This window comes from Hippoglossus hippoglossus, chromosome 23, assembly GCF_009819705.1.
Source record: "Hippoglossus hippoglossus isolate fHipHip1 chromosome 23, fHipHip1.pri, whole genome shotgun sequence".
Lineage (NCBI taxonomy): Eukaryota > Metazoa > Chordata > Actinopteri > Pleuronectiformes > Pleuronectidae > Hippoglossus > Hippoglossus hippoglossus.
Window position 1 is genome coordinate 234,568 of NC_047173.1, and position 114,348 is coordinate 348,915.

General features: G+C 42.2%; 2 protein-coding genes and 3 long non-coding RNA genes across 11 annotated transcripts; 2 read left to right on the top strand and 3 right to left on the bottom strand.

Moving 5' to 3' along the window:
* The first annotated feature begins 1,193 nt into the window (after window positions 1–1,193).
* On the top strand, window positions 1,194–91,654 carry tmtc1 (transmembrane O-mannosyltransferase targeting cadherins 1). 6 transcript variants are annotated; one of them, XM_034578699.1, is made up of 19 exons: window positions 1,194–1,653; window positions 6,305–6,482; window positions 18,746–18,819; window positions 19,429–19,605; window positions 20,868–20,949; window positions 23,987–24,090; window positions 30,268–30,457; window positions 38,829–38,950; window positions 44,691–44,858; window positions 48,192–48,305; window positions 55,520–55,663; window positions 57,793–57,901; window positions 58,176–58,278; window positions 58,932–59,067; window positions 66,723–66,867; window positions 67,272–67,409; window positions 77,225–77,347; window positions 89,598–89,675; window positions 90,912–91,654. In XM_034578699.1, exons 1-19 carry the CDS (start codon window positions 1,310–1,312, stop codon window positions 91,035–91,037), a joined length of 2,655 nt encoding a protein of 884 aa, XP_034434590.1. In that variant the 5' UTR covers window positions 1,194–1,309; the 3' UTR covers window positions 91,038–91,654. The 6 variants fall into 6 exon arrangements, with proteins under 6 accessions (XP_034434590.1, XP_034434592.1, XP_034434593.1 ...); XM_034578701.1 differs by lacking the exon at window positions 67,272–67,409; XM_034578702.1 differs by lacking the exon at window positions 44,691–44,858.
* Window positions 55,372–77,218, bottom strand: LOC117757501. Its single transcript, XR_004613134.1, has 3 exons — window positions 76,688–77,218; window positions 73,351–73,355; window positions 55,372–55,384 (listed from the first exon to the last, which is right to left on the bottom strand). It is a non-coding gene; the product is annotated as an uncharacterized LOC117757501 (long non-coding RNA).
* LOC117757497 lies at window positions 60,175–69,723 on the bottom strand. The gene is made up of 3 exons (XR_004613130.1): window positions 69,547–69,723; window positions 68,269–68,273; window positions 60,175–60,185 (listed from the first exon to the last, which is right to left on the bottom strand). It is a non-coding gene; the product is annotated as an uncharacterized LOC117757497 (long non-coding RNA).
* Window positions 87,951–95,480, bottom strand: LOC117757500. The gene is made up of 3 exons (XR_004613133.1): window positions 95,408–95,480; window positions 88,633–88,635; window positions 87,951–88,002 (listed from the first exon to the last, which is right to left on the bottom strand). It is a non-coding gene; the product is annotated as an uncharacterized LOC117757500 (long non-coding RNA).
* Window positions 95,481–102,450: 6,970 nt separating this feature from the next.
* On the top strand, window positions 102,451–110,656 carry nfyba (nuclear transcription factor Y, beta a). 2 transcript variants are annotated; one of them, XM_034578712.1, is made up of 7 exons: window positions 102,451–102,600; window positions 104,682–104,775; window positions 104,852–104,982; window positions 108,225–108,422; window positions 109,850–109,928; window positions 110,071–110,150; window positions 110,248–110,655. In XM_034578712.1, the coding sequence occupies exons 2-7, from the start codon at window positions 104,682–104,684 to the stop codon at window positions 110,278–110,280; spliced, it is 615 nt and encodes a 204-aa protein (XP_034434603.1). In that variant the 5' UTR covers window positions 102,451–102,600; the 3' UTR covers window positions 110,281–110,655. The 2 variants fall into 2 exon arrangements, with proteins under 2 accessions (XP_034434603.1, XP_034434604.1); XM_034578713.1 differs by lacking the exon at window positions 102,451–102,600 and adding an exon at window positions 102,611–102,891 and having other exon boundaries at window positions 110,248–110,656.
* The last annotated feature ends 3,692 nt before the right edge of the window (window positions 110,657–114,348 follow it).

Genomic DNA, 114,348 nt, shown 5'->3' on the forward strand with positions numbered 1-114,348 from the left:
CAGCATATGTAATAGATGTAGCGATCCCAAGCAACAGCAAATCAAGCAGAAGGAACATGAGTCTCAAAAAATAACAAGGGCTAAGAGAGAGGCTGGAGAAGATATGGAAATGTGAAGGCAACAGTGGTGCCAGTGGTAATTGCAGTACTGTAACCCCCAAACTGGGAGAGTGGCTCGAGTGGATTCCAGGACCTACATGTGAGGTCTCTGTCTACAAGAGAACAGTCCTAGGAACAGGTAAGATACTGCCGAGATCCTCAGGCTCCCAGGCCCATATGGCAGATGACCTAAACTTGGAGGTGGAAACCCAAGGCCGCCCACATGAGGTGAAAGTGGATTATTATAATTATTTTTATTTTACTCAGTAATATATTAATTTCAGTTTTTATTATTTATTTGACCAGTTTCGGTCATTGTACTATGTGCCAGGGTGCATTAAATATCTGCTGCTGATGTTTTGGTCCGCATGAAGAGGCAGCGTCCTGCTGCGCATGCTCCGTTGGCGAGTTGACTTTGCCGCATTCAGGTGCTTTCATAAACTCGTAAATCCAAACCTCACAGCTCAACAATGCCATTTGTCCAGCATTCATAATTGGAAATCCAAATTCTAAGATCCTCTTCCATCCACCCTTCCCACATAAAATACTTTTTTTTTTTTATGAAATGAAAATGAAATTAGATTTTCCAATCCCAGTATTTTCCTCATTTTAGAGAACCTCTTGTGGCTGCTCTTTTAACTGAAAAGTAATTCTGATGCTATTGTGTAATATAATATATTTTTTTACGTCAGTATGTTTGTGCTATAATGAACAATAATAAACACTTAGTACAACTTCCTACGCAAATCTGTGCGGAGGAAGAACATTTGAAAGCTTTATAAATACAGACCATTTGAAAGCTGAACAACTAAGAACATTGATTTAAGATTTGTTTTGTGAAATGACATTTCAAGGTAATGAATTAACTTTCACGCACAATAGTTTTTTATTTTGAGACCAAGAAAATTGCTATGTTAATAATAAGCAATTAAACCAATCGTCCATATATACCAAATTATATTTAAATTGAAGTAAATACACATTATATAATTATAATATGAAATAAAATACAGAAATTATGATTTTGCATTGAAAGGAAAAAATTACAAGTAGAACGTTAGACTAGACCGGAGTTAGTCCGACGTTCCACCGCGTACATGAAGACAGCACAATGCATCAACACAACAGTCGATGATCCACGCAGTCCCCTCTGTCCACAGCACATACAGTTGCTACCTGCTGGGCGAAGTTGACGTAAACACCGGTGCTACATGCTTCAGCCTCAGTCCAGCCGAGCTGCAGGAGAGGCCATGCGCGACTTGACAGCACCGGAACCGCAGAAGAAAGGCCGCCGGCAGCCGCGGGTGATCGTGCAACCGGAGGCTATGAGCGCTGCGGGTCGCTATGTTGTGTTGACAGCCCTGTGTGTCCTGTGCTACTGCAACTCTCTCCGCGGGGAGTTAGTGCACGACGATGTTTGGGCTATCATCAACAACCCGGACGTCAGACCGGGCTCAAGCCTAATAAACATCTTCAGCAACGACTTCTGGGGCAAAATGATGGCGGACAATACGAGCCACAAGTCCTACAGACCGCTCTGCATCCTCTCCTTCAAGTAAGTTGACGCTCTTTTCATCTCACCCTGAACCTCCAAAAATGGTAGTGTAACCGTACTGTTAATTATATTGAACTGAGGTGAGTAGAACCCTTACTAACCACGGTATGAATGCTATGTAAACATGCAGTTGACGCTGACGTCATACAGCTTTTGCAGCCTCACACCCAATTTAAAACTGATTCAAGCTAAACATTCCTTAACATCACACCTGATTGGATTAACACAGTGTCACCACATTAGACAGAAATGCCCAGTCAGATTTAAGGCCAAACAGTTGACAAAGCAATTCTTTACTCAAAACGAGAAAGTTCACGTGTTAATGGGATAGTTCACCCAAAAATGAAAAGTCACTCATTTTCTACTAACCACTATGCCGATGGAGGGGTGAGTAAAGTGTTTGAGTCCACAAAACACTTTAACAGTTTTAGGGATAAACAGTGTTGCAATACAATAGAAGTAAATTTTGACCAATTCTTCAAACGTAAAAACAACAGAAAAAACCCCATAAAATGCCCCCACACTACTCCTGATGTGTCATCCAAGTGTCTGTAAACCATTTAAATTCGACTCGAAACAGTGTGATTTACACCATGTTTTTAGTCGAAAGGTCCGCGACCGAAAGTAGTGATGCTGACGCGAACCCCGCACGTGCCTTTGGAAGAGAGCTTGTTGGTGGGGTTTCCGGTGTGTGCGTGCGAACATGTACGCGGTTCCAGAGGAGGATATCAGAGGACATTTAGGCTAAAAACGTGGTGTAAATGACGCAGCATATGTTGAATTTGAATGTTGGGGTTTACAGACACTTGGACAGTGTTGGACTTGGACAAATTTCTAAGGGGGGGCAATTGTTGCGATGAAGGCTAAGGTTACCTGTTTAATGGGTAAATAAACTCAAGTCAGCTAGACATTGTCTCATTGCATTACCAACATTTGCATAATTTTTTTTTTTTCTGGTCACCTCACAAAGCAATACCCAGTGTTGTACCGGTTCACACTTAAAAATAACTACTTCAAAGTTCAGTTCATGCACATGAAAATGAACTAGTTCAATTGTTAATTTTTTAATTTTCAACTAAGTTCACAATTCCAAAAATGATCTAGTTCACGTTAATTTTTTCCATTTTTTATTGGGATGATTTAGATGACAAACTTATGATAATGTGTTTGTTTATTAATCGATGGTTGTCGGATCATGAATCTGAGTCGTTCTGGTCACTTTAACACTTAGTCCTGCTGTTCACGTCACGTCTCGTTTGGTACTGAGCACAACATGTTGACGAGTCATTTTTCGTGGTGTTTAAATGCAGTCTCATGAACTCTGGACAAGAGAGAAACTCTGTATTTTCACTGTTTCCACTGCTCTTCAACAAAGTCACTTACCGGCTGCTTACAGTGAACGCTCCTCTTATCTCACTGTGTGTCGCTCTGAGCGAGTGAGTGGGGGCGGGGCCCCAGGGCCTGTGTGTGTGTGTGTATTTGGGCGGCGCTATTTGAAGACACCACAGCATTTTATGTTTTTTTTCTGTTGGTTTTTTCTGTTTGAAGAATTGACAATGGCATTTTTTTAATTCTTGTTTTTAGGTAGCACAATTAGATCACATTAACTTATACTAAGGATAAACGACAATCCTCTTAGAATTCTTATTTATATTACAATTACAAACAAAGAAAACATGCTCATTGACATAGCCTTTGTTTATTCTAATCGGCCAAATTCGTTTGTTTTGTTCTGTCAATCAATCAATCAAATTTTATTTGTATAGCCCATATTCACAAATCACAATTTGTCTCATAGGGCTTTAACAGGGTGGGACATCCTCTGCCCTTAACCCTCAACAAGAGTAAGGAAAAACTACTAAAACCCTTTTAACAGGGTAAAAAGAAGGTAGAAACCTCAGAGAGAGCCACATGTGAGGGATCCCTCTCCCAGGACGGACACAAGTGCAATAGATGTCAAGTGTAAAGGAGAACATCACCAAGATAAGGGTTTTAGCAGCATTGATAAGAAAAACATTTTGAAGCATAACTGGAGGTCAGTGAATTGATAGATTATTGTCAGTAACGGTCGAGGATCCGAGGAGAAATACTATATATCAAGCAGTCTTGTTGTAATCATAGTCTATGGTCAGCAGCCAGCAAGATCATGATCCACCATCAAGATCGGATGCCACTATAGTCCACAGTCATTGTCCACTGCCGCCATTAGGATCCATCATCAGCTGCCACCTCGATCGTGGTCCACCACCATTGTCAGATGCCAACACGATACAGAATCCGCCATTATTGTCACGATCAGCCAGCACGATACAGAATCCGCCATACTGGATCCACCATTACGATCTCTGATACGCGATCCACAGATCATAATCCACGATGTGGCCGCAGCCGTGGCCCTGGATCTGTGGACGATAAGGCAAAGGGACTCCGGGGAAGGTTTTTAGCCTACTCTTAAACGTACAGATGGTGTCTGCCTCCCGAACTGAAAGTGGGAGATGATTCCATAGGAGAGGAGCTTGATAGCTGAAAGCTCTGGCTCCTTCTCTACTTTTAGAGACTTTAGGGACGACAAGTAAGCCTGAATTCTGGGAGCGCAGTGCTCTAGTGGGTTAATATGGTACTATCAGCTCTTTGAGGTATAATGGTGCCAAACTATTAAGGGCCTTGAAGGTGAGGAGGATAATTTTAAACTCTATTCTAGATTAAACTGGAAGCCAGTGTAGCGAAGCTAATACTGGAGAAATGTGGTCTCTTTTCCTGGTTCTTGTCAGGACACGTGCTGCAGCATTTTGGACAAGCTGCAGAGTCTTTAACGACTTACTGTTGGAGCCTGATAATAAGGAATTACAATAATCAAGTCTGGATGTAACAAAGGCGTGGACTAGTTTTTTTGCATCTTTTTGAGACAGGACAGAAGGCGGTCCTAGAAATTTGTTTTAAGTGCAAATTAAAGGACAAATCAGGATCGAAGATCCCTCCCAAGTTCCTGACTGTTTCATTGGAAGCAAGGGCAATGTCGTCTAGCGCAGCTATATCATTAGATAATGTATCTCTAAGGTGTTTAGGGCCAAGTATTAGAACCTCTGTTTTATCTGAGTTCAATAAGAGAAAATTGCCGTTCATCCAGGTTTTTATGTCCTTAAGACATGCTTGGAGTTTAGTTAATTGATTACACTGTTCTGGATTTATTGACAAGTATAACTCAGTGTCATCCGCATAGCAGTGGAAATTTACAGTGTGTCCTGATAATGTTTCCTAGTGGAAGCATATATAATGAGAATAAAATTGGGCCGAGCACAGAGCCCTGTGGAACACCGTGGTTAACTTTGGTTCGCACAGATGACTCATCATTAATTTGCAATCTGTGTTGCTGTAAGCCTTAGACTCTCATTCTTTCCAGTAGATTTGGGTCCATTTGGGATGTCCAAGGTCCATTGCCACAACCAGCCGTTGGCCACTAATCGTGCAAGTACATGCACCCTGATCTACATGCCAATGTTTCATAGTGCCACCTGATCTACATGCCAATGTGTCATAGTGCCACCTACTGGAAACAGGAAATATGCCTCATGTTACAACATCATCATCATTTCATTAACATGACATTTTCATGGTTTTGTCTACATGTGACACTCAGCTACAAAATGCATGTGAAGGGCATGTTCTCTAGTGTCACATAGTGGACACAGGAACCTAACGTCTCACTGAGAGATGAGATGCTTGAAGATCTTGAGCAGCATGTCATCTTGTGTCAGGAATCTGACATTCTGTCGTTATGCAATGCTGTTACTCTCAATGGAGATTCGGACCCAGACTTGAGGATGCAGTTTAACAGTTTATTGAAATGGTTAATAATGGTGGGATTCACAGGATGCATGTAGAATAGCAGTGGAGTGGCAGTGAGGGATCCAGTGGCTTCAGCAGGCAAGAGAGGGGAATATTGAAGACGGCTGACAGTGGACAGGTTTGCAAGTGGTGTTGATCAGGAGCTGGCAGGCTGGGATGGTTCTGAACAGAGGGAAACAAGAAGTTAGGTACGAGCACAGGCAAGGTAACATAGAGCTAATGTCAGCCGTAGCTACCACTGTAGTGGACAGAACGATCTGGCGAAGACTGGAAGGAAAGCAGGGGTTGCAGGAGGTGATTAGGTGATGAGCGTTTGAAATTCATGTTCAGGAATAAGACTCACTTCATCCAGGAAATGGTAATATGGTCTGTATTTATATAGCGCTTTTCCAGTCTTTATGACCACTAATAATGCTTCTCAGTACAGTTTTGCCATTCACCCATTCACACACACATTCATAAAGTGCACCCATGTCCAACACTTTCTCTGTTTTTCTCTAGCATACATCATTCATACACTACCAAATGCCAGGGATAATTTGGGGTTTAGTATCTTGCCCAAGGACACTTCAACATGCATCCATCTCTGGTTAGTGGACAACCCGCTCTACCCCCTGAGCCACAGCTGCTGGATTGCTGGATGATTGTTTAGATAAGGTTGATATGTTTTTGTCTCCATATGTGTATAAGGATATATTGAACAATGGGTGATACTGACTGTACTCTTTTACAATGACCAAATCACTTTTAAACAGTCTGTTGTTTCAACCCACAGTGCTGAATATTTCTTTCTCTTGTCTGTCAGGTTGAACATCCTGTTGGGCGGAATGACACCTCTGTATTTCCATATGGTCAATGTGTGTTTCCACTGCGCTGTAACCTGCCTGCTCATGCACACATGTAAAAGCTGTGTGTTTGAAGACTCGCGTTTGGCTTTCATCACAGCACTCCTCTTTGCTGTGCACCCTGTCCACACTGAAGCCGTGAGTATGCGACACACAGCCTGTTAAGAACTGGGTCAGCTTTAAAATAAGAAACGTGGTAGAGGGGGTAGAGAGGGGGTTAAAACGTGGCAAAATGACATGTAATGTAATGTAATGTAATGAGGCAACCCGCAGAGGCCTGGGTTTGATTCCGACCCACGACCATTCATGCATGTCCTCCCACACTCTATCCCCTCTATATATGACTCTGTCCTATTCATTAAAGCTGATAAAAAGCCCCAAAAATACATATTATATACTCATTATATATGCTTCCACTAGGAAACATTATCAGGACACACTCTGTAAATTTCCACTGCTATGCGGATGACACCCAGTTATACTTGTCAATAACACCTGAACAATGTAATCAATTAACTAAACTCCAAGCATGTCTCAAGGACATAAAAACCTGGATGACCCGCAATTTTCTCTTATTAAACTCAGATAAAACAGAGGCTCTAATACTTGGCCCTAAACACCTTAGAGATACATTATCTAATGATATAGCTGCGCTAGACGACATTGCCGATTTGTCCTTTAATTCTCACTTAAAACTAATTTCTAGGACCGCCTTCTTTCACTTGCCTAAAATCTCAAAAATCAGACATGTCCTTTCTCAAAAAGATACAGAAAAAATAGTCCACGCCTTTGTTACATCCAGACTTGATTATTGTAATTCCTTATTATCAGGCTCCAGCAGTAAGTCGTTAAAGACTCTGCAGCTTGTCCAAAATGCTGCAGCACGTGTCCTGACAAGAACCAAGAAAAGAGACCACATTTCTCCTGTATTAGCTTCACTACACTGGCTTCCGTGACAATGTGCCCCAGATAGGCCACCTTTTCCTGGAAAAGGCAGCACTTTGATGGTTCCATTCGAATAATCCTTTGCGGGTGCAGAAATCTGCAGCTTTACGGGCTCTTGGTGTCAACTCTACCTGCCAGTAGCCTGATGTTAAGTCCAGTGTACTGAAGTACTTGGTGGTGGAAAGAGTGTCCAACCTGTCCTGGATACGTGGCAAGGGATAAGTATCCTTAATAGTCCTTTCATTGAGGGGTCTATAATCCACACATAGTTGTGTGCTTTGGTCCTTCTTCTTTACCATTACAATTGGTGCAGCCCAGCTGCTGTTGCTGGGTCGTGCTACTCCAGTCTCTAGGCTCTGTTGCACTTGTTGATCTGCTGCAATCTGTTTGTCTCTGGCCATCCTGCGTGGTGCCTGTTTTTCAGGTGGCCCTGAGGTGGTCAGTATATCATGCTGCACTAGGCTAGTGCGGCCAAGGTCTGTAGCTCCAGTAGAGAAGACATCTCCATACGACTGTAATATGCCAGCTAGCCTGACTCGGTCTTCCTCAGAGAGGCGGGCACAGCTCTCAGCATACAGGTCCTGTAGGTGGCTGGGTACGTAAGTAGATGGGGGGTCATTGGGCTCAGGTGCCGCTCAGGCCTTAGTCGGTTGGGGATCCAGCTCCCCTAACACCTCTGCTGGCTGGAGAACCCCGGCAACTGCCCCTCTCTTCAGGGTGATAGGTGCGGGGCCAGGATTATAGACTCTGATGGGGATGTTAGTGGGTTGCTGGGTCTGAACAACGACGCGGGCCACCAGGACACGGTCAACATCATATCTCCAGCTGCTGTATGGCGGTGTCGGGCGGTGCCCGGCACTATATACCCACGCCCAGACTCCAACATTGTGGTGCGGGCTACTCTGACAATGTGCACCTCAGGCTGTGGGCTGGGCTTAAAGCGAGGTATCTTCTCACCGAAGAGGCTGATTTCTCTGTGACCATAATCCAAGTGGGCTGTGCCTGCAGCAGGAAAGGGTGCCCCAGGATAACTTCCATGTTATTAGCTGTGTCTGCCATAATAAAGTTCACCTTTGTAACTCTGCCGCCGGCTTGCACTGGCAGGTTGACTTCCCTCTGGACTGTCAGACCCTCAGGACCGATGCCCTGCAGAACTTGTATGGTGGATGGCTGGATTTGAGGTCTGGATTCATTAGGGATGGCATTGAAATGACGAAGGGGCAGTACATTCCTCCGAGCGCCAGAGTCTAGCCAGAGCACATAGTTTCAAGTCCATATATCCGTATTGGAATACTCATGTCGTCTTCTGAGCCTTTGGTGCATGTGACCACTGTACCTGAGTCAGGAACCGGAGCTGTGCTGGCTCTAGGTGCAGATCGTTTGGGTTTACGGGGAGAAGGGCAGTTCCTCTGTATATGCCCCACCCCAGAACAGTTGTGGCAAATTACTTAGTGCTGTAGCCATGCCCGGCGTATCCACCGTTTGCCTGGTTAACGATGTCCGCGTTAACCCGGGCAGCCTCTTTAATGTCCACCAGGAACGGATTCATGCTGGTGTACCTCTGAGCGCTGCCATCTCCTCCGTTAATCCGCTCCAAACTTTCCTTGAAGTGATCCCGGACGAGCCCCCAGTGTTACCTTTTCTGGGCAGTATCTCGGCTCCGAACCGTAGTTGGGAGCTCACTGGTTATTTGGCTCGCTGTCTGGCCGGTAACCAGCCGTCCGGACCACTGAAGAAGGAGGAGGAGTCGATTCTTTACTTTTTAACGCGGCCACTTTATTTTCTCTCTGTACAGCAGGAGCAACACTCTCATCACGCTCTCAGTGGTCATTCACTTTATGTTATCCACATATTTTAGCACCTTTTCCCACAACACCCAGGTGCACTACGTCACACACTGGCCACTTTCCTTAAAGGGGCAGGCCATGTCTGGAACAAGTGCAAGGACCCCATTGTTTTTGATCAGATTATTATTATTATTATTATTATTATTATTAGGGCCTGAGCGGCAAAAGCTGCGAGGACCCTATTGGGATTGCTGTGATTATTAGGGCCTGATCACTGACAGTGCAAGGACCCGATTGTTTTTAATTCGATTATTAGGGCCCAAGCAGTGACAGTTGCAAGCAAGGACCCTATTGGGATTGCCTTGATTATTATGTTGGGGAATTTCGATAATAAAAGAGGAAGTGCTTATAATGTCCATGTATATTGTCCAATCTGCCTAACATTTCACATGTACAACAAACATTTCATAGAGCCCCTCGCTGTAAAAGGAAATGTCATGTTTTACATTTTGGTGTGCTGTGTCTTTCCCGTTTACCTGATGCATTTGAAATGTAGTTAGGAGAGCCTATAGGAGTTGGTGATGCCATACAATTAAACTTTTCATCAGGGGGCGTGTCCATGGCATAGCGGAGAAATTCCATGTCTCGCCATGCAACTTCAAGTAGCTGTAACTTCCATTTCTTTGCTCCAATCGCTGTCAAACTTACTATGTGTGATAAAAGTCATGCCCTGAATGCATCTTTATGCAAATATACTACAATAGTCATAGCACCCCCTAGCTGTGACAGGAAGCATCATGTTTTATACTTTGACATCAGCGACCTCGTCACGTCACTTCGCTTCCCCCCCGTCGCCAGGCGAGGGCCCACTCGTACTTGCTTGCAAATCTAGTTATTTTGTAAAATGTTTTAGTTATACATTTTTTTTGGATTTTTGGGAGGGCTTTTTATTGGCTTTAATGGATAGGACGAAGAGTAAGCTGTGAAGGGGGGACAGAGAGAGAGTGACGGAGGACATGCATAACGCCGCCCCTGTTTTGTATTATATAATAATGTAACCTAATGTATAAAGGGCAAGGTTATATATTATATTTCCACCATGACCCAATAAACATTTACTGTTTCTAAAACCAAATGGAGACAAGACAATTACATTTCATTATATTTCATTTACCTTTTATCCAAAGCGACAATAAGTGCATTCAACTATACAATGTAAGGCAGAAAGTGATTAACACAACTGCGGGATCATTGAAGGATCAATATACAACATTAGAAGTTGTCTGGGTTGGAGCACAGGTAGGGCAGGCCAACACATACTCCTTGATCTCCTTTTCCGTGCTAGGCCACTAGAAACGTTGCCTGACCCTGAATAAGGTGTGCTTGATTCCTGGATGACAGGCAAGAGAAGAGGTATGACACCAGTGGATTACCTCGGAACGAAGCTGAGGAGTCACAAACAGGCGATTGTCGGGGCAGGCATCAGGAACCTGTAGGTTCTCTTGGGCACCAATCACTCTCTCCTCTACCTCCCAGGAGATTGCCCCCACCACACAATTAGAAGGGAGGACTGGAACGGGAGCCTTGGGAGAAGAGTCGGGATAAAAAATATGAGACAGGGCATCTGGCTTGACATTTTTAGAACCTGGGCGATATGTAACAATAAAATTGAACCGGTTAAACAAGAGGTGCCATCTTGCTTGTCTGGGTTTCAGTCTTTTGGCAGAACGAAGGTACTCAAGATTTTTGTGGTAGGTCCAAACCAGAAAAGGAAGCTCAGCACCCTCCAAACCAGTGTCTCCCACTCCTCCAGGGCAATCTTTAATGGCGAGTAGCTCTCGGCCCCCCACATCGTAGTTCCCTTCGGCGTTGGACAGTTTTCTAGACAGAAACGCACACGGATGAACTTTATTATCAGACACTGCCCTGTGTGATAGGACTGCTCCAACACCTACATCCGAGGCATCCACCTCTACAATGAACTGAGATGTGGAGCCGGGCAATATGAGAATGGGGGCTTGAGTGAAGCGTTTTTCAGCTCCTTGAAGGCCTGATCCAGCTGAAGGAGACCCTGGTAGAGGTGAGAGCATGGAGAGGAGTAGCCGCTAAAATGTGCTAAAATTTCTTATGAAACGTCTGTAGAAATTAGCAAAGCCGAAAAAACCGTTGTACGTGTTTGCGATTGCTTGGCACTGGCCAATCAGCAACCGCCTGGATCTTACTGGGATCCATTTTTACTTCACCCTCAGCTATAACAAAACCTAAGAATGATGTGGTGGAGACATGAAATTCACATTTTTCAGCCTTAACATAAAGTTGGTACTCAAGGAGTCTCTGTAGCACTTGGCGGACATTGGTGAACGTGAGTCTTTTCATCAGGGGAAAATATGAGAATGTCATCCAGATATACAAAAACAAATCGGTTAAGCATATCTCTCAGTACGTCATTGACCAAAGCTTTGAAAACTGCAGGCGCATTAGTAAGGCCAAAAGGCATCACCAAATACTCATAGTGACTACTGGAATGTGTTGAAAGGCTGTTTTCCACTCATCGTCTTCTCTGATTCTAACCAGGTGACAAGCGTTCCTTAAATCGAGTTTGGTGAAAACCTTGGCGCCCTTCAACAGTTCAAAGACAGATGCCATTAGAGGAAGAGTGTATCTGTTCTTAAAACCGTGATCTCGTTGAGTCCTCTGTAGTCGATGCACGGGGCGAAGCGAACCATCCTTCTTGCCTACAAAGAAGAATCCAGCTCCAGCCGGAGACAAGGAGGTCTGATTATTCCTGCCGCCAGAGACTCGCTACATACTGGTCCTGGGTTACCTGCTCAGGGGAAGACAGGGAATAGAGACGGCCTTGGGGTGGACTCGTCCCTGGCAGAAGGTCAATGGAGCAGTCGTAGGGTCTGTGAGGAGGAAGAGGGGTGGCTCGGGCCTTGTTAAAGACCTCCTTAAGGGGTCTAGATAGTTCTTAGGGTACTTGGGTTAATGTTCGGATACACAGTCATTAACATGATTATCATAGACATTGTCACACAGAATGGATTCAGGCTTGGCATGAGTACAAAACAATCCTTGACACACTTAGTTCCCCCACTTCACCACCCGACCTGTCTCCCAGTCCTATGCGGGGGTTGTGGAACTTGAGCCAGGGTTATCCAAAAACTAACAGGTATTGCTGGGGATATAAAAGTCGAAAAACGAACCTGCTCGGTGGGGGTCATCAGGGAACGCTACCTTACTGGCTGAGATTGGTGCGTGACTTGCCATAGTAAGCGTCCAGCCAGGGGCGCTGGCAGACAGTGAGTGAGGAAGCAGTCTGGACACAGTTACCGTACCTTGGAATGTGAGGGATTAAAGTTAATGTGGGTTTGGCTCACCAAAAGCCCTCGTCAATGGTGAGCCCGATCTTTTAGCGGACACAAGGCGAGAAGATGTCCAGGCTGTCCGCAGTAGAAGCATCTGCCTTCCTGGAGGCGACGTCGGCATTCCTCCACTGACATGTGCGTCCTAGTTGCATAGGTTCTACGGTCTCCTCCGTGATAGGTGTATGGTTAGAGGAGCGGTTGACTGTTGTCACAGGGGTAGGCGTAGGATCTGGCGTAGGTCGATGTAGAGCAGGAGAAAACAGTGCAGTTCTAGATCTCTCTCTCTCACGGTCCAACATTCTCTTATCGATGCGAATGGCGACAGCAATCAATGAATCTAAGTCCTTCGGGGCAGATCAAGAAGAGCTAGCTAGGTCTTTTAAATGAGGAGCCAGACCATGAAGAAAAGCGTAGAAAAGTGCTAACTGGTTCCAGCCGCTAACTGCTGCTAACGTACGGAACTCAATGGCGAAGTCTGTGGCATTCTGTTGACCCTGACGGAGGTTAACAATGCTCGTGCCGCCTCTTCCCGGAGATACACGTTGGAAAATACTAGTGAGAGTTTTAGAAAAAAGTCAATAGGTTCTAACCACACCGGTGATCTGCGGCTCCATTCTGCCGTGGCCCACGTCTCCGCCCGGTCCGCTGAGATGGGAGATGATGAAGGCGATCCGGTCGGTGGGAAAAAAACTGCAGCCTGCAGTCCAAAATGGAGTTCACACTGGGTTAAAAAGGAACGGCAGTCACCTGAGTCACCAGAGAATCTCTCCGGACGGGAGAGTCTTATCATGGGGCCGCTGGAAGCCATGGCGGATGAGGAAACGGGAGCATACGAAGCCTCGGCAGCTGTGGAGTGGGAGGCAGCCACGGCAGACGTCGGTCTTCACACTGCTTCACCGCGAACATGAGTTTCATGGAGTCTGTGAACATGCTTGGTGAGGAAAGGTAAATTGCTCACCAAACAATGTTAGCATCTGGGTATGCTGGTTACTGGTATCAGCGAGGTTTTCCTCCAGGCTCCATAATTCCTCGGCTTGTCTCGTGATCCAGTCTCCATGCGCTTTAATAGTGTTGTGCCATGGATCAGAGTCGGCTGGGTCCATGTCCAGGCCAGTTCGTACTGTAAGGTTTCGTACTAGACCTGGGACCCAATAGTACAACTCAGAGTTCAGTTTTCAAAAATAACTGGTCTTTATCAGGCAGGGTATAATCAAACTGAAAACACTCTTCAAACAAGAATAAATAGTTCAGAGTCATAACCATGACAATTCATCACTATGAGTAGTTGATTATATAAAAGAATTGTGTAGCTTATTTATGATAGTCAGGAACCTGAGGGAAAAGTAACAACACTTGCACACACTGACTCCGCTGCTCTCTGTCTCTCTCTCTCTCTCTCTCTCTCTCTCTCGTCTCTCTCTCTCTCTCCTCTCTCTCTCAGACTCAAAACTGATGTCTCTGACTCGCTACAGTTTAAACATTGATTTACTTGAAATGACGCACACAATATCAACACTGATCATCACATAATGATCGATACTTTCCTAAAGAGTTCAAATCTTTCTTCAGAGCAGCTCGCGCATTCATCAGCCGCTTGCTCTTTTCCTCTCTCTCTCGCTGTCAAACACACACAACACACAGACAGTGTGATGGGACAACGGGTAAACTAAGAATTTGTAAACTTAGTCAATGTATAGAGAGCAGGAGGAGATGGCAGGGCTGCACTCTGAGGGGTTCGATGGGTTAGGGTTAGCTGTCTGACACGGTAACGTGTGAAGATTGGTGCAGATTGGATGTTGTACACTGAAGTTACAACAACTTCCTGTTTCGTGGCAATCCAACTCTAACCCAGTCCCATCAGCATTATTTGCTAACGTTATGCTAATCCTCTTTTTTCGAGCCATTCAAAGCACCCTTGGTACATTTTTGGCTTTTTCAGTTGTTTTTATGAATAATATTGGCATCGTTTATGAATGTGGCTAACATTTTCCAAAAGGTGCCTCTTTTTGTGATAATTTCAATATTTCAACCTCATTTCCTATCGAGAGTTATTTTTCATAGCGTAATGAAAATATTACCTTTTTGCACCTTCATGCCAAAAAATATTTTGGGGATCCCACTAATATTAGAGCATAAAATAATTTATTCCAAGTTTTATGCTTTCATTCTGAGGTGCTGGCTTCAGATATATATTTTTAATATTAACATCATATTGACCCATTTTCCCCATCTTTGGCATATAGGTAAAATACATGCTTTTTTTCTGGTGTCTGGGAGTGGCACTGTTTCTGTATAATGAAACCCATAAACCTAATGTTTGCAACTGAAATTATGTGTTTGTTTTTTATATGACACATTGTTTGTATTATTTAAGTTGGCTAAAAAATAAGTAATTCGAAATGAAAGATAATATTAATAAATACATTTCAAAATAAGTAAAAATTAATTTGTGTTCAGGACTGATGTTGGTTAATAAAATTAAGTCATTAACTAGTTGTTGTTTTTTATGCGACAAAACACAAACATCCACCTGAACAGGTAGATGTTAACAGCTGCTAGGCTCTGGGCCTGCAGCACCACTACCAGTGCCTGTCTGGTTAGCTGCGGGGGTCATCAAACCGGGGACCACCATTCATAAATGTTTCGCCCTTATCACGGAACATCTTTTCTTAGCGGGACAGTGAACAGGGACGTCTCCCTGTCAGCTAACCTTTGTTAGGAGCTGTTGGGTCCTAAAATCTCCAAATATAATCTCATTATCACGTAGTTATGGAAAGTATTACTTTTTTGTGTGTTTAATATAACATTTTTTACGATTGCGCTTTTAAAACAGTTATTTAAAGGGTTAAAATATTGAAAATTAATTAATATTTGGTATTTATGATCAGGACTGAAGTTGGTTAAAAGAATTAAGTCATTGAAGTGAAAAATTATATTATATATATATTGTTTTATATAGTTTTAAGGAGTGGTATTTTTTTGTCCAGTAAGGTTGCTGAGAGGGAAGTGTTTTTTAGTTTATGATCTGGACTGAAGTTGGTTTGAAAAATTAAGTAATTGAAAGTTAAAAAGTACATATTTACATATATATATATATAGATATATATATATATACATTTTTTAAACGCAGTCCTTAGGGTTATTAAAACCTTTGGAAACATCACCGCTTACATCTCAAATAAGATAATGTAATTATTCCTCTGCCTTATACTATCGGAGGATGACCATGGCCTATGATTCAGTTTCCAGTGGCCCACCAAATGCTGAAGCACCACAGACTACAGCTAACTGAAAGAAGATAACAAAATACTGAAAGGGCAAAGACCTGTATTAACATCGCTAACTGGAGAGAGCACCGGGAGTTGTCTCTGGAGTGTGCTGCGGGCTGCGGTGACCACACAATGGTATTTAATGTCCTCTGAGTGGTTAGCACCATTCACCTAACGCCGGTGATACAGAGCTAACATTACATTAGTGTTTGACTGTCTACTTCTTCAAGGGCAAAGAGACACACACTGTCAGGGTTGGTTTGGTCGTTGGATGTGTAGTAGCTTTCCTTGTTCAATGGAGAGAAGTGAGCTCTCGCTTGTCCTATCAGGATTTTAAATCTGGGTTTGAATGGTGCAGTAGCGTTTCACATTGCTGCTTTCCACAATCACAGCATTTGGTGAACTGCATGAACATCTGCTCAAAACCACTCAAGCCAGTGTTTTCAGCAGTTTCAGCCAGGAAGCTGAAAAATGTGGAAGTTATCTTTGATCATGATTTGTCCCTTTATTCTCATTTAAATCAAATTTCTAGGACTGCCTTATTTCACTTGCGTAACATTTAAAAAATCAGGCACTTCCTGTCTTAAAATGATGCAGGAAAATTTGTCCACGCCTTTTTTGTGTCAAAGACCTGATTATGGTATTCCTTATTACCAGACTCCACCAGTAAGTCTTTAAAGGCACTTTGAGCTGCATTGTATGAAGGTGCTGTATAAATCAAATGTATTATTATTATATATTATAAAGACTCTGCAGCTTGTCCAAAATGCTGCAGGCAGGTATTTTGACAAGAACCAAGAAAAGAGACCACATTTCTCCTGTATTAGCTTCACTACACTGGCTTCCTGTTAAATTTAGAATAGGAATTAAAAATGATCCTCCTCACCTCCAAAGCCCTTTATAATATGGCACAATCATACCTTAAAGAGCTCATAGTACCATATCACCCCCCTAGAGCCCTGCCTCTGAATTTAGGCTTACTTGTCAGCCCCAAAGTCTCTAAAGGTAGAGTAGGAGCCAGAGCCCAGAGTAGGCTTAAAACCTTATTTTTTATAAGTCTTATAGTTAGAGCTGGTCCAGGCTGTATCTTAGTTATGCTGCTGTAGCCTTGATTGTCGGGGGACACATGACGCATGGAGTTTGACTTCCCTCTTCTCCCTCTTCATCACATTAATGTTTCATCAATTGTGGATCGTACATTGTGATCGTGACCATAGATCATGACGGTGAATCAGAGATCGTGATGGTGGATCGTGATCGTGGTGGCAGCTGATCATGGATTGTGATGTGGATGCTGATAGTGATGGTGAATCATGATGGTGGATTGTGATAGTGGTTTCAGCTGATTGTGGTGGTGGAATGTGATCATGGTGGCAGACTATGATTACAACAAGACTGCTTGACATACAATATGCCTACTCACATATTCTACCATTACTGGCAATAACTCCTCCATTTAATTGTCATTGCTGCTCCCTTAATCTCTAACTGATAATTTATTCTGTATAAACACTGTAAACATTGCAGCACCTTTCCATTATGTTAAAAATAGTTTCTTCTAATCAGTGTTGTAAATATTTGTACACGCGACATATATTGCACTTCTGTTCATCCTGGGAGAGAAATCCCTCACAGGTGTCTCTCTCTGAGGTTTATACATTTTGTTGTTGTAGTTTTTCCTTCTCTCATTGAGGATTAGGGGAAGAGGATGTCGCACCTTGTTAAGGCCCTATGAGACAAATTGTGAATATGGGCTATACAGATAAAATTGGATTGATTGAAAATTTGTATTGTCTTATGTTAAAACTGCCATGGGAAAGCCACATCCCTGAATCAATATGCCAAGTTGGTCAGTGCTCTCTTTAGCATAACTGGTAATGATGTATAAATGATCGAGTAATTATAGGTGTATTATTCTTTGGATTTTTACCCATGCTCTCATTTTTTCCTCTGACATTTTAATTTAGGATATAGAGTCTGGTGTATTCGAGAGTAATTATTTTATTTAGAGATTTATAATTTAAGGAATTAGAAGTTCTTTTAAAAGCTTTGTTTTCCCGTGCTTTAGAAATTACAATGATTTGAAAATTACCTGCAAATATTAGTTTTCTTTTAGATATAGAATTCAAACACAAAATTAAAACTCTATTTCTAGTTTGGGTCGCAGTTCACTGAACTCAGAACTCCTTTTTCTTCCTCTTTGTTTGTTATAATAATAGTACTATTCTATTTATCCTATAAAATGTTGCACTCCACTTCTCAGTTGTAAATAATAATAATAATAATAATAGTACTCCAGAACAAATACTCTTTATTTATCTCATTTTGTTTAATTTATTTAGGTCTATTCCAACAGTGATCAGCCCAAGACTATGCTCCTGTAGTCAAGTGACTACCTTTTTCCTATGATTACTTTCCGGTGATCAGCCTTTGATTACTTTCCTTGTAATCAAGCGTCTACCTGCTCTAGTGACTCTCATCGGTCATCCGCCATTTTAAAAATAAACACAATGCAAGAATGCAATGAATTATTCTACAGCAGTATTCAAAACAACACACCCTATTTGTGGCGAGAATATTCCTTAATTACACTCACCAGAAAGATGTCAGCCACCCGGTAAAATGGATCACAGCGGTTAGCAGCTCTGGCCCTCAGGCTTCAGGCCTACCCTGTTTGATGGGGAGGTTGAGGTTAGAGTCCCAGACTCTAGCTTTCTGTCTTTGCTTACAGCGTTGAGTTCCAGATATCCTCTCACACAAGTGACCCTGCCAACAATGCCAAGTTTGGGGATGGCAATTTCAGTTGAAGGAAGACGGGTTGGGAAATGTCTCACTTCTTACTTCTTACACTAAGAAGTGTGGGCTAGGTTCTGTCAGTAATTAAGCAGAATACTTATAATTTATTACAGCAGCAGCTTAAGTTGTGCATCTCACTAAAGTGTAGCAAAAATAATGGGCTCCACAAGGACATCCAGCTGTATATCCTCACTGTCCCACATGTGAGTAATCTCTGAAATGTTTGTGTGTTACAGGTGTCTGGTGTTGTGGGCAGGGCTGATGTTTTGGCCTGTCTGCTGTTCTTGCTGACTTTTCTTTCCTATGTTAGGTAAGATGACTCTGTAATACACACAGGTATAGGATATTAGATATTAGTCTGCCGGAGAAACTGATGAAGATATGTTTACCATGCAGACAAGATAATATAGTTTTTCATTAGCAGGTATTTGGCTGCTACAAAAGATGATCATATAAGGTTGTGTGATGGTTGGCAACATTCATCAACCTCCTACAGTGTGTGGTTATCATAGACTGTATATAAAGAGGTGGTTATGCCTGTTCAGAATTTCCTCCTTGGTTATTTTAAAGTACATGATTTAAATCAGAGTTTGTCAAATTAAGAATGATTTTGATAGTTTGCATATTTCAGGAGTTTGCACATTCTCCCTATCCCTGTTGCTCTTGATACCGCTGCTTCCTGCCACAGTCCAAAGACATGCAGGTTAATTAGAGACACAAATTACCTTAGTTGTGAATGTGAGCATGAATGGGGGTTTGACTTTATTTTTGGGATGATCTCAGATTTAAAGATATAAATAAATCATTACTTATCTCTGTGATTCGGCGGAATCTTCTGTCATCCTATACATAGGATGACAGAAGATATATATATATATTCCATATGATGCATTTTGTCGTTCTTTTTTCTTTCTCTCAGAAGTGTGGGTGTGTGTGTCTCAGAGGACTCTCTGCCCTCCACCATGTCAGCGTGTTCTCTGATTGTCAGTTTGTTGCTGGGCACCTGCGCCATGCTGATCAAGGAGACAGGCATCACAGTGTTTGGAGTGTGCGTGCTCTATGACGCCCTGGTCCTCTGCTGCAAGCCTCTTATTAAGTAAGCACTCAGAGTCTTGATTTGTTTTAAATGTTTGTGTTTTTACTTATATTTAATTGTGTGGTAATTGTCCTCTGAGCATGCACATACTTTTTCAGCAATCAATGCTATATTTACTATATGCGTGGCATCATGATGGGACATGATGCATTGCAGATTCTTTAATACTTACCGTGTCTACCAAACATGCTTTGTTGCTGTGTATCACATACAGACCAGGGGTCTCATTTATAACCATTGCGTACGCACAAAACAGGGCCTGAAAAGTACCTACGCAACTTGTCACGCAAACGTTGGGATTTATAAAACCAACTTGATGGGAAAATTTGCGCATTTCCACGCAAATTCTGACCCATGCGTACAAATATTTTGGAGACGGGAAAGTGGCGATGCAGTCGTGAGGTGGTGAACTGAAGCCAGATTATTGATCCACTTCATCATTTACATTAAAACCAACAGCTTAGTTGTGCTCGCGCGACATATCTGTTCCACATGAAACCTTTTAATTGCAAAATATATAAAACAACTTACAGCAAATTATGTTCAGATTCCATTCAACAGCGGAGTTACAGAGCCAAGTCATTATTGGTTTTTAATAATATCCTCTTACAACTGTGTGTGTATCATCAAATTGCTGCAGTTAACGTGACTGTGCCATCAGGCGCACAGAGCGCACATAGAGCTCACTGGAGATCACTGTCAAAAAATAAAGAAAAACTATTCACTTTCCAAATAATATCCCAGAGTGGAGGTTAGGATCCACTGATGTGAGGTAATCGGTCCGATCGCTCTAAATAAATATATATTGCCATGACAGTCGTGCGTAATGCCGCGTGATGGATGCACGCGAATGGAAGGATGAGGAGGAAACGAGGTACCGCCTCATGCTAACAGTAGGGACAAGGACACCAGTAGAACACAAAATAGAGAATGGGTCGTATAGTTGTATACCTTGAAATAGGCAGCTCAAGGTTGCCTTGTCCATAAAGGCTAATGTTGCTCAGACATCGTGGGACTCCTAGGCCATTATCTTATTATCGAGCTTATCATTCTCTCCATATTCTCAACTCCTGTTGGGGGAACATTAAGTACTATCATGGCCACATCAGTTGGGGTAGCAGACCAAACTGTAGTCACCAGAGTTTAGTTTTCCTTAAGAGTTGGGCTTTAGAAGTAGGCCTTTTTTTTATGGGCTCCAGGACTAAGATATAGGCGATATATTTTCCTTTGTGAAGCACCTTCTATTTGTCTTTTTCCCTCAGTCACCTGTATAGCTCCAGACCAGGCAACCTCCTCTACATCTGCAGCCCCTTCGTCAAACGAGCCTGCCTAATCTCAGGATATGTGAGTACTTTTTTTCTTTTACATTAAAAAGTACCATTCAGGTAGTTTTACATGTTTTGGTCAGTGAGCTACCAAACATCACATTACTGTTGGCCAAGTATTAGATAGATTTCTACTTTGATAAACATATGGTTTTCCATCCTTCTAGACCAGGGGTCGGCAACCTTTACTATCAAAAGAGCCATTGTGCCCTCTCTTCCACCAAATACAATTTGTCTGGAGGCGCAAAACATATTTGATAACACAGCTTATAAAGTTTGATATATAGTTATTCTCAGTGTTGTGCTAGTTCACACTTAAAATGAACTAGTTCAGAGTTAAGTTCATGCAGATTAAAATGAACTAGTTCACCGTTCATTTGTTCCATTTTTTGTTGGTCATGTGTTTGGTTATGAATCGATGGTGTCGGATCATGTCTGCGTGTCGCTCCGCTCATTTTAACACAGTCATTTTCATGATGTTTAAATGCGGTGTCATAAACTCAAGAGCGAATCAAGCAAACACTAAGTTACTTCATGTACTGATCAGGGTCCTGATAACTAGTGATGAGTGTTTATTAGTTATAGTGAGAGCAGGTCAGAGTGGAGGAGGACAAAGAAACTCCAGCTCGGTTGCGAGCCAGCACCTCCAGGTCCGAGGCCATGGCTCTGTTGGCAACCAGAGGATTGCTATCTCTAGGTTTAGGGGAAAGTTGCTACCCCAAATGAAGGAGTCTAAGTATCTCAGGGTCTTGTTCACGTATGAGGGAAGAGGGAGCATGAGATGGACAGGTTTACCATGCACGCCCAACCAAGAGGAACCCTAAGTTCCCAGAAATCGCTAGAGGGGGTTACATATCGCATCTGGCCTTGGAACACCTCGGAATTCCCCAGGAAGAGATGGGAAGAGTGTCTGGGGTGAAGGACGTCTGCAATACCCTACTTGGCAGGCTACCCCTGCATCCCAAGCCTGTGTAAGCGAAGTTAGTGGATGGATAGATCAATACTTGTCAGTTGCATTATTATTATCAGTTTTTGTTTCCTAATTTATCTTTTTTATTACTTCTTTCAATATTGTCCTCCTTTTTTATGTGTTTATTGACCCTGCAAACGCCGGCAAACTCGCCTAATTCCTGGCAGTTAGTGCCCGTTTACAGGATGAGAATTCCGCATTCTCAGTGACACAAATTGGCAGAAACGTACTCCTGGTAGCGCAAGTGGGGGGGCTGGGGAGTCGCGGAGCGAAGGTGTGATCTAATTAGCATATGAATTGCAGCAAAACCGCTTGTGAGAATTTATCTCACTTCACCATTGGATGAAACCACAGACCTTTGAAACGAAAAGTCCGGACTTGCAGCGAGAGTCTCGGCCTAATGTGCCGTGACTGCCTCGTTGTGGGGGGAGGGGGGGTTTGGGCTCAGGCTGTGAAAACACAATGATGAAATGGATCAGATAAGGTAAACCTAGAAAATGTATTTTATACAGCACAGCTTGTCTCTTCTTTAATCTTACCCTTGCTCCAGTTCGTGGCATTGGCCGTTTGCCTCAGAGGTGTGAAGACGACGGACAGTTTCCTATAAAATACAACAGGACAAAAAAGTCACTATTATGAAAAACTTACGAGAACAAACTCTTAAATTTAAAGCAGTTCGTACATATTTAAACATGCACTAGTTTTGCTCAAGCACTCGATGCTCTCTTCTTCTTTTAGGAACTTTCTCGCTAATCCCACAGTGTGTGACACGCTATTCAGATCTAAAGTTACTTAGTTAGCTTAGCAGTTAGCAATGGCTTCTCTCTTTAGCTTAGTTCTTACCGTAATTTTGGGATTGGCGCCTGTCTTTTCCGCTTTGACTCGTCCACACTGGGCCCACGGCTTACTTTCCAACACACTCATCCTCTCCTCCAGGTAAAACAGTGTCGTGTTGACTTCAGCAAGTTTTTTACACCGAAAACAGAGTCATTCATCGAACCACGCAAAAACAACAGCCCGAGTTTCTTGTCTGCGGGAGACAGACGCTTCATTCATGAGGCTGTGATTGACATTAACGACTGAGGTGGCATCTTCAGGAAAGGACGTATTCACGATCCGAGTGTGATGTTTTCAGAGTAAAACTTCACAACTGACCTTTTCACTTTTGAAGCAGCGGTTATAACAGTTTTTAAATTACTTTACATTTATATAGGATGAGTATGTGACTGAGGACCAGTTTATTCTTTCTGGTATTAAGGTTATGTACTTACATGATTCTTGCTGTTCTGTGTTTGTACCCTCATAGTTGAATGCACTTATTGTAAGTCGCTTTGGGTAAAAGTGTTGAGTGTTTTAATGGAATACTAGGAAAGTTTAATAACAACAATAGGACAATTGTCCTAATTATGAGGCAATTTCAGCAGAGTCAACAGCTTAGTATGCCATGGACATGTGAATATGGTGCTGAGTTTTTCCCAGTAGTTGGGAGGACAAATGTTTGGGACTTTGTCACGCGATGACACAGCTGATATGCTTTATGTGAAGCACAGTGTTTTGGTGTCAGCAGAAAGACATCTCTTAGATGTATCATCAGATGTACCCTGAAAATTGTATCACTGATTACACTCATTATATTATACTTACTTATATAAGGCAAATCTACTCAAGCTACAATTTATGATTCTATAATTATACTAAGCCTGATGTATTTTTTGGAGAGATTTTCTTAAAAGGGAGTTAGTACCTTTTAGAAAAAGGTGTAACCTCTGCACCACTGAGTGAAACTATACTAATTTGCATTTGTTAAGATCAAAGTTTTGTTATTTACATGTGAAAGCCCCCCATAGACCTAGGAGCAGGGGGGGTCAACTGCCAAGCTTCTCAGGCTTGTAAAACTTGCCCAAACTGGAACCCTCAATTCCCGGCAGTTTTCTGTGCTGCCTGTAGATTCCTGTGGCAGGAATTCCTGTCGTTAACCTGAACTTCCATCGAAATTTACAGAGGCACTAACTGACACAAATTCTTCTTTTTATGCAGTGATAATACTCCATGCTGAGACATTTCCCCTCAATTCTCCCTCTTTCAGGTGGTGCTCATCATGTCAGTCAGGCTGTGGCTGATGGGAGGATCCATGCCTCTCTTCTCTGAACAGGACAACCCCGCCTCCTTCTCCCCTCACCTGCTTACCAGGTCAATGTCTCTCGCATGCATGTACATACACAAAAAGCAGGCGTTGAATGAGTTTTAAATTGGTGTTTTAAATCTGAAACATATTAGGTGTGGATGTGTCAAGCCTCTGGGATTGCTGTACGCCTTCTACTGTTCAATTAAATAAAAATGTATTTGTTTACCGCCAAATTACAACATACATTAAAACAGGGCACTCTATATAGTAAGGTGGAGACCTTACAATGTTATAGAGAAACCAAAGAGTTCGCACAATGAGCAAGCACTTAGCAGCTGTGGAGAGAAAAACTCCCTTTTACCAGGGAGAAACCACAAGCAGACCCAGATTAACTGTGGGTGGCCATCTGCCTTGAAAGGTTGTAGTGCGTAGAGAAACATAGCGTAGGGAGGAGGAGTGGGTGGAAAAGAGGGGGATAGAAGAGAAAGCTAGAGGGGAAAAAGAAAAACATGTTTTCCTTATCCGGCTTCACTTACCATCGCACGTCCTGCATAACCTGTACTACAAAGCTGGTTATCAACTAGCTCATTTAAACCTGGGTTTTTATGCCTTTGCATTAGCCAGTGGCCGGAAACATTATGTTATCAGATTGTCTGTCCGTCCCATTGTATTGAACACGGTATCTCAAGAACGCCTCAAGGCAAATCTTCAAATTTGGCAATCTCCTAATCAGCAACACCTCTGCTTTCGTGTCAGGTCTCTCACCCACTCCTTAAGCAGGTTAACATGTAGTACCCTACTCAAGCGGGGCTAACCTGCGGTAGAGCCTTTGTTGGTGGTAGGTCCGATTTTCTTTCGGATCTCAGAGGGTCCTTGCCATTTTGCAAGCAGCGTTACTATCATCACTGGGAAGGAGTATGACCACCCTTTGGCACCTGGGAGCAGTTTGAGATGGGATGTTGACTTGCAGAGGCTCCAGTGGTTCAGGCATCAGCCGTCAGGCTCAGGGGTTGGGAAAGTGCAAGCCTGCACTTGTAAGAGCTGGAACTGGTGTTGGAGTGCCCTAAAGCATTGCCTGATATTTTTTACCTCTCTCTTGCCTCCCGCCCTGCCACACATGGTAACCGAAGAAGGATACTAGGGTCGGATATAATGGCTCCTTACCTTGGCCCTCAGTGCTGTCCACCGCTCCAGAAGCTCCTTTCTCCTCCTCACCATTCACTTGTGCCTCTGATGCAGTAGACAGTTTTGAACATCTCTTCGTCCTCCTTTTCCACTTTTTCCCCAGAGCACGAACATTTTCAGTGAGTAATTTATGGAAGTCTGATATTATTTTATTTAGATGAATTAGATCAGGAGTGATTAAAGGTTAAGGGTAAATTCTGAGAGAAGCATTGTTTGATAATTAAATTGACATCAAAAATGTAAATTCCTCCAACATTTCAAAATCACTCCAGCGAGATGAGGCATCGTCCTACAACCATATATTGAGCCAGAGGTAGGGATCTGTCAGTTCTTGCACCCCATTGATCCTTTGTTCTTTATTAGCAGATGTAAACCAAGTCATAAGCTCCATAAATGTTCCAGGTACCAGGCATCCATTTTCTTGAGAATAAAAAGTAATGTCTCTTGTGGAACAAGCATAGGAACTATTTCACAAAAAAAACTCTGGAAGTCCAGCCAGTAAACATTCCAATCTTATTGTTGAAGCCATTGTAGGATACATTTTTTGCAAGGTTCACAGTGTTCATATGTGGCTGTTTCTGTTACACTGCCAGTACAATATCAATATAACTCATATACAAACATAAACACAAGGATATACATGAAACACGAGGTCATAATTAAACTGAAAACACTCTGCATAAAGAGGGCGGAAAAATAAACATTCAAAAGACAAATCAGAATCAGAAGTATTTATTGCCAAGTAGGTTACACCTACCTGGAATTTGCCTTGGTATAGGTGCATACAAGGAACATAAAACATAAAAACACAATAAGTACTACACACATGAAAAAAAACAAATATAAAATAAAAAGATATATAAAAAAATAAAGTAAAATGCAAAACAGGAGTGCAATGAGAATGTGCAATGTAATGTGTGTTAATGTAACACAGACTTGAGGCGTGGGGGCGGGATAAGAGTCCAAGTCAGGTGGGGGTCCCGGGCCTTGTTGATAAGGCCAACTGCAGCCGGGAAGAAGCTGGTCTTGTGGCGTGAGGTTTTGGGTCCTGATGGACCGCAGCCTCCTGCCGGAGGGAAGTACCTTGAAGAGTTTGTGACCCGGTGGGAAGGATCGGCCACAATCTTACCTGCACGCCTCAGGGTCCTAGAGGCAACAGGTCCTGTAGAGATGGCAGATTGCAGCCAATCACCTTCTCAGCAGAACGGATGATACGTTGCAGTCTGCCTTTGTCATTGGCAGTGGCAGCAGCGTACCAGATGGTGATGGAGGAGGTGAGGATGGACTCGATGATGCAGGTGTAGAAGTGCACCATCATTGTCTTTGGCAGGTTGAACTTCTTCAGCTGCCGCAGGAAGTACATCCTCTGTGAGCTCTTTGGTGAGGGAGCTGATGTTCAGCTCCCACTTGAGGTCCTGGGAGATGATGGTGCCCAGGAAGCGGAAGGACTCCGCAGTGTCGACTGGGGAGTCTCTCAGGGTGATGGGGGTGGGTGGGGCTGGGTTCCTTCTAAAGTCTACAACCATCTCCACTGTTTTCAGAGCATTGAGCTCCAGGTTGTTCTGACCACACCAGGTCACCAGGATGGTCAATCTCCCACCTGTAGGCGGACTCGTCCCCACCAGAGATGAGCCCAATGAGGATGGTGTCGTCCGCGAACTTAAGGAGTTTGACGGACTGGTGACTGGAGGTGCAGCTGTTGGTATACAGGGAGAAGAGTAGAGGGGAAAGAACACAGCCTTGAGGGGAACCAGTGCTTATGGTCCTGGAATCAGAGACCTGCTTCCCCAGCCTGTCAGACAGGAAGTCTGTGATCCACCTGCAGGTGGAGTCAGGCACACTCAGCTGGGAGAGCTTGTCCTGTAGCAGAGCCGGAATGATGGTGTTGAAGGCAGAGCTGAAGTCCACAAACAGGATCCTGGCGTAGGTTCCTGAGGAGTCCAGGTGCTGGAGGATGAAGTGAAGGGCCATGTTTACTGCATCGTCTACAGACCTGTTGGCTCTGTAGGCAAACTGCAGGGGGTCCAGGAGAGGGTCAGTGATGGCTTTGAGGTGGAACAGCACAAGGCGCTCAAATGCCTTCATCACCACAGAGGTCAGGGCGACGGGTCTGTAATCATTGAGTCCAGTGATCTTTGTTTTTTTGGGGACAGGGATGATGGTGGAGGTCTTGAAGCAGGCTGGTACGTGGCATGTCTCCAGTGAGGTGTTAAAAATGGCTGTGAACACCGGAGACAGCTGATCAGCACAGTGTTTCAGGATTGATGGAGAGACAGAGTCTGGCCCGGCTGCTTTGCGGGGGTTCTGTCTCCTGAAGAGTCTGTTGACGTCCCTCTCCAGGATGGAGAGAGTCGTCACTGTGGTAGGGGAGGAGGGAGGGGGCTCTGAGGTGGGCAGTTGTGGAAAGGCGCAGGCCTTTGCTATGGTGGGGGAGGTGCAGTTGTGTCACGGGGGATGGTGTCAGGACTGTCCCATTGTCTTTCAAAGCGACAGTAAAACTCATTCAAGGCGTTGGCCAGGCGTGGGTCGTTAGTGGAGTGGGGGCTCTAGGCTTACAATTTGTAATCTGCCTAAGCCCTTTCCAGACAGAGGCAGAGTCATTGGCTGAGAACTGGTGTTGGAGTTTCTCAGAGTACAGACGTTTGGCTTCTCTCACCTCCTTGCTAAACCTGTATTTCGACTCTATAAACCTGTCTCTGTCCCCACTCCTGAACGCTTCTTTCTTCTCCAACCTTAACTTTTTGAGTTTGGCTGTGAACCAGGGTTTGTCATTGTTGTAACACACCCTGGAGCGTGATGGGACACAGCTGTCCTCACAGAAGCTGATATAAGAAGTCACAGCCTCTGTGTACTCGTCCAGACTCTTTGTAGCAGTCCTGAAAACCTCCCAATCTGTACAGTCCAAGCACGCCTGAAGATCCTCCACAGCTTCACTGGTCCACTGCTTTGAAGTCCTCAAACAGGTTTGCAGAGTTTTAGTTTCTGCCTGTATGCAGGAATCAAATGGACCATGACGTGGTCCGAGAGTCCCAGTGCAGCCCGGGGGATGGCGTGATAGGCACTGCTTACTGTGGTGTAACAGTGATCCAGAATGTTCTCCTCTCTGGTCGGGCATTTAATAAATTGTTTATATTTGGGGAGTTCGCGGGTGAGATTTCCTTTGTTAAAGTCGCCGAGGACAATAACTAAGGAGTCCGGGTTAGTCCGTTCCACACACAGTATCTGGTCGGCGAGCATGCGTTGTGCCTCTTGCACATTAGCCTGCGGTGGAATGTAAACACCGACCAGAATGAATGAAACAAACTCATGGGGGGAGTAGAAGGGTTTGCATTTGATACAAAAATATTCCAGATCAGGAGAACAGTGCTGTTGAATGACTGTCACATCATTGCACCAGCCGCAGTTAGTATAGAAGCAGATTCCTCCACCTTTCGTCTTGCCGGAGAGTTCCGTGTGGCGGTCCGCTCTGAAAAGTTGGAAGCCAGCCAACTGCAGCGCAGAGTCCGGTATCGAACCACACAGCCACGTCTCCGTGAAGCACAGAATGGAAGATGAGGGAGAAGTCTCTGTTCTTACCAACTAGTAGCTAGAGTTCGTCCAGCTTGTTGCACAGTGAACGCACGTTGGAGAGGAATATACCTGGTAGCGGTGTGCGAAGTCCCCGCCGGCGGAGACGCACAAGCGAACCGGCACGTTTACCTCTCCTCCGTCGCTTCACTGTATGTACGAAGGTGAGGGCGCCTTTGACCAGAATATCCAAAATTTTGACAGATGAGGCAATAAAAGTCGGAAATAAATTCTCAGGAGTTATGACCCTGATGTTCATGAGCATTTCTCTGGTGAAAGAGCTCCCGGTTCTTAGGCAAAACACTGAATTAACTAACAAAACAAGACAAAACATTGTGCACCAACACACCGAGGCAGCCGTCCGCGGCGCCATCATAATAATCAAACCATTACACTCACGGTGATTGCGGGACAGAATAAGACCCTCTTGGTCAGTCTGATGAGTGATTTGGGCCAACAGTCTACCATCGAGGGCCTCACCTTGCGTGAAGAGGGAATGGCTTCTTGGGTGATGTTGTTCTTGGGACAATCCATCTCCTCCCTCTGCTCTTCAGCAGAGGGAGGAGATGGATTGTCCTTCAAATGTTGAACACTAGCAGCATTTTTGTGCATGAATGAAAGATATATATATATATATATATATATAAAGTCCTAAACCGGGTTTCAGGTCGTTTATCTCCTTTGTTTGGAAGAATTTCTGTATTGTAGGCACACCATCTGAAAACATGTTGTGGATTCCACATAACCTAAATTACCTTATGCCACATTCTTAATTTGAAAATTATATTTCCTTCTATTTGGTTTTACACCAGTACAGTAGAGGAGCATAGAAATAATTTCTCAGACAAGGGAGTGCCATTCCTCCTATTTCTTTCCCTAATTTTAAGATATTAAAGGGATAGATCACTGAAAAATGAAAATGCACTCATTATCTACTCACCACTAGGGGTGGGTGAAGTGTTTGAGTCCACAATACACTTCTGGAGTTTCAGGGATAAACTTTGTTGCAGCAGAATCCAGTACAATTGAAGTCAATGGTGAGGTCCTTTTTCAGACATAATATAACAACAGAAAAACACAACATACCTCCATCCTGCTCGTATGGTGTCATCCAAGAAAATATACCGGAAGTAGCTAAGCTAGTCGGTCCATGAATGCACCTCCTAGGAAGATATCAGCGGAACTTTAGGCTTATAACATGACCTTGTATCGAGACGAGTGAATTATTCCTTTTACCTTTTACAACCACCTGTTTATTTTTTTCTCAGGTAAACTGCCAGACACATAAAGGTTTAGATAAAGAGTGAATTTTAATAATTGACATTTCTAAGTCAATTAATGTAACAGTTAATATCCTCTGTATGTTACTCATTTTTTTCTTTATTTTTCAATTCTCCTCTTACTTCCTTTTTTTCCCTACCATTTCTCTCAACCAACCATCCACCATTTTTCCTTGTCCTCACCGTCCTCTCTTTGCTCCCTCCCTACAGGATTTTGACCTACTCTTACCTGCTGTCATTTAATGCCGGGTTGCTGCTTGCCCCCATCGTGCTTTGCTACGACTGGCAGGTGGGGAGCATTCCCCTGGTGGAGTCGTTGAGTGACTTTCGCAACGTGGCTGCCATGCTGCTGGCCATTGTAATGGTTGCACTTTGCCTGCACTGCGTCTTCTCACTGCAGGTAAGAGCAAGAATGTGACAAGCAGCTAAAATGTGCATTTCTCAGGTCTTCTTCCTCCTGTTGCTTTGCACCTCTCATATTATGAGACTAAAATCCAGAAATAAAATTGTTCAAATGAAAAAATATGGTTAAATCAAGTGATCACTGCCCAGGACAAGAAGGCCCTCCAGCACCTATCAGGAGAAACCTTCCCCTTACTTCAGGACATTTATCACACCAGGGTAATAAGAAGTGCATGCAACATCATCAGGGACAGCACACATCCACAACACAGCCTCTTCACACTCCTGCCATCAGGCAGAAGTTACAGAAGTGTGAAGTCCAGGACAACAAGACTGGCAAACAGCCGCAGCCTCTATCCATAGGCCATCATGAGAAAACACTGCTCTTTACCACCAGTATGTCAGTGGAACTTTAGAAAACACTGACACACACAACAATAATGCACAATGCGCTGTATGACCTGTGCAATAATGTCAGAGAGGGAGAAGAACAAGGTACTTAATGCACCAGTCAAGACCTCATATTTGCTCAGTCCAACTGTTGATTTAAGAACTGTCAAATTTCAAGCTGTAACATAAATGAAGATACCACATTGGGCCTGCTCTCCACGACGTGAGCCTTGACAAGCCCTCAGTCCCTCTCACTGTGATTCAGCATCTCAAAGATGTTCACATGGTACCTTATGGCCACAGAGCCCCTCAAGCTTCGAACGTGGCTCACATTAAGTACAAGAGTTTATACAATCAGACTCCGCGGACACGTATTCATGAGCTAAATTGCTGAGTTGTACAGTCTGTGACACTATACTGTATAATGCTGTGCAGGTGCAGTGACATAGACAGCAAAGGCATTAGTACAAATTCTTGTTCTCATTTGTAAAACCAGGGTTGTAGCACAACACAAACATTTTCTAGCACGTTTTGGCCCTAAAAATGCATAAGATGGCAAATCCTTAGGGTATAATACAATAGGGTCCTTGTAACAGTGCCAAAGTCCTTATTAAAGCAGCAAGCAGTATTGTACAGGTCCTCACACCCTTGTGCACATTTGGGGTGGTAACGGGTTGCCTGTTGACGCAAGTGTACACTTCACAACAACCAAGGGGACACTGTGCAAAAGAGTAAGATGTACAAGATAACTGCATCACTGAACTCATAGCTATGTACCTGGTCTCTGCATTTCTGCCCTTCCCTTGTGTTCTGACCACTAATTGTTAGAGAAACAAGCCAAAAAAGCTAATGTAAGGTAATGTCATATCACTAACTTATACTGTAATATCACTAGAGGTCCATTAACAGTCTGTGATGCTATCAGTTGCTCCCTGTTAATATTTGTAGATGTTCATAATGTTTATGGTAGTGTCAATGTCAGATCAAAGCAGTGGTGTGTTTGTATTCCACTTTCTATAATACACTATTACAAGTGGAGGATTACTTAACTAGCTCAACATGCTTATCGGTGTTTATTTGTAGTTTGTCTATATTCACTATAGGTCCTTTCCAGGCAGTAATGCTGTCATTTAGCCCACTGAAAGCATAATAAATCTCTGATTGGAGTAACACTAATCAGCACTTCACATTGCATGCTCTCATTACTGCTAATGAGATAATCTACTGAACCCAGCAAGGGTCTTCAATAAATTACAGGCCTGTTACTGCAAATAAACATAGCCACTGTGGGATAGCATGGATGAAGAGGAGCAGAGGCAGTATGCCTTCTGAATATACTGTAAATGGTCTTATATATTGACTCAATAGGAAAAGGAATCAACTGTTATTATATCATTTGTTTTCCTCAACTGTTGTCTCTGTGTGCGTGCAGGGTCTGAATTATAACAAATGTGCTTTTAAGAAATGCGGTTTAAAGCTGTTTCCAGTACCAGTACTGCCATACAAGCCAGTAGCCAGTCAGATTTACCTATAACCTCAGTGAAAAAGACTTTTAACTCTTGATTCAGTAGTGCAAGGATTACTGGACCATAGAGCCTCTAGCTAGTGTGCACATTTAAACACAAGGATCGAAGAGCCATTTAACATTTATTGGGTGAGGTTGATGAAAGGATGGAGGAATGGTAGAATGGGTGCTTATTTCTGTACAATAAACAAACACAAATCAATATCTTTCCATGTCAACCATAAATAAGAATAACAACAAAAGTACATATGTTTTCTTACATATTTATGGATTTAAGGAATCATACAAGTATACAAGTCGTATTTATAGAAAATATAATCAAATACAGAATAACAAAATAAACCACTTCTCCTATAGATTTAAACAGATTACTTAATGATTCTTTTATATCATTCTGCCTGCTCAGAAACAATATATCACGATCTGTTAGGTCAGATACAAATTAAATTAGGATGCATAGCATGTAGGCATACTCACAGTTATATATATATATATCTATCAAAGTTCTATAAAACAAACTTAGTGGTGTGGCAGCATGGTCTCAGACAATGGGATTTGAAAAGACACACTGTCACGGTGTGGGGGGCAGTTGGACCCAGACGCAGAGTTTAAACTTAAAGTGTAATTTTAATACAAGGGAAACGAGTCTTTAACAAACAAAACTGGGAGCACAAAGGGAGAAAATACAGGAAGCTTACACAGGGGGTGCAGAGGCTCAGGAGACACTGGATACAGAAGTACAAGGATAGCAGGGCAGGAGATCCGGACAGGAGGACAGGACAGGAGATTAGGACGGGTATACGGGTAGACACGAGAACACATACGACAAGAGACATACGACGACGATCCGACAAGGACAAAGGGAAGAACCGAGGCTTAAATACAGACACACAGGAAAGGCAGGGGCAATTTGACACAGGTGTAACACATGAGGACTGGTGCAGACAATCACAGACAGGAAGTGAAGAAAGAACACACAAGCAACAGAGACTACAAAATAAAACACGAAACAGAACACGGAGTGTGAAAACATGAAACAGGAGGAGATACTAAATACTGAAAACACCTTGGAAATGGTGGAACCTAAGTACAGGAAAATATTAAACCCTGACAGTACCCCCCCCCTCAAGGGCCGAATTCTAGACGGCCCAAAACTCGCACTTAGACGGGAGGGAGGAGGGGGGATCCGGAGGAGGGATTCCTGGACAGAGCACCGGGGCTCGGGGCGGGCGGCGCGGAGGCCGGTCAGGGGCAGCGAACAGAGTCTCGGGCGGGCGGCGCGGTGGCCGATCAGGAACCGAGAACAAAGATTCCGGCGGGCGGCACCGTGGCTGCTCAGGAACAGAGAAGGGTTCAGGGGGACGGCACCGTGGCCGATCAGGAACAGAGTACAGGGGCTCAGGAGGACGGCACCTTGGCCGATCAGGAACAGAGTACAGGGGCTCAGGAGGACGGCACCGTGGCCGATCAGGAACAGAGTACAGGGGCTCAGGAGGACGGCACCTTGGCCGATCAGGAACAGAGTACAGGGGCTCAGGAGGACGGCACCATGGCCGATCAGGAACAGAGTACAGGGGCTCAGGAGGACGGCACCTTGGCCGATCAGGAACAGAGTACAGGGGCTCTGGAGGACGGCACCTTGGCCGATCAGGAACAGAGTACAGGGGCTCAGGAGGACGGCACCTTGGCCGCTCAGGGACAGAGTACAGGGGCTCAGGAGATGACCGCCGCTTCTGCAGCTGTCCCGAAACATGAAGGGGCGCAGACCTCAGCCCTGGACGTGGGGCAGGAACCAGAGTCGCAGCTGCCGGGACCCCCGACGCTGGAACAGGAGTGGCGTCTGCCGGGACCGTCCGGCGCAGAACAGGAACTGGGACTGGCGTGGTTGCTGCCGGGACCCCCGACGCCGGAACAGGAGTGGCGTCTGCCGGGACCGTCCGGCGCAGAACAGGAACTGGGGCCGGCGTGGTTGCTGCCGGGACCCCCGACGCCGGAACAGGAGTGGCGTCTGCCGGGACCGTCCGGCGCAGAACAGGAACTTGAAGAAGCACTGCGAGGACCCCCGACGTCGGAACAGGAGTGACGTCAACCGGGATTCTCCGGCGCGGGACAGGAACTGGAAGAGACGCTGCGAGGATCCCCGACGTCGGAACAGGAGTGACGTCAGCCGGGATTCTCCGGCGTGGGACAGGGACTGGAGGAGACGCTGCGAGGATCCCCGACGTCGGAACAGGAGTGACGTCAGTCGGGACCCTCCGGTGCGGGACAGGAACTGAAGGAGACGCTGCGAGGATCCCCGACGTCGGAACAGGAGTGACGTCAGTCGGGACGTCAGTCGGGACCCTCCGGCGCGGGACAGGAACTGAAGGAGACGCTGCGAGGATCCCCGACGTCGGAACAGGAGTAACGTCAGCCGGGATTCTCCGGCGCGGGACAGGGACTGGAGGAGACGCTGCGAGGATCCCCGACGTCGGAACAGGAGTGACGTCAGTCGGGATTCTCCGGCGCGGGACAGGAACTGGAAGAGACGCTGCGAGGATCCCCGACGTCGGAACAGGAGTGACGTCAGCCGGGATTCTCCGGCGCAGGACAGGGACTGGAGGAGACGCTGCGAGGATCCCCGACGTCGGAACAGGAGTGACGTCAGTCGGGACCCTCCGGCGCGGGACAGGAACTGAAGGAGACGCTGCGAGGATCCCCGACGTCGGAACAGCAGTGACGTCAGCCGGGACCCTCCGGCGCGGAACAGGAACTGGAGTATACGCCGCGAGGACCCCCGACGTCGGAACAGGAGTGACGTCAGCCGGGACCCTCCGGCGCGGGACAGGAACTGGAAGAGACGCTGCGAGGATCCCCGACGTCGGAACAGGAGTGACGTCAGCCGGGACCCTCCGGCGCGGGACAGGAACTGGAAGAGACGCTGCGAGGATCCCCGACGTCGGAACAGGAGTGACGTCAGCCGGGATTCTCCGGCGCGGGACAGGGACTGGAGGAGACGCTGCGAGGATCCCTGACGTCGGAACAGGAGTGACGTCAGTCGGGACCCTCCGGCGCGGGACAGGAACAGAAGGAGACGCTGCGAGGATCCCCGACGTCGGAACAGCAGTGACGTCAGCCGGGACCCTCCGGCGCGGAACAGGAACTGGAGTATACTCTGCGAGGATCCCCGATGTCGGAACAGGAGTGACGTCAGTCGGAACCCTCCGGTGCGGGACAGGAACTGAAGGAGATGCTGCGAGGACCCCCGACGTCGGAACAGGAGTGACGTCAGCCGGGACCCTCTGGCGCGGGACAGGGACTGGGAGAGACGCTGCGAGGATCCCCGACGTCGGAACAGCAGTGACGTCAGCCGGGACCCTCCGGCGCGGGACAGGAACTGAAGGAGACGCTGCGAGGATCCCCGACGTCGGAACAGGAGTGACGTCAGCCGGGACCCTCCGGCGCGGAACAGGAGGGAACTGCGGCCCAGCCAGGACGGGGGACGGCTGCGGCCCAGCCAGGACGGGGGAAGGCTGTGGCTCAGCCAGGACAGGGGAAAGCTGTGGCTCAGCCAGGACTGGAGGTGAGGGGTTCCTGTTGTGGGCGCCCCCTCTCCGACGTCTGCCACCCCCAGCAGAGACTTTCTCCCTAAGGCTGCGGGGTCCTCCAAACGCCAGGCGGCTTCCCACGTACGGGTTTGTGGATGGGGCTGGAGGGTGGTGCCTGTGAACAGGCCAGAGAGGAGGGGGGGTTCCTGCTCCGACATCTGCCACCCACAGCAGAAGCTTTCTGGAGGCTGCGGGGTCCTCCCCGAGCCAGGCGGCTTCCCACGTACGGGTTTGAGGATGGGACTGGAGGGTTGAGGAATTCTTGAAGTCTGTCCCTCACCTCCACGAGGTACGGGACGAAATGGCTCACCCAAGGGCGGTCTCTCAGCCATGCCTCCACAATAGAGATCTCCTCCAGGGTCTCTGCTTGGTGCTGGGTGCCCGGTGAACCCAGCTTGTCCACCAGACAATCCAAATAATAAACTTGTTCGTGAAAAAAACTAATCTCTGCTGGGTCCATATCTTTGGTCGGATCGTTCTGTCACGGTGTGGGGGGCAGTTGGACCCAGACGCAGAGTTTAAACTTAAAGTGTAATTTTAATACAAGAGAAACGAGTCTTTAACAAACAAAACTGGGAGCACAAAGGGAGAAAATACAGGAAGCTTACACGGGGGGTGCAGAGGTGCAGAGGCTCAGGAGACACTGGATACAGAAGTACAAGGATAGCAGGGCAGGAGATGAGGACAGGACAGGAGATTAGGACGGGTATACGGGTAGACACGAGAACACATACGACAAGAGACATACGACGACGATCCGACAAGGACAAAGGGAAGAACCGAGGCTTAAATACAGACACACAGGAAAGGCAGGGGCAATTTGACACAGGTGTAACACATGAGGACTGGTGCAGACAATCACAGACAGGAAGTGAAGAAAGAACACACAAGCAACAGAGACTACAAAATAAAACACGAAACAGAACACGGAGTGTGAAAACATGAAACAGGAGGAGATACTAAATACTGAAAACACCTTGGAAATGGTGGAACCTAAGTACAGGAAAATATTAAACCCTGACACACACCCAGCCCTTATATAACCTCCCCTTCTCTAATCTCCTCCCCTGTGCACTGACAGGTGAATCCCTCCGCCCACTCCCGGTCTCACTGAATAGACAATCGGGCTTGAGATTTTTGAACACTCAGCGGAGTGGGCTTGTAACGTAATTGTGATTAAAAAGCTGAAACACCCGATGACACTAAGGTACACAACTAAAGATATGTCCCTAACATTTGCTGGTGGTCGCTAATATCCGTCAACATCAACTGGTGGTTGGCATTTTAAATAGTGCGGTAGACCTTCTAAAATACAAGGGATATTCTCCACCTTGTCCTATGCTCCAAATAAAACCAAAGTACCATCATGACACCCTCCTGGAAACCCTCAGTTGGCACCTTCATTCCAACATATGTCATCTCAGGTATATGCAATCTACAAAGAGATTGTATCACATAGTGTTGAAACGGAACTGATCATCCGGATTCACCCAGTGACTGTTGTGGAGAGAGCAACTGGTAACTAGGGAAAGACCTGGTTACAGCCTGGAAAGACAACTGGCAGGAAGGAAAGACCCCAGCTACCTATGGCAGGAGGAACCCGGCACAATTAGTGTACAGGTTCCACCTAACAGTTTCCCCTTTTCCAGTCAAAACACCTAGAATCACACAGTAATATTTGGGGTGCATAGTAAATACATGTAAAGATAAAAACTGTACAACATTAAGAAAACAAGAGTTTACTCACCGACAAACTGGATATCAGCTCTGAGTCTGTTATTACAGAAGAAAAAGTCATAATCCCGTTGAACACAAAACTAATTCAAACAAATTAACAGTAAAACTGTTGGGGTAAAAAACCTTCTCCACCTACATATAATGAAAAAATCTGAGTAATCGTAAGATAACTGACTAAACACTATGTGAATACAGCTCCAGTGCTCCTCCGGTAAATTTTAAACTTTCTGGTCTGATGCGTCCGAAGTGCTACCTGTCAACCATCCATGAGTCAGTGTGTCAATCAAACAGACTAAAACTGCCACACTTAAATCCATAATATCTAATTAATTACGATATCAATTATAGATGGACAGATGTGAAGGACAAGTTTTTTTTTTTTTTAAACAACTTTATTTATAGCAGAAGATACGCACAAAATGTACAGTACTCCGTGCTGACAGTAATAATAAAGTTTCCTTCCCAAAACAGAATAACACGTCCTGAGAAAAGATATTTTCAGTTTATACACAGACAACATTTAACCATCAGTTCCTCACTGAAATAAACAGCTAAATAGTTAAAAATGAAAATAAAACAAACAGGACAGAAATCTTGAAATAGTATAATAATGTAACTTTTATACAAGTATTTAGTTCTGATAATGAAATTGTGAACTAAGTTCAATCAGCTTGTTGTTCACTGGACAGATGTGACAGAGAAGAAATCAGGAGCTCAGACAATCGTGTGAGAATTCACATCAGTTCTGGATCGTGTCAGGAGAATAAAACAGCTGTTCTGTTTTTTATATTTACGTGGGTGTGTCCAGGTGCAAATACGAGGTTGCTGCCGCAAAGAATTGTGGGGGCATCATTTTCTCCTTTCCTTTCATAAAGGACGGTCCGGTGTTTCCTATGCTAAAGGAGATGTGTTAAGAAGCAGTACAGCTCTTTTCCTTATCATTTAGAGAATTCGAACAGCTGGGGCCACTGAAATACTTCCGGGTCTAAGCAAAACTAACTTTTCCGAACGCAGCCTATATGTGTAATGTCTTCTCCTAAAAGTGTAGCAGTGCCCCAAACAACATGTGCTTCAGAACAATCTGTGTTTGTCTTCTCTATTCTTTTTTTCCCCCTTTTCGCTCTTTGCAGAGACAAGAGAGCAGGGAGGTGTTGGTTGGAGTGTTGTTTCTGGTGTTTCCATTCATTCCTGCCAGTAACCTTTTCTTCAGGGTTGGATTTGTTGTGGCCGAAAGGGTTCTCTACATGCCGAGGTGAGTGTGTGCATGTGGGCATCCACAGTATCTATGGATAGTTCTAGTCTGACTCTTGTATAATGACTTAAAATATAGCAATACATATTGTTTTGTTTGATATTCTCACCAAAAGATCACCAAAGTCTACAGTTTTTCTAAAACCTTCCAAGTGTAAAACCATTAGATCCTTGTTCAATTCTTGTTTCTTCTACAATTGTACTGTTCACTGCAGGTAAATAGGTTACACATTTTAACTAATTGATATCACTATGAAATGTGGTCAGTTAATCATATACAATAGGACATTTATTCATTGTATTGCAGGTTTTATGAAATTCCATGAGTAAACATGCAAATTAGGTATTACCTCATTTTTTTCTGAATATTAGATAACCAGGTTGAAAATGTTTATTTCACAGTGTTGACATAGGTTTTTTATAGAGGTTTGCATTGCAATAAAAAAGCCATTAAAAATCTATTTGTACCATGTCTTTAGAAGCAATTTTCCAACATAATATCGAAGAACATATTATACATACACCCTTCTGTATATATACATACACCTATGTTCCTATACACACAGACATATACATATATATTTATTTATTCACATACAGACACACATATAGAGATATATACATACCTACATACACGTACATAAATATATACATACACATACATGCACATTCGCATACATACATACATATACATTCTCACAGACACACACATACACATAAACACATATATATACATACATAATATACACATACATACACACCCATACATATACACAAAATGAAAAACCAAACAGGGGAAAACAGAAAAGAATAAGATAAAACAAAAAGAAACTGAAAAGACAAGGGCAACCACAGTTCCCACTGTCGACATCCCGTAGGGCATATCAAAATAACTTAAAAAGTTATGTTTTTAAAAAGGGAGTCCAGATCAGATTTTCAGAACATATGTAATCTTCTCCATAGCGCAGCAATTTCCCATATCCCTCAGCCATTGGCCCACTCGTGGCTTGTGTTGACTCCTCCTGATAAGGCGATGGAGCGCTTAGCATGAAGTAGACACATATCTTTAAGTCTTTGTTTATTCCTTGAAATGGCTAGGGTGGTAGGGTATAAACCTAAAATAAACATTTTAGGATCAAGAGGTAGCTTTACATTTAGTATTAGTGTATTATTTGTGAGATCTCACACCAGAAAGTTGCCATCTCTCTGCTCTCCAAATGCAGTGAAATAGTGTGCCTTTTGACTGTTTTGCATTTAATACAGGTATCTGGAATGTTATTATTGAATTGGTGTAGTCTAGCTGGTGTTATGTAGGTGACCATCAGCCAATTGTGTTGTATCAGTCTTAATCTGGTATTCACTGTTCATCTGTGTGTCTCCGCACATATCCCACCCCAGTCATTTAAGGAAATATCCTTCTGTATATCCTCTTTCCAAGCTTTTAGCCTGTCCATAAAGAATTCAGATGAGTTAATATCGTACAATGCTGAAATACGCCCTTCAGTATGACAGTTATCAGAGATTACACGTTCCATTTTAGAGAGAAGAGGAGGAGTCAATAATTGATTGCGGGATGAAAGTTTATGTCGATGTCAATTTTATTTATATAGCACATTTAAAAACAACTTGGTTGACCAAAGTGCTTTACAGGAGTAATGGTACAACAAAAGTAAAAAGGTAATACATTATAGTGCAAGTAATACAAATAAAATACAATTATAAATGTAAAATAAAATAAATAAATAAAATAAAATAAAAGATATATGATAAGATAAATAAAATCAGCTGCGATGAAACATACTCAACTCGAGCAGAAAGCCTGGGAGAACAGGTGTGTTTTTAATAGCGATTTAAAGTTTGTTAAAGACGGGGCAGATCTGATGTGAAGTGGTAGGTTGTTCCACAGGTCTGGTCACTAGCCTTGTCTGAGGTTTGTCAAGGAGCAGTTGAGTGGCTGCTCTCAGTTCCCTAACTGGAGTGTGCATAAAGAGAAGTTCGGATAAGTAAGACGGTGCCAGTCCGTTAAGAGATTTAAAAGTTAAAAGTAAGATTTTAAAAACGATCCTGTGACAAACAGGAAGCCAGTGTAGGAGGCACAACATGGGTGTGATATGGTCTCTCTTTTTTGTCCTAGTCAGCAGGCGAGCAGCAGCATTTTGGACTAGCTGCAGGCATTTAATGGATGATTTGTCTAAGCCTACATACAGGGAATTACAATAATCCAGACGGGAGGTTATGAATGCATGGATAATTCTCTCTAGGTCTTTTTGTGGGAGGTAGGCCTTTACCTTCGCTATTTGTCGCAGTTGAAAAAAGCTACCTCTGACTACTGTGGAAATTTGCTTTTCAAAATTAAAAGCCCTGTCAAAAAGAACACCAAGACTCTTTACAGTGGAGTGAGTATAAGAAGCCAAAGGCCCAAGATTGTCCATATCTTGCAGTTCAGATTGTCCAAATATGATAACCTCAGTCTTATTGTTGTTTAATTTGAGGAAGTTTGAATCCATCCATGATTTTACGTCATTTAAGCAGTCAAAGAGGGGCTGCAGTGATGTCTTAGTTTTTTGGTTCAGGGGCAAGTATATTTGAATGTCGTCTGCAAAGCAGTGAAAGGAGACATTATATTTTTCAAACTTTCATACGCCAAGTACAACAATGTTAAACGTAATCAATTTCGTCTATTATTCCAGATGAAATTTGAGCATGTTTTCCTCAATCTATTGAAATAGGACTGCGGTAGGGCTAGAGGTATGTTTTGAAACAGGTATAATAGTTTTGGAAGGATATTAATTTTAAGTACATTTATTCTCCCTATTAAAAAGATTGGCATATTAGACCATACCTCTAATGATTTATATATTTACTCAATAGTTGGCTCGTAATTAGTTAATTAATCGTAATGAATTTGCTAGATCTGTAAGGAATAAGATGACATAATCTGCAAATAGAGCTATGCAAAGATCTATCTGTCCCAGATTGATACCAGAGATACTCGTTTGTGTCCTAATTGCTATTGCGAAGGGTTATATGGCTAATATAAATGGCAGAGGAGACAAAGGGCATCCTTTTCGCACCCCCCTATTGATATTAAATTGTTATATATATACATATAATAAGCTTCCTTAAAGTATAATACATTGGCCCTTAGGCTCAATCATTGAATTGTCTACACAGAATGGTATTGTTTTATGAATTAAAATTAAAACTCCTCGAACATGGGAGCTGTAAGAGGCTCAAAACACTTGTCCTTGCCACCTTCTCTTTATTTTAAGTAAGTCACACGGCATCATATGAGATTCTTGTTTAGAAACTATGTTTGCGTGTTTTTAAGTTTAATTCTTTCACGTACCTGGTTCACCTGTTTCTCGAACTGATCATTATAAAAACCTGCTTTATTCATATTTATGTTCCTGGATAAACAGGGCGTCGCTTCTTCTGCAACAATGAAGTTAAAACACTGCGTTGCGTCATAATCTGCGAGAATAAGTTGTGTGTGTGTGTGTGTGTGTGTGTGTGTGTGTGTGTGTGTGTGTGTGTGTGTGTGTGTGTGTGTGTGTGTGTGTGTGTGTGTGTGTGTGCGTGCTCGTGCTCGTGCTCGTCTCTGTCCCTCTTTACACACATGTCTCCTAACTCTGTTTGCACCAGCCTCCAGTGGGTGGCATCGTAATCTTAGACCATGCAGACTAATCATAGATAATCGTAGATAATGAGTGAATTTTCATTTTTCGGTGAACTATCCCTTTAAAGTTGATTTCTCTTTACTCCTTTTCAAGAGAACACACCTAGTCTCCTCTACGTTTTGCACTACGTAAAGGCACTTTAAGGTTTAATTCTCTTTATTCCTCAAGAGAACACATGTAGTCTCCAGAACGTTTTGCACTATGTTGTTGTTTTCAAAAAGCAGCAAATTTAGTTCCTTTTATTACCTAACACCAAAATACTAACATTTTCCCCTTTTAAATGACACTAAATAAATGTTTCTGCATTTCTTGTGCAACATGTATGGGTTAGTTTCTGTAACATTAGGTCAACTGGTTATTATGCCCTTATTGAAATTGGATAGCTGCTTGAAACTAAGCTAACTTTATCAAAACTTTACAAATGGCTTAACAGATGTGACGTTCAAGTTAATTTCACAATGACATCTGGCACACAAGAAATGCTTTATGCTTTTACATGTAGAATGTGGATAACTGTAATAAACCTACTGTAATGACAGCAGTCCACTCACATGCAGCATGGGGAAGACTCAAAACTAAAATGTCTTTTCAAAACAGTGATATGAAGAATTACGAGATTGATGTCATGTATGATATTGTAATTTTCAAAAGACCCTTAAAAAAAAACTTTACTCTTACTTTCTACTTTATTGCCACATCAGCAGAGTTGATTGGAAATATTTTTGGCCTCAAAACTAACCACAAAGGCTTATTGTTAGGGTTGCCATCGTTAAGGGTTGAATAACCGGGCACCGATATCCTTGATTCTCGGAGGAATAACACACGCAGCCGTCATCGGTGTTTACTTGAACTGGAAGTGATTCACTTTATTGCGCACGCTCCAGTTATATCATAATAAAGCATAGACTTCAGTATAAGGGCACATATTAACAGAAACCTAACACTTATACTAGCCAAAATGGACACATGCGAAATCAACTAAACTTATATTTAAATGTTTATGTTTGACTGAAGTAGAAAACAGCATTTGCAATAAAGACTGAAAATAGAACAGAAGTAGCATCATCTAGAAACACGTGACAACTGGATGTATCAGATTTGCATGGGTGCTAATTAGATAATGTAATCTTGTCATGTATGGAACATGAGACAATGACTCCCAATCTATCGTCATATTTCCACATGCAGATCTTTGTTGCTCATAGTTGTGTTACAACTTTTGTTGGGATTTTTTGCAAGTAACCATAACTAGAGTGCTGTTCGGACTTTACTGAACTCTCACACTATACAAAATCATGTAGGACATCATACTTGTACATCTTTCAAGCTTTACAATGCACACATTGGTGACAGTAAGCTGTTATATATATGTGTATTGTAAAGCTTTATTATTTTGAATAACATTTTAATATGCATTTAATAAAATGAAGTATCCGTTTAATAATTAATTGCTGGATTGCAGATCAAAGTGTTACTGTGTGTCTGTTGGCTTGTGTCCTGCCATGCCAGCTCTCCCTTTTCACAAACATCTTTTCAGCCCTGTGACTACTGCTTCCTGCATAAAGGTGGATCAACAACCCCCCCAGAGACTTGCCTTCCTTCTGTCCATTTGTTGTGCTGCTGTTTTACAAGGTGTACTAACACAGTGTATATGCTCTTGGATGGAACCAGTGTTTAGAAGGTGTGGGACTAAACCCTACCATCTGAAGCCTCAGAGAAACACACACACCCGAGTACAACCATGTAACAGGGTCACAAAATTTGAGGAAAGGGATTGAGATTGTGTTTTTTTAAGAGCCCACAGCAGGCCAACTGTAGTGAAAATATATGCAGCCATGAGACATCAAGGGATTTTAGGCCATTAAGTTATATCACATCTGTTTAAAGAGGAGTATGCTGAGTGGAAACAGTCAGCAGGACTTAACAATTAATTTTTGCTTTGTCTCTCACCCTCCCTCCTATCCATTTCTTTACTTTCTTTTCCTCCTTCGTTGTTCCTCCCAAACCTTCTTATAATTTTCTCCTTACCCCTTACTTACTTCCTCCCTCCCTTTTCTGTAGTATGGGTTACTGTATCTTAGTGGCTCATGGCATGGGTCGGTTGTGTGCAGTGGTAGGCCGCTGGGGCACCACAGTCCTCAGTGTCTCCATGCTGTTGCTCCTACTTCTCTTCTCCTGGAAGACCATCCAGCAGAACCATGTCTGGCTAACCAGGGAGGCCCTTTTCCAGTAAGGAGAGTGAGAGAGTGAGAGAGTGAGAGAGCGAGAGAGTGAGAGAGAGAGAGAACAAATGTTAATTTCACAATGACATCTGGCACACAATAAATGCTTTATGCTTTTACATGTAGAATGTGGATGTCTGTAATAAACATACTGTAATGACAGTCCACTCACATGCAGCATGGGGAATTATTCTGAAGACTCAAAACTCATCTTTTCAAAACAGTGATATGTAGAATTACAACGAGATTGATGTCATGTATGATATTTTAATTTTCAAAAGACTCTTACTTTCTACTTTATTGCCACATCTGCCACAACATTTTAATATGCATTTAATAAAATTAAGTATCAGTTCAATAATTAATTGCTGCCAAATCAGACATCAGGTAACCTGGTTTGCAGATCAAAGTCTTAATGTGTGTCTGCTGGCTTGTGTTCTCCCATGCCAGCTCTCCCTTTTCACAAACATATTTTCAGCCCTGTGACTTCTGCTGCCTGTATAAAGGTGGAACAACAACCCCCCCCCATTCTGATCTCAGCTATGAAGAATGGGCCACAGTAATCCAGTGACAGTTGTCTGTACATCCATAGGGAGACTGCAGTCAGGACTGCACATTCCTAGTTCACCAGATCTTTAATTGTGCCAGAATGTAAGCAAATGTAGGCTTAAGAATGTGTGTGTGTGTGTGTCTTGTGATTAACAGGATGGATATGTTTATATGTTTACACATGTACACAAACCAGTAGGTCAGTTACATACATGATACTAATATGATGTTGTTCAGCTTATCTGACTGTCAAACTACCCTGCATGTTGTTCATTCATTTATCTATGACCTCTCTCTTTCTCCCTCCATGATAAATGACATCTGTTTGAATATGCTTTTATATGTAACACTGACAAAAGCCCCATTTAGACATGATTAACATTACAGGCAGAGGGAGTGAATGAAATATTGACTGTGCTCTTCTGTAATTTGATACATAATTCCAGAGGGCATTTTAACCATTGAGAAATTTAAGGATTTGTTCTGTAACAGATATGGAAATTCAGCAAGACAAAGCAAAAAAGGAAAGCCAAAAGTCTCCCCAAGAATGTTAAAGTTGTAACTCATTTACATTTTATGAGCCTACATTGCTAATTAGGCACAAAAAAAAATGGAATAGCAGTATTTAACAGCACACTGCGTTATTGTGTTGTACTGTGTTGTAGATTTAAATAGATAATGGATTTCTTCATGAGTCTACACCCAATTATCTATAATGACAGAGTGAAAACATGTTTTAGCACAGTGACTAAAAATCTATATCTGAAATCTAAATCTCCCATTTATAAGTACGTATTCAGATCCTTTGGCGTGTCTGAACTGTGCTCAACTGCATCCAGTTTGTTATAAATATCCTTGACATCTGTCTTAAACTTAACTGGAGTTTACCTTTCAAACTGAACTGGTTCTGGCAAATCTTATTACCTCTGGCTTCTTGTAGCCGAGGAGCTTCTTATTTACCTCTGTGACCTCTGCCAGGGAAATAGATGATGCTTCCCCCGACTCTTCAAACTTTGCTTCATCCACAGAGACTGTGTAGGATGGGGTGCTATGAAGTTCTCTTTCTACCGCCTGCCAATATTCTTCAGCAGTTCTCCTCCAAGACAGTCTGGGAGGATGGACATGTCCCCAACCTCCCTCAGGATGCCAGGATTATCTTCTGGAGGAGGCAGTTCACCCTCACTATAAATTTGGGTGTGCCAAGTCTTTTCTGGATTGCACTGATCCCTCATCAGGTGCTGATTAGTTGACAGCCCTTAATTCTCTTTACCTGTGTCTGCGACATACAACTACAGATCTGATGATACAACCTCAAAGTAGATAATCAGTTGTTGGTGCTGCTCAGGTGTTGTTGAAGCAGGTACACTTATGTACCCTCTTATGGTTGAACATGGAGTTATTTATGGCCAATCTCGCACAGAAGTCAAATAACAAGGCATTGCTCAGGTTCAGATCAGATAGGTCATTACTCCCAAACATTGCCCCCAGCATTGAAGTGCAACAGCAGGATTTAATGGACCCCAGGTGGAACCCTTTCCAGGACCCCACCTAGGGATATTCAAAAATGTCAGGTAGTCTGAACTGCTGTTTGATGCATAAGCGCACAGCACCCAGAGCTTTCTCCTCAGCAACTTGAAGTTACAAAGAGGTAACCCTGTCATTATCCAGGGAAAATTCCTGTCACCCTGGGTAACTCCTTAAAATTAGTTTATGGTTGAGGAAACCATGTTCATACGTTGAGGTGGGCCCAACTATTTCTAGCTGGTGCCACTCAACCAGCTCAGGCTCCTTCCTCACCAGAGGTGACATTCCATGTCCCTAGAACTAGTCTGCAATGCCAGACGTCAGCACACAGAGGCTCCTGCCTTTGCCTGCCACCAGGAACTATATAGCATCCAAGCCTGATTCCTATCCCAGTGGGTAGTGGGGCCATGTGGTTGTGGCTCCATGAAGCTTTTTCATCCTCACCCTTACAGGGCCCAATGAGTGAAGGACACACGCCCCCTTTCCTGTTGTGGCTCCAGCCTTTGTTTCCCTTGCCCCCCCCCCCCCCCCCCCCCCCCCCCCCCCCCCCCCAAGTCTTACATGAATGTGTCATTGAGTTTTTATGACTTGCTCTCAATAAGGCCCATTTCTTGCCTTGGGAAATAGTTGGAGGGAATATTGCACCAGTGGTGGTAATACATCTGTAGAGAAACTTGAAGATAGCAGTTGACAGACACATTCCACCCAGTCAGATAGGGCTTGAGAATATCTCCCAGTAAGAATGGAATAAACTACCCAAATCGAGATCTACAAATCTTGTACTGACTTACCCAAGAAGACTGAAAATTGATAGAGCTGCCAATGAGGCATCTACAAATTACTGAATGACATGTTAAGATAAAGATTTTAGTTTTTGATATTCACTAAATTTGCAATACTTGTTTTCACGTTGTAATTATTGATTGCCTACTGTTATGGACACATGTTATGTTTGAATTATGAGGGACCTTTTTAATACTTTAAAATTTAATTCTGTACCACAATAAGAAGTGAAGAGTCTGAATACTTTCTGAAGTCATGATACATACCTATATGCCAGACAGGATTAAAAGCACTGATCAGTGCAAGTAATATCAAAATTATCTCACCCCATATAATCATAAATGTAGTCCATATAGGGCTACATTTTTTCTTTCCTTGACAGATGTTTTGTTCCAACAGGGATTGCCGATAACCATTTTTGTCTTTCTTCAGATCAACATCATGCCTCCTCTTCTTTTCTTCCTTCTCTTCCTCCTTATTTCAGGTCTGGTATCCAGACTCTGCCTCACAATGCCAAAGCCCACTACAACTATGCCAACTTCCTGAAAGACAGTGGCCGACACGAGGAGGCCATTCACCACTACACCACTGCCCTCAGGTGTAATATCATTCCAAACTGAGACTGTATGAGTTTCTAACACTGTGTTTACACAGAAGAGGTAGCATGAGCAGCATGTTAGCAGAGCAATGTCTTCACTCACAACATAAATTCATAAAAAAAAAAAAAAAATACTTAAAATCCATACAGCATGAAAATACACATTTGGTGGTGTTTATGGTCATATTCTATGGGAAAAATGCAAGTCTTTAAATGGCATGAATAGACAACTACTTTGATAAAAAAACATAGAAGCATGAAACGATTAACTGTCTTTGAAGTTCCAAAACTCTTATTGACAAGGAGACAAGAGTAAGAGTGACAACAGTATAATTCTGCAACTACTGTACATGTTCAATATAAATAATCTTGGTATCTATATAAAGGTAACACTTGTGGGATGTCTGTGGAAGTGTAAGCATCAATAAAGATGTAACTGGGTCAGACAAAATGAAGATGGAACACAAGTTATATGAAATAAGCCTAACAGAAATGTATCATTTAAGAGTGAATACCTCAAATGAAATTATGCATCGTGGATCATGATGGTGGAAAACGAATCAGAGATCATGATCGTATTGGTGGATTGTGTTTGCTGATCGTGATCGTATTGATGGATCCTGTATCGTGTTGGCAGTTGATTGTGGATAGTGGTGGTGTACCATGATCGAGGTGGCAGCTGATGGTGGATCACGATGGTGGATCCCGATAGTGTCAGTGGATCATGATCGTGGTGGCAGCTGATCGTGGACTATTATTTTCAACAAGACTTCTTGATATACAATATGCACACATCACGTACTCTACCATTACTGACAATAACTCCTCAATTTATTTACTTTTCATTGTGTTACAAATTGTTTTTTCTAAACAATATTGTAAATACTCCTATTTTGCTGATATTCTCCATAACACGTGGCATCTTTTGCACTTCTGTCGTGGGAGGGTTCCATCACATATGGTTATATCTGAGGTTTATACGTTTTTTCCCCCTATTAATAGGGTTTTTTGGTTTTTCCTTACTCCTGTTGAGGGTTAAGGGCAGAGGATGTCGCACATTGTTAAAGCCCTATGAGACAAATTGTGATTTGTGAATATGGGCTGTACAAATAATATTTGATTTGATTTGATTTTACTATGCTGAAAAGCTACTGGCCAGAGGAAGCTGCACCAGAGGTGAAAGACAACCATCTGCTGAAAGGCACACGGCTTGTAATACCATGAGCGATGCAGCATGATGTGCTAGCCAGACTACATGAGGGTCACCAAGGGGTAGTGAAGTGCAATGGTTGTGCTTCTCAGTCTATGTAGTGGGCTGGCCTCAGTCAGCAAGTGAACAACAAGGTGTTCAACTGCAGAATATCCAAACAAGAACAACAAAATCCCAAAGAACCACTCATGCAATCTGAACGCCCTAACAGACCATGGCAAAGGTTGGGGCAGGACCTGTTTGTCCTGGGATGCAAAACTTACCTGCTGGTTGTCGATTCCTTTTCCAGGTATGTGGAGATTATCTCATACCAGGTCCACCAATGTCATTGATCATTTAGTTCAGTTTAGTTCAATTTAGTTCAATTTAATTTTGATCCAATTATTGAATAATACCCCAAAGTCAAACCTCTCTAATGTGGCAAACAGGAAGGTCCAGTTTTAGTTTTAGAATGTAGGACAAGATGGTGAATATCCCTCGTACGTTTGAAGGTCTTTTGCACAAATGAAGTCACCAATTACCAGTACATGTTAGCAGGTGTTAGCAGCCACCAGCAGATGTTAAGGACTGTTACGACCCTGAAGTCGTGTGAAAGGTTCTATACATCGCTGTATGTGCTGCTATCTATTGTGCCTGTGTTGTGGATCTCTCTCCATCTCTCTCTCTGCTGTGATGCTTGTGTGTGATGTGTTTCAGGTGTGTCTGGGTAGAATGACTGACTGAGTGGATGATTGCCTGTGAGTGTGTAGGTTTGTTTCCAGGGAGCTGATTGGTTCCAGCCTCCAAACTTGCAGGATAAGAGGACGGCTTCCCCAGCTCCTCTTGCCACTGCCAGCCAGACTGCCAGCCAGAATTGTTCCTTGTAAAGTGTCGTAAGATTTGTTGTTGATGTACCAGCCCGGTTTGGTACGGGTGGGTAGCATTTTTGTTTTTCACATAGAACTGCCCCATCACGGGACACAGATGTGGAAAACACATTCTTATGTGTCAAGACAAATTCATCGGCCAACACTGCTTCTCGCGATAAGGTCAACACCTTTTGTTAATTTAAGTACACCACAATATTTTCAGGCAAGCATTTCTTAAACTCCTCAAGTAGCAATGTAACAAAATCCTTAGTTTCAGTAGCCTGACACCATTTATCAAATAATGTGCTCTTTTTAATGTGCAAACTCACCATAAGTTTGGTTAGTTTTTCTACAGTTCCAAATTTTCTGGCGATAAGCCTGAGGAACTAACTCATATGCACGAAGAACAGTAGATTTTACCACCTCATAATCTAGGCTCTGGTCTAGAGTAAGACTATTACAGACTTCCTGCGCTTTACCTACTAATTTGCATTGCAACAATATTTGCCAAACATCCTTAGGCCAGCGTAATGCAGATGCAATACGCTCAAATGCACAAAAGTAGGAATCAACCTCTGTTTCTCTAAATGGAGGATCAAGTGCCACATGTCTGCTGACATCAAAGCTATCCTGATGGAAGAGGGTAGTTGATTTTACCCGAATGGGAGTGACAGACGCAAGCCGGGGTTCCCGCTCCAACTCCAGAGCTCGCACCTGCAGGTGCATTGCCTGCCGCTCCAACTCTTTGTTCCTTAGCTCCACCTCCTTAATACGGAGCACAAAGTGGAGCTCCGTAAAATGGCAAAATCATCCAATTGAAACTCCATCCTATTAATATGAACAAAAAAACTGGCAACCAGAAGAACACATTATCTGCCACAACTTACCGAATGAAACGAAAATGCAAACAAAAAAAGGAAATGGATGAGCCCCCAAAACAACAAACAAAAACAACCTTAAGGCGAACAACCTAAACTTACCCACTCAAATTAAAGAAACAAAAAGACATGTCACTAACCTAACTCCTAATCCAAAAACAGGTGAAACCATGGGTTAAACAAAAATGCTACCGCACCTACCAAACCAGGCTGGTACATAAACAACAGATCTTAAGACACTTTACAAGGAACAATTCTGTCTGGCAGTCTGGCTGGTAGTGGCAAGGAGAGACCGCAGGAGCTGGGGGAAGCCATCCTCTTATGCAAGCTGTTGTTATTTGTGTGTGTATTATTGGTTGTGCAGTGTGTTGATGGGGGGTGGATGGAACAAAGACATACAAACGTAGAGGTACACATTTACACACTGCTAAAAAAACACTTAATTGTCACCAAGTCAGTTAAATATTAGGGATATCGATCAACCCCTTTAGGAAGCACAAGTTATTGTCAATCAATTTCAACTGCTTTGGTGCAAATGAAAGTGACAACAGGTGCAATGGAGAGGCAGAAGCATGACGACCCCCAAAAGGGGAATGGCTTTGCAGCCAATTACTCTCTCCTTATCCTTGTTGACTGATTCTTCTCTAGTTTTGTGTTCTACTTGTGTCCTTGTCACTGCTGGTAGCATGAGGTGGTACCTGCAGCCCAATTGGGTTGCAGAGGTACTCAAGCTCCTACTGGATGGCACATCAATACATTGGGTCGCAAGAAGGTTTGCTGTGTCACACAGCACAGTCTCAAGAGTAGGGAGGAGATATCAGGAGACCGGCCATTACACGAGGAGAGCTGGACAAGGTCCTAGAAGGGCATCAACACAGCAACAAGACCAGTATCTGCTCCTTTTTGGGGAACAGGAGGAGCACTACCAGAGCCCTACAAAATTGCCTCCAGCAGGCAACTGGTGTGCTTGTTTTTGACCAAACTGTCAGAAACAGACTCCACGAGGGTGGTATGAGGGCTCAAAGTCCTCTTGTGGGACCTGTGCTCACAGCCCAGTACCCTGCAGCTTGATTGGCATTGGCCAGAGAACACTAGAACTGGCAGGTTCGCTACTGGCGCCCCATTCTCTTCACAGATGAGAGCAGGTTCTCACTGAGCACTTGTGATAGACGTGAAAGAGTCTGGAAATGCTGTGGCAAACGTGATGCTGCCTCTAACATCATCCAGCATCATTGGTTTGGTGGTGGGTCAGTGATAGTTTGGGGAGGCATATCCTTGGAGGGTTGCACAGACCTCCATGTCATAGCCAACGGTACCCTGACTGCTGTTAGGTAACAGGGTGAAATCCCCAGAGCGATTGTCAGACCTTACGCTGGTGCAGTGGGCCCTGGGTTCCTCCTGGTGCAGGACAATGCCTTATGTGGCCAGAGTGTGTAAGCAGTTCCTGGATGAAAAGGCAATGATGCCATTAACTTACGTTCACGTTCTCCAGGCCTGAATCCGATTGAGAACTTCTTGGACATTATGTATTGTGTATCCGTCGCCGCCAAGTAGCACCACAGACTATCCAGTAGCTTTATGATGCCGTGATCCAGGTCTGGGAGGAGATCCCCAAGGACACCATCTGCTGACTCATCAAGAGCATGCCCAGCCAATGTAGATATTACATACAGGCACGTGGTGGCCATGCACACTACTGAACAACCTTATGAGATGATCAGCCTGTGATTTCAAATTTTCACTCTGATTTTGGTGTGATTTTATATCCAGCTTCAAGGGGTTAATGATTTTGGTTTCCATTGACCCTTCTTACGTTATTTGTTCTCAATGAATTACACAATGTATATCAGTAAAGATTTTCAATGTGAATATTTTGTTCATTGAGATCCTCTGTGTAATTTAAGTTTTCAATCAATCAATCAAATTTTATTTGTATAGCCCATATTCACAAATCACAATTAGTCTCATAGGGTTTTAACAAGGTGTGACCTCCTCTGCCCTGAACCCTCAATAAGAGGAAGGAAAAACTACCAAAAAAACAACCTTTTAACAGGGTAAAAAGAAGGTAGAAACCTCAGAGAGAGCCACATGTGAGGGATCCCTCTCCCAGGACGGACAGAAGTGCAATTCTATTTGCAGCATTGATTAGAATAAACACTTTGTAGCATAATGGAAGGTAAATGAAATGATGGAGTATCTGAGTATCAATATTGTATATCAAGCAGTCTTGTTGTAATCATAGTCCATGGTCAGATGCCAACACGATACAGGATCCGCCATTATTATCACGTTCTCTGATTCGCGATCCACCATCATAATCAACAAAGTGAGAATTAAAAGACAAATCGGGGTCGAAGATCACTCCCAAGTTCCTGACTGTTTGACTGGAAGCAAGGGAAATGTCGAGTGTGTGTCCTGATAATATTTCCTAGTGGAAGCATATATAATGAGAATGAAATTGGGCCGAGCACAGAGCCCTGTGGAACACCTAGGTTAACTTTGGTGTGCACAGATGACTCATCATTATTTGCACAAATTGGAATCGATCTGGAAAATAGGATTTAAACCAGATTAGGGCGGTTCCTTTAATGCCAATTAACTGTTCTAGTCTCTGTTATAAAATTTGATGGTCAATAGTGTTGAATGCTGCACTAAGATCTATCAGGAGGAAGACAGACACAAATCCCTGATCTGAAGCTATTAGAAGGTCATTAGTGACTTTTGCCAAGGCTGTCTCCGTGCTGTGATTAGCTCTAAACCCTGACTGAAAGTCTTCATATACATTACTTTCCTGGAGAAACTCACACAGCTGATTGGATACAACCTTTTCACAAATTTTAGACAGGAAGGGGAGGTTAGATATCGGTCTGTAGTTGGATAAAACCTCCAGGTCCAGGGTGGGTTTTTTGAGAAGGGGTTTAATTACAGCTAGTTTAAAGGACTGTGGTACATATCCTGATGATAATGAGAGATTGATTGTGTTCAGTAACATACTATCAATTAGGGGCAGAATTTCTTTAAGTAATTTTGTAGGAATGGGATCTAAGATACAGGTTGTGTTCCATTAATCTTTTTGAGCAGTGTAGATTGAAAGGCACAAATGAGGAAATACACAAAGCACAACGATGAAAGAAAACAAACATATCAAATATACAAACATACCAAAAAGACCAGCAGAATGCAAATGTGGTGGTGCATAACAAGGCAATGGGGGGGGGGGGGGGGGTAGGTTAAGTTAGATGTGTTTACATTGGAGTTTATGTAGCTGTGACTGAGGGTGTGTGGTCTAGAAAAGTCCTGCGGTTAAGTCCTTATCACAGTATAACTGTCCTTCCATGTATAATTTGTCTACAGAAAGGACAGTTTTTTTCCCTTACAAAATTCATTTCTTTTCTGGATTGGTAGAGGTTGTTTGCTTTGCCGTAAAATGTCACATGGATATTGGTTGTTGAGTCCATAGTTAGTTCTTTTTTTTTGTTTATAGTGTTGGTTGTTTATAGTGTTCGAATTTAGCAACAATTGTTCGTGGTAGGTTGTTGTTGTGAAAGGTGAAGTTGTTGAGGGTTTCTGCAGGTAGTTTGAGTTGCATGGTCATGAATTCCTTGATAGATGTTTATGGGTCCTCTGGAGTTTGTTCGGAAATGCCAGTTAAAACCAAGTTGTAGCTCATACTGCGTGCTTCTAATTCCAAAATGTTCTCTTTCATGGTTTTGTTCTCTGCAGTAACAGAGGTGAGTTGGGTTAGATTTCACTTGATATTATGTCACACTACTAAACAACATTATTGTGCTGAAATTATACATATTTTTCTTTCTTTATTGGTATTATGTCATGTACTGATACAATGCTGGTGGGAATGTCTATTTCATTTCTTTGCCAAATACACGATTAACTAAACCTTGCTTATTTCTCTAAGGTGTTTCCACAGCTGCTACTCTGTCTTCTCTGTTGAGAGCCAATCCCATAATATGTGGAACAATGTTGCAGTAGAAATATTGCCTTGGCACCCAACTCCCCCCTGCCATGGGCACTGACTATAAAAGTGTATTGCAATTACAGAGAGGTGTTTTGTAGCATTGAGGGAGAGTAGCAGTAAATGACATTCCTAACACTCTGCTGATTTATCTGCTCTGAAGATAATCCCTATAACTGTGACAATGCACATACTGGTTATTTAACTGTGGATCTTTTTTTCCAGTGAAAAAGAAAGTGAAATATTTTTGTTTGACTCTCCTCTCCCATTTTTCCTCTGTTGTCACTTCTGTAATCTCCTCTTAGGTTATATCCTCGTCATGCCAGTGCCATGAACAATCTTGGCACTCTGACACACTGCTCAGAGGAGGCCGAGCACTTCTATAGGAAAGCACTGGACACCAATCCTCAACATAACCGCGCTCTCTTTAACCTGGGCAACCTCCTCAAGTAAGACACACACATTCTCACAAACACATCAAAATGCTTTTTGAGAACACATGGTGACAGTATCCAAAATCTGATCATCATTTTGTGAAATATGACAAAAGCTGAAGAGGCCTAACACTGCTGGTTACATTGTAACTGTTCCAACATTTTATTGTTTTGTAGTGGAAGTACTATTTCGTTAGGTTTTTAAAGAACTCTCCAAAACTGGCAATAAGGAACAGTCTCAATTTTCCTCCAGCAAATTCTTAAGAAAGAACTACCTTTTTCTTCAACCCTGCCCAATGTATGACCACAAAAATATCTTTTATCATTCAATCACCTTCATTTGTTTTGACCAAAAACCAATCGGGACACAGAGACTTATGTTTTGTTTGTTTTTTCATTAACCTAATGTCTATTTTATCTTGCTCTGGTCCATGACCTAAGGGGTGTTTTTAACAAAGCAAGATAACAAGTTATTTCAGTAACTCTATCTAATTTTCAATTTGTCCTGTTTCATGGAGGATGGTTTAAATACATCAGACCAAAGTTACTGTGGAAACTGAACCCCAGCTGGTCAGGCAAGGTCAGTTTTTAGTTCAATCAGTAGAGACTTGATTCATGATTTAACAATGTTTATTTGACAAGTGCACAGAAGTTATGTGAATGTTTTAGTCTTTGGCATTTTAGACCCCTGTGTGATATCATCAGGATTAGAAGAGGGTGAAGCATAGCGTAACCCAGGAATCCCCCCCCCCAGGGCTAGACACTGGTGGTGGTTCAATAAGTCATTCAAATTTGTTTGGATGGCCCATATTCATGAACTTTGTCCCATAGGGCTTAACAAGGTACGACATCCTTTGCCCTTAACCCTCAACAAGAGTAAGAAAAAAAAATAAAAAGAATAAAAACTATTAAAAGGGGAAAAACGTAGAAACCTCAGGAAGAGCCACATGTGAGGGATCCCTCTCCCAGGACGGACAAACGAGCGCAAGATGCCGCGTGTAATGCTGCTTGTAATAGGTATATTGTATCGGTCGATCAGATGCCTCCATAATCCACAATCAATCGTCATGATCCACTGAAACTATCGGGATCCATCTGCGTGATCCACGATCGGCTGCCAACAGCATAGAGCAGTGGTCGCCAACCCGTCGATCGCGATCTACCGGTCGATCTCCCAGTCTTCACTGTCGATCCCCCAACTATCTGGACTCACTGGCTGTAGTCGCGCCGCAGATCAGCTGTGTGTCAGTTGTCTGTTTTTCACACGCACTGGCGTCTGAGCTGCTGGTTTATCTCCTGCATTTCCTTCAAGAACAAGTTGGTTCATGTACGAAACTAAATGTCAGGACTCTACGGTATGAAGATGCGCATTTTTCGGTCTGTCGATAACAATCAAAGCCCCGTTAGAACAAATGAGTGGATTCAGAAATTGAAACGCTGGAGGGCTTTTACTTTGAAACGGGTTCGGGAAGTGATGTAAATACATTTGTGTCATAAACAGATAAACATTGTGGTTCACAGCAGAATAAACAGAGACAATTATCTTACCTGAGTTTTAATGTTTTTCTGATGAATTTATGTCACAAGTACTAACATACTCTCTTACATGTACCATCAGTCTCTCACACACACTACTAGTGTTGTCTGCCTCGGGACAACCAGTGTGTCCCCATGCAAAACGCCCTGCTATATTTGTATTTGTATATGTATATTTATATTTATATATTTATACAATATATTATATTGATATATTAATAATAATACTAAATTATATTTTAAAGTGGCCATAAATATAACTTTTATGATGATGTCATTATACATCACCATTTGTTTCTTTACCTATTTGCTTCATTTAGGTGGGAGGGAGAGAGAGACTATTGCCCATCACCTGAAGTTCTTCAAGTTAACTTATAATATAACAACAACTTTTCTGAAGTTTCTGCTATGACTACTATATTTCCTTATATAAAACTAGTCCTGCACACTATACGGTATGAAGCCGTACATCTCGGTATAGAAAGAAGGAAAAAGGACGAAGTTATAGAGAGAAAATGCTCAAAGTGAGCTAGAGCGGCTGCAACAGGCAGCCACTAGGGAGGCGCCATCTTTAGATTCAGGGTGATACCACTGATGCTGTGTTCCAGGTCCCAGGGGAAGGCAAAAGAGGCTGAGGTTCTGCTGATGGACTCCATAAACTTCGGTGCCCATTTTGCTGATGCTTACTCCAGTCTGGCATCACTTTATGCTGAACAGGTGAAACATACAGAAAGTGCACTTCCTCCGACATTCACAACATTCTCATAGCCATATTTGGCTTATTTGCTCAAAGGAGTATTATGACTCATCACTAATTACTGAACTAATTAGCTGTAGATAGTTGATTCGTGTGCAAGTAGCTGTAATACAGTAATGGCACATAGTTAATGTGTTAAGTTAATTTGTACACTTTACAGCTTCTTGAAACAATGGTCTAGGTCATGCCTGTTTTAATTTAACCTGAAATCATTTAATCTGCATTCTCCCACAGAAACGCTTTCCTGAAGCCAATGAAGTGTATCTGAAAGGCATAGAGAACTGTCCAGACAATTCTGACCTGCATAATAATTATGGTGTGTTTCTGGTAGATACAGGTGAGTGGAACCTAGAGACTTTCTGGCCTCTGAAATGGTTGGTCAATACAGGCATAGTGGACAAAAATAGGCCGGATGGTCAAAATACATTAACTAAATTAAGCTTGAACTTATCAATATGATACACTGAAGTCGTTTTTCAGACATGACCCAGAGTATACCCAGAGATTGCTTTTCACACATGCACAATGCAGCAGGCAGAGAAGAAAGTAACGTATTTATTCCGCTGCGGAGATCACATGATTTTCTTGACAACACACAGACACCAGCTCTGCCACAAACCCTCCTGACATCTTCGTCGTTGTCTTCTACTTGTATGGCTCTGCTTTTTCATCTGGGGATATTTGTTTTCTCTTGGATTTTTTTGTTTTTGGAAAAACAAAAGAAAATCCAAACTCTGGGTAAACTCCATAGCCAATTCTCTGGGTTTTACCCTGGGGTCATGTCTGAAAACTTCTTATCACTTCACTTCAACTAATTCTGTCGATACCAGAGGCCACACAGGTCTCATGATCAGTAGGAGCCATTACATTTGGGAAAACATGATAAAACACATAAATTGTTTTTTCTCCCTCTTTCCTTCCATCTGTTTTCACTGTATCCTTTTACATTCATCCATTTGCTTTTTCATCCTTCTTATTTCTCTACAACAGGAGAAGGAGCGCTAGCAGAAGCTCACTACTTGCAAGCAGTTCGACTCAAACCAGCACACTATGTTGCTATGGTGAACCTGGGCCGCCTTCTCAGATCATCCAATGAGAATGAAGCAGCGGAGTCTTGGTACAAGAGGTGAAGATATGATAAGCAGGACCGGCATGTGCACTTCTGCCGGTCTAAGCGAAGAATACTCAGACCGCCCCTCTTTTTGCAATGTACCATACCAGCAACAACACACCAATGCTAATATGCGATACACATAAAGTGCGAGTGCACTAGATCACTAGTGCAATTTAGTGCAACGCTAGTGTGCTCAAAGTGCCAACAGTATTAAAGTGTGCATGACGCATTTTGCGGAACCATGTCCGGATCCTCAAACCAAATAATATCAGTGCAATCTGTCCTATACACCACTTTGTTCCGTTTTTTATTGGGATGATTAAGATGACAAAGTTACGATCGTGTATTTAGTTATATATCGATGGTGTCGGATCATGAATCCGGATCCTCCGCTGACTTTAACACTGAGTCCTGACTGTGCGGGTCACATCTCATGTTGTACTGAGCAGTAAAATGTTGACGAATTTTTCATTATGTTTAAATGCAGCCTCATAATCTTTGGAGCGAATCAAACGCATGTACTGATCAGGTCCTAAAAACTTGTGGTAAGTGATGGTGTTTATGAGTTAAAGTGAGAGCAGGTCAGCAGGAGAGTGGAGGAGGACACAGGAAACTCCAGCACGATACAAACCATCCTTCTGATCATTGAGCAGCAGGGACCAGAGTGAAACTCTGTGTTTTCACTGTTTTCACTGTTTATTTCAACAGTTCTTCAACAAAGTCTCTTACCGGCTGCTTCACATGAATGCTCCTCTTATTTAGCTGTGTGTGTCGCTCTGAGCGAGTGTGTGTGTGTGTGTGCGTGTCTATGTGCAGGACACACACACACACACATTTTCTCTCGCTCCTGGTATTTCACACGATGGCCTATACGATGATGATTAAAAAAACCTCACGTTCATAATACGTAAACTGATTCATTCAGTTCAGAGTTCTATATGGACATGCCAGCAGTGATGATAAGTAGCAAGTTTTCAGAATCCAACCTTCTTCTCCAGTGGTCTTCACTGGCAGGACAGACAGAGAATCACTTTTACCATGAAACACACAAAACATCCAAAATCTTAACTTGTGCAGTTTTTTTGCATTTTGATTGGATATTGATCCATTTTATTGTTTGGCCACTACATCTTAGTCAGAATGAAACCCTGCAATAGCTGAACTTTAAAGCACAAGTGAGCAGTATTGTTAGAATGGTGCAAGTTTCCCCCCCTTAAACTAAGTATCCAATTTAGGAAAATGATAGAAACCCAAATAGATGGAGAGTTTGTATGATTATAGTGCAATATACGGCACATCCTGTATTTTAAAAATCATTAAATTTTTTTGTGTCACCTCGATTATACTACAAGACCCCACTATTTTCCCCATCCAACAGCATGTCTACCATGATGGTTTTCCAGAGGGCCAAAACTGTTAACACCGCAGTGAGTTAGGGAAGGTAGGTTAAGGACAAATAATAATTATATATAATTATATACTGCCATGCAAGCTTCCAATTTAATCTTTGAAACTGCATGAGGCTTGCGGCCGCGCTGTGATCATTACTGTTCTACTTAGATGGCATGGAACAAAATCTAGAATCAGCTTGTATAGCAAACCATAATCCCTGACCTCCCAAAAGACAAGAGAATGGTTTCTGTTACTGTTACTGTAATTGTTAATTTGGGGTCATGCACACAGTGCATAACACTAAACATCCATAGTCATGGATTTAAAAGTACACCCCTTGTATATAGAACAAGGATTTCAACTCGGGGCCCAGGGCCATGCAGTGTTCCAGTTAAATATTTTATTAAGAGTCTCTGATCAGACATAGGATCTACTCACAAGACTATTCCAAAGCATTTCACATACGTGTCTGATGTTTGGAGATTCCCATCCCATATCTCCACTAATAGCCAAAACTCAAGTAAATTTATGGACCATAAAAGTTAGAATAGTTCTATATTGTTGAGTGTTATAAGTTGTATTTTCACTGAAACCGCATAGTCAGACACTGGATAAAATATACTTGAGATGGGATCAATAAATCTTTAAGTGACAACATATATAATATCAACAGAATGCTCTGGCTATCCTAAATTAATTTTGCTCATCTAATAGTTAACATGTCTATCAAGATGGTCAGCAACTTAAGAGTGAGGAGTACAATTTATACACTCAGCTGATAAGACTTATACCCCTGTAGCTAAATGGAAACATGGGCTAATTTTTGAAGAGTTAGTAATTGGCTTAATTATGTTCCTGTGCCATTGTGCTATAATAAGAAAATGTAGACATTTAGTATGATTTGGTAAACAACCATGGTGACATGTGACACTGAAATTTCATAAATTCCAGTAGCTTTATTAAATTTACATTTTATACATCTTCTATATAAGAATTTGCATTGAGAAACATATTATGATTATTTACATCCATTACATATTTTAAACTATTTATTTCCTCCAGAACAACACCATCAAATGAATTGATGCACCCAGAAAACAAATCCGCAAAATAATTTCCTCTTTTTATAATACAGCCTCTTAAATACAACTAGACTGACTGCTCACTAGTCTTACTTCCACTGGTATTTCCCTAGATCTTCTGAGACCTAGTCTATTAATTTAATTTCAAAATTGTTCGGGATTATAACTTCGATTAAAATAAGCATTTCACAGTGCATAGCCTCTTATCGAATTTGGTTTGCCTATTTTGAAATTTTCTTCAGCTTCTCCTTCTCTTTTGTTTTGTACGGAGCCTCCCTGGTGACATAGTTAGAAACATTTTTTTTTCATGGCCGTAGGGTTTATTATAGCGTGCAAACAAGATAAGTATCTCATGTCCATCAGATATCTAACTTATTTGTGGCAACAGAGCTAATACGGAGGCCACAAGATACAAATCCTGGATGAGAGGTGGAAAATTTCACCTAATCACATGATGAAGCTTCCATATGGGGATTTAGTTTAACACACACTGTTTAGAGTGAATGTAAGTAAGCCCACACTGTGATGGAAACATTTGCAGTCAGTAGTCAATATAATTTCAATTAAAGAGATTGGTGAAGATAATCTTAGGGATTATCTTTAGCAATGAATTTGTATCTATATGATTCCATTATTCTCTAAGGTTTATCATCTGAAATTAAATCATGAATATTTAGTAAGAATGGGAGATAAGTCGTTTAATGATTTACCTTTTTGTTCTCTCTCTCTCTCTCTCTCTCTCTCTCTCTCTCTCTCTCTCTCTCTCTCTCTCTCTCTTAGAATCGAGCTATATCTCTCTTAGCCGTCACCAAAATAACACTAAACTGCTGCATAGTGTGAACTCTCCTTAAGGGAAATGATACAAGTATGAAAGTATGTGGGATTGGTTATGTCAATCCCCACCGCTAACACACATAGTTTATCTCAATCTTTCCTGGTTCCCAGATACGCCAGGTGGATCTTGTCACCAAAATACCAAATGCACACCATCAAACTCCTTGGGCACTGGCCATTTAACCATTATTTGCTTGGTGCGATATGGTAAAATAAAATAGGGTCCTATGTTTTTGAGTAGTGATGGCACATATTTCCATCACAGTTTGGCTGAACTCAGAGTCAGTGCATAAAGTATGTGACAAACTAAAGCCCCTATGGAGACTGCATGTTATTAAGTGAAACATGTCACCTCACATCCAAGAGGCAATTTCAGAATAAAAATTCCTTCAGGTCCAAATTATGTGGCTGGATCAGATGAGTTTTATTCACTGAGCAGTGCAGACAGCATCACAGCAAAATTTGAAAACAATAGTTTGTGGATTGGGCTAAACAAAGGATATGCGTGAGAACAAAGGGTGAATGCAATTTAGGAAGTCATGGACAGGTTAATTTATAATACTTCATCTTGTCACCCTTAAAGTGATGTCTCCGTTTTCATCAGGGGGTTCTAGTAAATTGAATATAAGTAATAGTCTTCTCACATGTCAGCTTCCTGGGAAATTTGATTCAGAGTTTTACACAGGTACCTAATAATTAATCTAAAAACAATTTGAAGACACAAACATCACATTACACCCTATGCATTAGGAATTTCTGATCTCAAGGAGACTTGCGAACCATGACACTGTTGGTGATAATGAGGGATGGTAAATGGAGTTGGAACATCTGTGAGGGGCTTTTAGATGATGGTTTGAGCAGATGACCAGGAATCGAGATTAAAGTTGGTGCAGGGGTGGGGGTGCTTAAATGCTGTAGCACCGTGCTGAAAGGAGAGCTGAATTACAGGCGAGAAAGAGCATTTTAAACTCTCTCACCTTAAGCGGGATTGGCTGAATGCAAGTATGCCAGGCTGTGATTGGATAAAAAGAGGATAACCTAGTAGTGCTTAGGGTTAGCAGAGACTGTGCCAGTGATTTAGGAGGCATGCCGAAGAGGACAGTCTTCCTGACTGAGCTTCATTTCAGACAGGAAACAATTAAAAATAATTTATTGTCTCTATGCGTGTGCAGCACGGGTATTGCGCTCTACAGGGGCCTCTTTGCTGGGGGTCCCCTGCCAGGGGCCTCCTCGCCACCTGCCGCTCCCATTGACTCTGGAGGAACCAAAGAATACAACATATCAATCACTGTACTTTTATGAGTCAAATTTTTATTTCAATCAAACTTAGAACTGTGCTTTAACTGGATCTTCTGTGGTGTCAGCCATGTCAGTGTCATTGTCACCCTTCTTGAACTTTGTGGCACTCACTGCATTAACTGCAGCAGTTACACATTGCCACTCGGTTCATTTTCTCTTGTTTGTTATGCCACGGCGGTGGCCACCAAACAATACCTGCTTTTCTCACCTCCACTTCACTCACAAGACTCGATTTTGGTGTCTGCTAAGTTGTGCTTGTTGGTCTTCCTCTGTGCCATGATTCACCGTAAAAATTCAATGATCAGTAGGTTCATTTATATGCATCAGCATTAATGAGGTGCTTTGCATTGACCATTTATGGTTGAAAGTGGGCGTGTAGAGGCAGATTCACTTATGCATGTTTCCAGGTGGAGGGTGATTCATTAAGGGAATATTGTCTTCAGGTGTGTGTGCACACAGTTTTATAAATCATAATCTTTTTTTTGCCATTTTCACCTTTGTGCTCACATACATTTCTAGTATGAATCCTACAAACTGTTTTATAAATGAGGCCCCTGGCCACTAGATGCTTGCCAGTGAGCTCCCTTCCCAGGTCTGACTCCAGGTTGGGGCCACTGGTTCCCTATTCCAGGCAAGATTAACATAAGTCTGTTACCATTTTTCAACATGGTTTTCTTCATCACTGACCCTTCCCCTGTGTTTACTTTGCCTTGGGAGACCCTACTGGGGGGCTAGTGCTCCAGACAACCCAGCTGTCATGTCACTGTGACACACAAACCCCTTCACCACGATTAGGTAGCGATTCACAGAGATTGATTAATATGAATAAACAAAACATAGGAATGAACAAATATGAATATACACAGAAATAAGGAAGTAGGTAAACTAATAAAAGCATAGGAGATCTTCATAAAATCATAACACAAACAGAAATGTTCAACAAACAAGTAAAATACATACTATATGTAAGCCAGAGTGGGGTCAGAAATATCTTCATGATGACAAGAGGTTAAAGAAAAGACATGGGACACTGGGCAGGTTTAAAAGATATGATGTAGGAGGATGATGGAATTACTAGCAGGCAAATTACTACACAATTTAGAGCAAAGAGACCAGCAATTGTAACAATGACAAAGGTCTTCAGCGCTGCATTTAAATTTTCTTGTGAACCAACAGGTCAGGAAGGTATGAGGAAAGGGGGTACACTGGATTCCTTACAGATCAAGTCTCAATGTCATTGTGTGATAGGAAGTCACAGGGTTTATTGGAACTTCATCTCATTTGTTTACAATAATGATATCCTGTGATGAATATCTTTTTCACTGTATATAGCACTTTGTCAATTATTGTGCTGGAGATAAAAAAGTCTAACACTGGGCCAGATACTAAAGCCCAATCCTCTTTCACCCCTTAGCCCTTCCCCTTCGTTTTGCACATTCAGAGATTTTTCAGACCCTCACTTCAAACGGAGAGGTACCCGGAATGCCTTGAGATGCTGGGAGAGAGACCCACAAATGTAGTATTTTCTCCATTAATAAAGATTTAAATTACGATAATGATTGTAATATCTTAGTTTAATATCAGTTCAATGTATTATGGTCACTTTTTCACAACAACCTTAAACAAAAGATCGCGACTGCGCTAGTGTTAGCATGGCATGCGAACAATCTTTTTTTTGCATGATAGTCCCGTATTTTCACATCATTTCATATCGCACCCCCCACCCTTGATTGAACCCGCGTATAGCAGCAATGTCACTGAACTAAACTTCTCCTCTAATAACAAAGCATCCTGGCAGGGTTGCATACAGACCACTGCTAGCAAACTGCGGCTGTGAGCTTTTGATTCATACCTGAAATAATGCAGAGCATTTAAGCTTTACAATTTCAAAAGTCATTGATTCACCTGCATTAGCAGAGATGTTATTTGGATATTATAGGTTTTTCACTTTAGTAACTGCAAGCAATAGCATTGGTTTATTTAAGATCTCAACAATGTTATTACAATAACATCCCCGGCAAAACTGTCTCGTCTGTATCTCTACTGATGACGTGTCGGGTTTCCTCAATGACTACTGACGATGTAACGGATTCTTGAAAGGCTGTCCCAATTCGTCTGGGAAGATTTCAACCACTACCCCTTGTGACTCCGTTTCAAAGGGAAAGATAACAAGGGGTAGGGGTAGGGTTAGGGCGAAGGGGTGAAATGGGATTGGCCTACGTCTAGACTTCTTTTCCAACACATTTACTTTGCTACTACTGGAGTCTCAATAGTTGATCAATAGAATTCACTGGAGATGGTCGAAGTTCAATGCAGTAGAGTTTATTCTTTCATAAGATGTAAACCCGAGCTGGTTCCGGAACCTGACTGAAGACTGAGCCTCAAACCCTCTGCTTATATTTCCCATCATCGTGTCTGCTATTTCCCATTGGGGAAACCCACCTCCTGATTGGTTCATGGGTCGATTCTAATGGTGTATAAAGTAGTGATTGTCAGTCCAACTTTGACACCATTATAAATCTTTGGAGTCCTAGAGGGCCTCTGTTTTAAACCTTACTAGATTTCCGAGGCTCTGTTTCCGACTCTATTAGATTCGGGCGATGTCTAACTGCATTTTTAAAAGATGATTACATTTCTTACACGCTGAATATATATGCAACAAATTATACTGTCTTGTGAAGGTGTATATTTGCAGAGAGAAATCTGTTCTGCATGGGCTTGACCTGTATGGTGGGTGTTTGTCACCCCTGAGTGTAGCACATAATCAACTGTAACATGCTTAGCTGGATGAGCGCATTTCCTTTCGAGGGAGACTCTCCCTGTGTCTGTTGTTTATTAGACATTTGTCAAAGGCTATGCACAGTTCCAGATGCTTATCATACACAGAATCAGATGTTTTTCAAAGGTTGCGCACAGCATAAGCATTCAAAAGTTTTCTACAACAACTGCAGATTACAGTTTCAATGCAGATAGAGTGAGTCGGTAGCTGTTGAACCTGTACATGGGTGTAAACCACCTCCATAACAAGCCATCCTCATGACCTTTGACCATTGCCTGCAGGGCGCTGCAGATAACAAGGAAGGTGGACATCCTGACACCGCTTGGAGCACTGTACTACAACACAGGCCGATTTGAGGAGGCTCTGCAGGTGTATAGAGAGGCTGCAGCCCTGCAGCCAGACAACACAGACATTTGGCTGGCTCTGGTGAACACATACACACACACACACACACACACACACACACACACACACACACACACACACACACATCTCTATAGTTTCTCATTGACATAATGCAGTCTCTAGGCCCTTACCCTTACCTTAACCATCACAACTAACCCTAAAACCAAGTCTTAACCCTCAAACAGCCCATTCAATTTGTGAGGACCAGCCAAAATGTCCTCACAACGTCAAAATGTCCTCACCATGATGGCATTAAACCAAAATTTCCCCTCATAACCATAGATAGACATGGGCGCACACACACACACACACACACACACACACACACACACACACACACACAACCAACCCTAATCCATTTGTGTTCCCTTAAACACTTTGACAAACTAAAAAAGCTACTTCTCTTGTTTCAAACATTTTACCAGGCTCAGGTTTTAGCCATGGTCAGCCATACCATAGAAGCAGAGAAGATGACCTTGGACATCATATCCAGAGAAGGCAGCTGTATTGAATGTTACAGACTACTGTCTGCCATCTACAGCAAGCGTGGCAACTTTACAGAGGTTTGTTTGTGTGCATGTTGCAGGTGTATGTCTATCTGATGGTGTCTGCTGATGATTTATGAAATAACATAATCTGTGTTCCTAAGACTCTCATCAATTTTTTATTCCCAGGGATCTAATCACCTCTGCTTCTTATCAGAAAAGATGCCAATTGCTGGATAGCAGCCCACTCTATTCTATCATCTCCATTACTGTGTAAAGACTCCATTCTTTGGATGTTTCTATGGATTAGCCAAGCAGCATGCTATGATCAAACAGGATACATGTGCAAAAAAAACCAAAACAATGGAAACCTAACGCCAAGCTAGAATAATAATATATATATGTCGCAGCAAGCATGCTGCAGACCTCTAAAGTATTGACTAAAGAATGCAAGCATGCATCCTGCGAAAGGGCACACCACTGTCACACCACACTACATGAGTAGTGTAGCAGCAGCATGCTGCATACCTCCAAAACTATTGGCCAAAGAATGCAAGCGTGCATTCTGCGAGAGGTCCAACTACTGTTAAGTGAATTATCTATGTGTAGCAGCAAGCATGCTGCAGACCTCTAAAATTATCTAAACTATGCAGCATGCATTCTGCGAGAAGTCATACTACTGTTAAAGGGCCCATATTTTACACCTTTCTGGGATTTAGTTTGAGGTACTGGTCCCCCTAATATGATATATCAGTGGTTTAAAGTCGAAAACACTGCTGCAGTGTGTATTTCCATGTCCTCTCTTCTGCCTCTCTCTGGAGCTGCAGACAGAACAGGCTGTTTTCGCCTGCCTCTTGAGCCCCTCTTCTGATTGGCTAACTGCACTTTGAGTGACACGCAACCAGGCCTATCGCTGGTCTCATTCTGGCGCATTGACGATCTCTCTGGTGAACACAGCTGAAAGTCACATTATGTTTGGATTAGGGCTGCTCGATTATGGAAAAAATCATAATCACGATTATTTTGGACAATATTGAAATCACGATTATTCAAACGATTACTTTTGAGTTTGAAAACATGATGCATTTATTCAGTATTTCTCTCCAAAAAAACACTTTGTAACTGAGAACTTTGAAATTTCCCCATCTGCCCCCCCACTACAAGCACACAAGCAGACAGACAGAGAGAGAAAGAGAGGGGTGGGGGATGGCTATGAGGACCATCACCATTTACCCCCGAACCCCGACATTCAACGGGTTACATACAACAACAAGCGGAGAATCGCGGGCTGACCGGCGCGGAGAAATGCGGGTCCGGTGTGAACAGCCAGGCGGCTGCGTGCTTGAGAATGGCGTGGCGCGGCGCTTCAGCGCCCGGTGTAAACCCGGCTTTATCTGGTTCACTGAGCTGAGTATCATCACTAATCTAACCCTCATGGCATTTTTCACATAAGAATAATTGCTACTCACCTATGGCCAGGTGGAGTCTGTGCCCGAAACATTGGAGCCTCAACCATCCATTGACCTCAGCCGCCAGCTTTATGTTAGCGGCATTGTCCGTGGTGATGCAGACTAGCTTTCCCTCGTTTAATCCCCATTCCGCCAGAGCTTCCCTCAGTCCATGGGCGATGTTTTGTCCAGTATGGTCTTCAGGCATGAACGCCGTTTGGAGACATCTTACTCTCAAACTGAAATCTGTGTCGATGAAGTGGAGGGTCAGGCTAATATATGGCTCCATTGTGCCGCTTTAGACACTTCTTTTGCAACTTCTTCTCGACATCTTTGGTACATATTTGGCAGAACCACTCTGCTGAAATGGTGCCGAGATGGCAACGCATTCCGTTTGTCCAAAGTATGGATTAGCTCCTTGAAACCCTCGCCCTTGACTGTACTGATAGGGTGCATATCTTTAGTTATTTTCTTGTGCCTATCCGAATTTGACGGATAAGGAGTCGCATTATACAGTGTGGCTGAGATCGATGTCTGTCTCTGCGTTGATGTCGTGGGGGTTGTGGCCTTGTCTTTTTGTTTCTTTATTAATTCGTCGTGAGTGACTTTGTGCTTTAGTTTCAGATGGTTGAATAGATTTGTTGTGTTGCCAAGTGGCGCAGATATCACCTTGCAGCAAATCTTGCACATTGTGTGGTGCTGCTCCTCGTCGGATTCTTCGAATCCGAAGTGTTCCCAACTTTTTCTACCCTTTTTGTCGATCAAACGGGGCTGCCCTCCCTCTGCCATTTTCCACTTGCGCTGTTTTTTAAATACCGCCGGTCATCACACACACAACTCACCTCCTTCACTTTACAGCTGCTTGAGAGTGAGTGCCAGTCAGCAGGGCCGCGTTGAATGCTTTGGGGGAAGGACTGAATTGCGCATGCGCGTCTCTTTCAGAAAATCTCTAGGCCTACTGTACAACGAAAAATGCCAAATAAATCGTTTCAACTCGATTATATTAGTTTGGAGATCGTTTGACCCAAAATTCGATTAATTGCACAGCCCTAGTTTGGATACAGCTATAGAAGACCAGCCACATATTTACAGTAGGTTACAACAGGATGTTTCTTAACTGTAAGTTACACCGTCCTCATGTTTGTTCAAGTGTTAGCAGGACAGTCGGCCAATGTAGGAGTAACGTCCCGAGTTACACTACGGAGTTTCAATACACCAAGCAGACATGTTGCTGAACATAGCGACACGGCACGTCAGAAGAAATAAAGCATAACCGCTGGTCTCGAACAGTAACGTTCTTAGGAGGAATGTGCACGGACACATTCTCTTCCTGAATTTTACACAATATGGGCCCTTTAAGTAAAATATCTATTTATAGCAGTGAGCAAACTGCAGGCCTCTAAAATGATCTGAAGACTGCAGGCATGTATTCTGCCAGAGGTCATACCACAGCCACCTGAATATCCATATGCAGCAGCAAGCATGCTGCAGACCTTTAAACTATGGACTAAAGAATGTGGGCATGATTCTGCGAGAGGACATACTACTGTTATGTGAAATATCTATGTATAACAGCAAGCATGCTGCAGACTTCTACAATTATTACTAAGGAATGCAGGCATGCGTGCTGCAGACCTCAGCCATTCACTACCATCTGAATGCAGCTGTTGTTTATATCTCTTATATCTGCAGTTTATATGACTGAAAGATTTGCTGTTCATGTATTAGCACTCATGGTCTTTTGAGCTGTCTCTAAGGCTGGGCGAACTCGATGCTCGAAAGCTGCTGAAGACGAAAGACCCTTGCCTTTCACAGTGGATTCAGAGACCAGGGCAGCAGCGGTGGTAGCAGCACCGATGCAAAGGGAGTGCGAGGTGTACCGCTGGGTCGGGGGTCTGTGTCATTTGCAGAGTAGGCGAAGGCGAGATGTGAACCAAGATCCTGACATGGCCTTTCCTTTGTCAGTCTGGAACGAGGGTTCATCTTGCTTCGCTCGAGGGGCGCCATTGGAGATGGCGGGTTATAGAAGATAGGGGACAGAAAGCATTGTTCGTTTGTGATATGACAACAGTTGGACCTTTTCCCTCTCTATCAGATTTTGAGTGCTTAGAGAAGGGGAGGCGCTTATCATTTCTTCCTCAATGTTCTTTTTAAGACCATTGAAGAGGAAACGAATAGGGGGATTCCCGAGCAGGCTACGTAGAGAAGGATCTTTGCATCTTAAATGAACTGAATACCTGCTACAGAAGCTTTGATGGATGAAGGTTGCATATTTCGAGATTTAAAAGAACAAGAGAACAGTAAAAGCACAGTTGCTTCCATATTGCAGAAAACTGATTTGTTTCCTTGACCAAGATTTGCCTCAGAGAATACATGCAAGGACAATAGGATATAATTCTATAGAGCTGTGGATTGAACATAAGAAGGAAGAGCTAGCAGTTCTTTGGGCCAAACGTCTCATTATTGTGGATCCTCCAAAACCAATAGAGGGAGCAGCATCAGTAAAGAATCTGAGGGCAAGTGATGTCTCTACTTTGTTGTTGTAGAGAAAAAAATTTAAATATATATATGCCGTTCCGCTTTTCACGCGGCAGTGACCAAAGGACTTTTGAAAGAATATTGAAAATGCAGTGGCTGTTATACGACAGACACAGAAAAGGTGTTGCTTTGTCTAAGGAAAACTGTGAGAGAGGTATGGGCTATTAATGTTGGAAGCACCATAGTCATGGGAGGGCTGACAGATCTATAATCAAAATGATTTATTTATTTTAAAATGTATCAATTTATTTATATGACTTTTACCTGAGTATTTCCGAGTTGCTACACCAATAGGATTTATGCGAAATATGGGAATTGGAGGATCACCCTAATGTAGTCCTATTTCAGTTTTCCGTTTTGTTTAGTTTTTTTCAAAGCTGATTAGAAATTATGACAGACATGGGATACTTTTGGCAGAACACTTAAACCAGCCAGAAAATCTTGGTGATGATTGATTAACAAAATAAAGATTTGGGTTCTTATTTAGAGCTTTGCCAAGCTCTGATGCATTAGTCACTTATCTTTTAAGAAACATGTGCGGTGTGGACACGCAGGCCTGGGTGGCCGCCTCCGCAATAACTGCAAGGATTAAATTGCAAAGCTGAGGAGACGCTGCAGCAGCGGCGGGAGTGCCAGCTAGCTGAGCAGGGATCAGTGAGGAGGAAGTTGTATTTAAAGGGACCGATTTGTTGAGAGAATGGGCTGTGATTGGTGGGTGACTGACGAGCACCCATAAACCAGTAGCTGACATCTTATGACAGTGTGTCCAGCATGAACTAACGCGATGCTTCATTCTTCAAGATAAACTGCACAATTTAAAATGGCCTTTTGTTGTGACCAGTAGAAGGCACATCTGTGTAATAATGATCAGCATCTTTTAATATGTCACACCTGTCAGATGGACAGATTGTCTCACTAACACTGACTTTAACAAATTTGAGAACAAAATTTGAGAGTGGCATTTATATTTTTCTTGAACGCAGTTTTTTTTCTGTTCCACACTTTTCATGTGTCCACTCACAGAACTTCCATCAGAATACATAAATATATCACAACTATTACAGCTTAATTTTAATTCAACAAAGATTCCAGACATAACGCCTCACAGTGTTAATGCTTTTAGTGTTTTATCATACCAATACAGAGCCGAATAACACGAGGAGAAAAAAAACTACATCCTCTGATGTCTTTTATTAGAGAAATTATACAAAAACACTGTTCGATTTTATGAATATAAATTAACATATCATGTCGGACATATCATCCCACATTAACTACTTATTTTCCTTCCTCTCTGCTTTAACAACAAACAGACTGACATCAGTCCTTTCCTCATCATCTGACAAAAAACTAAAATACTCACTAATAACCTTGATAAAATAGAGGAGCACTTCATCAACTCTGACTCTTGGCGCTTGGGCAAAAAAGCCATTACAGACGACAGAGGTTACAACTCCTGTCCAATACACACAGCAAACGTATCTCTCCCTGACGATCTGAACCATTTCTTTGCATGGTTCGACTGAAACAACAACCAACCCATAAATAAGCTGACATTGCAGGGGAGCACCAGTTTGCTAACAGGGCTCACACTGCCCTGTCACACCTGGATCAGCGAGACACCTATGTATGGATTCTATTTGTTGACTATAGCTCTGCATCCATCCAACCCAACAAACTGGCCCTCAAACTAAATAACCTTGGTCTCAACACCCACCTGTGTTACTGGGTTCTGGACTTTCTTACTGGCAGACTGAAAACGGTACGCATAGACAAGCATCTCTCTTTCCCCATAACACTGAACACTGGAGCACCACAGGTCTGTGGGCTGAACCACCTACTGTTTTCCCTCCTCACACATGACTGCAAACCAATCTACGGTTCTAACATCATAATTAAGTTTGCCGATGACACCATTGTGATAGGCAGGATCACAAAAAAACAACAATGAGGCAGCCTACAGAGAAGAGGTCGAGAACCTGGAGAGCTGGAGCCCAACAACCTCATTCTTAATCTGAACAAAACAAAAGAACGGATACTGGACTTGAGAAGTGTAAAACATAACAGCCATCAACCCATCAGTATCAATGGAGAGAGGGTGGAGGCAGTTCAGAGCTTTAAATACCTGGAAGTCCACATCAGCCAGGATCTGACATGGCACAGCAACACAACTGCGGTGACCAAAAAGGCTCTCAGAAACTTAGAAAAAAGCACAACTCCCAAAACAGCTGCTGGTTCATTTCTACAGGCATGCCACTGAGTCCATCAACACATACTGCATTACAGTGTGGTACCCTGGCTTTACCACCAAGAACAAGAAGGCCCTCCGCCGCATCTTTAAAACTGATTTGCGCCGAAATTTGCGCCCCTGCAAACGCCTGCAAACGCCCCTAATTCCTGGCAGTTAGTGCCTGTTTACAGCCTGTGAAATCTGCGTTCCCCAGTGACATAAATTGATGTGCCGCCGGGGAGACGCGGAGTAAAAGTGTGATCTAATTAGCATATGAATCGCAGTGAAACCACTGGTGTGAACTTATCTCACTTCACCATTGGAGGAAACCACAGACCTTTGAAACGAAAAGTCACTCGTGATTGGCTGGTAGATCTGTTGCTATTGGTCACCCTGGGTCATTATAATACATATGTGGGTAAACCACTCCCACACAATAATAATAATAATAATTAATATAGTTATTATTACTAATAATTTATTCATGAATATTAATTATTAGTAAGCCTATACCAAAAGCACTGCAGTCATAAGTTCTTAGTGGGACTCTGTCCGAATCTGCCCCAGTGTGTAGACGTCTGTGGTGTGTAGCTGTGAGATTCAGTGTAGCTTCTAGTCTTATTTGAAGTGTGGCACACAGGTCGGTGAGCTCCTGGCTGTGGAAGGATGGATCCATGTCATCTGTCCCGCTTCAATCAGCTGTAAACACAATCACTACAATCAGCACAGTTCAATGACAACATACACCTATACATGTAACTGAATCTAATCTTACCTTCTTTCTTCTCTGTCGACTCCTGAACTTTTCAATGCTGCTGCAAGAGCTGCAAGGTCCGGTTGGATGTACAGGAAGCTCCTTTATACTGGCTCATAGTACGTCTTAGTACGTCATAGTATGTCTTACAGGCAGCTGGAAAACAACATGAGTAACATGAGTATATTATTAATAAACGGAAATAGCCTCGCTAATTCACCATTGGAAGATCCACAGTAAAAAACACAATTACTACACAGTTACTTACTTACAATGGTGTCATTTTCCACACTGCATATCCAAATGTGCAGTGACTGCCTGGTTTTTTTGGGGGGGGGGCTCAGGCTGTGAAAACATAATGATGAAATAGATCAGATAAAGTAAACTTATACAATGTATTTTATACAGCGCAGCGCGTATCTTCTTTAATCTTACCCTTGCTCCGGTTCATGGCGCCTGCCATTTGCCTCAGAAGTGTGGACGATGGACAGTTTTCTATAAAATACAACAGGACAAAAAGTCACGTTTAATTAATTAATTAAATTGTGCAAAGAATTTGATTTAATAAAAATTTTTTGATTTTATTTGTATTGCACCAAATAATAACTTACATTATCGCAAGGCATAGTAAGGTCTAGACCTTAAACAATATAGAGAAACCCAACAGTTCCTGCAATGAGCAAGCACTTCGGAGACTTTGAATTCATTAGCAGAACCAGACTCAATGTGGGTGGGCATCTGCCTTAAAAAATAGGCAAGAGAAGAGAAATGGGGGAGATTGTTCAGAGAGAGTAGAGAGTGAGCAGGAACAGTTGGGTAACCTCATCATCATATTTAAGATCTGTCTGACTTTTATGTTATTAATGATAGCAGTACCATTTACTACTACTATAGGTTGTCATCTGCATTCAGAGATACCTGCAGAATGAGAGAGAGAGAGAGAGAGAGAGAGAGAGAGAGAGAGAGAGAGAGAGAGAGAGAGAGAGATATGAGACTATGGAAGTAAAATAAGTAAATGGGGGAGCAGAGAGACTGAGGTTGTGTCTGAAAACACTCACTAATCACTGTCACTAATCACTTTTGTTTATTGTACACTTAGTATTAATACTGTAATGTAAAAAAAGATGTTGAATGACAATCTTTTAATGTATAAATAAACCTTTTTGCCACAGTTTGTGCTGCATGTGATTGGCTGCTCTGCTCGTAATTTACATTTGTATGACAGGTCAAACAGAATAAGTGAAATTGATGGACAGTTGTCACATCTTTGACAAGTAGAGATTTGGATCTGAGTGACCTAATATTTAATAGACCACATTTCACCCCTCAATTGTTTGGTTCTGATACAGTGCTTTTACACATTTTTATTTGGTTTGTATGCATTAATCCTCTCTTGTTTGCGTTTGATTTAATTAATTTGGGTGGTCGGGGGTAGACAGTTTCTATCGGGTATTGGGGGTGACTCCTTTAATAGAAGTGCAGAGAAGCATGAAAGACTGTGACTCTGCCTCCTGGTCTCGAGTCTGGACGGTCATTGTTTTGACTGTCTAAAAACCTTAGTCATGTTTGATAGATATGAGAGCCGGCTGTACATGTCATCAAAGGTCACATTAGTCAGGGGTCCAGAGAATACTATGGAGGCCAACATTGTCTTTGCATAATTACACACAGAATCAATATTAATTATTGTGACTGCCGACTGAGGTATGTCTTTACTGCCGACATGTATAACAATCTCACCGTATCCACGCTAAGAATCTAACAATAGTTGTGTCAAAATTCAGTATATAGCATTGTGAGACTGAGATACACATTTATTTATTAAATAAGCAGGATTGGTCAACAAACATTGCCTCCATTAACCGAAACCTAAGGGCGGGGCTTAGTGGGAAATTGGCCATAACTCATCAATAATTTGTCCAATCATCATAATACTTAGGAGGTATCTTCATAGCATGTTGCAGATTAGGCGTCTTTAAGCATTTTGAGTTCCGCCCATAGAGGGTGCCAAAAATGTGTACCGCAATAAGCTTGAATTTCACCAAATTCTTTACCCATTGGCATGAATCTGACTGCGTAATTGTCGCACCGCTCCTTGAATTGAAATGATGACATGAGTCACTGTTCTCACCTAGACTGAAGTAAACCGGCTGAAGTGACTTTGCTCAACTTTGCGAAGCCTGAAACCTCCTTATTGCTTCTTTTCGCTTGAACTTTGGCCAATTTAACAGCTTCCTCCTATTGAGAGCATTAAGGCCCGAACCTTGCGGTTATATATTTTTATTTCTGTTTCCATTACATTAATGTGAAATTCACATATATTATCATAGTGTGACTGACAGTTTTAGACATTTTATTTTAGGTTGAAACCCGGTTGGGTTTCAACAGCGCAAATGCTGCTTCATAGTACAGGCCCCTGGGCAGCTCCTACGATATCTAATCTTGTCCTGTCCTTGGATATTAAGTGAAGCACTGGGCATTGTCTGCATGTTTTACTTCTCACGTAAGAAGTGAAAGATAGTAATTCACAGTAATTCTTCAGAATACATAGGATATAGAAATTTCTCATGATATTTTTTTTTTCTTGTTTAGAATTTTGACCTCCTGCATGTTCATTATTCTTTGTTCTTCTACTGGATCTCTATCCTCCTCCTTCCTCTGCCTGACTACTCTGCTCTAAATCAGTTCAGACCTTTTCCTTTCTTCATTTTCAGCTCCTTCGTGCCTTCCCCCTTCCTACTCGCCTTCATTGTTCAAAGTATTTGCTGGTTTTTACAGAGCCCTATGTAATTTCTGTTGTAAACCAGCAGTGACTCTCAGTAGGTTAGCAAGAAAGTACGCTCAAAATGTGTATGGTTATCTATGTGTTTTGATGTGTTGGCTCTGTATTTATGTGTGCTTTCACTGTGTGTGTACATGCCAGGCCCTGGATGCTCTGGATAGGGCCCTGCAGCAGAATCCCAGTGATCTGACAGTAAGAGCAGAGCTGTATTTCTCCAAAGGAAACCAGCTCAGAGAGATGAACCAGCTGGACCGGGCCTTTGAGGTATTACGCTATCTTCCACACTCTCTTTTACTTTTCTTCCCTTACCCACTGCCCTTTTCCCCACTATGTCTCCTATTCTTGCTCCAAGCAAGTCAATATTTTCTATAGTCTGTGGCTACAGATCAGGACTCTAGCTCCCTGGTTGATGTATTCTGCAAAGAAAACATTAATGTTCGCAAACATGGCCAGGAGCAAATGAAATGCCTTAAAAGAAAAAGAACTTGACATATTTTCCACAAAGCCTTTATTGTATTCCTTATTGAACTGTCAGTGATTTGAAACATGAAATTATAAACTACTGTCACATTGTGTTTAATAAAAAGCCATAAACACACAATAAAAGTGGGAGCTAATTTATTTTAAAACTGGTGTTTATTCCTGTCATTTCAGTGTAAAACTATTCACAGGTTGTCAGTTAGTCTGACCAAATTGGTTGAGTTAACAGTTAATTCTGCTCTCTGACCTAACAAACTTGACTTGATGTTGGCAAAATGGTGCTGCAGATGGCTGCTACGTTGTGTTAGTGTGCACTGTTTTTTCTTGTTAGTCTATAGAGCTCAGGAACATCAGAGGAACAACTCCACTGGACTTATTTCTCACTTTTCTTACCTCATCTGTAGATTTCCTGGACATTCTGGTTAAATATGTACTTGCCTTTGTCCATGCAATGAAACGCCAGAGAAGAGGGAAACGTGCCGATGTGTATCTCTGCTGGCACAGACTTTGCCCACTGTTACCAGGAATACTTTTTCCCCCTCATGTGTACACTGTACAACAAGCTGAAAGAACTTCAGTTGATGGTGGGAAAAAACTACTTTTCTTCATATTCTGCTTCATACTTCACTGTATGGATCAATACTGAACTCTGCACTTCAGTTGGCAGACTTCCAACTCTTAAGAGCAGAGCAGAATTTTGTAAGGTCTTGACCAAACTATGTAAAGTGTGCCTATAACGCCATCCCCTGTGACTCCATTCTCAATGAGCTGCCGCCCACCAGCTCCACCTTCCCCAGCTCAGTAGCTCTCCCTAAGGGTGCACAACATTTCCCACCTCCCTCTCTACCAAAGTGTCATCTTTCACCATCCTGGAGCCAGATTTTGTCTCTCCATCCATCCTGAAGCACTGTGTTGTTCAGCTGTCTCCAGTGTTCACCTACATCTTTGGAGATATGTCATGTTTCAGCCTGCTTCAGACCTCCACCATCATCTCTGTCCCATAAAAACAAAGCACAATGGGACTTATTGACTACAATGCTGTTGTCATGACATCTGTAGTTATGACTACCTTTGAGCACCTTGTTCTGTTACACCTCAGATCCGTCCTAGACTTACACCTGGACCACCTGCCGTTCGCCTACAGACCTGATATGTCTGTAGACAATGTTTTAAACATTGTTCTCCAATTATGCCAGGATACGGTTTGTGGACTTCAACCAGGAATACTTTTTCCCCCTCATGAGTACACTGTACAACACACTTCAACAGTGTGTGCCTGACTCCACTTGCAGGTGGATCACAGACTTTTAGGAATGTAAAACTGTGGAAACATGACTCTGGTTGCTGGACCATCAGCACCTGCTCCCCCAAAGGCTGAGTTCTTTCTCCCTGTGGTGGAAATTTGTGAGAAGTGAAATAATGTTAGACTGGTGAAACAAAGTTGTCTTTGTAAGTTTTATTTTAAGTAACATTAAGAGTTGCAGAGAAAAACTTAATTGTCTTCCTTATTAGAAGTGGAGCCGCCACCGGCAGATCGCTGATGTAGTTTGTGGTTCAGCTGGTCCGTAACAGAGCAATTGTGTTCAGTCATCTGTCCATTGCTTCAAAGGCGCACAGCAAACACAGGAACCACACCATTAATAGTATTTGCATGGCAAACGATAATAAAAAAAATACACACTATACAATGTAGAGTTAACCATAAAGCATGCATAAACAATGTGGCATTCTTAGAATCTACCATAAATCACACTTCCTACAAGTGACATTTTGCATTATATGACATACGCGGATGGATTGCAGCATTTAAAGCCTGCCAAACAAGTTAGCTTGTGAATGTGACAGAGATACAGAAACAGCAGCAACCTCTTCTGTCCAATAAATACAGTATTTCTACTGCAACTGACTTTCTGTTGCAAACTTCCACCTATTTCACATCTGGCCCTGCTGACATGTGCACCGTGCAGTGCAATCAATCAGATGTCATGAAACTTTCTGCCTTTGTACTGTGAGCACACACAAATGAGAAAATGGTGCACTGTCATTGAGACCGAAGAAATGACCACTAATGAATGTAGAGTAATGCATCTGGACTATATTTAAGAAACTATCTGGCCACAGGCATTTTAGAAATGTTTAAACCATCTGGGTGTGATGTCAAAACTATGGAAAAATGCACATATGGTCCGTGCCCATCAGATTGACTGGGCAGTGATAGGACAATATGAATGAGGGTTTTATAGTTAAATTAAGTGTGCATGATAGTGGTATGGTGTAGGGCTCCATAATTGGAACACCTCCTGCATCCACAGTTGCACACGTTCTACCACACATTTTGGGTGGTTTTGGCAAAGCAGATGATTTTAGGACAGACAATGTCCCACCTGAATCTATCAAAAAATGTGACCTGATGTCCTGATACTGTCATTGTTAATTCTGGTTATTTCTCATAGCCTACTTCACTATTGTCATACATTGCAAATGTGCGATTTTCAGTTTTGTGAGCATTAGTCTTAGCTTCAATGTGATTTATATATAATATGCATTATATTGTCGTACGTAGTCTGAGGCTGTGACTCACCCAGCGATTTGTTGCGTGTGTGCTCTGCAGGCTGGTCCGTGGCTGACGTCTGTTCCCCTGCCTCCAACTCTCAGTCTGATGAGTCGTTCTGCTTTGAGCTCGTGGACTGTCTTTGTGCCAATGTCCACGTTGGCCACACAGATGGCAGACATCAAGGTCATAGGGCCTGCACTGACAACTCGGAACTCTGCAGCCAAGTCCTTTCCCTCAGCCTCTGCCATGTCCTCTCCCTCTCTTTTCCATGGTACATGGTTAACTGGGCGCAGTCAAGCTTTTTCTGTAGCATGTTTTTCTTGTTTTGATCTCGCTGGTACAGCTGATCTTCTGCAGGGATGCTCTCTTCCATGTTATCCAATTTTCCCAGGTAATGTTCCTTGAGATTGCAGTTCATAGGCCTCCAGTGGGGATGCTCCCATTGGACGGTATTCTTGTGACAAACGGTTCCAGCTACGCCCTCTACTGGGTTGGACACATGAACCAAAGCTTCCACAATATCTTGTTCAGACCATGGCCTGAAGAATAGGATAGGGCCGTCAGTCCCAGGCACTTCCAGCATCAGGAACAGCTGAACCTCACTCTTGCTTCGCTAACATATTTATTGCTTCATGTTTCCCCTTTAGTCTCTCTAATCAGCGTAGAGTCACCTGTTCCGCTTCGTCAATGTCTGTCAACAGTGCTGAAGCTGAGGGCGTGTCGATCGTGGTGCTGGAGCATAGCGAGGAGGAGGGACGGAGTCCAAGTCGGGATCCAGCTGGAATGGATTTCTTGATTTATTTTTTCGAATAAAACAGGGTACATTGTGTTAGCTGGTGGTTTACAATTCTGTCTCAAGCTTCTCTTTTCTCTATTCTCTGCTTCTTGTCTGCACATACCATGTTACTGTGGCTCCATCCTTTTCTTGAAGAGCCCACTAAAACTAAAAAGTCAAAGCATGTAGTTGACGCATACTCCAAAACAAACTTTGTTAGGTACTTTGTTTGAAAATCTTTACTGAAACTTTCTTCTTATAGTACAAAGTAAACAGACAAATACATTCAGTAATCTACTAAAGAATTGTAGATTAGACTATGAGTACAGTTGAAGATTAGGGTGTTCTTTAGCTTTAACAAACAAAACTAAAGAAGCACAGTTAGCCCATTAACCATTCGACCAATCAAAAGCCAGGGCTGTCTGCAGTCCCAATTTGTCCAAGTCAAGCCCCAAGCTGCAAATTTGCATATCTATTATCAATATAACAAATTTGAGTAATTGTAACAATAACAAGAATAACCAAAACCCTTTTATGTTCTTTCTTCAGGTTGTAAAGATACACAAAAAATATCATTACTAAACAAATAAGTGTCTTTATCCTATCCTATCCTATCCTATCCTTTTACTTTGACGCTACCTCTGTCAAGAGGCATATCTTGGTAATGTGTCTTTCTATCGTGCTTGTCTTTGTCTGGACATGGACACTCTGGACAGCTCCTTTCGAGTCTGGCTTCATCTAGACAAATCTTCCTATTACCCAGGAGTTTTGTGGAGCAGAGGATTCCACAATAAGGACAACATCTCCAAGGATAAAGTCCCTCCTTGTTGTGCTCTAGGAGTGTAATATCCACCTAACTCCTCTTTCCAGCATATATTCTTGAATCCTGGACTGGTTCAAGTCATTTTGTGATTCCTACAGCTCTCTCTCTCTGCACAGACAAAGTTTGTGCCATTATCTGAACAAAAAACTGGCACTTGACCTCTTATACTTAGAAAGCAGCACAGTGCATTAATGCATGAGCTGGTGCTGAGTGAGTATGCTACCTCTAAAGAACACCATATCTCTTCACACTGCCCTCCTACTCTCAACACTCCATCTTGTATGGATCCAACTTAAAAATACGACTGCTTTTCTTCACAGGACGTTTTTCTTCTTGCAGGGCTTTTTCTCCTTTGCATATTTTTGTTTCTGACAAAGGGAAACTAATCCCAATTCCGCTTTGGAAAGGTCTTCAGTGGTAAGCACTTGTGGTGTAAAGCTCTGTTTGTACTTGAGCATCCTTTGCTGAAGTAAAAACTGAGCCTTTGATGGGTTGTTTTCACATTGATTTATTGTTTCTTGAGACTCTGATGGCCTAAACTAAGCCATTGCTTTCTTGAGTTTGTACCAGCTTGAGGAGTGATTCACAAACTGAGTCATTGCATCTGGTTTCTTATCGCTCTGTATAAGGAATATTATGGCTGACCTTTTGACCTACGAGTCTTCTTCTATAGAGAGAATGGGCTAGTCTGGGCGGTCTGGCCATTCACACTCAGGATTTAATAGGAATTCCAGTCCCTGTATCCAGTTTTCATTCTTTGACACACTTTCAGCGCATGTCCCTCTTGAAGCCTGGTCTGCAGAGTTCACATACCTCCACTGAGAAGGCTTTGTAGCTTTTTGAATGAGGTAGACTCTGTTAGCCACAAAGGTTTAATATCAAGCAGCATCATTTTCAATATACTTCTGTCCAAAGGATTGATTGATCCAGCCTTAGCTGTAGTTTGAACCGAAGAATATTGTCCATTTTCAGTTCTATCACAGCTACTGTCAATTCCATCTTGGGGACAGTGACTTGCTTGAGGGGTGCCACTCTCGATTTTCCCATCAGGAATGAAGTTTGTTTTTGGTCCTTTTCCTTGGCCAACATGATGTAAGATACTGTACAATAACCCTCAGTTCTGGCATCAGAGAAGTGGTGAAGTGGTCCTGACTTAATGACACCAAATCCTGCAGGTTTGATACATCTGTTGACACTGAACGATGACAGCATTTGCAGGGCTGCCAACCACTTTTCCCATCTCTTTGCTTGTTCTTCTGACACCTCTCCATCCCATGCCTTTTTGTCTTTGCTCTCTTAAAAGGAGCTTGGTGGGAAGGATGAAAGGCGCCAGGAAACCTTGAGTGTTGTAGGCTGAACTTATTGTTGACAAGATTCCTTTTCTTGTACAAGGCTTCTCTTGCACTTCAATTTTGAGCTTAAAGGTGTCAGACTGTGTGCACCACTGGACACCTAAAGCCCTCTGCACAGGAGCCGATCTTTTTCAAGGTCGAGGTCTTTAACCTCTGAAGCCCTCTCTACTTCTGGAATCGACATTATCAATGCTTTTGAGTTGCTTGTCCATTTAGTCAAGCAAAATCCTACACTGTCACCTACACTACATATGTCCTCAAGTCCTTAGCGAGAATAAAAGCATGTTGGTCTGATGACACTGAGCAACATAAAAGTTATTTAAGGCAATCTCAACTGCTTCAGTGGTGGTTCTCTCCATTCTGTATTCAGCTGTCCTTTTTAGGGCGTATGAGGCGCCGATGGGAGGAAGTTGCTCCGAACAAGTGTACACACATCCTGTCTTCTACTGGCTCAGACTTCAGATTGAGAGGCCGAGAGAGTATACCACTGAGGTGAATGAACAATTTGGCGATGAGTGGATAGATGTCCGGGGTTCTTGTAGAGCTGGTGATTTGATGATTGAGACCAGGTGTGGAAATAGTGCCAGGTGCCAGGAGTGGAGATAGCTCCCACGACACACACACACATTCACACACACACAGGGAAGGAGGAGACAAGGAGGGGAACACAGAAAACAGGGAAACACTAATGTAACGGCATAAGTTGTGACAGAAAACCACTCTAATTTCTTATTTTTAGGATGGTATATGGAATTCCATGATGGGGAATGCCTATGTGGAAGCCAGGTTTCTTGTGAAACTTCCTTTGTATGCTTGTAAGACATTGTTCAGCCAGATGTCTGTTGTCATGCATTTTTACGTCTTTGTCTTTAAGTGGCAGTCCTATGCAGTAATGACCATTTACTATCTGAATAGAGTCGAGGAACTAACGATCTTCCTGGGACATCTCAGCCTTATCATCATAACTTCTTTCTGGGAAGTCTGCATTTACAGTTGAGTCAACAGGTTTTCCACATTAGACACTGAAATGCGATCGACTGAGTGATTCACCATTTCTTGGTTAGCTGAAGTGGATGTGATTCTTCTGAGTGGACCGTTAATGAACCACCTGAAAGGTGTCTTGTGAAACTGGAATAAATACCATTTATAGTGAGATAAATCCCAGAATTCAGGCTTACTTGTCGTCCCTAAAGTCTCTAAAAGTAGAGTAGGAGCCAGAGCTTTCAGCTATCAAGCTCCTCTCCTGTGGAATCATCTCCCACTTTCAGTTCGGGAGGCAGACACCATCTGTACGTTTAAGAGTAGGCTTAAAACCTTCCTTTACGATAAAGCTTATAGTTAGAGCCGGCCCAGGCTTGTCTTAGACCTCAATGCAAGGACAGGATGAGAACCTGACACACTCAGCACACAGGGAGACAAACACCTACCAGAAGGTAGAAACACCCCCTCTCCAATATGCCCCCCCAGACAAAACTACGACAAAGTAACAAACAAACATGGGTCACAGCTCTTACAGCTCTGTTGTTCACTGGGCCTGTATATAGTCAACAGTAGGTTTCGAGTGGACTTACTACGGTAGGTACACTTACAGCTCATCTCTGGGTAACAGTACAATAGATTACTTCATCACTGACCTCAGACTGGTGTCTCTCAGAGCATTCACTGTTGGCAAACTAACACCCCTGTCAGACCACAGCAAAACCAGAAAACCAGAATATACATCTTCACTATGGTGAAACATTAAAACAGTATAAAAATATAGTGAGGAAAAAAAAGAACCATGTTAGAAACCAGCTACATGCCTTTGAGGAATCCATAAAAAATAACAACTTCTGGAAAAGTGGAACACTCTAAACAAACAAAAACATGAGGACCTACCCATCCAAAATGGAGATGTATGGGTAAACCACTTCTCCAATCTCTTTGGCCCAATAGAAAAGAATGAACAGCAAAAACACATTCAAGATAAACTACAAAGTTTAGAATCAACCATAAAAGACTATCAGAACCCCCTAGACCCCCCAATTACATTGAAAGAACTACAGGGCAAAATAAAATCACTCAAAACCAAGAAGGCCAGGGGTGTTGACGGCATCCTTAATCAAATGATACAAATTCACAGACCTCGAATTCCAATTGGCTATACTAAAACCTTTTAACATCGTTCTTGGCTCTGGGATTTGGAACCAAGGACTGATAATGCCACTCCACAAAAGTGAAGACAAATTTGACCCCAATAACTACTGTGGGATCTGTAGTAATAGCAACCTTGGGGAAATCCTTTGTGGGATTATAAGAGATCCAGCCTCTACCCCACAAATACAAATTCTTTTTAGATACTATTGCTCTAGAACAAACAAAAACCTATACCTACCTCGGCCTAAACATCAGTACAACAGGTAACTTTAACAAAGCTGTGAACGACCTGAGAGACAAGGCAAGAAGAGCTTTTTACACCATCAAAAAGAACATCAAGTTGGACATCCCAATTCTAATCTGGCTTAAAATATTGGACTCTGTGATAGAACCAATTTCCCTTTATGGCTGCAAGGTCTGGGGTCCACTCACCAACCAAGATTTTACAAAATGGGACAAACACCAAATTGAGATTCTGCATGCAGAATTCTGCAAATCCATTCTCCGAGTCCAGCGGAAAACTCCAAATAATGCATGCAGAGCAGAATTAGGACAATACCCACTCATTATAAGAATACAAAAGAGAGCATCTAAATTATTTAATCACCAAAAAGAAAGTGACCCTGACACACTCCATCAAAAAGTCCTCACCAATAGAGAGACCCAAGAGAAGCCCCCTCAGCCAGCTGGTCCTGGGAATCTGTTCACAAACACAAACAGAGCCCCCAGACTAAACCAAATTATAAGAAAAGAAAAAGAGAACTATTTGACACATTGGAAAGAATCAACCAAAAACCACAACAAACTGGAATGTTATTTGCTCCTAAACAGAGGATACTCAGTGGCAGATTACCTGACCACGTCTACAGTACAGACTCAGTGACCACAGCCTGGCCCGTGGAGAGAGGCCGCCACAGGCAGACCTGGCTCCCCAGAGAAGAAAGACTGTGCACCCACTGCACACAGCAGGAGGTGGAAACCAAGCTGCACTTTTACAATACAGCAATGTATTGCAGTAGCAAGATTTGAGAGCTATTGTGACCAAAAAAGGGCGTCCAATGGAAAACAACCACCATGAAGACTGTCAATCACCTGTGTATTCTTGCACTGACCATTTGCACTGTGCTGATATCTGTACATAGACACACTCGCTGTACATACATACAGAACAAATAATTTTAAATACATTCATTTAAAAAATAAAAAATAAAATAAAAAAAGTTGTACTGTTTGTATAGCTCTCACTTACTTGTATTTATTTTTTTAACTGCAAATCCACCTTTTTCTATTTTATTTTAAGGGATCGTTTAGGGCTAATGGTACAGAGTTGAGACCAGGAGGCAGAGTTGCAGTCTTACAAGCTCAAAGTCGAAAGTCCGATGAGATAGTTCAGGGGTCAGGAAGTTAAGGATCCATAACCATCACCACAGTGCCCAGCTAAAGAGGGGATGTGTCTGACTGCCACTTGGACTTGGTTTGTAGTATACAGGCAGTAATCTTATCTGGTTGAACATTCCCTTGATGTCACTGCTGACAGCAATGGATTGTTCCCTGAACCGTAACAGGACACCCAGGTTCAGGTTCCAGGCCCAATAGGAGAAGGAGCAGTTACACACAACTTGATTTTTCCCATTCTGTGTCACTATATGGTGGAGAATGAACCACTACTCCTTAGAGAATACACAAGCTGACAAGAACCTAAAATATCCGAGTCACAAGGAAGAAAGAACGAAACAAAAAACGTACTTTCCTCTGGACGCACACACAGGAAAACAACTGGTCGACCAACTGCAGGCTACAGCAGAGTATCACCTCAAACTATCATTGAACTGAAACAATGTAAAACACTGACACTGTGTTGCTTTCATGAATGTGTAACTTCACTCAGCTAGTTTTGTAGCAGCGCCCCTAGTGACCAGGTCCCCAAAAATGTGTGCTTCAGAACCACTAGAATACATACCTCTGTCAAGGTCCCCATTTAAGTCTACTAGAATCCAGATTTTTATTTGGATCCGCACCAAATTGCACACACTCATACATCGAGTCCATTAAATAAGCCTGATTTTATTCAGTAAGATCAATGCATCACTCACAAGGAAATAGATGAAAGTGTGAAAATGTTTTGCAATGTAAAAAAAAAAAGGGATAGCAAAAATTCTGTAGCTCATGTCCCATCCTTTCCAAGAGTCTTGTGGAAATCCAATCAATAGTTTTTGCATAATCCTGACATTCAAACAAACCAAAGAAATGACAAAAACACGAGTCAGAGAAAGGCACAAAAGCGGTATCTGCATTCGTAGGCTCCCCAGAGACCCAATTAAAAGTTCAAAAGCATTGAAAAGGGACAATTTCACAAAATGTCTCCTTTATGATATGATGAGGCTTGATCATTAAAGGCTTTGTAGGTAAGGGGCAGGATTTGGAATTCTATTCTGAATTTCACATCAAGCCAATATAAAGAGGCTAATGTGGGAGTAACATAGGGCAAAACTTGATTAGTAATAGTTGTATGGGAGTCTTTTTCTATTTTCTTACAATGCTTACAGCTCACGCTGCAGCATTTTAGATTGGTGGTAGACTTTTCACAGACTTATTGATACACCTACGTAAGTGTGTACAATGTGGCGCAGGAGGCAGAGAGGGTCGTCCACTAACCAAAAGGTCAGTGGTGCAATCCTCCAAATCGATTCCAAAATAGGTCTTGGGCTTTGCCACTGAAAGCTTTGTATGATAATATGTGATAATAAAAAGTGCTGCATATAGTGCTGTATGAATGTATGTGTGAATGGGTGATTGCAACTTGTAAAGCACATTGATAGATATAACCATTTACATAATTTATGATAAATAATACAATTATATAATAAGTTTAAAATTTTCATTTTGTAGCACAGGTGGAGGCTGTTCTGGAGACTTTATTTTATAAGAGTCAAAGGACATGTCCTGGTTGTTATGGACGTTTTCTGGAAGCTGGTGAAAGGAGAACTCAGGCAGAAGCTGATGTCTTATGTAGAGGAGTTTAATGTTGACTTGATGCATCAAAGAGACCAGAAGCTGGAAGAATATAAAAACACTGACAGAGTAACATAAGCAATTGTCACCCCATGTCTGAATATGTCTCATACAGCATCCTCATGTTACACGTAGGTGTTGGCATCCTATTGGATAGTTAAGCCTAAAGCATGCATTCCTAATCATGTTGTGTCCTTATGTCTTGCCATTTCATTAGATGTTATTTAGCTGACGCTTTTATCCAAATTACAATTAGGCCATTTTTTGGGGGCATGGGCTGGGATTTGAGCCACTGACCTTCTGCTTGGAGGACAACTGCTCTTCCCCATTACAATTAGACAATTTTTTGGGGCATGGGCTGGGATTTGAGCCACTGACCTTCTGGTTGGAGGACAACTGCTCTACCCCATCAGCCACAGCCTGCTAGCTTGCCAGCTTGCCACTGGTGTAATACGCAAAAGAGTTGGAGTTTGGTGCCTCTTTGTCTGGGGCTGAATTGGATTTGAAAGTCCCTGAGCTCAGACACTACAATGTACTGCTAGTTGGCCCTTTATCTATAACCTGACCATGGGTACTGCTTGAAGAGAAGGGAGGATATGTGGAATAAGACCAAATTCTATTCTATTCTCCTAATGGTCAACAGATGTAATGTGCGAGGATGGTCAAAGCTTCCTCAACTGGAGGCCAAGGTAATGTCACCCAATTGTCAATTTATTTCTGCAATGTTCTCGCCCTGACAATCTGACAAATGATTTCCATGTAATAATAATTTCACTTCTTTGCACTCTCTCTGACAACCGTCTTTTCACTCTGCCTTTGAATCGGATAGTTTGGAACAAGTGTCAACACTGTAAACAGCACATTGTACGAGCTAAATTTGATCGAGCATTGTCTAAGGCTTATTTACTGAAAGTCTGCATCACAAACTCTGAAAGCTGTGGGTGTTAATTTGGTAGAACGTGTCACTACTGACTTGAATCATAGAAAGTGAAGGATCCACAAGTTATGGAGCTTTAAATCCATAAACTGGAGAAATAATGGTGTACATTGCAAGCTTACATCTAAATCAAAAATACAAACAAGTAAGTATTACATATTTATTTGGGCTGCTGTGGCTCAGGATGTCCAGCTGGTTGTCTACTAACTTTTAAGTAACTGGTTCAATCTCCCGCTCCTCCAGTCTTCCAATGGTCACTTAATCAACACACCAATTCGTCCCTAATGCCAAGATTTAGTATAACTTTGTTGAGAAGCTATCTTTAGCTGTATCTCAATACTGTTACATTATATATGGAGTTGCTATAACAAAATGGTATCACTGTCATCAGTAAGTCTTTAGATTTAATTTCAGTGACAACTTCTTTTGTTTTTTCTCCCATTAGAGCTACAAACTAGCGGTTGAACTCAAACCTGACCGGTCCCAGGCCTGGATGAATATGGGAGGGATTCAACACATTAAGGTAGTGCTTAGCTACCCACTAAGAAATAACTATTTATGTAAACAGTTGTTTTTTGTAGAATGAATGTAATTCTTATAGGCCTATATCTGTTTTTGTTCAGACCGAAACACACACAGAGAGGAAGATTATGACAGTTTTATCATGGGGTGTAAAAGTGTGATACCACTTTCCCTTCAGATTTCTGCACCCTGTGTAGATAGATTTTATAAAGCAATTTTTTTAAATATGTAAAAAAAAAAAGTTCAATATAGCCCAGGACATAAATGAAACCAATCAAATACATTTTGTGAAAAACAAGCAGACACTGGAAAATCTGAAGGTCCTTTACCTCACTGACCTTATGATAACAAACTTCATAATATATAGAACCCCTTGATTGACATTTGAGACCCTAAAACCCAAAATCGTATTATTTGTCACTTCTAATTGTCATTAAAATGTCTTTTAAAAGAGTATTATGTCCATTGTTAGGCACGCAGGGTTTCCTATACATTCATATTGCATTGGCATTTGATCCGCTCTTGAGTTTATGAGAAACATATTTAAACACAAGAAAGTCCAACATTTTGCACGCATGCCGTCCATCTGCCACACGAGACACGAGGCGCACAGGGATTCATGTGACTGGAACGATTTTGATACATGAGATCATTGATTAATAACTAAATAAATGTGATCGCCTAGAGCGACAGAGACGAGCGGACACACACAGGCTGCCGGCAGGAGGGAGGTTCTTCTGACGCAACGCAGTGTTTTAACTTCATTGTTGCAGAAGAAGCGACACCCGATTATCCATCAACACATAAATATGAAAGGGAGGGGGCACACAGACAGAAGCTGCTTTCAGACATGCACTGAACTCTTTTGCACACAATCTCATTATATAAAAGAAAACTTGAAAAACACTTAAAAATAATACAGATTCACTTTAAATAAAAATGGGAGTGTCCGGGGCGCAGAGAGCTGCGTACTGTGGAATATCTGCAACAGCCAATTAAAGAGCAGCCTCAGGTCCTGCGGTTGCCAAAAGTTTAAGGACTTACATTCACTCTTATTTGGCTGGCGCCCCACACCAGGAAGTGTATGTATTTAGACAATTTGAAAAAAATTCTAATGAATGCTCACAGGCGCTTACTGTCTACCAGGTGCATTGTACAAGTAAACTATTATTATCTAATTAAATTATGCATTAACATGATTAAACAGGCTTTTTCTTCTCTGTGTTTGCACATGCAGGGAGATTATGCAGCAGCCAGGATGTACTACCAGCGAGCCCTGCTTTTGAACCCTGGTTCCAAACTTCTGAAGGAAAACTTGGCCAAGCTGGACCGGCTAGAAAGGAAACTGACAGTCGAGGCATAGACCACCACAGTCTGAAAGATGCTGCATCATCATGGGTATAGATCAAGGGAGGAAGACACTGCCCACACTTCTGGAGCCAGTCTGGACAAAATAGACTTGGATTTGGATGGACTTGTTAAGACTGTAGGGTGTTTGGTGTGTTGGAGTAAGGAGATGGGTCATGCGACAGTCCAGAAACCTTTTGCTTCATGTGTTTCACGAAGGGAATGAAATTCATTCTTCACCTGTCTTCATTCTTCACCTGCCTCAGCCACCTTCATCTCAGGTGGCTGAGGCAGTTCCTAATCCTCCTGAGAGGGGTAGAGAGAGAGTGAAACTCCAAATTATACAAAGATATAACTGTTGAAAGCCAAGTAAATGGACCATAAAGTTTGGATCTTTGTTTTGCAAATGAAGGGAATGGTTGACACAAGATTAATTTGTGTCTGTTTGAACTTGCAGACCTGGTATTAGCCTAGGGCCACATGCACCAATATCTTCTTTAGAATTTTCTTTAATTTGTTCTTAAGAAGTTTCCGTAGAAAACTCGATTCATGATGCAATCTTAAACTGCAGAATTGTTTGCACCTGAATTCTTATATTGATGAATGACATGTCATGTAAGTTCCTAATTAGCATAAGATGGTGGCCACTTGTGACTGCATCTCTCACGACAGATGTTAATATCAGGTATTCCATGTTCATTTGACTTCCATTATTCAGAACTCTGTACAACCTGATGTAACAAGGCTTCTTCAAGTATAATAAGTGTGTCTGGGTGAGATTTGTGGATTCATGCAGACCAAAACCTTTGAAGCTTGCCATCATGCTATATGTGGGAATACAATTGGAATACTAAAATAATAAATGAGTAAATATAATGGTTGGAAATATAAAGATAAATAAAGAGAATAAGTAAATGTGAGATATGAAGACAAATTGGCAATTATAAAATAATAATTATAAGCATTTTCTCATTTATTTCTGTATATATATTATACGTTATAAAAAAAATTGTATTGTATATAGAGGTACTTGCTATTTTTTAAAGAATTTAAAACAATAAAAGTGAATTGTGTTAACCCTGTACTGCTCAATACACTCACAATACACAGTGCGGCGTCTTGAGTGCGGCGTCTTGAGGTAAGGTCAAACCTGACATCTATTTTTACCCCCAGTGTGACCAATCCTGATTTTCAGCCTGGGCTGTTGGTCACTAGGTTAAAGCATTGGGTTAAAAATGGCATCGTTAGGCTGAAGGACTTGTATGCGATGATATGATAATGACATTTAAACATATGATAGGAAAATTTGGCAACCCCAGACAAGATTTTTTTCACTATCTGCAGATGGGCCACTATATATTACACTGCAACAAAGAAAAGAAAGACGTTGTCCGTGTTTGTTCCTGCAACTCAATTAAAAAATGGCGGCAACTCTGTCAAAGATGACATACTGCCAAGAGGACCAATCACAGCTCTTGCGGTCTGCATCGTCTTTTACACATAGTTATATTTTTGGGGAGGTCCGTCGAAGCTATGCCGCAGCCTATGAATAGACGCAGAAAAATGAGCTTTAGCCCTTGGGTCGAGTCCTTATCTGTGGAGATATAATGGAGGTATTCCATCAAAGTGGCTTAATTGAAAAGGTCCAGTTTGAATTAGATTAAATTAAGGCTTAAGCTGTTCCACTAACACAATTCAGCCGGGTCTAATCAAGGCTGATTCTAGCCAGGTTCTAATAAGCCTTGTGTTGGCCATTTGCATGCAGCCCAGAATAATTGAATTTAGAGAAGAGGATATAAGTCCACGAAAGACACAAAAACCTGTGTGGTGTGTTTTTATGCAGCAGAGCAACAAATAATCATAGGGCTCTATGAAGAATTTAAATTCATATTTACCAAGAAAGGAGACATGTCATTCTTAGATTCTTAGCACTGATCTTGCAAAGTGAGCTAAATTTCAGTATTAGTATAAGAATCTGCAGATCTTTCTCCACAACAACACATGTTTTCATTGTATGTTTTAATAAACAAATTTTCAAATCCACAAGACTGTGGATATTAAGCTAGATAATTTAAGATATGTTGGAAATGATGGTGTAGGGAACTGACATCACTACAATACATTTATCACTTTTGTCACTTCATTGTCCTTGGGACTTAGTGGCAATGGCGATGTGTTGTTTGGCAACTTTTTTCATTGTTTTTCTGCTACTTTCCACACTCTTTGCTACGACGACCCATGCACAGAGGAGTGAGAGCATTGTTTACTCACGCAACCAGCTGATTGCGCTTAGTAAACCTGTGTTGCTGAGAGACCTTAAATTCCGAAGGAGCTACAGAGGAGACGCCAAGGATGCAGAGCAGGAACTAAGCGAAGACTGAAGAGGAGGAAACATAAACCTTCAGTTCTAGAGGGAATACCATGAGTGCAGCTTGTTGTGTTTCATCCAGACATGGCTGCGCGGAGTTACCCGGCTTCACGACTGTTCGGGCGGACAGGGACGTTATACAGATTGGTAAGAAGAAGGAAGGAGGGATTGCACTATATGTGAGTGAAAGATGGTGTAATCCTGGACATATTAAATCAGAAGTAGAGTCTCTGTCAACCGGACATTGAACTGCTAGCAGTGGGAATGGGCCCGTATTATTTGCCGAGGGAGTTTACGTCCGTCATCGCTCTTTAAATGTCTCCATCAGCTGATGGGACTGTAGCTACCGACACCATTCACTCCACTGTGGCAAGGCTTCAAGCGCAACATCTCAATGCTTTAATAGCCATCACTGGTGACTTCAATCATGTCACACTGGACAAAACTTTACCTTTATTTCATCAGTATGTTAACTACCCAGCAAGAGACAGTAAAACACTTGACCTTCTGTATGCAAATGCTCTGGATGCATACAGTACCACTGCCCTCCCCAACTCGGCAGATCAGACCACAACCTGGTATTGCTGACACCCAAGTATGTCCCTCTTGTCCAGCAGCAGCCTGCATCCCAAAGGACTGTGAGGAAGTGGACTCAGGAGGCCACTGAGGCACTGCAGGACTGCTTCGAGTCCACTGACGGGGATGTGCTCTGTGAGCCTCATGGGGAGGACATCAACAGCATATCGGACTGCATCACGGAATACATTAAATTCTGAGAACAAACTACCTTGCCGGCACGGAATGTAAGCTGCTTTCCCAACAACAAGCACTGGGAAAGCTTGTCAGTTCTTTCGGCTCAGAAGAACTGAGCTGAAAGTTCTTCTCAACAAGAAGAAGAAACCCTTCAGGTCTAGAGACAGATAATAACTGAGAATCATACAACTTGAACTGAGGGGGAAGCTTAGGGAGTGAAAAGACTCCTACAGGAGGAAGCTGGAGCCCAGACTCCAGCAGAACAATGTGAGGTATGTGTGGACTGGAATGAGGGAAATAACTGGGTTCAAGGCGAGAGACAGACAGCCAGGAGGTAGCATGGAGAGGGCAAATGAGCTAAATTTGTTCTTCAACAGGTTCAGTACACAGCCCTCATCTGTCCCCCCCACCACACTCCCAGACTTCCACACACCCTCACTGCCCCCAATGCTTCTGCCCTCCCCCACTCTACCCCCCCTGGTGTGCTCCTTAGACATAACCCCCCCAACTTCAAAGTGCTGCTCCTCCATTGAAGGGATTAACACCTTCCACCTCCCCACCTGTCTGTGACCACTGGCCAGGTAAGGAGACAGCTGGAGAAGTTTTATCAACGCAAGGCCCCAGGACTGCCTGGTTCCAGTCCCCAAGAAGAAGACTCCATCTGGTGTCAATGACTATCGACCAGTTGCCCTCACATCTCATGTGATGAAGGTACTGGAGAGGCTGGTCCTGGCCCACCTCAGACCACAGGTGAAATCATCGCTGGACCCTCTACAGTTCGCCTACCAGCCTCATCTGCTAGTGGATGATGCAATTATCTACCTGCTGCAGCGAGCCCACATGGAGTACTACAGGAGCTCCGCAGGGGACTGTACTGTCGCCCTTCCTCTTCACTCTGTACACCTCTGACTTTCAGTACAACTCAGTCATGCCACTTTTATTTTGAAAATCCAGCCTCCTTCAGGCTTCCTGGTAAGGTCTTATTACCATCCAGGACTTTTATTTTGAATATCCAGCCTCCTTCAGGCTTTCTGGTAAGGTCTTATTACCATCCAGGGCTTTTATTTTGAAAATCCAGCCTCTATTCAGGCTTTCTGGTAAGGTTTTATTACCATTCAGGGCTTTTATTTTTGGAAAATCCAGCCTCTATTCAGGCTTCCTGGTAAGGTGTTATTACCATTTGGGGGGGTTTTACTTTGAAAATCCAGCCTCCTTTTGGGTTTCCTGGTAACTTGGGGTTGTGTGTGAATGCGTGAATGGCAAACTGTAATGTAAAGCGCTTTTAGTGGTCATCAACACTAGAAAAGCACTATATAAATACTAACCATTTCCATTTACTCATTTCTTAGCTTCTCAGCATTGGCTCCCCTCAAAATTCAGAATAGAATTCAAGATCCTGTTCTTCACATACAAAGCCCTTAACAATCAAGCCCTTTCATATGTCAAAGAGCTCATAACACTTTATTGTCCCAATAGATCACTTCGTCCCAAAATTCCAGGCTCTCATATGGTTACAAGAGGAACTAGTTTTAGCGGAGCTTTTCCATACTGCTGCTCCCCGCATCTTAGCCCTCCCCATGAGTATCATTTATACAATTTTAGCTCTATCTGAAGCATATGTTAACGGCTAAATTGTCAAAACTCAAGAGCACTGCAGAAGGATGGCACTCTATTCTCCTAACTTGCTGTTGAATCGCTCTGGAATGGGGACATATGGTTCAAGGGGCAGAGTGACTCATGCAGGAACTGCGGCTGGTGAGACGGTGGTTGAGGGAGCTACCACAGCGTTGGAGCCAAGCTGGGTTTTGAACTCTGCCATGCTTATGGTGAGTCCGTTCAGAGCTTAATTTACCTCTCTGATGGCTCATTCATGTTCACCAAGCATAGCTCCGCAACTCCATAACAGCTAGTTACCAAAAAAACAGTATATCAGCAGATGATAAACAGGGGGGAATAAGATACAAAAATGGAGGGAGGGAGGACCATGGTTCCTATACTGCTTCAGGTGATTCGTGAGAATCAGCTCCAGGTGTGCCAGGAACCTGCAGAGGAGAAGACAGGCCCATTCCCAGACCTGCCAGGCCAATCACACACCGCCTCATTCACTACAGATATGCCACACCAGTCAAAGATCATTCAGACTTACATTCACACACACACAGAGGAGGAAGGAGCAGCCTGGGTGCAGACCATAACACAGAGGTTGTGGCACCTTGTCAAGCCCTATGAGTCAAATTATGATTTGTGAACATGGAATATACAAATACAATTTGATTGATTGAACTGATTTAAGGAAACATAACCTAAAGTCTAAAATGACGTTGTGATCAGTTCAGAGGTTACAAAAAGGAAACAGAACCCAGTATTCCTCGATCCCTGAATAGCAGTGTCTTTATGACCTTCTTTAATGATAAAATTCTAACTATTACAAATAAAATCAACCATCTCCTGCCCTCAGTTGGTATTAATACACCATCAAGAACAGAAATCTCAGGAACAGCTGAGAATCCTACCATATATTTAGACAGCTTCTCTCTGATCACCCTTGATCAGCTGACCAAAATAATCTCATCTTCTAAACCCACAACTTGTATCTTAGATCCCATTCCTACAAATTCTGCCCCTAATTGATAGTACGTTACTGAACACAATCAATCTTTCATTATCATCAGGATATGTACCACCGTCCTTTAAACTAGCTGTAATCAAACCCCTTCTCAAAAAAACCACCCTGGACCCGAAGGTTTTATCCAACTACAGACCAATATCCAACCTCCCCTTCCTGTCTAAAGTCCTTGAAAAGGTTGTAGCCAATCAGCTGTGTGAGTTTATTTTATTCTCATTATATATGCTTCCATTATATATGCTTCCACTAGGAAACATTATTAGGACACACTCGGTAAATTTCCACTGCTATGCGGATGACACCCAGTTATACTTGTCAATAAAACCTGAACAATGTAATCAATTAACTAAACTCCAAGCATGTGTCAAGGACATAAAAACCTGGATGACCCGCAATTTTCTCTTATTAAACTCAGATAAAACAGAGGTTCTAATACTTGGCCCTAAACACCTTAGAGATACATTATCTAACGATATAGCTGTGCTAGACGACATTGCCCTTGCTGCCAATGAAACAGTCAGGAACTTGGGAGTGATCTTCGATCACGATTTGTCCTTTAATTCTCATTTAAAACTAATTTCTAGGACCGCCTTCTTTCACTTGCGTAATATCTTAAAAATCAGACATGTCCTTTCTCAAAAAGATGCAGAAAAACTAGTCCACGCCTTTGTTACATCCAGACTTGATTATTGTAATTCCTTATTATCAGGCTCCAGCAGTAAGTCGTTAAAGACTCTGCAGCTTGTCCAAAATGCCGCAGCACGTGTCCTGACAAGAACCAAGAAAAGAGACCACATTTCTCCTGTATTAGCCTCACTACACTGGCTTCCGGTTAAATCTAGAATAGAATTTAAAATTCTCCTCCTCACCTTCAAGGCCCTTAATAATATGGCACCATTATACCTCAAAGAGCTGATAGTACCTTATCAACCCACTAGAGCACTGCGCTCCCAGAATTCAGGCTTACTTGTCGTCCCTAAAGTCTCTAAAAGTAGAGTAGGAGCCAGAGCTTTCAGCTATCAAGCTCCTCTCCTGTGGAATCATCTCCCACTTTCAGTTCGGGAGGCAGACACCATCTGTATGTTTAAGAGTCGGCTTAAAACCTTCCTTTACGATAAAGCTTATAGTTAGAGCTGGTCCAGGTTTGTCTTGGACCTGCTCTTAGTTATGCTGCTATAGGTCTAGAAGGTCGGGGGACACATGACACACGGAGCTTCTCTTCCCAGCTTCTCCTTCCTCTTCTCAATCCTGATCACATCAAAGAAATGAATATCTCATCAATACATGTTACTGACTTGACTTCTTCCCGGAGTCCCTTTGCCTTATCGTCCGCAGATCCAGGACCGCGGCTGCGGCCACATTGTGGAAAATGACCTGTGGATCGGGTATCAGAGATCGTCATCGTTGATCCTGTATGGCGGATCTTGTATCGTGTTGGCATCTGATAATGGTGGTGGACCACGATTGAGGTGGCAGCTGATGGTGGATCCTGATGGCGGCAGTGGACAATGACTGTGGACTATAGTGGCATCCGATCTTGATGGTGGATCATGATCGTGGTGGCTGCTGACCATGGACTATGATTACAACAAGACTGCTTGATATATAATATTTCTCCAAAGATACTTGACCATTACTAATAATCCATCAATTCATTGACCTTCCATTATGCTACAAATTGTTTATTCTAATCAACGCTGTAAATACCCTTATCTTTCTGATGTTCTCCATTACACGTGGAATCTATTGCACTTCTGTCCGTCCTGGGAGAGGGATCCCTCACATGTGGCTCTCTCTGAGGTTTCTACCTTCTTTTTACCCTGTTAAATGTTTTTATTTGGTAGTTTTTCCTTACTCTTGTTGAGGGTTAAGGACAGAGGATGTCACACCTTGTTAAAGCCCTATGAGACAAATTGTGATTTGTGAATATGGGCTATACAAATACAATTTGATTGATTGATTGATAAAACAGTGCGTGGGATTCATACTAAAAGTGTACATGCGCACAAAATCCAGAAATGGCGTACATAAAAGAAAATTCTGAATTATAACACCTTGTGCATGCACACCTGAAGGCAATGTTCACTTCATAAATCACAGTCCAGATTTACACTGCACTGCACACAAACACAAAGGGAAAGATTCAGGATTTGAAAAAAGATGGTTTAGAGAAAGTTGTGAAGAAAGTTGTGTGAAAGAGAATTTAACGCTAAGTTGCATGTTCTGGAATGAACATAGATGTGCTGTTTCTGTAATTTTACTCCAACCAGAAAATAAGTCACCCTCTCAGTTCCTTCACAGATGTTCAGAGGATGCTTTCCTTTTTTGACGTTCCTGGTTCACACTCACATGTCTTGCTGTCAAAACACAAAAATGATGAATGGCAAGACTTGGGGCCGTGGATACAAAAATGTGTCAATGCTGACGTTTGGGAAAAGATATCAGATCCTGTGGTTCAGTAGAATCTATTTTTGAAAGTGTTTAGAAAATGATTTACATCTGTTGTTCACACTTTCGGGCTGTTTAACTGGTACCAGACACACATACAGATGCCCAATATGCATATGTATATTTACATTATACAAACAACATTTCAAGGGCTCAAGGTAATCATGATGTGGGTTTAATTTAAAACAATCACAACCTGATGATTTGCGATTCATCTAAGATTTGTAAGTTGTCAACGCCGCAGTACAACAACGCGCTCCGTCTGTTCCAAATCCTTAAACAATTCTTTAGCAAGTTCTGAAGGATAGTAAATTGTTCTCTGTTGATCTGGCAAATGCATTTTCAGCGTTCGAATTGATAAAGACAGCCAATACTGGTTTGCATTTGAGTTCAACAGAGACAGTTATACATTCACACGCCTGTGTCAGGGCTATTGTGAATCACTGACCATTTACAACCAGGCACTAAAAGAAAGCTTAAGATCATTAGAGATAACACCAGGAAGTGCACTTTTACGATATGTTGACAATGTAATGATTTGTGCTCCAACTGAAGAATATTGTGAAAAGGATTCTGTGGCTCATTTAAAACATTTAGCTGCAGAAGGCCACAAAGCAAGCCTGGAAAAAATTGCAGTTTGTAAATGAACAAGTTTCATTTTTAGGGCATGTGATCACAGCAGAGGGCAAATCCCTCCCCCCTAAGAGAGTAACGGCAATTTTAAAATATTCCTAAACTGTTACAAAGAAACAATTGGCTAAATTTTATAAGGAAACTGGATTGTCATGGACTAAATCTTTCTCGCTTGTTCTCATACAGATGAGAATGAAAATTAGACCAAAATATGGATTGAGCCCATTTAAGATTCTGTTCGGACGTCCAGCAAACAAGGGCATTGGACCTGTTAAAAGGCAATTGCCCTGAATAACTCTCTGTGATGAAGAATGTGATGATGTTGTACTGGCTGTTTATTCGGCTCTTATCAGTCTTTACTCCCTTCTGCGACGCATACCTGTGTCCACAACAATGGCAGTTTGCTTTGCACTACAGTGCTGATGATGATGCATTTTGAATCCTTGTGAATTTGCATCCCTGTCTAAAGACTTTATGACCTGAGCTGTTTTACGCCGGGTTCACACAGGACGCGGAAGCGCAGCGCCACGGCGCGCCGCGCCAAGGAAAGCCAGGCGCCTCCTTTACGCCCCCCTGTTACTCAATTGTGCCGTTCACATAGGCTGCGATGCGCCGCGCAGCGCCAAGGGCGCCTCGCGCCCTGCACCGATGGTTTCGGCGTCGAGTCTATTTTTTCCGCTTGCCTCGAGCGTATAGCGCCAGGAAACACACTGAAAAATGATTTTAAACGATATAAATGACATATTTGATATGTATATATTATCAAATATGCATCCCATATTCCCCTTCTGTTGTCCTGGTTTTACTTTTCCCAATTTTCCCAATCACATAATTAAATGTCCCCCTCTGCCCATCCACTACAAGCACACAAGCAGTCAGACAGAGAGAGAAAGAGAGGGGTGCGGGGGGGGGGGGCTATGAAGACCATCATCATTCACCCCCGAACCCCGACATTCAACGGGTACAACAACAAGCGGAGAAAGCAGAATCGCGGGCAAGATGCTTGTATTTGAGTGTCCTGCATCTTCACTCTGAGATCCTTGTGACTCTCTGTGTTGATCCTTTCTGCAGAAAGCCCCTATTAAAATACACGTAGATAACTTTGGTGTTTCCAGCCTCTTGTATTTCCAGATTTCCATCACAGCTGTTTAATGGAATCTGAACGTAATTTACTGTAAGTTGTTTTATATATTTTTAAATTACAAGGTTCGTGTGGAACAGATATGTCGCGCGAGCACAACTAAAGCGGTTGATTTTAATGTCAATGATGAAGTGGATCAATAATCTGGCTTCAGTTCACCACCTCACATCTGCATCGGCACTTTCCCGTCTCCAAAACGTTCGTACGCATGGGTCAGAGTTTGCGTGGAAATGCGCACATTTTGCCGTCAAGTTTTATTAATTGTTTTTATAAAGTTTATAAACGTTTGCGTGAGATGTGGCGTATGCACATTTCAGGCCCCGTTTTGTGCGTAAGCAACGGTTATAAATGAGACCCCTGATCAGTACATGAAGTTTACTTAGTGTTTGTTTGATTCGCTCCAGAGTTTATGAGACTGCATTTAAACATCATGAAAAATTAACATTTTATGCTCATTACAACAAGAGATGTGATGTGAACAGCAGGACTCCGTGTTAAAGGGACCACAGCAACACGGATTCGTGTATTTACCCATTAAACAGATAATCTTAACCATCATCGCAACGATTGCCCCCGAGAAATTTGGCAGGAGCCGCCACTGACTGTATCTGCACTGAAACAGGAATAGATATAGTTGTGCAAAACCTGAGGAGGAAGACCCTGCTGACCTTATACCTACAGTAGATGCTACAGGTAAAGTCTATATTATTATTTTTTTCAGTACGTGTATTTGCACTTTGTAGACGGTCCCTGCCCACTCGTGTGACTGCCATCTGCACATAAAGACCAATGTTTTGTCTTGGATTTCTGCTCGTTTTGATCAAATGAATGCTTTAGCTCGTTATATACATTACTCTGATCTGAAGGAGGCGTTGTTTGTGTTTTATCGACGTTTCGTTAGTTTATGATCCGAAAAGACCAACTTCGTGTAGATCTTTAACAAGGGTTTTCTACACAAACCTCGACTAGCATACATTAACATTAATACATCACATGCGCGGTAACACACGTACACGTGAACACGCGCGTCCGCGCACGCATACACACACACACACAGCACAGAGGCAGTCGAGTAGCGCTTCGAACGGGAGGGAAACTAGAAGAGATGCGTTCATATGCCGTCAGAAATGTGAGGATTACAACACAGCGATCTTCTGATCTTCGATTTATGTGAAAGGTTTTACCCAGAATCTTCGTTGTAGTATGCCTGCAATGGGGATACAACCACGCGAACTATTTGCGGTGTAAAGGCTCTAAATGATCATAGTTTTGAATAATGAATGCATGTTATGTGTGTACTTTATCCTTATTCTGTCATTTCAGAGCGCAGCGAAACCTGACATTAACTGTTGCAATAAACAACATGCAAAATATACAATTGGAAACACAATTGAACTCGTATACTTAATTCGATATGCTTCGACTGCCGGATTATTTTTACACCTCTGCGTTCGGAGCTTGTCAGAAGTTCATGAAAGCAGCACGGCCTCCTCTCGGCTACAGGCGGTAGTGCAGCCGCGGCTCCGCGCTGGGACTGGTCCTTCCGCAGCCATTTTCTGTCCAACCAAACAGCCGTCTCAGGGAGGTAACCAACCAGGGCTTCATTGCAGGTTTGTGCCTGGCTCCGGCCAATGATTGTTAACCGATTTCTCGTTAGCTCGAATGGAAATGTCCGTCTCTGTCTGATTTTTTATTTGTTGTCTGAGTCAACGAGGTTTGCTTATCAGGAAGTATTTAGTGGTTGAAACTTTAAAAATAAGTCTTTATAATTTCGGCCTGGGCCACGTCTTGCTCTGTTCCCGACGACAATGAACAGGCCAACGCGGTCTGTGCTGGCACCAGCTCCGGTGTGCGAATTTGTTCAGTGGACAGTCTGTAGCTGAACTGGTTAACTGCAGAAGGTAACAGCCCATCGATAGTCTCTCCTCACTCAACTCATTAACTTAGTTCATCGGAGACCAGTAAAGTGGCTAGTTAGCTGAACATGTCGCTTACCCGCGCCAGGCATAAGCTAGTCTGGTTAGCACAGGATAGCTAAGCATAGATCAATGTGTTTAGCGTGTGGCTAACGAAAAGAGTCATTGCCCAGGTTAAAGCTGTACAAATAGGTAGTTGTCGTGTCGGAGCCCGCTTACGCATTTCATCACAACCCTCCGAACTGTCGACAATGTGAAGAGGGGGTCTCATATGCTAGTCCTCAGAATCCGGCTGCACAACAAGCTTATCTAAAATGCAAATAGAACGATAGTGTCCTGTTAGGGGGTCGTCCCTCACGTTAACAGCTACAGACAAAACAAAAGGAATGTGGATTACTGTAAGGGTTGGCCGCTCCACCAAATTGAAAATAAATGGTTTGAGAGTTCGTTTGAGGATTTAAGTGTTCTATGGCTGTAGTAACTGAAGAATTTTATTAACAGTATGACATAACTCTTTTTGTTATTCTTAACATTGAAGATAGTTCCATATGACTCTAATGACATGATGGGGCTTGCAGAAAGAATCTGGCTCAATCAAACACCTTAAAGGATACAGATTTGGAAGAATATTAACATTTCAAGTGACTTGTGCATGATGAGGTTGCATTCAGAGGTGGCAAAATTATATATTTTTTTACTCAAGTAGAAGTACAGATACTTGTGTTTAAAAACACTCAAGTAAAAGTAGAAGTACCGAATCAACCTCTTTACTCAAATAAAAGTACAAATGTACAGGCTCTGAATTTTACACAATGTGTAAGAGTAAAATGTATCTCCTGAAGGCCTTTTCTACTAGCTGTATCTGTGCAAAACAAGCTTGAGACTCATGTCACATTAATATAATTTGAAGACTATTTAATTGAAATCCCTCTTCAAATAAAATAAAATACACCATGAGCAAGTGGGGGGTTTGATGATGCTTCTAACTCGTGACAGACGAAAAAAGGAAAACAAATATATCAGGGGGGGAAAAAGCGGTGTCACACATGAAGAAGACATAGACGAAAATGTCAAAGAGATTTTGCTGGAATAAGCGCAGATGCCGGTGTTGATGTGCAAGTAAACAAAATCATGTGATCTCCAAAGCGGAATTAATAGCTGACATCCTGCCTCTGCCTGCTGCACCACCCCTCTCCTGAATCCATGGGAAAATTTGTTGCTGTTGTGAACATGTGTGAGCAGAGAACCCCACCCCCCCCCACTGTTGTTTCAAATGACCACCATGATATCAACACTGATCACCACATAATAAACGATACTGTTCTTAAATGAGTAAAATCTTCATAGCTGCTTGCCTTGATTCATTAATTATTCTCATCTCTTTTGCTGACACACACACTCTCACACACACAAACACAGTGTCATCAGACACGTGCTAACTCAGACTGGGTAAAAGCAGAATTTGTAAACTTTCACAATGTATGGAGAGCAGGAGGAGATGGCAGGGCACGCTTGATTTGGCTCGATTCGTTTGGCAGCGTGAATGATAGAGACACAGAGAGGAGCAGTAAATTACTCACAGAGCCAGTAAAAACGGTTAAAAGAATGACTTATTGTCCAAACATGCATGAAAAGACCCAAAATGTAGACTGTAAGTGGACTACTTGATCACTTTAACCAAATAATTTAAACAGCATTTGTATAGGAATGATTCTTTCCCAAGTTTCTCCTGTATACAGAAGTCAATGTGTGCATGATGTGTGTTCGCATTACAGATGGACGGAGACGGCACGACCACCGACGCTTCCCAGCTGGGCATCACTGGAGAGTACATGGCATCCAGTCACTATGTTCTCCAGTCTCAAGATGGTGAGGAGCTGGTATAAAAACAACCATCACTGTAGGAAGTGAAGACCTGCTGACTCTGTGTGTTTGTTTTCTGTAGATGAAGCAGAGGAGAATCTGAATGACCATGACGATGGCGGAATTAAAGAGAACTACAGGGAACAGGACATTTATCTACCTATTGCCAATGTGGCTCGTATCATGAAGAATGCTGTTCCTCAGACTGGAAAGGTTTGTGAGGGAGAGACATTTTATTTTCACCAGACAGTTCTTGCACTGTTATCCGCTGTTATCCCGCATCTTCAACCTTTTTCCACTTAACTTCCGTTCACATTACATTCATTCCTGTGATAAGCGCAGGAAGGAGTCATGAAGTGGTGACACTGGCAGGTCAAACTGGCATAGACTATCTAAATATCAAACGATATTTGGTGCCAGCATATCGATAATTGTATTTCACAAGTCAGGATGACAATATATAGCATTTTTCTAATAAAAGAAATCAAGAGACTTTATTATTTCTCATCGTGTTTGTCTGATCTGCAAGATAGAATTTACCAGTTAAAACATCAACACTGCCGGTATTAGATTGGAAATCAGAGGATCGTTGTTGAATTAAAATAAAGCTATAATAGTCACAAGCTAATTATTCTAATTACATTTATATCGTAGAAGCAAATCTCTAATATTTTGCTGTCAATGTGTAAACATTATGAAGCCTACCAGTCACTGAAGACGCATAACAGCATTTGTTGTGTTAATGTATTTTTCTTTATGAATTAAGTCTTCATTTATTTGCAAAATTATACTGGAATTAACTCCCTGGCAGCCATTTTACATGTAGTAAGAAAAAAGAATGTACTTAGAATCGAATTACTTTAGGTAAATTAATCCAATGTTTTAGAAATATTATGACATTATCTTTAAACGATCAAGTATATTGCATTTTTAGTGTAACCAAACATTCTGTAACATAAATACACGGCTTTAAAATCGGTTGAAAATTAAATTAGTTGTGAGCATTTTAATTGCTGATCGACCTACCACCTTACTTGCTTTAGAAGACACGCCTGCACGTACCGGCGGCCCAGGTTAGATTAAAGATTCAAGCAAAAGGTAAAATAGCAAACAAGATGCACTCTGGTTAAATGTAGATGTGTTTTATTCTGTTGAGTGGTAATCATAGAGAGACTTACCATCTTTGCCATTGTCTTAAAGAGAATTTAACCAATGTTTTACCAAAGTATGAGTAAAGTGTCCAAGACGTGTTGTAAGTCATGTACAGATAGGCTGACTCCATATGGGAAAAAAACGCTTGAACTTTTATTCTTATTGAATATTTTGGCACTGGAACTAAATTCTCTCCATCCTTTTGCTGCCTCAGGGTTGTTCTGCAGGAATTTGTCCAGCGTCATCCTCTGTTGTAACAGCGGATAGTTTAATATCACGTACTATAAGATATGGTGTGTCTCCACCACTGTCAAATCCTCATGATGTCATAGAAGTGATGTGGACTTCTTTGCCTTATTCAGAGTTAACTTGTTGTTAAATCATTCTCTTAACTTCTATGACAGTATAGCCTCACTCTGATGGCACATAATTGGCACGTGTATTATAATTTTTTGATAGTTTAATACAGTAGATGTAGGTGGTGTAAACATGAGCCCCGGTGTAAATTGATGGTGTAGGTAACAGCGTTTTTTAAGATAAGGGCACACGCATAACTTAACTACTGGAAGTGGTGATGCTAGTGGACATAGCCACACGTGCGTATGTGAAGGTGCCTCCGAAGAGGCCATCAGAGGACTTTTAGGCTAAAAACGAGGTGTAAATGATGTTGTTTCAAGTCGAATATGAATGTGGGGGCTTGCTGACACTTGGATGACACGACACGAACAATATGGAGGCATGTTATGTTTTTTTCTGTTGTTTTATTACATCTGAAGAAGAGATCACTAGTTCCTTCAATTGTATTAGATTTTGCTGCAACACTGTTGCCTGAGACTCCTCATCCCTAACTATCCCTTTAATGCATAGAGTGCATGTCACAAATCCATATTTTGAAGTGTAGTGAAGCCATTAGCCATAAACCTATTATTACCAAAAAATACAAAACATTTTACCAGCGGAATGTGCAACCAATATGCAAATGCAAACATCTCAATATGTTTACAGTGAAGATCAAATGTCCATATCTTTAACTGTTAAAAGACATGTTTTTCACCCCTGTTCATCTGATGCAAAGATGCTGTCTACTCTACTGAGTGCTATTAGAATAAATAAATAATACTCTAAACGAGGTCATTTACACCGTTTGTTAAAGCCCTACACAGTACCAAACATTTAATTTGGTGCTAATGCTAACCAGTATTCCTCACCTGGTGAGGAAGGATCAAAAGGCTTGGGACAGAATCGTTCCTATACAAATACTGTTTAAATAAATCGGTTTTAGTGTTCAAGTACTGTAGTCTGCTTACAGTGTTCAATTTGGATCTTTTCATACATATTTGGATGGTAAAGCCAGAGTCGATTCCGACCTGTGGCCATTTATGCATGGCCACTCTCTCTCTCTATCCCCCTTCACAAGCTTGCTCTCCTATCCATTAAAGGCCATAAAAAGCCCCAAAAATGTATTACAAAAAGTTGGAGTGCTTTTATATTAGGAAAAAGGTATCCTACAGGAAGTGTTGCAAGAATTTCTGTTTGTGACATAGTCCACAGATACACATTGAAACTGTGCTGAAAGATAATTTCAGTATATTCTGGTAGGAACACGGAAAAAATCGCAGAGAAGAGCACGGCTGAACAGCGGCTGTTCCGCGACCAGTGTTTCCTGGCCAGTGTTTAAATTCAAGCTGTAAATTTCCTGTGTGTGCAACGCTTTGCTTTCACTCCATTCTGGCGGGCCTGCAGGGCCTCCATGTAGATTTGCGGGTTTTTTTCTCTCACTGCAGCAGCTGTCACATGTACATCTGTAATAAGACGTTAGTTTATTAAAGTTAACGAGTTATGATCTTGATCTTAACAATAATCCAAATTATAAATATCCTAATGCTATAAGATGAAGGCTACTTATCCATTGTCAAAAACCTGTCGTGCATGCATGAAAACAAACAAAACAAATAGACTTACAATGTAATTTATGTTAATTATTTCCATGCTAAAAAAAAAAAGTAGTCCGGCATTTTATGGTGATGAAGCCCAAACCCATGATTATCTTGCATACTACTGGTAGCCTCACAAAATAATTAAACCCTCTGCTATGACAAATGTATCCCCATAATTTTTCCAACCCATTTTTTTTCCAACAGAAGTCTGGTGCCACTGGCTCATATACAGCAACTCTCCTTTTATCTAAAAGTATCTAAAAAGTATCTGTATAGAAATTCATTACTTGGTATCTGTATCAAAACAAAAATGTTGGTATCGTGACAAAATTATTTTGTAATGTGTGTGTGTCTGTCTGTCCACAGATAGCAAAAGATGCCAAAGAGTGTGTGCAGGAGTGTGTTAGTGAGTTCATCAGCTTCATCACATCGGAGGCGAGCGAGCGCTGCCATCAGGAGAAGAGAAAGACCATCAATGGAGAGGACATCCTTTTTGCCATGTCTACGCTTGGCTTTGACATGTATGTGGAGCCGCTGAAGCTCTACCTGCAAAAGTTCAGAGAGGTGAGATACAATGCAGTTTTTTGATGATCATGAACATTGCACGAGTCATTGCTACACCTTTTTACTTGGTTTGGAAAAAAGTTTCATCATGGTATGGAAATTGTCGCCTCCTTTCATCATGTCACAGAGGTCTGTTGTAACCTACAAAAAGTGAAGATGATTTTTTTTTTTGTAAATTCTAAAATTAAGGGTCGATTTATATTGCTAAAAGCAGTTATGAGTGTTGAGTTACCCTTTTCATGGTGGAGAAATCACGTTCACAGTTCACACTGCCCAGAGGAATGATGAGTTTAATGGCAGCGAGCTTGCTTAGGCAGGGGAAGGCTGACCAAGCTCACTACACTGGGATGGCAGCTCCCTCAATCGGTAGTGATCATTTGCTATGCGTGAACTCTTCAAAGTAGCGATTAGAGAGGTATTTGAAGAAATTCTTCAAATGCGGTACAAACGCTCACTAGGACTAGAGGTCAAAGGTTAAGGTCACAGTGACCTCACGTTCTTGTGATTTATCAGGACTTCCGTCAGGGAATTTTATTACATCTGGCACAATTCACGTTGACTCATGGGTGACCTGATTAGAGTTTGTGGCCCCTCAAACACTGTGACCTCTCAAACACATTTTGCCTTGTAAATGTAATATCTCAGGAACATCTCAAGGGAATTCTTTAAAATTTAGCAAACATGTACACTTGGACTCTGATTAACTGATTAGATTTCGGTGGTCAAAGGTCAAGGCCATAGTGGCCTCAAAAAACATGTTTTTGGCCTCTTTAATGTAATATCTCAAGACTGCTTAAGGGAATGTCTTCAACTTTTGATGAGTTGTCACTTGGACTCAAAGGTGAAGTGATTACATTTCAGTGGTCAAAGGTCACATTATCTATGTGATAATTCTAGCTTTAAAAAAACTGGAGCATGACATGCACTGAACTCTGTAGATCTGCCAGGCAAAAATTTAAATTCACTCATTATTTACTCACCACTATGTAAACAGCATTGCAGCCAAATCCAATACAATGGAAGTAAATGGTGACCACTTCTTCAAACAAGGTAAATAATGTTCTGGTCACTGCCTCTGTTGTCCTCCTCCAGAGCCGAGTTCACGAGTTGATAACCTTGTTTCGAGTTGAATGTGAGTTTCTGGGCTTACAGACACTTGGATGAAAATCGAGACCTAATCTATTGTGGTCAAATTCATTTGAACATTCTTTGTGAAGCAGGAATTTTTTTAAATACACCTGGTTTGATGCTTAATCTGGTTTTATTAAACACACTCACGTTTCTTCATTTCTTTACTCATGTCACTGGAAAGGCCTGAAATAAGGATTAGTTTCTTAACAGATGACGCCATGTTCTTCTTTAGTTCCTTGTATTCTTGTGCTCACGTGTACATAACAATGCTTTGTGCTCATATGGTGCTATTCCAGGCAATGAAGGGGGAGAAGGGGATGCCTGGGGTGGCGGTGGGAGACAGCCTGGGAGAGGATCTCACAGATGATGGCTTCAGTAAGTACAACTTGTCAGGTTTTAATGGTAAATATTTTAGAATTCATTCTAGTTTGTTCAGCATTTGTCTCTTTGCTCTGGTCAATTTGTCTTTGGTGTTCCAAGTTCAGTCTCATTAATCTACATTTTCTTCCTTCATCAGCAAATCCACTGCCAGCTGGGATTATCACAGCCGATGGACAGCAGCAGAACGTCATGGTGTATACCACCTCATATCAACAGGTAGAATCCCTACTGAGGCAGTGGCAGCTCACATTACTGATGGATGATTGAGAATGATTCCCACTATCTCCAACTAAACTGTGTTGCTGTGTTCCAGATTCCCACTGTACAACAGATCCAGTTTTCATGACAAGGACATACTCCGAGCACGAACACAGGGGCTCAACACTGGGCTTCCATTCGTCTGATGACCTAAGCCCTGCCACAGAGTAAGGGTTACCAGACAGGGAGGAAGGAGGAAGAGGCATCTACACAAACCCTCATGTACAGAGAAAACATTACCTGTAGAGTACAAAGTGTTGTTTTTAGTTGTGAGGTACCAAATGTTTTGGAGTGTCTCCAAAGCAGCTGGCCAATTTGAGGCTTTATTTAAAGGCTAGTCTTATTGCAGGATTTAGTGGTGGAATTTTTTGTGTGTATGTGTTTGCTTGTACTTATTCTTTTCTCGTGAGTTGGGTGGTAGTAGGGGGAAATGTTATGCAGGAAGCTTATTTTTGAAGGTCCTGTGTTTGAATTGAGAGAAGAGATGTTGCTGTCAGATCAGATCATACAGCTCTTTTGTAAGTTCAGAAAATTTACGATGTGCTTTAATGTCATGTGAATCCTTTGAATAAATACTCGAGTGATGTTGAAATTTTCACCTTTTTATTACTACTAAGTTTGATATGAAGATGGAATTAGTCCTTTCAAGCTATGCAATTGCAACTGGAAAGGGATAACACTGCTTTTTCATACTCTGCAAGGAAACAGCACTAAAAAAGTCCTTTAGGCATTTGGTGAGAGGTTTTAGATGTGAAAAGATGAGATTTCTGCAATAACAACCAGACAGTTGTACTTTCATATGTCCGTAATGACAGTGACAGTTGAATGTCTATGATCAGTTTTTCATCTTTAATAGTAGCAGGACAGTGATTGTGATTAATTCACGTCTTATCATAAAAGCAGGACAGTCACAAATCTGTGGTTAGTTTACAAAAAGAGAGGACTGAATATTGTAGACACCTGTACACAAGGTGTGTGTGCATTGCGTGATGGCTGTGTCACTGATCTGTTTTGTGGGCGTTTGTTGTTCACTCACAGAGAGCGTGACTGCTGCGTGCCTGCAGCCAAGCTGGAGTTTCTGGTATGACTACCGTATATCCTCTAATAAAAGAGAGGCTATATACTCAACTAAATGCCAGGACTATGAAGCTGTGCATCTTCCAGACTCGCAAAAACCTAAAAATCTTGTTAAAACAAATGAACGGACTCAGTCAACAGGAATGCTAGTGGGCTTTTGCTTTGAGGGTTAGGGTTAGGAAGTACAGGAAGTGTTTCAAGTATTTATGTTTGTGACATAATCAACAGATATAGACATTGAAACTCACTCTTTTGCTGTGAACTGCATGCGGTATGTGAAGAAAATAGGCCTCAACTCTCTGGAAGAACAGTCCGGCTCACGTGCAGGAGTCCCACCTGGAGACGTGCATCTCAGGTAGGCCAGTGTGACAACTCTAACCTTATAAACATGGTGGCCGAAATGAAAAGCAAGACATTTCATGATGCACGTTCGCCACACATGCAGCCCAGGCAGAAAAACTATAATTGCAGTTAATCAATCAGCATTCAATAAAATAGTAACAATTGCAATAAATACACAGTAAATTAATAAAAAAATGTACAAATGCAAATCGGCAAAAAGTGTGAGGTAGAATAACAGTATGGAGCAAAGTTAAAAAATGGAAATGTGAAACCAATGTGAACATAGGTTACTGGCATTAATTATTAGATGTCCGAAATATATCAGTCTCTAACAGAATATACAGTTCTATTTGACTTTCGGTCAAATCTGCTCTATAATCTTGCTTTATAGCAAGTTTTCAGCCTTGAACTTTAGTGTGTGTTGACTAATCTGTGCTGCCTTGGTGGACTAGACAAATGAACTACAAAAATTTGAATGAGCTTTTGATTAACAGAGATTTAACAAAAGGTTGAACATAATGTACAAAGATGAACTGAATGCAAAGTGTAATGTGGGTCAAACTGTAAATTTACAGTAGTTTAACAGCAGTGGAGATATGCAGACATACTATATAGTAATCAAAATGTAAGAGATGGCTGTAGATTGTGTTGTGTGTTGTTGAAGTTAGATTACATGTCATTTAGCTGACGCTTCTATCCATAGCAACTTCCAATTCATGTATTCAATATATTAGGGGCCATTCAGGGTTCAGCATCTTTCCCAAGGACACTTTAGCATGCGGCTGGGGAAGACTGGGATCGACTGGGAAGTTGAATAATTTTTCTTTCTTATCTAGATAATCTTATTCAGTCCCTGACATAATGTTTTATTGTACTGTCAGTTTTGATCATCTAAATATCTGAAGTGCATAAAATGTTAAATTTAAATGTCATATTTCCTGTGGGTGGCCCCACATCAGGGCCCCTGAGCTGGAAGTGGTCTCCCTCAGGCCCATGCCCATATGGCTCATTTCCTTCTATTGAACGGTTGGGAATCGTCTGTAGCCTTTTCCTCGGGAAGCTTCTGTTGGCGGTTTCCTGAGCCACTCCCACTCTTTGAATAAACAGCACATTTCGGTATTTGCCTGTAGGCTCCTACATCCCTTCGTGGACAGACCGACAGACACGCACACACACACTCACAATACACTGGCTGCAGATTTATCTTCTGTCTGAGGAGCAACTCCCAAAAAAGACACACAACACAGCCTCCTCCCTTTCCTCTTCCTCCTTTTCAGCAGTTTTAGTCATTTGTTGGTTCATCCCCCCCCCCCCTTTCACCATTTCTTTGTATTTAAGGTACTATAAATAACAGAAATTTGTCCCATAAGACTCTAAACAAATCAAATTTCCTCCATCCAGGGATGGGCAGTATTTATAATACATGTATTTGACACACAAAATAGTATTTTGGCAATTGCATTTTATAGGTAGATAGGTATCTTCTGGACATCTTGGAAATGTGTGTTTTAACTGTAATTTTCAAACTGCTAGCACTGCCTTATCCCGCTCAAAGCTCACTGGCATCTTAAACCAGCAGATCTTAAAACATACAGATGTACAGAATAAAGGCTGTATGACTCTCCTCCACAGTTGTCAATTAGAAGTTCAGATATTTATGGCACTATTTCTCCTTGCCTAAGATCACTGAAATATATTCACATTTGTCTGTCAAAATAACAAGCATATCAGGAATAATAGTAATTTAACAAAGATGTGGACCAAAACCGAATTTCCTATACCACCCACAGTAATAACTTAGCACAGAAAGTTTAAGATGGCTCTTCTGAATGGAAGATCCATTTCCAACAAAACATTTATTCTAAATGACTTTATCTCCTCCACTGATTTGGATTTTATGTTTTTAACAGGATCTTTGTTTCACTCACACAGCTTGCTGAATTGTGTTCTCCGGACTATAACTTATTTAACTGACCTAGGGACTGTGGCCTTGGTGTCAGCCTTATCACTGTCCAGAAGAATCACTTCAATTGTGACCTGTAACAACCTTGCCTCCTTTGAAGTGCTCATGTTCAAGCTTGATGGTCCACCACTGGTCCTTCTTGGTGTTGTTTGCGTTCCCACATGCACCTGCTCCAAAGAAAATATTGAGTCCAGTGCATGTCTGAAAGCAGCTTTAGTCACACTTGGAGAGGACTGCCACACATGGAAAGAGACGAGGACAGAACTGAGCTGCTACTTCACCTGAAAAGGTTGTGTTTCTGGCTTTAAGTTTGTTCTTTTGAATTAAGTAAATAAAAGATGGTAAGCAGCATGTGGCTGTTGTCGGGTTGTGTTGGGAGACCTTGGGTGGCAAAAGACTTTGCCACACCCAGATTTTTTATACATTGCACACTAAATTTGGAACAACATCTGTAATCATGGCCACAATCTAGACTTACTCTTTAGCCTGGGTCTGATAATATCTTCTGGACATCTTGGACATGTGTGTTTCTAACTGTAATTTTCAAACTGCTAACACTGCCTTATCCCACTCAAAGCTCACTCGCATCTTAAACCAGCAGATTGCCCCTAAATTCAGTGCACAATTTAATTCCTCTAGCAACGTGTTCCCTGATTTCTACCACATCAATAACTCTATAATTTCCTGTGCTTCTCAATGTTAGATCTCACTGCTCCTCTAAATAATAAATCTAACACTAACACAATGAAGCAAACTTGATTATAGATGCAGAAA

Coding starts and splice junctions, on each gene's coding strand:
- nfyba (XM_034578712.1), top strand. CDS start 104,682: ATGGACGGAGACGGCACGACCACCGACGCTTCCCAGCTGGGCATCACT. Junction 104,776..104,851: donor TGTTCTCCAGTCTCAAGATG/GTGAGGAGCTGG, acceptor TGTTTTCTGTAG/ATGAAGCAGAGGAGAATCTG. Junction 110,151..110,247: donor ATACCACCTCATATCAACAG/GTAGAATCCCTA, acceptor GCTGTGTTCCAG/ATTCCCACTGTACAACAGAT.
- tmtc1 (XM_034578699.1), top strand. CDS start 1,310: ATGCTTCAGCCTCAGTCCAGCCGAGCTGCAGGAGAGGCCATGCGCGAC. Junction 18,820..19,428: donor ACTTTTCTTTCCTATGTTAG/GTAAGATGACTC, acceptor TCTTTCTCTCAG/AAGTGTGGGTGTGTGTGTCT. Junction 89,676..90,911: donor GAGGGATTCAACACATTAAG/GTAGTGCTTAGC, acceptor TTGCACATGCAG/GGAGATTATGCAGCAGCCAG.